Here is a 130,073-nt window from a genome sequence, read left to right on the forward strand (position 1 = left end):
TTTAGCCCACTACACCACCACCACTCCATATATACAATGTGCATGTTTTCATGGCAGTGCTAAAAAACAGCATAGTTGGGTGGTCATATTTGGAGTGCTGAATTGCTGCATGGTGTCCCCACCAGTATGGGAAAAAGTTGCAATGAAAGTGAATGCTGACAGTCCAACGATACTGCCAAACATCTCCATTTAGACCAGCAACAAAACAGCATAAACCAGACCTAAACAGCCTGGAAATTCATCCTGGTTTAAGCAGGGGTGTAAAATAATTGAGTAAAAATACTTAAGTATTATTTTATGGGATTTGTTCTTTCCTCGAGTGCAATTTAAACGGAATACTTGTACTTTTACTTAATTACATTTCCAAAGAAAACAAAGTACTTATTACTCCTTACAATTTTATTTAAACTTGAAAAGTACTCACTATATTTTTGCAGATCATTGTCTTTTCGTGCAATTCGTGAGTGCCTTCTCCCATACAACTAACATTGTGTGACTGTGGCACCATTTTTGCTAAATAAAATGACGTGGTTCATTACACATCTCAGGGCAGTTCTGAAGTGAAATAAGCTAAAAGTGAGTGAAATGTTCTCTCAAACAGATGAGGTTTTTAAGGTTAATTTTCTATCAAGATTTAAATCAACAAAACCTAATTCCCTACCCTAAAACTGAAATCTAACCCTAAAACTAACCGAATTAAAGCAAATGTGAGATGAAAAACACAGTTTCGTCATTTTGTGGTGCTTCTTTGACATTCTTGTGTCGACTTGCGTGCTCCTCAGATCTCGTACCCCATTCTATTGTATTGCATATGCAACACTCTATCGGCTGACCTACTGTGCAATTTGATCACACTTAAACAAGCTTGTAAATGTAGTTGGTTACATATGTAATGCAAATGTTACAATTGAGTAATGTGCTATAGTAAAGTGTTTAGATGTCATAAGATAGCATAGTGTGAGGGGATAAAAGTAATTGTTGTTTTAGCGCCCCTAGTGTTCATTCCACCAGGAAATGTCCATGTTATGTTCAACTGGCCACATAAAAATTATTTAGCTTATGTGGAATTGAATGTGAACACTTTTTACTTCCACTTAAGTATGTTTTTGGCTACATTCTTGGACTTTTAACTAATTACAATTTTCAGTCAGTATCCATACTTTCAAATAAGTATAATTTCTGCATGCTTTTTACACCCCTGGGTTTAAGCTGGCCTTTTTCAGCAAGCCAGGCAGAACCTTTGATAAGGTGGAATCAGACTCCTTCAAATCGCACCGTGCACAGATAACAGAAGGGTTCTATCCATGCTTGTTCAAATTTCTCTTCCGCATCGTCCTCGATCACACACTGCGTAACTGAGGTACTGTACAGCCTCTATGACAGTCACTCAAGCTTGTGAAAGTGTTTGAAAACTACTTGGCATCTGCTTAGCTGTTTACAGTGAAGCCTCATCATCACGCAGCAGGGCACTAAATTTAACAGACGATACACAAACCAGCAAGAAAACAGTTCTGAAGTTATTGCTCTTATCTCGAAAAGTGAAAGAAAACAGGATAGCCTGCTGCTCAAATACCCTGGTAAAAATTCAAAGCAGTGTGGGAATCTTATGTGTAACGTTATGCAAAGCGGAGTAGGAGATAAGCGATGGTCGTTTACATAACGGCAACATGCTGCCAGAGTTACAGCTGTCCACCGTTTAAAAAACTGTCATAATCAGCCACAAAGTACTCTCCCACAGGTGGCTGTTTGTTTTGGCTTTTGAAAATGAGATTATTGGCGAACGATTTCTAGCTACTGGGTTGCATGTGGAAAGCAGGCTCATGGAAAATCACTGTTTGAGTGAAAGCAGAAGGCCATTGAGATGGAGGTCTGCAGTATAATATTAAAATAACGAGATACGTAATAAAATCAAGTCATTTTTATTTGTATAGCGCTTTTCACAGCACATATCATTTCAAAGCAGCTTTACAGAAAATCATGCTTTAACTGAAAAAGCTGTAATGTAGTAATGTCTCCGAGTCATAATAATGCAGTTTAATGAAAATAATAAAAAAATATGATTTTAAATTGCGCCTTAAAATAAATAATTGAAAGTAATTCTATTTATATTTAGACCCCCAGTGAACGACTGTGGAAGGAACACGAAACTCCATAAGATTAACACACCCGCAATACACTTATAGGCTTTCTCTCTACTTTTAACTTAAAAGGCCAAAGTATACTTCGGTTGTCTGTGTGCTGCTACGTCTCGTGCACTGTGAGCATGGCGCAAATTTCGTCATCAGCACAGAACACACAGACTTTCCACGTGCAGCTCAGTTTTTCAGACACGCAGACAGTTTGCATCTTGCAAATGTGCCTGCTGTTGGCTGTACTAAAAGAATATCACAAAGCAGTTATGATGCGCTTACGTCAAATGTGTCCTTATGGGCTTGCGGTCAACATAGTATACTTTGAAAGGCTGAGTGCTAGGTCTTTAATTAACATCTTTTTTAATCCTGGGTCCACTGTGTCACGCACAACGAGCCACCTGATAAGATGTGCGGATTGACTGTCTCAGAAGTGGAGGCAACTGAGATCCGTCCTCCACCACCCGGATTAAGGTGAGTAACCGCACCACCACGAGGACCTACTAAGTAGTGGGAATTGGGCATTCCAAATTGGGAGAAAAGAGGATAAAAATACTGAATAAAAATGAAAAAAAAAAAAAACACTATAGTTTCCGTTTTATTGTGAAATATTCTGATATACACAAATACATAAGTAGTTTAAGAGTGCAATAAGATTAATTTGCGTCATTCAGAGTGCGTCATTGAAGTGGATGGTCGCTTCCGGGCTTATTTCACAGGTTTGTTGGCCATGGTTCTCTGTTTTGTGAAGCTTTCACTGCTGGACAATCGGTAATGTAGTTGTTGAACAGGAATTCTGCTATCAAAGACGATTTTTATACAATGAAGCTGAAAATATGAAGACTGGTGGCTTCAACGTAAGCATATATCATTTATTGATGGACCACGGAGCTTATGGTAGGTCTGTTAGCGTTGAAAATCAATTTGTTTATGGAAAACTTTATGGGATTTTTACTTCCGGAACCAGACTTTTGCGCTCTAGTATCAGCATGGCTTAATTGACAGAGCAGTGCGAGCGAAGAGCAGGTGCGTTTCCGTGCTGATCGGTCAAGAGCTTTCAACCGCGCAGTGCAGATCATCTTAAGCAGCACTGCGAGAAGCGTAATGTGGTTCACGAAATTCAGCTCTGAATTCTTTGTTGAAAACATCCCATGAAAAAAAGTGAATAATGTAGTTTGAAATCATATTTAAAGGGCCTGCCATTTTTAACAGCACTGACGAGGAAAACAAGAGAAAACTGCTCAATGAACAGACATGAATTCTAAGGCTTTTCAAATCACAGCCCTTACAAAATGTACCATGACTTAAATGTACCAACACTAACTCTATTACCTATGATAAATGGGCATAAATGTGATATATTCATACCAAATCTAATATAGAATTATGAATCACCAATCTATTCTTTTTTATGTATAAAATCTGTTCGAATGCTCTCTGATTGTAGAAAAAAGTAACTGGCTTTGTTCAGATGACTGTATTTTTATGAGTAATGCATTTTACTGATGAAAGGAAACTGTTAAGGGGTCTCATTCCCACTGTCAGAATATTTTAATTTTGCCCAATATAAATCAAGTGTTATTGTTTTACAGATTACAGTTGTTAATATCAGGAAATTTACATCTGCATCCCAACTCAAAATCAATTCAAGAGTGGGTATTTCAATGGGACTAAATATGCTAAATGATTGGTAATTGCATTTATGTTTGCAATATAATAATATTATCACTATTATTGTTAGTTTTTGTCCTTATATTTGTCATGTTATAGCCCCCAAACCACAAAATATTTCCAGAGATTCATGCATAAATCACACACTTTTCATTCCACATTAGCTGAAACATTAGAACATTAACTAATCCTGTTAATATTTAAGAGTCATTTCACAAAGATGACAAATTAACATGACTTATGATGTTATATTTTTATATTCTCAGTAATCTTCCTTTATAAAAGTACTGTATAATAATCTGATTGGCCAATATATAATCTCAAATCATTCTCACTGTTTACTACACAATAAAGCAGCTCTATTCTAGAAAAATGAGGACAGGGTAGGAACATCCAGTTGCTCTATTAGCTTTCCTGCTGTTTGCCTGACAAGGCCAAGGTTTAAGTGGAGAAAGCCCAAACCCTTTATAAACAGGGAAAGAGTTGCTCAATCAAAGGCAGTTTTTCCACAGTCTCCTCTATAAGCATCCGTGTGTCTGCAATACCCAACACGACATCAGCCCAGTCGTTAAGCAGGTTTCCTCCCATTGTGGGTTTCTATTTAGACTCTTTCTCCATTTCTAACCTGCTTTATGAATGGATTTGGTCTCTGACACTTATTCATCCTATTCATCCTAGCCTGCTCTTGACACACCCCCTCAAATGCTGCATGAAGTCTTCCTTCGCTTCACTGCATTTTCTGACACTCTGACAGCTCAGATGACTGATGTGCTTTAAGAACAATGTATAGCAGCGCAACCCCTCCCCACAGACTCAGTTTCTATGCAAGTCACTTCATTCAGGCCCATCACCCAATGTCTGGGCAAAGCGGGTTGTCAGTCCTGGCACTACTTGAGCTGGAGTCTCCAATTGTGAGTTGCTTTGCTGCTTCATTAAGCTGGAATGAATACATAGAAAACAGCATAGAAATCAGACCAAAAATCTTCACACACAATTATATGTTGATTGAGAGGTAATATAATGGCTATAAATGTCTCACCTGTCTTTTAAAGGTTCATAGCCTGTCCATATTTGGAGTGTTGACAGACGATTGGTTGCGTTGCTGCAGGAGGCGGGGTCTGATTGTTTTTTTATAGGTATGAGCTCATAGGTGTGCTGTCACTCCAATGAAAAAGCGATGAGAGAAGACTTAACAAATGGCAATCAAAGGATTTGAGGTGACGCATAATTGCCCCAGATAGCTGCGAGGGGTTTTGGCAGACTCTTCAAAAAGGGCGGGAAACCACAGAGGCTAAAAAGCTCTTCAAGGATATATGGTGACACCAGGATTAAAATTAATTCTGAGGATTAAGTGACAGAAAGCGATCAAATGTAAATAAATAGCTCAAACTAAATGAGTGGGTAAATTTTCCAAAGCTCGTATAAGTTCTGACATGATTACTGAAAAAAATTGCGACAAACCAATAAGTTGAAAGGATAGTTCAATTCCAAACATGAACATTTTTCATGTTTTTCCAAACCACTTTTGCTTTCTTATTACGTGGAACAAAAAAGGAGATTTTAGACTAATCATTCATTTTGTAGTGGGGGGTTTTCTTTTCTTACTTTTATATGGTTAGAATGAGACACGCTACAACATACAAACATTAATAGGAATATTAGTATAATGTGCATGTTATGGAATCAGCTCGAAGGCCTGTTGTCTGAACATTTAGTATAGACTGGGAATTTCAAAGAGAAGATCTTAATGACATTTTAGCGGTTTTCATAATTACACTGGCGTATGGATTCGAATGATAAACACAACTGCCTGCAAAGTACGAGAAGCAATCGCATGCCCATTCTGTTATAGTGCTATAACGCCATCTAGTGGCCAGACTACAGCATAACGTTTATACCCCATAACAGTCCAGATTAGAAAAACTGTTTATGGACCACAAATTGAAATGAATACATTTCTGCGGTTTTTAGTGAATTCGCGCAGTGTTTAACATATTTTAAGAAATATCTTCGGATTTTCATTTAGTGAAAGTACTGAATGTGCTGCCAAACAAAAAAAAGATAACCTGAAAACTACTCGAAAATGTAGTCAGTGGAATATATGTAAGATTGTGGCATTGGTTCACGAATATGGGACATTTTCAGCAGTACATCCTCCATTAAAAACGAGAGTTCTCTGTGGTTAAGTGTAAAACTAATCAATTTCTTCTCCATTTCACTGTTTCCACTCACCTGAGTTTCCCTCAGATCAGTGGTGTAGCAGTGTCTGAAGAGATGGGCATGCTGAATTTATGAAGGACCCCCCCAAATAAAACGCACCCTGTCTTTAAAATTCATGTATTTACATTTATATACAGTACATATGTTAAATGTGTAAGAAATATATTTTTTCCATTATAAATAATTAATAATAATAAAATATGTCATTTGTAATTATAGTCCCACATGAACTTACAAAATGTATATCAGGGTCATTTTCTGGCTGGAATGGTGTAGAGTATAGAGTGTAGTAGTAAAGTGTAGAGTACACTGCTAAGAGTCGTGGTGTGGTAACTTGATGTTAAATATGTATTTTAATTAATAGTTCTCATTAATGTTGCTTTCATTAGGCTACTATGAAAATTGTTAATAAACAAAATTGATAATCTCAGGGTTACCTATGTTGGCTTAACTTGTTGGAGTGAGATGATCAACATTGTTTAGTATGTATTTTAAGTGATTTGAATAATGGGGACACTAGAAATGTCCTCATAAACCACATTTATAGCTACCAGCTTTTTTCTGCAGTCCCTTACATCTGAATCAGGTAAACTGTTTATGAATGTCTGTTGTTTTGTTAGAGAAAGTCAGGAGAAAGAGAACGGTGATAAGTGTGATAAAGAGTCTGACAATCTGCGATTAAAGAGGTTATTATGATTCACTGGATCCATTGTTCTATTCTTTTGTCTGTACTAAATCTAGCTTCATAAAATGTAGGGCGCAGGCACAACCTGATCGCAGGATCAAGTCAGCTATAGGAGGTCGAAAATTTTGTCTCCTAACATCGGTCTGTTTTCAGAATTTTTAACTACTGCCCTCAGTGGCCGTAGGCCTCAAAGCATGTGTCTCATGCCAAATGGTTGAGTTGGCAACCCTTGTTTAATCTTAAACAGTTTTTTTTTATATTAACAACCAGTCAGTAACTGATTTCAGTCTCACAAGCCTTTCGTACACATAACACAGTAGCAGTTTTTGCTTTATTTCAAGTGAGTCAATTAATTTAGTCAGATAGTACAGTCACCATTCCGATTGATTATTTCATCTTTATGATCCACTAAAAAGAGCTGGCTCATATGAGTCATTCACTCTGGAATCGGACAACACTGGTAGTGCTGCATGTTTCGCACTGTAGGGATGCATGTGCACGTACAGAAAGTGCACTTAAGTTTTGAATAAGAACCTGTTCTCGGTCCCCAACCTTGTTACTCAAACATTACCAGAGAGATGTCTTCCTTCCTTTCTGATGACATGAATGGTCAATTGCCTTCCTGCAAGGCTGCAACCTTGACTCAAGCCCCCTTGAGGACAAAACTGGAAGGTGTTACATTACTTTCATCACTTCAACAATGATGGAAGAAGTAAGTTGTAACATAACAATGTGTTTGAGAATTGAATGCACCCGCTAGAGTGACTTAATTGTGACACTACGAAAATCACTGGCCAGATCACTGGCGCTTGGCAGGAGTTCATTTCGAACCCTGGTTATCCAAAAGACTTGTTTTTTAAATTTCAGATTTCTAAAGCTAAATACATACAGTTAATTTTAAGACTGGGTGACAATTTGTATCCACAACAGCAGGGATCAGAGAACATTGGCACACACTGCTCACCTTAGTCTCCCTAAACACTGTTCTGTTTTGGATAGACATACAATTCATTATTTATTACATTACGGGTCCAAAGTCAGCAATGACCAAAATCCACCAAAGTCAAGCTCACAGAAATGTTAAGATACTATATCCACTTAACTGAGCAGTTTACTTGATCTGGTATTATTTTATATCCTTACATTATGAGACAGACTGTAATGCTAGTTAAATAAATGAATTGATTCATTTATTTATTTGGATTATTATCAAGCCTTTAAAAAAAAAAAACAGACATCTGTGTTAAATTATCACTGCTTTAATTAATAAAACAAAAAATTTTATTGTATGAAAGTGTCAGATGTGGGTGTTATTTGCTTCAAAATTAAAAAATTCAAACAACAACACTTACTGCATTCCCACCGCACATCAAATTACCATTGTCTGAATCCGTAGGCTAAATGCAAAGAGGTCAATAAAAATAGACATGGCATTGAGTAATGTCTCTATTATTTTTTACATATGTTGATTTGGTCCTCACATGAGGAGTCTCATCTGTATTATGATTTTATAGAGGGTGATTAGGCCTACAATGAAGGAACAAAATGACAGCCCAGCACACTGCTTACAAACAGGACTGCTAAATGTCATGAAAACAGGATAGAGCTGTCCTTCATCAGTACTTGATAATCATAAAAAAAAAAAAAAAAAATCATAATTTTTTGACAATCATTTAACACTGCAGAGAACATGCAAAACACAAAACTCCAGAACAATAGATGCAAAACCACACTTTCAAAGCTATGGGAATAATAATATATATATTATTAAAGAGCACCTATTATGTTTTTTAAACGTGCCTAATTATGTTTTAAAGATTTACATGCATCAAAGTTCAAAAAACACTATAATTTGGTTATAATTTAAATAGCAGAATTAACCTTTTTCCCAGTGTCAAAAATGACTCATTTAATGATCCGTGCTAAAGCAATCTTTCTAAACTCCTCCTTTAAGAGAGCCTACTCTGCTCTGATTGGTCAGATGTCCCAGTCTGTTGTGATCTACCGCTTAGTGCAGTGTTTGAGGGCGGGTCAAAGCTGTTCGCGAGACCAGAGGCGGGTTTTTTGTTTCCAAATTACTAGGTTAGTACTGGAAGTAAATCTGAAATTACTAACTACTCGACTGTGTCTCCTTGGGAAGTACTCCGGAGGCCGCATTTGTAGGCTGCATACGTCACCAAGACACTTCGAATGCAGCCTTCTTTCACGGGAGGAATGTTAATTCGCAAATTGAAGTACCTCAGTAGATGGGTGCAGAGTACATAACATGTGTAATTATATTAATATATAATGAAAATAAAGTATTAGACTAAAATTACACCTGTAAAATCTTTTTTTCTTTCTCTTTACATCATTATTACTCTCCTAAAGAGCACCTCAGACTTTGTTCCCTTCTCACTCAATGCGCTTGCGCTTGTTAACGAGTGGCGTGCTGTCATAGCAACATGTTATGTCCCGTTTGTCCTATGAAGGCTATCTCGTTTAAACGAGACTTGTTTAAATGAGGACACTTGGATACTGCAGCCTTCAAAGGACACGTCCTACCTAGCACGCAGCATTCGAAAATAGACACAGCCGTTTCAGGTGTTCAGAATCGGTTCTTTCTTTTGGGAATCAACTCCATTTGTCGTGCACTTTGATTTTTGAGACTGCCAGCATGTGGAGGCTCATGCTACTCTCCACGAACTAAGCACAACTTATCACGCGCCCCATTGAGAGCAAGAACTTATCACGACCACTAGGAGGTTACCCCATGTGACTCTACCCTCCATAGCAACCAGGCCAATTTGGTTGCTTTGGAGACCTGGCTGGAGTCACTCAGCACACCCTGCATTTGAACTGGTGACTCCAGGGGTGTTAGTTAGCATCAATATTCACTGAGCCTATAGTCCCTCTAGTGCTTATCCTCATTCAATATAAATATGGTTTTTCATTCATTTTATCACCTGCCAGGTGAACACGTTAGTTTAATCACTTTAGACCTAGCAGGATATAGCACACGTCACATGATACAAGCATAACAGTCATCTCTAAAATGTTCCCAATTTTACATCTATATTCATATTTTATTTCAGAATAATTGAAAAAAATATATATTTTGGACAGGTGTGATACCTGTGGTTTTAATACATTTATGTTTGGTTAGTAACAACAGAACAGATGTTTAACAAACTTTCTGGAAAATGAATAATCTGTAACAGTAAGTTACCATGCAGGCAATACCAAGCCAGTGAAGCAAACAGTAGCTTAAATATGCTCCAATGCCATACTTAACTTAAAAGATGAATTTTTTTATGTATGTTGACATTTTGAGTTATAGGGCCACAGTATTTCTTCCAGTCTCTTTCCATTATTTCATGACATATGAGAGATTATAATGTGGATGTGAAATGCTTTAAGAGATAGTTCACCCAAAAATGACAATTCTGTCATAATTTACTCACCTTCATGTTGATCCAAACCCATGACTCAAAAGGAACACACAAGGAGATGTTAAGACAACTTTCATTGCATCATTCTATACAATGACAGTGAATGGTGACTGAGGCTAAAAAAAATTCTAATATCTCTTTTTGTGTTCCACAAAGCAAAGAAAGTAATACGGGATTGGAAGGAACAACACATGGGTGAGTTAATAATTACAGATCTTGTTTTTTTTTTTTACCTATCTCTTTAATGTATACATTCCTGAGGTCTGTAGATCTACTTACATAAATGCCTTTATTGTGACCATCATCAGATCAAAATGACGATAAGAATCTAGCACCAGTTCACTTCATTTCCACATCCATACAACAGTGTAATCACAAGGTACCATGATGTTTGTTATAGCATCAATAAAAAAGCACCCGCACTCTATATGTGTAAAACATATTACAGTATGTGTTAAACCACATGAGGAAACAAAATGGAAGAAATTAAAGTGTTCTTGGAAGACAACGCTCATGCATGTTAATGAATATAAAAACTCAAGTACAAGTCATTGCTTTAAGGTATAGAGTACATACAATACAATATTTTATATATGATAATCATTAAATTTCTTAAAGGGATAGTTCACCTAAAAATGAAAATCCTCTTATCATTTACTCACCCTCATGCCATCCCAAATGTTTTTTTTCCTTCTTCTACAGCACCAAAACAAAGATTTTAATAAGAATATTTCAGCTCTGTAGGTTCATACAATGCAAGTGATTGTTGTCCAGACCTTTCAAGCTCCAAAAATCTCATAAAGTCAGCATAAATATAACCCATAAAACTCCAGTGGTTAAATCCATGTCTTCAGAAGTCATATATGTGAGGGTGAGAAACAGATCAAAAGTATTTTTTTACTATAAATCTATAAATTCACTTTCACATTCTTTCACTGAGGTCTTTTGGATTACTTTTATTAGGTCTTTCTGTGATTTTTGTAGTTTAAAATGTCTGGTCACTTGCATTGTATGGACCTATAGAGCTGATGTATTCTTATTAAAATCTTTCTTTGCCTTCAGCAGAATAAAGAAAGTCATACACATCTGGGATGGCATGAGGGTGAGTAAACGATGAGAGAATTTTCATTTTTGGGGGAACTGTCCCTTTAACTACATTTAGGTTTGCTTTTGTCCTAACAGTTTTTGCTACTACATACTGTATACATTATGGACACTATTTATATTCTAAAAAGGATTTGCTTCGTAAAAGCACTTGAAATATTTCCTTTCTTCTCTCTACAAGTGATGTGTCTGTGTTCCGGGTTTCCGTATTATTGAGATGGCATTCTTGAAGAAGCGCTACTCATTTGTCCCCTCCCAGAGTTTCCGAAGTGGTTGGACTGGTTGGGGATGCATGGTACTGGGATAGGTGCAGGGTTAATTCTCTGTTTGTTACCAGGTGCCACTCTTACTGACAAACCTAGAACAGCTGCTTGCTTTTGGCTAAAGTAAGGTCAGTGAGTTTTGGGCATTATTCTAGTGAAGAAATGTTTCTCCACATTAGGGGAAGTGCCAGCTGGACAAAAGATGAAACCAGACAGTTCCTCATCCAATTGTCTTTTGTCCACGCCAGCTGTTTCTGAGCAAATCTTTCCCCAAAAGCATGTAGGACAATGATTGATAGATGTGAGGATAAGAGTTGTGGGTGATGGGACAGGGTTGCGATAAACTCAGCTTTTGAGATGTGGAAAGTGGCCAACTTGCCTCAATCCAATTTCACGTACCCATAAGTACTGGTGGCCCCTCCACTGGTCCCTCTTCCTCTTCGTCCTCCTCTTCCTCCAACTCTATCCAACTGTTCCGACTGGCCAGGCTTGGTGACATCGTCAAAGCACAATCGCAGTGTGTTGCGTATCACTAGGCGCTCTACAATGAACGAGGCACAAAACCAAGGCACGGCGTACTCTGCCGTGATCAGGCCCATGAAATTATATTTAAACTCAGAGTAGTCCCAGGGACAAGCGTTGAACTGCGTTAGTAGCAGACCTGTCCCAAATTCCCAGAAGTATGTCCACAATGTGTAAATGATGCAGCGGAGAAGGACGTTGCATCGGTCCCGCAGACACAGATACATGCGTTCTACAATCAGAATGCATGTCCCGTAGATGAAGAGTGCCCAGACGCTCGTCACACCAGGAAACTTCCAGTTGCAGTTGACCACAAACTCCCAGGCAGCCGTGAACATGACTTCGCAGAAGTAGCCATGGATGGCATACAGGTACCACCGAGAGAGGGCAGTAAGGGGCTCAGGGTTCACCGTGGTTGCCATGATGACCATCTTCCTCCTTTAATTTTGACGTGTGAATATATTAGGCTTCAGTAGGAAAAGAAAAAACAGCATGTTACAAATCCACCTGCTACTGCAACTAAGGCTACATTCAAAATGCAATACTAGTGCGCTGCTTACCGCATACTGTATACACTGCCTACTGCCTAATATTATTTTAAAAAGTATGTGAAACATTAAGAACTATGACACCCTTAACATTTGAAACAGTAGTCTGCTACAATGTTGTCATGTGTTCAACTTGCACGTTTAATTCAGTAAGAAGCGCCCAGTTATCACCTCGGAAATCGAAACAGTAACTTTGCATTTGGAATCCAGTTTTGTGTAAAATGGGTATACATGGAAATTGACCCTTTTCACAGACGGTGATGACGCGTTTCTACCTTTTTAGCAGCATAATTCAAAAAATTCATAATTGAAATTTTTTTTTTGTGGTAAATTAAAAATTGCAGAAATGATTAAGTACATTCTACATTGAATAAGTTATTCTAAACGTAACTAGAAATATGAAGTGAACTCTACATTTGTGCTCAATTCAAACATGTACAAATTAATACTCTAGCTTATAAGTAAATATTTATGATTGTTTGTAACTTTAGGATTGATACATGATGACGCATTGTTAAGTAGAAAAGCTTGTCAAATTTATTCGCTAATTTGAGTAAATTTCACAGGTAAATAAAACAAGTAGAGCTGTCAGAATTAACGTGTTAAGACATGCTATTTATTAAAAAAGTTTAACGCATTAATTGTACAATACAAACCAGCATAAACACTTTTTGGAAAGGCGGAACCTTTGTAATGTGTCCACCCGGAGTCGTTACACTTACACACTTCACAACACATCGGTATTTTAGAGCTCCTTGCAACACACACACCAAAGCCCTTAAAACAAGGCAAGCCTACAAGCTTAGATATTCTATGGGCGATACTATCATAGCACACTAGTTCACCATTATGCTCTCTCCTATGATAGAGCCGTGGAGGTTGTTATCTCAATAAATAAAAAATCTCTGCACACACATACAACAGTGCATCCGATTCTAAAGTATCGATACTGATGTGGTATCAAGAATATCATTCCTCACATAAAAATATCGATTCTGATGGGTTTTGTTTTTTAAAAGTGATCTTATTACTTAGATAACATGAATATTAATGGATCTCATAAACTTCAAAGTGGAAAAAAATTATTATATGGGTGACTTGTTGCTTGTTGGAAGGCTTTGTTTGGAAAATGTTAATAAAGCATTATATTGTTAAATATTGTTTTATTTTCTTTCCTTAAATGGAAACCCAATTTCCCTACCATCCAACCCAACGGAGCAGCGTTGGCTATCCGCCGGGGGACGGAGGAGCCCGGCCGCCTGAGAGTGGAGGAATGGCCGCCAACCGTGAGGGGAGGATGGGCTCCCGCCTGCAGAAGTCAGGGCCACTGGCAGGGGTGAAGGAGATCCCTACCGGCCGCTAAAACACGGTGGGTTCAGAATAGACTGCAGACAACGAGTGGGGAGTGGCTTCTGGCCGACCGTCTGGAGCAGGAGAACCACTGCCAGGGGCGGGGTAAACCCCTACCGTCCACCAAAAACGTGGAGGGGCGTTCTGTCTACCAGGGGATGGAGGACTGCCTGGGGAGGCATGGCTGTCGTCCACTAGAGGGTGGAGGAGTGGCCGAGGACCACTCCTCCACCGTATCGGAGAACCGGCGAGTATGATTTTTTTCCCTCTCTCTCTCTCTCCCGCTCCGTGTTGGCCTTTGCCTCTCATTCTTTTGTTGTTGTTGTTGTTGTTGTTTCCCTCCCCTTGTCACCCTCCCAGGTCTGAAGAAGGAAGGGGGGGGGGTGTACGTCATGCCGGGGGATCCCCGGCCTTTAAGGAAAGTAGGAGGAGTGTGGCAGGGAGAAGGGCGTGGGCAAGTCATGAAGCTGCACACCCAGTCCCTAATCAGGCTAATCAAGCCCTCGAGAGGGATAAAGTAAATGGTAAATGGTCTGCATGGTCTTATATAGCGCCTTTTTAACCTTAGCGGTATTCAAAGCGCTTTATACTGCGTCTCATTCAGGGCTGGACTGGTAATCTGGCATACCGGGCATTTTCCCAGTGGGACGAAGGCACTTTGGGGCCGATCAAGGGCCGACTGGCCATCGGGAGAACCGAGCGGGCCATTGGGTCAGCCACAAAACAGTACCGCGATATGTAGAAAAGGACAGCGAATACCACCCCACTCAACTTTTTGGCTAGTTGCTATGTAAAATCCCAGGCCGATTTCTCTTCCCAGTTCAGCCCTGGTCTCATTCACCCATTCACACACACTCACACACCAATGACGGCAGAGCTGCCATGCAAGGTGCTAGATGTTACAGTGTCAAATTTCCTGATTAACTACAAAACATTATACGATTAATCGCAATTAAAAATGTTAATCAACTGACAGCGCTAAAAATAAGTACATTTTAGTTACATTTTCAAAGCTGGTGTTCCCAGCATGCACTGGGCTTGAATAATTCATTCTGTTATTTTTAAAGTTTAATGACGTTTTCACCATTCACTTGCATTGTTTGGACATTCAGAGCTGAAATATTCTTCTAAAAATCAGTTTTTCTTCTTTAGAAGAAAAGAAAGCACATTTTGGATGGCATGAGTATGTAAATGATGAGAGAATTTTCATTTTCAAAAATGTGCATACCCATACACTTGCATTGTGAGGAACAACAGAGCTGAAATATTATTCAAAAATTATTCTACATTTGTGTTCAGCAGAAGATAGAAAGTCATACACATCTGGAATGGCATGAGGGTGAGTAAATGACGAGAGAATTTTTGGTTGAACTATCCCTTTATGTAATGGATACAGGATTTGTCAATTGTTTGGCTATGTAAAACCTCAGATCTATTGTTAAGGAAAACTTACATATTTCATTATCATACGGAAACCTTTTGGGAATTGTTTTTAAGGAATCTGATCCAAATAGTCTATTTTCACAAAGTCAGAAGCAGGGTATGAATAAGTGAATGTATGTGTAATAAATGTGTAAATATCTATAGCTTTTAAAAAACATATTAAATAATATTTATTACTTTCAAATAATATCTTCAATCAAATATTTGAAGTTTTTAGTCTTTTTTTATTTTAAGAATGAGGGACTGTGGGTGCTATAAATAACACTATATTGCATGTCATACTTAAAATGTTGTATCAGTACAATTCCTTAAGAGTGCAGTTCCTTGTGCTAAGAGGGTGACAATCTCCACTCTAATGGAATGGCCATTATGAAATATTAATCTATGCACTGAGATAAGACACAGCTCTTTTACCACATCAGAAGACACAAGTGCTCAGGCATCCAGGCAATGTAGAGATATTTAGAAATGTCTAAAGCAGAGACCCATGTTATGGTGTTTACATGAGCATGTATCCCATCCCCCCATTCAGTGGCCTTGCAGTCAGCATTCATATTGATCACCCTCTGCCAAACCCCTATTGACCTTCTCAGGAACCTGGACAGTCACTGATGTCAGTCCGGGCATCACTCTGCTAGACAGACAAAGAAGCATAGCTGCACAGATCAGCATCAATGCAGAATAACTGCTGTGGATCTGAAAGTGCTGGTTTGACATTGCGTGAGGACAGGTTATGTCTTGCTGACAGAGAATCTTTGTGCAACCAATTAAAAAAGAGCAATTGATTGACTGCTGCCTGGATATTGTTTAGTGGGATTGACCTAAATCAAGTGGAAGGATGTCTCTCAGGAAACCTGCCAAGAATGGGTCTAGTCACATCCATATCCCAAGAATTGGCTTCCTTTTTCAATATCAACTATGCACCTGCCAAGAGTACAAAGGCATGTCAATGACAGGGACAATATTTGATAACTTCCTTCTTAAGTGCACTGGAATGACTGGCTCTGATGCAATTTTGCTGCTGCTATTTCTAGAGGTGACTGATGAGGGCTCTGTTCTCTTGCCATGAGTTCACTCCACACTGCACCAATATAAATGGCAATGGATCAATAGCGCACAGTGCTCAATTACTCCTAGACAGCATCTTGGCTCCAGCTTGCACACAGCCTTCATTCTTCTCATCAGGTTATGAGCGGTGCTGATGTGCCTCCAAAGAGCTGTTAGGTGATGATCATGTTTCATATGGAGGAAGAACCAGTTTCATTCAATGCTTTAGCATGAGGCAGACAATTCATCCTGAGTTTCAGCACTGTTAGGGCGTTTAATGAGACTCAAATGAAATAAAATGCAAAATAATGGTAGTAAGAAGGGGTAAATGATAAGGAGGGACTAAAAGAGTCAAATTAAAAAGATTTTTGTACATTTAAAGGAATGTTCCAGGTTCAAAACAACAGCATGCATAATGTTGATTACCACAACAAAATATATAATAATTTTGAATCGACTCTCGTTTATTTTATATATTTATATCATTTATTTTTTATGTCCTCCCTTTGTCTCCCTTTGTCTGATTTCTGAATATTTTTTTTATTGTAAAGTGTCCTTGAGCTTTGGAAAGGTGCTATAGAAATAAAAAGTATTATTATTCTTAAAGAAACATGCAATTCAGGGACACAGGGTTTTGTTGTCAAGACAACGAAGTTGTAAAATTGGATATATCTTTACACAGAAAAGGTTAAGCAAGCCATTTTATCACATTAAAATCATGATAACATTTAACAGTTTCATGTTTACACCTTGGGGCTACACTTTTGAAAAGGTGTAAGGTTTTGAATTTATGGAATTGCCCTATTCACTTTCATTGTGAGTGCTTTTTAAAAAATAGAGGAATGAGTCAAAAATGTTTTATATATATATATATGTTATATATGTAGTGTTAGTCAGCTTGCTGAAAATAATGGGAATTGTGGTCAAATACCTCCTGTTTCATCTGTGTAAAAATAGCCGTCTGAGTATTTCGCGGTTGCCGGTGCGCAAGAGTGATTCACTACAGAAACGGTTCTCTCCTCAACAATGTTGATTACATCTCCGCACAACGCAAAATCTCCAGTATCAAGTAAGCACCTTGAGTATGTTTTTGATTACTCCATCTGTTGTCTTAACTGTGATAAGCCTTAAAGCTGAAGCTGTTAGTTTAATTGTATTTCCCAGCTGTAATGTTGTAGTAGTAATCCGTGCGATCATGAAGTCAAAAACAATACCGATGACTTCAAAGAATCCACTCGCTGACTCTGACTTGCAAGCACGTACTCAACGCACTTCAAACTTTACCTTCTCATAGTACAAAAAAATATATTTTTTCGCCACCTGCTAGCTAAAATCTTTAATATAGCAGAAAAAACACTCATCTAGCCCTTTTAAACATCTGCGCTGCTTTTAAACTTTAGTTTACAAATCCATGAACTCAAGAAATCAGTGCTCATGAAATATCTCTCGTACAATCAGATTAGAGGACCGGAACTAACTGTTGTATAATATTATATAATATCGTTGTTATAGCCACCCACACAATGTCTGGGTAAGATTAAAAGTCAAATTTGAGAATGAACAATTTTACATGCACGTTCTTACGCAGACAACGTTTGGTCATGTGAATGCATTAAACGGCTTTCCTTCATTGGCGTAAGTTCACAAACCGCTTAAGAATAAATCTGTCGGCTCACGTACATTTTTGCCCATTACCCTGATTTTGCGTTGCATTTAAACACCTAAACCGGCATTCTTACCATCTTATCCAATGTACGCAAGTGTTGTGCGCATGTCTCTTCACAGTTTGACTTAAAAATCTCATGTAAACACAGTTTTCTTGTTTTTTCAGATTTGTTATTATGCTGATTTTTGCATATTGGTGTGAACGAAACAGGCTCAATCTGAGACCTTCCACATATGAAAGCAATACAGACTCTTAAAAAAGTGTAAAACATATTTGTGATTTTTAGCAAATATATTTAGATTGCCCTACAGAAAAGTAATGTCGCTATCCTCTGGTTCAGAGATGGTGACAGATGCTAGTAGCATTACCATAGTGCTTTCTATACCATGGCACTGTATGATCGCCATATTAATGTACCACAGTATTTGCATAGTACTACCATGATACATGTCCATTAAACATGGTACTTTGTTTGTGTGAAATTCTTTGTCTCACTGTACTGCTTTATTTCAAGTGATTCTGGAGCAGTCCTATCACCTCAGTGTCTTACATTAGACAAACAAAGGACCACAAGTGTGTCCCTGACCCTCTAGACGTCCTCACGTATGGGGATTTGCCAAGAGATTAGCAACTTCTGAGCCTTAATAAAGAGGTTTAGTCACATGGCTGCTGCACCAAGGCCACAATGATGTTAAATAAGGCCGACAAGCCAAGACGCCTTTGATTCTGAATCCTTACAAAGATTCCACCAGCCACATATTGCGTGACCAATATTTGCTGTAATTGCACGTTTTTAAATGCTATCAGATTGAGATGTGAACAAGTTAAACTATGTGTAATGCAATGGAGCTGATCTGACACACTAAATCCGCAGTTTTCATCAACTGAGCTTTGAGTGTCTTTGATCTCACACTGCTGATGTAAGTGGGGGCTTCAGCTTAGCAGTATGAAATATGAGGACAGAGTCAGAGTAGTAAAAATCGACCTGGCTGAACTATCCTAGAACGACCTCTTAAAGGGCACGCAATCGTGTTTATGCACGTTTTGCCCTATTGCACATTAGTAGGTGATTGAAGATGGGAGAAGAGAGGGAGGCAATGGCATTGGCCTGCACCATGTCAAATTCCACATTCGTGTGAAGAATTTGAACTTTTAGGTCTGTTTTGTCAGGGGCAGTTCACATCAAACTCGTTCTTGCGCTCTCTCTCTCTCTCTCTCTCTCTCTCTCTATATATATATAAACGCAGGGCCACGAACGCAGGACACATTTGAACAGTTGAAGTGCTTTTAACTTGACACGGCAAGCCTTTGCATCGAAAAACAATTGAGAAACAGCGCGGAGAGTATCAAAAGCGCGGAGAGACTCAAAAGCAATTTCGGTGTGAACGGCCCCTCAGAATACTGTCAATTTTGCGATATGGGCTGACCTAATTATCATCTCAGATGCTAATATAAACAGAAATGTTTAGGATGTGTAAATTTGATGGCTTTTCGTCATGACAGGGGCACCGGTCGAATGCGCAGCGCAGGCCTTCATGACAACTGACCACTGCAGCGCTGCGCAGACACAGTTCACAGAACTGCAACAACTTAAACGCTGAAGAATCCGCGTCCACGATGTTTTATACAATTTTGCATTATGACTCGCGACTCTGACGGCATGCTTTTGGAGCATTGCTTTTACCTCTTAGAAAAATTACACCATGCATAATGGTGCATAAAAGTTCGGACATCGAAGAAACGATCTCGGCAGGAGCGACATCACAAATAGTTAACCAAGTTGTTGCGTAATTAAATATTTGAGTGAAAATGAATGAGTTTAGGATGTAAAACGTGACGGAGATGCCAACACTGACTTGCTCTTTCATCTACTTCGATACAACCGCCGAAAAAAGCCGAGCCGATGTCCCAGATAATGTTTACAGAACAAGCATACAACAATTTACACACAGAAATTAATAAGGCCGGTTTACTGTGACTCTACCTGAGTGGATTTTGGAGATAATCGATGCAGGAAACCACATTGAGTCAAACAGAACATCCTAAAAGCCGGCGAAACTTACCGGATCATTCCTCCGCCGCCGAAGCTCGAGACGAACCGGGTATCTGCGAATGCATTTAGGTTTAAAACATAACACAGAAAATTGATTACTGTACCCGGTTCGGTCTCTTGCTCTCTCCCCTCTACTGTCCGCTGATAAGTGACATTTTACTCCAACGCTGGCTGTATCTCAAAACCCAGTGAGCTGCCTAACTAGTAGGCAGCTTTTTTGGCCCTCATAAGCACAAATCACACCCACGCAGGTCGGCTGACGGAAAAAGCGCCAGTGATTCCCGAAAATGCAGCAAGCTCATATGATGCCTAAAATGCTGTCTAGTTAGGCAGCTCACTCGGTTTCGAGACACGGCCATAGACTCTGCTCAAGCGCCCACTTTTAACCATTTCACTTCTTTGTTTTGAAGAACAATTTAGTAGGATGGAATTTCCAACATCAGCATCTTCCTTGTCATAATGAATGAGGCCTGATGACACTGAAATGATGCACTGATACGGTATGTACGTGTAAGGTAATATTACTCTTACATATTTAACATTGGAATCATATAACCTCTTTTATTAACACTTAAAGGAATATTCCATGTTCAGTAAAAGTTGAGCTCAATCGACAGCATTTGTGGCATAATGTTGATTACCACATAAATAATCCCTCCTTTAAAAAAAAAAAAAAAGAAAAAAAAATGTAGGTTACAGTGAGGCACTTACAATGGAAGTGAATGGGCATCTTTAAAATGCTTGTTTAAAAAAAATATAGCTAAAAGATGTAAATATGCGTGTTAAAATGATTTTAGTGTGATTAAGTCACTAATCATTTCTGTGTCGAGTTATAGCCAATTTTACAGCTTTGTTGCAATGACGACGCAACGGCGTAAACATTAAAATGACCATAAGCAAGACAATTTAAATGTTACAGCTCAAATAATGAGTTTTAGTGGAGGAATTAATGTAAATGCTCTAATACAATTAGAATCCATTTCTGCCATTCACTTCCATTATATGTGCCTCATTTTAACTTTAAATTTTGCTTTTTTTTTTTTTTAACCAACTTTGGTAATCAAAATTATGCCACAACTGCTATTGAACCCAGAATATTCCTTTAATAGGTCATCGTTTGGCTGAAAGCTACGGTTTGTATCAATTGGTATACATTTACATTTAGAAGAATAGCAATTTATCACAGACATTAAGTTTATCAAACCCTCTTTAGCTTTTGTGCAATGAAATTATTTTTTTAGTAACTTGATTTATATTTAATATAAACAGATGCCCGGGTATAAACAAATCTACTAAAGTGTTAACTTTTAGATACCATTTTTGGTATATCAACAGTCAAAAACAGTACATAAATCTTTGTGAAATTCCTTTAACATTTATCATGGAAATTGTTTTTATTTTTAAGAACACTTATTTGTGTGATGAGTGAGAGAAGCTCTCTATTGCCCTAAAGATATCAATATTTTATAAGCCAACTGCAGAGTAAACTGGGTTGAATCACATATCCCATTCCTGAAGCTGTCTGTTTCCAAGTGCTGCAACTGAAATATTGGTGTAAATGTGAGGAATAACAAACACCACACTCGTATCCAGGCTTATTCTTAAGAAGGTGCATCATTGTATTAATGGGGTAGTACCTTATCAGAGATCCCAGTATCTCTAGACAACTCTCTATTTATGCAGGAGAGAAGAGCTAGAGATGTTTCCTTACAAAAAGACATTTTCAAAGAAGATGCTGTGCATGGCAAATCCATTACAACAAGCTTTGATAACCACCAGAGGCCCAAAATACACCACTGTACAATAACACCTCCCTCCTGATTTGATTTACATATTCACAAAAGAGAAATTACATATAGAAGCATAGTTGCAATACTCATGTAAAAGGTAGAAAAAGAAAGTTCAAATTGTCTTTCTGAATAATTTAAACCTCTGCTGTGGCAGGACAGGCTAACAGAACCGGAGAATACAAGCATCCAAACGAAGAGAAACAGAAGTCATATTTAGTCCTTCATGTTCGTGTGGATCTGACATGATGAAAACAATGCAAGAGACAAAAAAGACAGTTCGTCCCACCTTTACATTATGGTTTGGGAGCAAGCTGTTTCAAGAAACGTTCAAGATACTTAAATTTTATCATCCACAAGTCATTAAAAATAAAATGGTTATACTTGATAAAAAAAAAAGACAGTAATAATAATTGTAATAATAATTACAATGACAGAAGTAACAGCTGATAGTAAATAATAATCAGTCCTATACAATCAGGTCAGTCCTGCTATTGGCCGCAGGCTCTTGTAACCCATGGAGTTGTCAGGGCTTTGTAGTCTTTTTAATGGCTTCAGCTATAAAAATGGGCCGCTTGGACAGGGCATGCTGACCGCAGGTCTTTTCTGAGGTCCATCTGGTACTGAGAGCTGAAAAGAAAATCTCTCAAGTCACCTGTAAATTGAGCATAAGAGAGATTTTGTCAGTTTTAAGCCATCAGAGACTATAATAAAACAAGACTTTTAGTGAGAATTTTTGCCTGAATGTGTTGGGAGAGTTGCATGTTGAGACAAAGGCCTCATTCGTGTAATTAGAATTTTTTTTATATAAATACTTTGCATGGGCAATAAAAGACTGCAATCCATAACCAATACCATATTTTCAAGAATACAAAATCACATTGTTTTCTTTCTTTTTTCTTTTTTGTCATTGTAAAGGTCAGGCGACTTCTAAAAAGAGACTTCTTTATATGTAATCAGGGTATCTGCAGTTTTAAAGGACTGAAATGTAAGACTATTTAAGGTTAAATAAAATGTAAAACATTAAGACCACTTTCGCAATGAAACAAATGGTTTAAAAACACATTACATAATGAATTAGCGGGGCAATACAAAATCACTGAGGATGGATGTCTCCAGACAAGTTTATTATATTATATTGTGCATATTATGTGGGTTCTTTAAATAATATTATTTGATATAATCAGTGCTGTCAGTCAACAGAACATTTTAAATCGCATATGTTTTTGTAGTTAATCGCGATTAATCACATATTTTGAAAGTGCAGAAACTTGACACTATATACACACACCTGTCAAAATGCATTTATTTCCATCTTAGGAAAGAAAACAACAATATGTAACAATAATAATAACGATTTATTAACATTTTCCAAACAGAGCCTCCCACAGTATAAAGATAGAAATGCACTAAAATAGCACCAATTGAAGTAACATTAAATGTTTCCCAAAGTCCAAGTTGGAGTTTGACAAATTGGAAGAACTTCACAGGTTGCATATTCATTGTGATGGGCATTAAATCTCTTAAACGCTCATCCTCCGCAATTTTAATCAGCCAGCAGACTGTGGCTATCTGCTTTGCTACAGCAATTGTGAAGCTGCGTACGTGATTCGAGTCAGGGCACATCCCAGTGTACATCTGCGCTTTGAGCTCCACGGGAAAAAGCAGTTGCAGACAAAAATGCCTCATTCTGGGTTTAGGTCACAGCTAAGACTTGACGTGCTTCTGGGGTAGTAAGCATCAGTGTGATGATTACGGATGGAAACATCGACATATTGCAAAATTCAGCCCTTCAAACAAGTGTTGATGCTGGTTCATGCTGTATTAACAGTAAATGCATAAATGGAAATAAATGTACATGTTAAACTATTTTAATTAATCTCATACTTTAACGGGTTAATTCTGACAGCTCTAAATAGAATAGAATACAACATAAAAATTATAAATGTCTTATGAATTAATTATGAATGCATTACGTAATGTGAACATATACTAATATATATACTTTTGTAAATATTTGAGTAAATTCTGAGTAAGTTGAGCATAAATTGGACCTTCTTGAAAAATTTCCGCCTGATTCACAAATGCTTCATACTCCCCAGATTGTTTTGTAAAACGTGCATAAGTGAATTCCAAACATTCGTAAAGAGAGGGTGTGTGCACGTTAATTTACAATCATCATAATCTACACCCATGAAAATGTCATATAAGGAAGGCACCAGGCTCACTAGTAAATGCTTTTAACCTCTATGTGGAAGAGTAATGAAATATTTTTTATGAACAGTGCATTCACAATGTAAAATCTTTTAGCAAGCCTCGTAGCATCTAAAAGAAAGTGAGTACTTACTGTCATCCCATGTTTTTGCTGTCACATGACACGCTTTTGTGAATCAAACCGTTTAAGAGGTCAATAAAATGGTTTGATATTAGTGTAAAACATGTTCAGTTCACACCAGGAGGAGGATGTCCACCACCATTAATCTTCTATGGTTTAGTTCAGCGCACATCGCCAGCAACATTTGTGAAAGTTCTCGGGTTAATTATGATGGTAAAAGTGAAATAATTGCAAATGGAAGAATCTTCAGAGAAATTAACAGAATGCCTGAAGAAGATCTTTGACCGAAACGCTGTAATATGTTACAGATTTGCAAGCTATACGAAAACATGTGGGCTTTTTCTATTTGTTCCTATTGTGTTGTGTACGTATGTGGGGTTTCTTTTCAATGAATTTAACAGCATTAACTATACGTTATCAACTGAACTTGATCTACTGATGCCTATACTAAATAATAGGGATGCACCGAAATTTCGGCCAGCGAAAATTTTCGGCCAAAAGAGAAAAAAGGCTGAAAATATATACCTCCTTGCCCCGCCCCTCAGTGCTCTGATTTCACTCTGGATCGATCTAGCCCTTATCACAGCGCTACCAAACAAAGGCCAATCATGTCAGCGGTGTGGAAATTCTTCAAAGTTTCTGATAAGGACATCAAATTTGCGATCTGCAGTGTTTATTCAGCAGAACTTTCAAGATATATATATACAGAGTACAGCAAGAGATTCTACAGGAAAGCGCCCCGATCCACAGCAGTGCCACAACTAGCGCAGCTACAACACAACTTGAGATGTATCTAGCTGAACTACGCCAGAAGCGACAATCCCCTTGACTACTGGCGCATAAACAAAGACTGCTTTCCTTTGCTTGCGCGGATTGCGCACAGGTATTTATCTGCCCAAGCACCAGCACAAAGAGTGAGAGACTGTTCAGTGCAGCATCTCATGTTCTTGATGAGCTTTCTGACAGGAGAGACTGTCAGAACGTTTAGCAACTTTTGTTCTTGAAGAGAAACCTGTCACTTGTACTTAAATAGAAAGCGGTCCAATATGATGTGTATAGCAATTACATTACACTTGTTCTTCACTTGAGGATACATCTGTCGTTTACAGATGAGGTTGGATTTAGTTCAATTACTGCCGTTTTGCACAATCATTTTCACTTAAAGTGTACATACGTTTACATAAACAGAATAGAGCACTGATCTATATATATATATATATATATATATATATATGTATATATATATATATAGATTAGTGGAATAGAGGCCCTCTGCCATTCTGTGTTCTGCCTTTTGTTTTAATTAAAATTACTGTTGCATATTTAAACTTTTTGAAAGATGTTAGCCAATTTCATTACTTGACTGTTGTTTTGCATATAATAGTTTTCTAAAACTTTACATTATTTGGATAATAGTTAATAAAATCTGTAAAATTTGATTTTTACAGAAATGAAAGAAGAAGAATATTTAATAATGTTTTAATATATTTTTTGTCCAATATTGGTGTTACTTTCAATAAAAGTGTGATTTATTTTATTGGTTTGTAGTTTTTCAATTCAGATTCATTAAATTCATGAAAAAGTATAAAATTAATACAAATTTTTTTTTTCTTCTTAAAAAGGTAAAAACAAAACAAAAAAAAAAAGTTAATTTCGGTTTTCGGCCAAGTGCATCCTGGATTTTTGGTTTCGGTTTCGGCCCAGAATTTTAATTTCGGTGCATCCCTACTAAATAATGAAACCTACATTACAGAGCTCACTCTAAACAGTCCAACCGGTTACATCAGAGGCCGAGGGCATTCATTTTTTCAAGAAAAATCAAGCACTTCTGCTGGAAAAACGATAAGCAGTGTTGGGGGAAAAAAAATTATACTTTGAAAAAATTGTATTCAAGCAGTAAAGAAATGTGTTTAAATAAGTATAGGCTATGGTTTAAAATGAAAACACTTTTTTGTGTTTTTTTTTTTTTTTTACTAATTTGTTAATATTTAAGGAAAATTAAGGTACGCATCCCGTACCACTATAACAGCTCTGTTAGCATGCAAATCCGCTTCTATACTGCCCTGCAAAAGCAAAAGACCTTAACTCACTAGAGTGTGAAACTGAGAAAAATGACTTTAAAGTTTCTGTTTTGTCCAGACAAAAGTATTATAGGTAGGACTCCCAAAATTTCACAACTAGTTGCTATACTGAAGAAATGTTTGTATGCAAAAAATCTTGAGCTCAAAATTGACCTTTGACCCTTGTTTGGCAGTTACTGTACTCTGCCTTTGTATCATGTGCCAAAAAATCAGGAGTCATGCAAAGGCAAAAGGCCGTAACTGACATATAATCAATATTTACTTGCTGTTCACCATACTTACATCCATTATAAGAACACCTAACCAAGGTCTAGTCATCATGGTATTTGTTTTAAATTACCGTAATTTCCGGACTATAAGCCGCAACTTTTTTCCCACGCCTTGAACCTCGCGGCTTATACAATGACGCGGCTAATATATGGATTTTTCCCGCTTTCAAATTTTATTAAAAAAAAACAAAAAAAAAACATTCTGTGACGTGCTCAGTTTTTTGGCGGCGTGAAGCTTTCATTAGACCAATGAAATTGCCGAAGGGTTAAGGTCAAAACAACTTTTTTTGTTTACTGTTTAGATTAAATCGAGCGCGCTCAAACTTCCCATCATTCTGATTAGGCCTACGGTAGTCATTTTGTCACCCTCACCATGGCAAAGACATGGAGAAACGCATATGATGCTGCTTTCAAGTTGAAGGCGATTGATCTGGCTGTTGAAAAGGAAATAGAGCTGCAGCAAGGGAGCTTGGTCTTAATGAGTCGATGATAAGACGCTGGAAACAGCAGTGTGAGGAATTGACTCCGTGCAAAAAGACAACTAAATCTGAGGCTATACTCCGACACCGAAGGAGATGACTTCAGTGGTTTCAGTGCACAGGACGAGGAAGATAGTGACCAATGACTTGGTAGGCTACTATTTACTGCAAATGTTTTATTACAAGCCGTGTGTGGCAGCGGGGTCGTGGTCAAGCGCCCGTCCGAGAGAGAAAAGCTGTAAGGGCGCTTACACCTGCGCTAAATTATGTCTAACACCGGTGTCTAATTTCAAGTGCCCTGCTTCACGTGTCCTTCTTGGGAAAACTGTCACACGGGCACCAGTGTGACAGTTTTCAGCAGGGCACTTGACGTTCCAGGTAAGGCTTTTAATGGCCACAGCAATGTTTACAATCAATTTTATAAAGTTTCTCAATTCTTCTATGCGCCAACACTAGACTGACGTGTGTCACTCTCTCAGCTCTGTGGCTGCTGCCTTTTTATGCCGCTCTCCCCATGCTTACTGAAATTAGACACCGGTGTTAGACATAATTTAGCTCAGGTGTAAGCGCCCTTACAGCTTTTCTCTCCCGGACGGGCGCTTGACCACGCCCCCGCTGCCACACCGTGTTTCGTTAAAGCCTGAGTAAAGTTCATTTGTTTCAATGTACCTGTAGGCACCTGCGGCTTATAGACAGGTGCGGCTTATTTATGTTCAAAATAATATTTTATTTAAAAATCAGTGGGTGCGGCTTATATTCAGGTGCGCTCAATAGTCCGGAAATTACGGTATATAGAAGACCTTTGGTTATTCCTATTTAGTGCTATAATGATCAGGATAGTGCGGCAACACTAATACAGTTAAACAGTATAACAGATAAGTTACTTTGCAGTACAGTATGTACAGTATGAATAAATACAATAAATATTTTCACAATAAAGATAATTGAATTATAATTGAATACAAAGGTATATGTATTTAAATGCAAGATATAGAGTAATAATTAATTAAACATTGGACCAATACATTAGAGATTAGAGACTGCACATTCCAAGTTTTTTACTGCTCCAAATAAAATCTTACTGAAAGCTAATTTTTTGAGATATCAACCTAAAATTTGGAACACAACTTGTCCATAGGTATATATGACAAAGCATTCTTGAAATACAACCATTTAAGTTTGGATAGTGATTTTCATGTCTATGCGAAAAAAAGGGGGAGGGGTGACAGTTAAAGGGTTAAGGGTTAAGGGCCACCAAACTGCTCAAGATGCTCAGTCAACGAACTTGACTTGGATTACTACTTTTTAATCCTGAGATAATATAGACAGAGTATACCGAAAAAAAGTTGGAATTACTTTTACTATTTAGGTTAGCCTACTTTGTACGGACGTTAGCGATAACCAGCTGTAAAATCTGACGTGAACACCTGCAAGAAGGAAATATGGCTCAAACACGTATGGATTGTTGTGGATACAGCAGATGACGTGCATTGCTATGGATTATATCTTCTATGGATTATATCGGATTGCATGGAAAGGTAGGATGCCTCTGTATTTAATATTTGGTTTTCAGCATCTGATGTGAGGCGAGTGTCAGCGTCAACGTTAGCGCTAATTTACGTGACAGATTAAATTTAGCAAGCTCCGGGCTGTCACTGACATTGACAGATCTGAACCATCGCCCTATCACATCGCTATCACAGAGTAATAATACAAACAAGCAGTCGGCAGTCTACACTTTATTTCAAAGATGTGTCGTGTGTATGTTACGCGGTTTGGTGACAATAAAAGAGCGGTAATCTTTGACAGTATGACAAAGCCAGAGTACAGTAACATCACAGCGGCACCGTAACATCTCTCTTGATGCCAGGCGAAACAAAGTCAGAACACCTTAAACTCAAATTCAGCGTGCCGGAACAAAGGCTAAGAGCCGTAACAACTGTTACGGCGTTCTGCTGTGGTTTCTCGTATGGTTTTGGATGTTACGGTTGTCATAGCCCTTTAATTTCTCGTTAAAACAATCAAATTGACTCATGATATTTATTCACATGATAAAGGAGGTCTTGAATACCCCAAAAATGACATTAACTCATTTTTGACCAAACATGATGTTACGGCATTTTGCCTTTGTAGGGCAGTATAGTTAACACAAACTAATCAAAACCCACCTTTGCTGTTTTAAGGGTCTTCTCTACTACACCCAAAAATGTAAGACTTCTTGTATATTATTTTAGATATGCAAAAAGTTTTATGGTATTAAATATTATAAAAGTGAATTTAACAAGTTTTAAGACTTAAAAGGACTTTAACTTATTCAGAGTATTTATACATTCCCTCAATGTAAGTCTAGTAGATTTGTGTGCCCTTTTTATAATCCACTAGGTGAAAATCTTAGCAAGTATCACTAAATTGTATTTGAAACACCAAAGTGTCCTATACCTGCTCTCCTTGTCTGAGTATAGCAGTCAGTCGTCAGTGCAGAGATCAGTCCAATTCATGAACCTCATCCTGCAGTCCAGAGGGAATTCGGCCTTGTTCAGACACCCTCTTGGTCATTATTTCCCACTGAGGAGCCAGGATTTTGGGTTTGGGCCCTGACACACACAGAGACAGGAGATAAATCCATCCATGTTTGTTGGTAACAGACTTCACAGGGAAGTCATGTAAAAACAAAACAAAAAAGTGATTTCAAATGTCACTTTTTCACATTTTAACAACACAAAATACTGTGTCCCAATCATAAACGCGCTAGTGATGTGAAGGCCGTTCCAAAAGGTAGGCAGTAACAATATGCTGCCATCTAAGATATCTTATTTTGGCAAATACATAGAAAAGAAATCCAATAAATTATTGCGACGTAATCCATGAAAAAATATCAAGATGGTGGACGAAGTCAAGAAACATGTAGATAATCAATATATTTGTTTTTCATCCATTACTGAAAAGCATAAATGAAAATAGTTAAATCCAAATTTAATTGACTATTTTACCTAATATTTGTATGTGCTGTATACGTCGCAACATGCGAACGTCAAACTCTATTGTAATAAATTGTGAGTCAAAATGACATCCATCTGGCACATTTGTGTACATGGACCAACAATTAAAAAAATTAAAATAACATTTGTAAATAACCCCTTGAAATGGAAGCTGCCTAGAAAGGGAGTAGAAAGCTCACTAGGTTTTAGAACAAAGCTACGGTCTCTATGAGACTCATATTCTGTAGTTCCTTGAGCTGTTCATCTCTCAAGTGTTTTTTCCCCATCTGGTTACAAGAGGTACTACATGTGCTCTTCTGCTAACCTTGTCCTTTAGTTAACGTAACGCATGCGGCTCACAGAACAAAAGACCAGGTTCAAGGCTGGCAGCATGGAAACAAACATTCCATTTATTGCAATTGCATGAAATAACCAAAGTGCTTACTGTAATAATAAGCACATCAAATACATTTGATATGAAAAAAATAAATAAATAAATAAATCAGGATAGGCCTAAAAAAAAAAAAAAAAAAAAAAAGAAAAGAAGGATTTGCTACTTTGGACAGAATGGTGCCAGGCTCATCAGGAGTTTATGTAACCGAGGAACATTGGTTTCCCTCCAAACCCTTACATGGAGACAAGCGGGTAATTTAGCACAATGTGACAAGGGAGCACGCACAAGTGCTCCACAGAAAAGTGACACATGGTCGAGAAGCCCCCCCATTGAATTGGTTATTATGTTGCCTTTATTCGGTGTGTTTTTGGGGGTCTGATCTCCCGCAGGACCAATAATCCATGCGAGTCACTTCTGATCCGTTTCCATGACAACCCTGAAAGCCATTCAGAGATTAAAGTATAGCATGTGCGTCTGTGTAGCTGTATGGGGGTTGGTGGAGATCCAAGTGGGAGAGTTAAAGACAAGTGAATGAGACATTGCAAAAAGACAGGGATAAGTTGTGTGGGCAGTATAGGAAGAGCATCTTGCAAACACAACCCATCCAACTCCTGCTATTGATGCTTACCATCCAATCCATTGTGCTGCTCATAGGTGCGCTTGCCCAGGATGGTTGGAGAGCCGTTGTTGAGGATGGGCATCGATTTGATGGGCGTCAGGCTAGCAGTGGAAATTTTGGCTCCTCGCGGAGGATCCGGTCTGGGTGGGCGGGGGTGGGCCTCTGAAATGTGACAGTTTTGACTAGTTATGATTAAAATGGACCTGACTCATACAAAAAAGTTGATATAAAATGTTTAAAATCACCATGCAAGCCTATTTACAACAGGTATTCAACATAAGGCGGGACTTGATTTATCTATTGGGAACGGATTAGATTGTGAACATCTAGACCTAAAAGGGAGTTTGCAAAAATGTAGTCTAAAATTTTCAAAAAGAGTCAAAATACACTAAATTAAAACACTAAATTAGAAAATCGCATGAAAAAGTAGGTGTTTGGCAGCAGCGTAATGCATAAAATCATGCAGATACTGGTCATGAGTGTCAGTTAATGTTCACATCAACCATCAGAATGGGGGGAAATGTGATTGCTGTGATTTAGACCGTGGCATGATTGTTGGTGCCAGACGGGCTGGTTTGAGTATTTCTGTAACTGCTGATCTCCTGGGATGCTCACGCTTACCAGCTTTTAGAGTTTACTCAGAATGATGCCAAAAACAAAAAACATCCAGTGAGCAGCAGTTCTGCAGATGGACACACCTTGTTGATGAGAGAGGTCAACGGAGAATGGTATAATGGTTTGAACTGATAGAAAGGCTACAGTAACTCAGATAACCACTCTGTATAATTAAAGTGAGCAGAATAGCATCTCAGAATGCACAACTCATCGAACCTTGAGACGGATTAGCTACAACAGCAGAAGACCTTGTCAGGCACTTTATTAAGACCACAGTATTCCTAATAAATTCTTCAGTGAGAGTAAATATACTGAATCAAAAAATATTATTTGTAAGAAATAAGGGTTGTAATTCACTATTCTCTGTAAAGCTACTTTAAAACAATACTAATTGTGAAAAGCAATATACAAATAAACATGAATTGAACTGAAAATTGTTACTTTAATTGCTCTGAAAAAGAGAGTCAATAATACAAAAATTATATCTCCCCTATACAATTTTAATAATTAATTGATAACACTTTAAAATAAGGTTCTTTAATGCATTAAATATCATGAACTAACAATAAACAATACATGTTTTACAGAATTAATCTTTGTTAATGTTAGTTAATAAAAGTAAAAAAACATTGTTCATAGTGCATTAACTAATGTTAACATATAGTAATACATTTGTTAAATAAAAAGTTGTATATGTTGAAATCAACATAAAGATTAATAAATGCTATAAAATTATTGTTTACTGTTAGTTCAAATTATCTAATGTTGTTAACTAATGTTAACAAATGGAACCTTATTTTTAAGGCATACCAATTAATTTAGCTTTAGTACAATGAATATAGAAATGCCAACTATTTAATTTAGCAAATAATATGTCTTTGTATCACGTTAACTATTTCTTTCACACGGGGTCCCCTGAAAGGGGGATCATCATAAATGGGGGGGGGTCCTTGGTATCAAAACGTTTGGGGCCAAGTTCTTATAATTTTAAGATTATAAATGTAAAAGATTTTGGAACAATGTAGACAGATGAATTACTCGCAATAAGACTTGAAACATGCATTGACAAAGTAAATATTGTTGATTTTCATTTCATGTTTACTTAAGAACAATTTTACTCACCCATATATCGAACCACTGACTCCAAAGGCTTCCTTACGGTCTGCTTTAGAGGTGCAAGCTTTTTGGACACATCTGGCAACCGCACAGCACCTTAAAACATGTGACCAATGAAATACCATTAAAACTATGCATAACAACATGAGGTGGCATTAATAACGCTGAAGGCAGAAAATCCATTAATAAGTGCTCACTATCAAGAATGATACTGTTTCTTTGACAGGCAGTGGGCGGCACAATGATCCTTTAATAACGTTTTCAAAATGAATCAAAGTATGCAGCCCTCATCACATCATCATACTAAGATGAGGGTTGGTGTATTAAAATGTATTGAACCATCCCATTAAATCACCTGTAAATTATTTAAAATAGCAAATGGCAGTGACTTGGCTCCAAGGTAATAACATTACACCCATATACTTTTATAGTCACGCAACCTAGTGCTCTTTCATTAATAGTGGATTTCACAGATTCACTGTGCAGTTTCTCAGCAGTTTCTAGTTTGCTTGCTAAAGCAAACATCGCCGTTATTTGTGCTCCGCGTGTCCAGAAAAACTAGGCTGTGCGCAGACAGTCAGTGCATACCGTGCTGAAGACAGAATTTGCATCATGGGGACTGTGCACGAGACGTACCGGCACACCAAAGTATATTTTGGCCTTTACGAAGTACACTGTTTTGTAGTGCTCGACTGATATATCGCGAGGTCGATAAATCAGATGATATTTTGAATTTTTTCATTATCAGCATCGGCCGATAAATGTTCCCATTTGTCTGTTTAGTTTCTTTACATGCGAAGTGCAGAGAATCGCTTGCTAGCATGTGAAGGAGCCATCCGATAAATGTAAACAACCAATCACAGTTAGTTTTGTTGTTACCTGCCATCGTGTTACTACAATTATAGACCATTGTGCAACAACCCAGTTAAACAGAGCTGCGACAGATGTGTATGAGATAAAAATGCTCGTTAAATTTTCATCTCAGTCTCCCCTCAACTAACTTTTAACTGTCTTGTCTAATGATAAAAAGGCAACTGTCATTAAAACTTACATCATATACACTGGCGGTCAAAAGCTTAGAATATTGTAAAGATTTTTTATACAGACAAGGATTGGTACTTTAATTCACCAAAGTGTCATTCAACTGATCACAAAGTATAGTCAGGACATTACTGATGTTAAAACAAAGGCAACTAATTGAAAAAAAATAATAATAAAAATAAATAAATCATTTTTGATAAAATCTAGACGGGCCCCATTTCCAGCAGCCATCACTCCAACACCTTATCCTTGAGTAATCATGCTAAATTGCTAAATCACTTGCCATTATATCAAACACAGTTGAAAACTATTTGATTCATTAAATGAAGCTTAACATTGTCTTTGTTGCCACAATATGCGATAGACTGGCATGTCTTAAGGCTCACTGTTTCAACTGGAGTCCATATGAATGTTCATTTTTTTTCCCAGTACGGAGCTGAAACTTAACTTAAATAAAAGATCTTAAATAATACGCATTATTAAATCATGAGGTCGCACCTGAACGGTTGTTCCTTATGGTCATGCTTGTCTGGCAAGAGATTAACATAAACAATCACTTATGTCTAAATTAAATAGGTTAATATGTACATTAATATTTAACTTTTTAATAGCATATTAGTCTATGAATTTTTACTGTGGTATTGACATCAAATATTAAGAATTGTTACATTTCACTGGTATTGGTACTAAAAACAAATATGTGCATGTACAGTAAATACAGTGTGTATATATATATATATATATATATATATATATATATATATATATATATATATATATATATATATATATAAAACTTCTGCTCAGGTGGCGAAGGTTCTGCCCAGTAGAAATAGGAGTTGCTCAGCAACATTGGTGGTTTTAATGGGAGACGCAATTCTCAAATTAATTGACTCAACTTCTTCGAAAGCATTTTGCGCGATGATAGCTTGCTGTAAATTACAGTTTTACAGTCAGCACAGTAAAACCCTCAGCAAGAAGTTTCATCTCTTTAATGCGTTGTTTAGTCTTTTTATGTGCTGTTGTTACAGCAAAGTGCTGCATCAAAATTTGTGAGTAGCTGTGGAGAGATTTGTCTTTTGTTGATTCTGTCTGACACTTCTTAAATAGTTGCAGTAAAAAAAGGTTTAAACTGCTTGATGTCAAGAACTAGATTGTAACCGAAACACAGCGAGGATCTCCCTGAAGCACTTCAGTTACACTGAAGCACGTAATTCTGCATTCAGGATGCGCATAACGGTTTTGTGCCACTCTATATGGGAACTTTTCTTACTTGTGATTTCTTAATTTTTGTTTTGTGTAATAAGATTTAATAGTTATTTAGCCTATTTTTTTATTGAATATCCATTAGTCATCATATTGAAGTACTACACTTTGTGTCCGTATATCCCTCTAAAACACATCTGATCAGGCTAAATATACATCCTTAACGCAGACTAGTCAGTCAAACAACTGACCAACTAGTCGATTATGACAATTGGTAGTTTTGCACATCCCTATTACAGAGTTGAACACCTGTACAGCTATGTTGTGATTCTCAAAGCACACTGATTGTCTTTTTAAGTTTTAGATCAATGGCAGAACTAATACAGCAGCGGTTAGCAGATACTCACATTCTGCTTTGATAATAGCGGTGTTGACAGGTATATAGGGGTGTCTGGCCAAGAATTTGGATCGCAATAGGTCCTGGCAGACACGTCGAGCTGCTTTGGTCAGCTGAGATGTGTGCAGGAAGAACGCCTGTCTGGTCTTAACAGCAACCTTTGGGCTTCCACTGTGACTCACCGGCAGACCGTGAGGACTCTGAAAACCAAACACAGACAGAGAGATGAGAGAGGGCCTGAGTAACAGTGGAATCTAAATATTGAATTAAAGTTCCTTTAAAGTGAATGTCCTGAATTTTTAAACATAAATGAAAAGTAAAGTTCTGCTTATTCACTCATCGGGGTTTTCCATTTAACCGTCACAATGAAGCACAATAAAAGAAAATTGGACAGCAAAAGAAAAATAAAACTGACTAAATTAAAACAAGTTCAGGGGAAGAGGACATCATGAGCAATGTCTTCAGCCCTGCAGAGTATGTTTGGAGACCATCTACATTAAACCCACCATGTTGCTGCGGTTGGGCCCGGGCCTCTCTCCATCCAGCCTGGTTGGCAACTTCAGGCCTCCATACTTTTTCCAGTAGGTCCAGCAGGAGGCACACAGTCTGCACTGCATGTTGAGCGGCCCCCATGAGTACCACTGATATGAACTGGTGGCTACACGCACACAAACACATAAAACAAAGTTCTTTCCAAAACTACTTTGCTCCAGTCACAGTTACGTTTTCAACAAACACCAACATTAAAATGGAACATATTGACACGCTGAAGACTGTGTCCTATGCACCTATCAATTGCTTCTCAGGTGCGTGAGGTTAGTCGTTTATTGATTGCATTACTAATAATTTGTAAAATTGTACGTATAACAAAAATGTAATGTAAAAACATTTATGCTTTCGTAACTCTTGCACACTCATGGAATTGTTGACTAGCACCCCATCGGCCTGCACCCATGCCACCAAGGTAAGGACTCAAAGGAGGACTGCAAGGGCGTAGGGTGCTATTTGGGACAGGGCCAGTGAGAAGTTCAAACACAGCTGTATGAAGTACAACTCAGAATGCAGGGGTCTCGAATTAGAGTAAAGCTCTTATGTTTAAAACCAAGTTTAACTTGACAATCCTAAAAATGCTGTATATGATATGATGCATCCAAAGAAAGACGCTCAAAAAGTGTCCGGCCGACGTGTGTGTACATTAACACATCTTTACAAAGTCTTCATATTAAGTATATTTCAGACAGATTGTCGAAATCAATTGCAAAATGGATTGCTGCGGACTGCAGCCAATGATAGGCTTATGTTCAATAATATAGAAATAAACAATATATTGCATTCAAAAGCATCTTTTGCATTGCCTAATTTTTAATTCTTAAAACTTCCCACAATTATGTAATGAATATTTTATTTGAATATTATCTGTATATTGTTTTTAAATGATTATATGATTAACGTATCTGAATTATTGTATTTATTACAGGTATGTTTTATTATACTGAATTTATGTATTTAATCATTCTATATTGAATCATTTTTATTCGGGGCTTTTCTCTGTAAATATTGATAAATGTGATTAATTAAAATAAAAATTTGCATATTATGTAAATAAATTGATACTTTTTTTTTTATTGATTGACAGTTCTAGCAGTGTCCCGGCATTATATTTTTTGACTTAACCTATTAGTTATTTATGTATTTATTTAATATATGCTTTAAATTCTGTCAGATGATCTCTGTTTTTGAGAAAATTGACCAAAGATTCCAAACAATTTTCAAAGTTTAATGACAGTCATCAATTAAATGATTGTATCTCTTCAAATGTTTGGCTTAGACACATGACATATATCAAAGGAGACCTTTTTTACTTTAGTGCATTAAACCAATTAAATATGTGATTCTGAGTCAAGGTGACTCAAAATAACTGAACGGGTAAAACATTTTCATAAAGTTAAGCTGAAAAAAAAACAAAAAACAGGTAGTTTAGAAATCTTCACTGTATTGATGCTAGAACCTTAAGCATATACGAGTGCCTGGCGTAAAAGTACAGAGTAGGAGTTGCATTGACTGGATTACGTGACTTTAACTAAGATTGTTCTACACGCAGGAAGAAATATCCTCTGTATACAAACTGTGTCTCACTGTAGCTTTGTCATTTACTTTTATAGCAAACTTCAACAGCAAAATATATTTGCAATTACACAAAAAAATAACAAGTTAACCTGGAACGCCTTGGTGTTTCTCTCCACTTACACGCCATGTTAACGCAGAATTGGACTTAATAGAAACAGCAATTAGTGCACTATTTTTCTGGACAACTTGTCAACAAGTAAAGATAAGTACCAGTAGTTGTGCAAGCCCTAGTGCAGGGTGTTTTTAAACACGTTAAGGAGCTTTACAGACCAAAGACTTACTGTAACAGCTCTCGCACGCTCGGCCCAGCACGACAGGCTGCCCAGGCACTCCCGGCACTCCCGGCACCCCCGGCACCACCCCTGCTCCGTTTACCAGCCCGGGCTTCACTACACTATTGACACTCAGCTGGTTAGGGTTGGGTTTGTTGCTGTAGTAAATAGAAAAGTGGGTCACAAGGGCTGTTGGATTTTATCTGGTCAAAGTGCAATCACTCAAGCTTATGGTGAAACGCAAAATATGAGGTTGAACTTTGACCCCTAGAGGTACTCACTAGTTGGGGATGTAAACCTGCTTTAACTTGCTCTCAGCCTCGGCTGCTTTTAACCGTTTCTGTATCAAACAGAAAATGTTAGTATGAAATTTATCAAGCATTTTATGTATTATACACAGAGAGGCATGATACGTACCTGCTGAACGTATCTGTCTGTGGTCTTCCACATGTAATAATACTCAATGATGCTTGTCAGAGACTTCCAAGGAAGCTGGAATATTAAAACAATAGCTAATTTAGAACCAGTGTCTCATAAAATCACAACCAAAATTTCTCTATATGTATAAAATAATATACTAATCTGTAAATATACAATACACTTTACACAATACATTTTGGGTGATCCGATCACATGTAGTCAGCTCTAAATACAAACTAAACGGTGTCTAAATTGTTTTGAGACAAATAAAAAAAACCACATATGAATGTTGTCAACAATGCATGTGCCTAGGGCTGCAACAACTAATCGATAAAATCGATTAGAAATAATGAAAATCATCGACAACGTATTTCATTATCGACTAGTTGGATATATGCCGCGAGCACAGAAAAGCTTCATCAGTGATGTCATTTTACAGCCTGGTGAAAAATGTGTTGCATGATGAAACTCATTAGAAAAATAACAGAGACAAGCTGAAGCAGAAAAAAAACAGGATCCAAGTTGTCCAGGGCACGAGAGCACTTTATAAACACTTCAAAGAAATACGTTTCATACCGTTTTAATGTGGAGCGGTTGCTGCATCAGGTGCATTGAAAGAGTGATTGTGCTGTTTGACGCACTTAAAGAGTTGTTTCTCCCCAGCACATGACTTACATTTTACTGCTCTTTTCTGTTTTATAATATATACATGTTATGAATTCAAAATAATGCAGGTATTTCCACGTATTTCGCTAAACTGTCACGGAGACTTAAAACTTCACTGAGCGAGCGTACTCATTCGCGTCATTCAAACCGATCGCAATGGAGAAAAGGGAGCACAATCATTTTGATTGATTAAACTGTGCAACATCATACATGCATCAGTTTCAATGCAATTAATTGTGCAGCTTACATTGATGTCATGCTGATGTCTCAGGAGGTGAAAGTGTGCGGTTTAAAGTGTTTTAGATTTCTCGTTTCGTCTCGTTTCTCATCATGTAACTGCATGCAGTGAGCACCAGGATGAGACTTTCAGCGTAAAGATATAGTACAGATGATTGTACTATAATGTATAATAATGCTAAGGGTCCTGATATTTCATAATCCTCTTGATAATGCCAAATGTAATGTCTGATTCCACCAGTAAATTTATACCATGGCAAAAATTATTTTACTGGATACACGTATACATATTTGTTTAGAATACTTAAAATGTATGTAATCAGTGACAGTGCACAAGCGTATAGTATGTATCTAACATACTTAGGAATTTTGCTGCTGGGCAGAATTATTAATATTTCTATTCTTGTGTTTACATTTACATCCTTCTGCAAAGCTGATTGTTTTGACCTACTCTATCCCTGATTAATCATTTTACTCTTTAAAGGTGCAACATGTAGTATATTTACTGTACTAAAGCATAAAATTATCATATGTTATCAGAGATTTAGGAAACATTCCAAGTTGAAATAGTGGCTTCTTCGAAAACAATAAATTCTACTTTTAAATGTATGTTTCAGGCCAGAATTTCAGTTTGTTTTGGCCTGGGTGATCCCGCCCACTGCTCATTTCCCAATAGTATTTCAACACCCCAGGTTGCCAGATTTGAAACAAGTTATTGGGCAAATACAGCACACTGCAGCCACGGAAACCAGCAATACATCAAGCTAACATTGACAGAGTTATACAAATCAAGATTATGCCACAAATGCTGTCGATTGAGCTTAACTTGTATTGACCCCAGAATATTCCTTTAATGTCAATGTTTTTAGTTTCTTTTTCATTTATGTAAGTTTTTATTTATATTTCAGTTAATAAAATATTATTATTAAATTATAAATTATTAAATTAATAAATTACCTTTTCATTAACAACAATAACACTGTTTCCAACTTTAAATTCTGACTGGATGAGCAGTGTTTGAAGCCGCACGTGACTGCACATTCAATATTAATGCCAAGTTGCTACAGTGCTTGTTTAATCCCAAATTTATCATTAATAAATGTGACTCACCAATTAAAATTAAACTTTTTACACCCCTTAAGGCGCATTCACAGTACACTTCATGATCCATTCTCTCCCATTCAAACATATTCGAACACGGGAGATCTAAAACGAAAGCTCACATGAAGACATTTCGTACTATGCATTGGAGGAAAGTTCAATGGAACTAAAGGTTGCGTGACCGATCGAAACGAGACTCTTGGCTCAATTCACAGGACACATTTCAAAGATGCATGTTTTAATTGTTGCTGGAAACAATCAACATGTTGAATATAATGTTATTTGTTATCTGCGATTTATTAAAACCAGAAGCCCTCCCGCCTGACATCATATCGTGGTTTGTTGTGATGTTCGAAATAATTTTGCGTGCTCAAAGCCTAGTGTGACTGGGCCTTTATGTATGGTAAAATCACTGCAACACACATTCTCTCGTGGCATTTTGCATTATTTTAACCCCATTCGTGGAGTGTCACATCTTTTGTCATTTTATTGGAGCAAATATGGTCATGATGACAAACAGAAATCAAGCTACATTTCCTATCCTTTGTGTCCCTGAATAAACTGGTTCACTTCTTTTGGGTGTGCCCATTTTCCATGGCTGGCTCCTCCCCGTTTCTGTAAGTAGACATTTTTAATGGGAGCCTCGAGCTAAAACCAGAGCTAAAACACTGTACTGCACTTACAGCAGCAACCACCAGGTGGCAGAGTCAAACATTCACTGGCACACGCACTCTCCCCTGCACAAAGGCAGTTTATCAGTCAAAATAGCCATAATTACATGTCACTTGCAGAGCAGAACATTTTCTAAAACCATATATGTAGCACACACTGAAGAAATTCTGTTTGTTCATCCTTCCATATCTTTTAAAGCGATATTTCACAAAAAAATAATTATTATTATTTGTCATAATTTACCCATCAACATGTTTTTCAGAAAACAAATATGGGTTTGGGACAATGTGAGAGTGAGTAAATTATTTTCATATTCAGGTTTCAATTTTCATTTTAGGGTGAATCCATTTAAGTGTAAACTCTGCCTGGGATGAACTCACAAAGTCTTGCTGAATGTCAGTGAAGTCTTTGCCGTATTTCTCGAGCGCTTCCTCAAACAGGTTGGCTTCAGATGCGCTCCATTCCTCCATTTCATCTCGGCAGAGCACCGGTCCTCCTTGGGGCACCAGTGCGCTGATGGCTCGTGTCATGTCGTAACCGTTCTTATCCAATGTGTCCATGGCATGAAACTGTAAAGAAAGCATTTGAGAGAAGAAATCTTCATGTCCAAGGGTTACATTTCAAGACAAAGATTCTGTGGTTCAGCCAACTCAAACATTTTAAAACACACAATCCCGGAAAAAACATAACTCTGATGCTACAGAGGAGAATTTAAGTGTGCGGTGTGTGTGTTTATGTAGTGTGTGCGTGTTTATGCATGGATATGTTCTTTCCTGCATGTTTTGTATACAAGAAATACTGGATAGCGAACACCCTGTTCTGCCACTTTTCTGGTACACCCTACAGGCAGAGACTATCACCAGCTTCACTTCAGACCACGATAGAGTGATTATCACACAATTGCCTGATTTTGATTATTTTATCTAATCATGATTATTCAATATAACTGATCTGTGCATATTTAATTCCAACCACATATCACCATCTAAATAAAGGAATCTTTAAGGAAAAATAGAAATGCATATTATCAGATAAAAGCCACTTCAGATGACCTCGGACACCTGCTCTGAACAGTAGACAAATAAGCACTCCGGTTTCACTTTTTATTTTCACCACTGGATATTTTTTATATTTCTGGCCATTACATAACTAAATGACATGCAAGGACTTGGAATGTGGAGCATATTAAAATAACATTATCAGCTTTGCACAGGAACTCCGGGGACTTCCTTCAAGTGTTAAAATGCAGTGTGAATATAAGAGCAATTTATTACTACTGAGCAATTATATTCTTACATTATTTACGATTTCATTTTGAATATACTAATATAATATTCATGTAAGTTTGGGCTCCAATAAACCGTGTGAAAAGACATGTGTGAATGGAAAGACCATATAATAAAAACTGAACAAGAGTAGAGTAATATTTATAATATTACATTGAATATTAATATTCAAGAAATTCACAAAGCCTTCAAAAAAGCTATTATTATTATTATTATTATTATTATTATTATTATTATTATTAGCTATTTTCCCCAAGTGCATTGTGAATAATGACTTCTTAAGATCTATCTATTATAATAAGCTTAAACTGTAACTGATAATGTAAGACCGTAGCTGGACATAATTACAGGGACTTTTGGGATTATGCATTTTAATGCGATTAGGTTCTATTTTAGCATAAACTTCAAGAAAACACATATTTAAGCTTCTTGTTCAGCATGATATTATATTATATGGTTAATGTCCACCTTAAAATGTTCTGGCCACTATTCCACAAGACTAGCAATTTAAACATTTTACAAATTATTCCATGTTATATTTTTTCCAAACGCCATTAATTAGCATGAACCTGCTGAGCTGAACTAAAGTGTGAAGTGTTCCAGCAGTGTGCGAGTGTGTGAATGTGAGATGTGCTGTACCAGTGTGATGTCTCTGGAGGCTGCCGCGGCGCTCATGTGCAGACTGGGCTGCCGAACTGAACTGCTGCAGTCTAGAGCCCGCGCAAACGTACCCACAGACCTGCAGGGGAGGGGCCGTGGGGAAGTTTCAGAAAGAAAGGGAAAAAAGTGAAAGAGAATGAGTGAGACAGTATGAAACAGAGTGAAATTTCAGGGATTTATAACCCTAAAAGTTTAAAGAAATAATAGATTAAATTTGGAAAACCTCCAATGACTTGCATAAATAGAATGATCAATATTCAAAATGTAAGCAGGCCTTCTTTCTTATATCTGTTTGCTTACAGAATTGTGATTGGTCTTTCTTGTATATACTTATTAAAATTTTACACTGCAAAGACAAGTCACGTTGTGTGTTGATTTTCATACACAGCTGACAGAACATTTGTGCAGAGTGTAATAACAACGGCAAAGCAGCTCTGAAGCAGCATTTCATTTAAACAGAAGTCTAAAACCTAAGCTTTCCCAAAACGTTAACACTATTCTTCTGCTGCCTTGTAAGGACTGGTATTTCCTTTAGGAAATGCAAATCTACTTATTGTTTAATGTCCTTTAAAGTCTACAGACTTTTGTTTTAATGAATGATAATAAAGCGAAAAAGCAAAAGACGAGAAAGTGCTAAAAACGGAGCACAGATTCTCTTAATATTCCCAAACATGACAAACAGCAGAATACAGAGTTATTTTAGTGCAGTACCAGTAACTGAGATTTTAGTGTGCGTGCTGCTCATTTCTGTGCCCCTATTGGATGCATGTTCATGCATTAGCTTTTTTTAATTTTCCGATCATAAGCATTTCCTTTTAAATCTACATGGAAACAGCGAAAAACCGGCCTTTTCAGCTGCCCTTAATGTCGCCCCATTTCAAACGAATCACCAAAAATTTATCTTAAAATTAAGATAACAAAATTCATTCAAAAACTTCTTGAGATCCGAGACTTCTCGTTGCAGACCAGTTGTCGTCTCAACATCAAATGAGACGAGCTTGAGTCATGTACCGTACGCTAGGTAAAAGCCATCTGAGTCTCATGTGCTCATCCACAGAAATGCCAGCTTTCTTAAAAGACAGAAATAATAATAATAATTCCTTGCATTTATATAGCACTTTTCTAGGCACTCAAAGTGCTTTACATCGTACAGGGGGAATCTCCTCAAACACCACCATTTACATTTAACATTTATGCATTTGGCAGACGCTTTTATCCAAAGCGACTTATAGTGCACTTATTACAGGTACAATCCCCCTGGAGCAACCTGGAGTTAAGTGCCTTGCTCAAGGACACAATGGTGGTGGTGGTGGGGATCGAACCAGCGACCCTTCGGATTAACAGTTATGTGCTTTAGCCCACTATGCTGCCACCACCACTCCACCAGTGTGCAGCATCAACATGCATGATGCGACGGCAGCCATAGTGTGCCAGAACGCCCACCACACACTAGCTATTGGTGGAGAGGAGAGTAGAATGATGTAGACAATTCAGGGATGGGGTTTATTAGGAGGCCATGATAGATAAAGGCCAATGAGGGAATTTGGCCAGGACACTGGGGTTACACCCCTACTCTTTAGAAGTACCCTGGGATTTTTAATGACCACAGAGAGTCAGGACCTCAGTTGAACGTCTCATCCGAAAGATGGTGCTTTTTTACAGTATAGTGTCCCAGTCACTAAACTGGGGCATTTGGACCCACATGGTGAGAACTCCCTGCTGGCCTCCCTAATACAACTTCCAGCAGCAACCTTAGTTTTCCCCAAGAAGTCTCCCATCCAGGTACTGACCAGGAAAATTCTACAGTTTACTGTGATAAATGTTGTGATAAATGATACAAAGATGTGAAAAGTCTTGTAATTGATGTTGGTGCAGGGCAGGTGTGTTCTCATGGTTGAATTGCTCGATAGTGCTTTAAAACAGAAAAATCTCATGTTGAATTCAAATGGGTGGCATACAGTGCATCTGGAAATTATTCACAGTGCTTCACTATTTCCACATTTTGTTATGTTACAGCCTTATTCCAAAATTGATTAAATTCATTTTTTCCTCAAAATTCTACAAACAATACCCCATAATGACAACGTGAAAGAAGTTTGTTTGAAATCTTTGCAAATTTATTAAAAATAAAAAACGATAAAAATCACATGTACGTAAGTATTCACAGCCTTTGCTCAATACTTTGTTGAAGCACCTTTGGCACCAATTACAGCCTCAAGTCTTTTTGTGTATGATGCTACAAGCTTGGCACACCTATTTTTGGGAAGTTTCTTCCATTCTTCTTTGCAGGACCTCACAAGCTCCATCAGGTTGAAAAGGGGGCGTCAGTGCGCAGCCATTTTCAGATCTCTTCAGAGATGTTCAATCGGGTTCAAGTCTGGGCTCTGGCTGGGCCACTCAAGAACATTCACAGAGTTTTCCCGTAGCCACTCCTTTGTTATCTTGGCTGTGTGCTTAGGGTCGTTGTCCTGTTGGAAGATTAACCTTCATCCCAGATCGCTCTGGAGCAGGATTTCATCAAGGATGTCTCTGTACATTGCAGCATTCGTCTTTCCCTCGATCCTGACTAGTCTCCCAGTTCCTGCCTCTAAAAAACATCCCAACAACATGATGCTGCCACCACCATTCTTCACCGTAGGGATGGTATTGGCCCGGTGATGAGCGGTGCCTGGTTTCCTCCGGACATGACACTTGCCATTCAGGCCGAAGAGTTCAATCTTGGTTTCATCAGACCAGAGAATTTTGTTTCTCATGGTCTGAGAGTCATTCAGGTGCCGTTTGGCAAACTCCAGTCGGGCTGTCATGTGCCTTTTAATGAGTATCATCTTCCGTCTGGCCACTCTACCATACAGGCCTGATTGGTGGAGTGCTGCAGAGATGGTTGTTGTTCTGGAAGGTTCTCCTCTCCCCACAGAGAAACGCTGGAGCTCTGTCAGAGTGACCATCAGGTTCTTGGTCACCTCCCTGACTAAGGCCCTTCTCCCCCGATCATTCAGTTTGGCCGGGCGGCCAGCTCTAGGAAGAGTCCTGGTGGTTCCAAACTTCTTCCATTTACGGATGATTGAGGCCACTGTGCTCATTGGGACTTTCAATGCTGCAGACATTTTTCTGTACCCTTCCCCAGATCTGTGCCTCGATACAATCCTGTCTCGGAGGTCTACAGACAATTCCTTGGACTTCATGGCTTGGTTTGTGCTCCGACATGCACTATTAACTGTGGGACCTTATATAGACAGGTGTGTGCCTTTCCAAATCATGTCCAATCAACTGAATTTACCACAGGTGGACTCCAATCAAGTTGTAGAAACATCTCAAGGATTATCAGTGGAAACAGGATGCACCTGAGCTCAATTTTGAGTGTCATGGCAAAGGCTGTGAATACTTATGTACATGTGATTTTTTTTTTCCATTGTTTTTATTTTTAATAAATTTGCAAAGATTTCAAACAAACTTCTTTCACGTTGTCATTATGTTTGTAGAATTTTGAAGAAAATAATAAATGTAATACATTTTTAAATAAGGCTGTAACATAACAAAATTTGGAAAAAGTGAAGAGCTGTGAATACTTTCCGGATGCACTGTATGACATGATTTCTAGCGAAGCCTGATTTAATCGCACATGTGAGCTGCTCTGCACTATCCTGTCACCGGAGCTTGAATTTCGAGGGAAGTCCAGTTGGCACACGTGCTCAGACAGAAAAGAGCGCGAATTCAGACTTGAATCACTCCGCAAACATTTGTGTCTATTATAAGCATATTTAATGCTTATAAAGCGAGATGTTATCATAAAGTCTGAAATTGTCTGACAGAAATGCATACGGATGTGACTGGCATTAGAGTTTCAAAATAAAGGTGCATCTTAAAAAAAATATACATCGATACTTACATGTTGCATTGAAGACATTGCATCGTTGGATATTTGATTGATACATCGATTCAGATCGATGGATCGTTACACTCCTAGATTAAATTGGCTCATGCTGCAGGATCTTACCGAGCGACAACGAGGAACTGGTCGATCTGTTTCTCTGTGAGGGGGTTGCAGGGATCCCACACCCTCTCCTCCATTTTTTCAAGCTCCCGGCCATCATTTTCTCCTGACAAACCAACAATTACACACATCCCATCAATTCACTATAGGACACGTACGGCATTAAATTACACCCTTTTTTCCTTGCTTCCTGAAGTTCAAATATTTCTGAGTGAACAGAGTAAATATTGTATTCTACAATTACATAACACTCCCCTCCTGAAACAACAACCAGCAATCACTCTTGAGGTGTTTTGACCTGGACATTGAAGTTGAAGATCAAGTTCACCCTCGAGAGCATCTCAGCATATCCCTCCGTATAGCATATCATTATTTGCTATTATTGTTGTAACCTTGACTACACAAAATGGCATTAAATTACTGCATAAACTATTACCTACAACAGACATATTGAGTCATGGTGCTTATTTGATTGACACGGGTTAGAGTCTGATCTGTGATGTGTTCTGATCTTATTCCCCCTTTCTTTGCATATAATTTCTGTCACTCTCTACTGCCCTATTTCAAAAAACAATTAGTGGACTTAGCAAAAGAGTATTGGGTGTACAACATCCTGAGAGCTTTGACTGTGTCAATGAGGTGTCATAAGGCATCAAGGCAATAAGGTGTCAAAAACTCAAGGTGAAGGGATGGCTCACCCTCTATGAGGAAGTCAGTGATGTCAGCCTGGTACTTATTACCCACTCTGATCTCTCCCTTATCAGCCAGCAGAGTTTTCTGCTGAGGGTCATACACCAGAGAGTAGAAAAAGGCATCCTGCAAAACAAAAGGATAAATTGAGCGAGTCTTAAACAGATACAAAACAGAAAATTGAAACAATGACACATTGGTAACTTTAGGGGTATTTATACTTTGTCACTTCATGCATTTATACTGATCGAATTTCAATCCGAATGAATAAGCACATTCCATTAACACTTTGCCACATCAATGTGTCTCCACCAACCCAAAATCTTCAATTCCGATGCTATAAACAATAAATACAAATTTGTTCACTTCGGTGATTGTTTCTTCAGCAATCTGCATCAAATAAATTAAGAAAAATGTTCTGTCTCTTCTACAATGTGCATCTGTCTCTTACTTTGTTATTTGTTGCATTAAGTAAGCCCTATGCAAATACTCTGTAACAGCTGTTATGCTTTGCATTTTCCCCATTCTGACATAGTGCTGTTTGGGCGGAGTAAAGTTTACATACAGCTCTGGAAAAAATGAAGAGACCACGGCAAAATTATCAGTTTCTCTGCATTGACTATTTATAGGTATGTGTTTTTGTAAATTTTTGTTTTATTCTATAAACTACTGGTAACATTTTTACAAATTCCAAATACAAATATTGCCATTTAGAGCATTTATTTGCAGAAAATGACAACTGGTCAAAATAACAAAAAAAGATGTAGTGTTTTCAGACCTTGAATAATACAAAGAAAACAAGCTCATATTTATTTATAAACAACACAATACTAATATTTTAACTTAAGAGTTCAGACTTGGTTTTATCAATATTTGGTGGAATTACACTGATTTTCAATCATAGCTTTCATGCGCCTTGGCTGCTCTCTACCAGTCTATCACAAAAATTCCAGCATCTTGGTTTTGTTTGATGGCTTGTGGCCATTTATCTTCCTCTTTATCACATTCCAGAGATTTTTTATGGAGTTCAGGTCTGGAGATTGGGCTGGCCATGACAGGGTCTTGATCAAGTGGTCCTCCATCCACACCTTGATTTACCTGGCTGTGTGGCATGGAGCATTGTCCTGCTGGAAAAACCAATCCTCCGAGCAGAAGGATTTTTTCTTCGAAATGTAAAAACAAAAATTTTCATTTTACTCAAACACATACCTATAAATAGTAACTCCAGAGAAACTGATCATTTTGCAGTGGTCTCTTAATTTTTTCCAGAGCCGTATGTGGCTTGAACAGCAGCATTTACACTTGACTGAGTTTTGTATCTCAAACCACCTCCAGAATTCATCGCAAATTAGTCTTGAATTTAATCTTGGAGGGCATTTACACTTGGTCTTTTCATGATCAGATAGTAATCGATTCAGCAAAAACACAAGTGAACAAGTGTAAATACCCCCTTTGTGCTGACTAGTGATGGATCACATGATTCCCATGTGCTTCAATAACCGGAGAACAATTCCTCTGTCCTCAAACTGCATTCCGATGTGTTAGTATGCAAATACATTTGTGTGTGTATATGTATATATCTCGTTGATTTTGACCATGGCATGATTGTTGGTGCCAGACGGGCTGGTTTGAGTATTTCTGTAACTGCTGATCTCCTGGGATTTTCACGCACAACAGTCTTTAGAGTTTACTCAGAATTGTGCCATAAACAAAAAACATCCAGTGAGTGGCAGTTCTGCATATAGAAATGCCTTGTTGATGAGAGTGGTCAATGAAGAAGGGCCAGATTCATTCGACCTGACAGAACTATAGTAACTCAGATAACCACTCTGTACAATTGTAGTGAGCAGAATAGCATCTCAGAATGCACAACTCATCGAACCTTGAGGCGGATGGGCTAAAAAAAAGTAGAAGACCTTGTCGGGCACTTTATTAGGACCATAGTGTTCCTAATAAATTCTTCAGTGAGTGTATATATGTGGGTATGTTTTGGAATTACATGTGTTGGAAACTGGAATTTTCAACATTAAAAAAAAAAAAAAAAAAAAGTTAATTTGGAGTGTTTACATCAAAATCAAAATTCTTGTAACTCACACTGAAACTAGTCAGTGGCTGACAGAATTTCTAAGCAAGTGGGATGTATGGTTGGAAATCGAGAAACCCCACATTCCAGAATCTCAGGTGCGTCCACTCTGAGACAGTCAATCCACGCATCTTTTCACGTGGCTTGTTGAGCAACAACGAGGAGGTTACCCCATGTGACTCTACCCTCCCTAACAACCGGGCCAATTTGGTTGCTTAGGAGACCTGGCTGGAGTCACTCAGCATCCCCTGGATTCAAACTCACAACTCCAGTGGTGTTATTCAGCGTCAGTACTCGCTGAGCTACCCAGGCCCCACACTCACATTGTTAATACAGAGTTGGACTTGCCGGAAACAGCAAAGACCATTTTCATGGTAAACACTGATCTGCCGACTAGTTAATTACTTTTCTGGACAACTAGTAAAAAGGAGTAGTCATCCAAGCCCTGTATGCGTGTGTGAATATTAGAGGACTGGCTTTACCCTTGCAGAGTCTCCAGTCTCCTCATTACTAAATATGAGGAACATACTGGGTCAACACACTGAATTATTCATTCAGATAGGGACTCAAAATTAGCTTACACACACACACACACACACACACACACACACACACACACACACACACACACACACACACACACACACACACACACACTTCCCTCTAGCAGACATACTGTGAACGTGAAGACAAAGTGAAAGGCAAATTCATGCAAACAAAACCAGCGGCACATGCGCACAAACTCACCTCTCTATCTAAATAGGACGTCAGGGCTTCTGTCTCATTCAGAAGTGTAACACAGCATTTCCCCCTGAAAACAATCACACAGCACAGCGTTTAGAAATGGACTGAATCACACAGCTCCATATGCTGCTAAATGGTTCAGAATCGCTTCACACAGTTAGGTCCAAATGCTGTTGGATAGAAATGGCTTTTTTTGTTGGCACTGTCATATAGCTGCGGATTTTCAAATCGCTATATTGCAGTGAGGTAATCGTAGAGTCTGTCACTGTTTATTTTTCATTCCATTTAAAACCTTATCAGATGCACCGTTTCAAAATTAAAACATGTTTGGTGGACTCTCAGCCAATTTTAGGAGGCATACAGTTTCTGGACCAGAAAATGTTTTCCAGCTGTTTGTGGAACAGTATTTCGATGGTTATCCAACTATGGATAAAACATTTTAAATTGTATTTGAAAAAAGCTTTGTAAAATATCATAAACCTGGTTTAGCCTTAAAACAAATGAAAACAATGTTTTTTATTTCTTAAAATGTGTTGGAGTCAGGTACTAATCTTTGTAATTAATCAATTTAAACAAATATACTAACAACTGATATTATCACACTGCCATGTTTTACTCACTCTTTTATGACTATTTCATGACTTTTCCAGCCGTTTGTGATTATTGGATTCAGATTTTTAGAAAATCACTTTATTTAAAAATAATTAGCAAATTAATTAAGGCCAATTTGAACCATTTCAACTAATTCATTACTCAAAGAACAATTCATTAAGGCAGAAAAAACAAGAAATATATATAGTCTCTTTACAAATTTCTATGACTTTTGCATGCTTAGAAACAATCATTTTTAAATTCCCTGATATTTCCACATTTACCATGACCATGAGAACCCTTTCTTGAGTCAATTCATTATTTAAGTTAAAGAGCACAAACTCAAAAAAAATTTTTTTTTTAAATTACAAGAGATATTTCCATGACAATGGGAATCCTCAAATCTCAGTTTGTCATGGTGTGATTTGAGTAAATCTTGTCAATGTAAAGGGTTTGCGTTTGGGAAAATGTTCTATTTTATTGTGCCATTTACCCTTCCATATCTGTACAGTAATCGAGGAGGAACATTCCATTCAAGGATATTTTGAAATATATCACTTGAGGAATCAAAATAATCCCTGAAAGGGTTTATGTTGGCTGTCTAACAACAGTAAAGAACCTGTTCATCCAGACAGGATGAAGGGCTTGCTTACTCCACCCTTAAGTCCAACTTTGTCCAAGAACTCAGTGCTAATTTATTAACATACTCATGAGATCCAACCCAATCAGAATCAGATGTGACAGCCAACAGAACTCAGGTTTTTCTAAGTAGGACACCAGATATGATGGTTGTAAGGGTGTTCTGCTGACTGGGCAGTTTCCTGAAAACATCTGATTTCCTTGCAACTCCCAAAATAAAAGTGGGCATTATCCATATAAAACAACTTGACAAGAATTTAAACCACTTGAACAATAAAGACTCTATCTGACTCTCTTTAATTGCTCTCTGATGAATTCATTCTGAAAAATGGTGGTTCTGCGGAGGGGTTCAATTAGGACAGAACCGCAAAGTATGCGTGCAAGGTTTGTGACTCACACAACGACGATAATGAGAGTGAGTCCATTCGGCAGATAGGGAAGAGCATGCACACTTGCTGCTGAATGAAGCATATCCTAAATATTAGCAAAGACTTTTGTGATTTACCTGATGTGTGTGGCGGGAAGAGACTCGAGCTGTCTGGAGAGAAAAAGCTCTCTGTGTCTGAGCTGATGCTTCTGTTTCTCTGGGAGATCCACCATTTCAGGATTCTCCATCTCCTCTTCCAATTCTCCTTAAGTAAAAAAGAAAGAAAATAAATACTCTATTGTAATTTGGGTACCTTTTATTAGTATTCTTAATGCCTGCTTATGCATATGTATACTGATACAGTACATTAATAGTTGCACATAACGGTCCTTTAAAAAAACTGAACTCCGACGGTGCCCCTAAACATTTTCACTTAAGGCCCGATATACTTCCCAAGAAGTTCTTAAAAGGGGTAAAAAGTGTCATGTGTCAATGACTTTATGCCTCATACTACTAGTAGAATTCACACTAGATCAGTAAAAGATGCTTTAACCACTCAATTATGATTTCAAGTAATATATGCAGTAGAAAATGCACAATTTGTCTAGTTTGCATTCTGAATTCATGACACTAACCGCTAACATGCTACAATTGGCAATAATTTGTGCCGATTACACACTGTTACTGTAATTTATGATGACACTGATACTACAGCAATGATTGGTGTATAAAAGAGTGTTAATGGGAAGAATAAAGACAATAGGCAGATGTGTGAATGGCATTCACTTCAGGGTGGCACATGAGTGAAGCAACATATAAAACAAAAGGGTGAATTGGAACTTGGGAGTATTTGAGTAGATTTGTTTCTTTTTCTAGACTAATAAAAAAAAAAAAAGACCTGTTCTTAGAAAATGTCTACGCAAAAAAATCGTACAGGTTAAATTTGCACCAGCTCACAAATAACCGCATGCCTGTTGTTTTCATGTTGAGTGATGAACACAATGAGGTTTAATCACTGTATCATACCATTGCATCAATTTGAGAGTGTTGCAAGACCCACAAATGGCCTGGCTTGTGTCTTGAAGTTTACCAAATAAATATAAAAACAGATTTATGCATAAAACTGTTTATTTCACTTTGTTTGCAGAGTTATATCCATGAAATCAATAAACACTCATTTTAAAATGGATGGATATTCTAACCACAAAGTCTACACATATTTTCTACCAATGTACTCAGTATTGTCTGTACAACCTTTTCCAGAGACTGCAGTGGCATTATTTGAATGAACTGCCACTTTGTAGCATGCTGATGTATAATTGAGGTATCATCAAGGAGTGGATGTGACTGTTATTGGCCATTCTTTAAACTCCAAACTGTATTTGCTTTTCAATCTGAGGCTGATAAAATGCAATACGCACAAATGGGAAAAAGCCAAAAGCAAGCAATGGACAACACAAACACCATCTTTAAATTCAGTTTACCCAAACACATCATCACCTCAGTCTTAAAGAGACTAGAAGGTACAGCGATAGAAGGTCTGTCAACAAACCCTACATATATTTGGTGTATGGAGGCAGAGTGCAGTGGAGAATGATAAGTGGGAGAGAATCAGGAGCGAGGGAGGAAAACCAGTGAGCGTGCTCCAATTCATTTGGAGTTTCATTAGTGAAAGAGAGAAACATGGAGAGAGAGAGAGAGAGAGACGGGTATAGATAGGGAGCAGAACAAAAGGAATCACAGGCTTTTCAGAAGAAAATAAAAATTATATTTGTCTGAAATCAATATGTATTCCCTTCTCTTCACCAATGCTCGCTATCTGTCACACACTATATGGTTTTACCCTCCTCTGATACATATATAGAATTCTGAAACTACACCAAACCCCAGCTACAGAAGCTGGCAGACACTTTCCGAGCAGTGCACATCAGTAACTGTTCTATTAAAGCCATGTATGGAGTATTGACAACCCCTGCTGAGATGCACACAGAGTGAGGGATAGAAACTGAGCCAGAAACAAAGAGTGTTAATGGTGTAAGATGAAAAGAGAAAGAGAGGGGGAGTGCAAAGAGGAACAGCCCCGTGGCTATGAGTTGCCTCATGCGTCCTTGAGAGAGGCACCAAGACGAGAGGTGCTGAACTACGTAAACTCCATTCTTAGTATAGACTGATTGAGAAGCCAATCAACTTTGCACCCTCCCTTTACTCTACAAATTACCTCTCCATCTCACCTGTCTTAACCAATTATTAATTATTGATGAATGAATCACCTTACCAGGTGGAGGAAAGGGATGAAGAGAGGTAGGGTTGAGAATCAACAACTGTTTCTTCAGAACTGGTTCTATTTATTTATTTTAAATACCAGAACAAATAATTTTTATGACATTTGATTCCGGTAACGTTTCTTAAATGACTGCATTCTAAGGCTGAACTAATTGGACAAATAAATAAATAAATCAAACTGTAAATATTGTGTTTTGAACTATGATTTAATTTTTTACTTAAAAAAAATTTCCTTTAGACCAAAAGTAAATGGGCAAATATGCTTTAAATAAAAAACAACACATCTCTCATAAAGATATACATTCAGAACAGAGTTTTTTTTGTAGTAGTAAATAAATAGTATTTATTTTATGAAAGTATTTTTGTTCAGTATATAGTAACCAATTACTGGTACTATCAAGAACCAAAAAGGACTGTTAATGTAATCATTAAATAAATATTCCAGGGCCAATTCAAGTTAAGCTAATCGACAGCATGTGTGGCATAATATTGATAAACACAAAAATGTATTTGTTAATTTTTATTAATTTAATTAAATTCTAAGTTAAAATCTCAGTTACAGTGAGGCACTTACAATGGAAATGAATGGGGACAATTCATAAACATTAAAATACTCACTATTTCAAAAGTATAGCCACAAGACAAACAATATGCATGTTAACATTAAGTGTGATAAAATTGCTTACTGAACTTTTCTGTGTAACGTTATAGCCAATTTGTAATGTTAAACCCCAAAACGGAAATGTTTCAAGTGACGCCATGCGAGGAGCAAACGTATGAGCAACGAGCTCTGCGCACTTTGCACATTATTTTCATGTTCTAATCCGGTGAGATTAGATACACCCAGTTACATATTTGTTCTTTGAGGTAAACATGGCAAAGAAGTCCAAATCTTTGGGCTCTAGAGATATTAAAAGACACTTATGTGCTCAAGGTGAAACCTCTGATGGGCCTGCAGACCAGGGACTCTATCTGGATGGCACGGCGGGAGAAATCCAGCTTCAACTGTCCAACATGTCTGTGATGCTGACGAAGGTTGTTGCTGACTTGGATTTCGCTGTAATACATCGTTTGATTATGGCAATGGAAACAAAATTCTCTGAGTTGGTTACAAGATCATCTGGAGTCATCGGAAAGGGAATTATCCGATAATCCGCTCACGACCAAAATAGATGTGGAAAACATTTTGGAAAAACTGGAAGATCTCGAAAATAGGAGCCGAAGAAACAACATACTTGGAATTCCTGAGCATGAAGGAGGCAGAAATATTGTGATGTTCCTAGACGAGCTCTTCCAGAGTCTGCTCGACATAAAAGGCCATAAGCTAAAAATCGAGTGAGTCTCTGCTTGCAGATCTGCTGAGGAAAACAGGCCCAATCAATTCTGGCCAAACTTTTGAGATCATCCAGTAAAGATCTTGTATTGCGCGAAGCGAGGAGAAAAGGAAAGCTTTCTTGGAAGAATCACAATATTTTCTTGTTCCCGGACATTGCAAATTCGACGAGAGAAACGCGATCGATTCAAGGAGTGTGAGAAACTCTTGCATCAACGGAAGATCGCTTTTGCACTGATGTTTCTGGCCAAACTGAGAATAGATACGAAGGATGGCTGAAAATTATTTATGTATCCCAAGCAAGCACTGTCCTTTATAAATACATTGGAGTAAGCCATTTGGTATTTCTCATGTGGATTGAGTGGACTGACTCGCTAAACATCCACTTGACGGTCTGTGGAAGCTAGGCGCAATTTTTGTTTCCGTTTGTGTTGGTTCTGCCTAGTGGCTGGAGTTTATTTTGTGGAATAACACTTCTCCTTCAAGAAACTCTTGCATTGATGGAGGATCGCTTTTGCACTAGGGTTCCAGGCCAGACTGAGGGTAGGTGCTGGGGATGGCCGCAAAATATCTACATGCCCAAACAAAAGGATGTCTTTTCTTACGTTGACGGACTGAGTAAGTCACATATTTTTTTTATGTGGCCTCCGAGTGAATTTGACTCTTGATCATCCAAGGAACTGGGAAGCCTGTTTTGTTTCTTTATGTGCTGGTTCTGCCTAGTGGCTGGAGTTTGTTTTGTGGAATAACACTGCTTCGGGACGGTTGTGGATGAATCTGTTCCGTGTGCTTATGCCTCCTGTTGGCTGGAGTTTGTTTTGTGGAGTATTTTTGCGGGACATTGTAATGATTACGTCATCTGCTGCACTCAAACATCCAGCTCCTGTTTTTTTTTTTTTTACATCAAATGTAAAAATTACAATTTAAACAACTTTACACACAAATAATACATGAGTTTCAACAGATTAATGTAAGTGCATTTATAAAATTATAAGCTTCAAATTTCTGTATTTAAAACCTCCAAAACATATCCCAATTCACTTAGTGTAAGTGCCTCACTGTAACCTCCATTTTCTTTAAAAAAATAAAATAAAATTAGGGCCGAAATAATTTTTTGTAGTTGTCAACATTCACCACAAATGTGGTCGATTGAGCTTAACTTGTACTAAACCTGGAATATTCAATGTTAACCATCCTGGAACTTCTGCCAGACTTTGTCACAGAATATGACCACATCCACAATAATCTGTTCAAGTTACCTGACTTGAATGATCTGCTTCCTGCTTCCCACATGGGCTGCCCTGTAAATGAGACAAATGACTGACAGGCAAATTGTGCCTGAAGGTCTTCTGATTGGCTAAACAAAGAATCTGACCATGGTCACTTTTTATAGTTTGCTATTTACAAACTATTTGTGATTCCCATACCAAAAGAAAGAAGAGTGATCTTTGAGCCTGACCTTCTCGATGACACATAACTGGAGGATTGAGACTAGATTCATTCATCCACCTCTCACATACAGATTAATACATATAAAACACACAACGTCTCCATAACCACACTATAAAACCTCCATTCTTAGAGCTGTGGCAAGCACTGACTTTCGCTTTGTATTTCCTTGCTCAGATGGGTTCACATAAACACACAACATGCACAAACTTCTTGTTGATAAGGAAACTAGAGTGGATACAGTGATGAATTCTGGTGCATTTTCCATCTGCTTCGTTTGTTTATTTTCCCCTTCCAATTCAGGAAGAATGTGACATACATGCTTGCTCTGACAGCAGTGATTCAAAGCTGTTCCACTCAGCACTGAGAAGTTCGGCAGAAAGCACAAACAAGTGGAGTGGCTGAGGCCAGCGAGTGAGGAGCATCCAGGGAGTAGTTCACAGCAGGGCCAGGTCTCTCGCTCTCTTCTCTGTCTGTTTCTCGGCACACATGGCGCCTCACTGCCTCATGTGCTCAGGGCACAGCGAGGAGGAGCCAGCATCACAGAGAGCAAAATATTTCATCTGTGAGTCACACCACCCGCACACTGCCGACTCCAACAACACCACAGAAGTGAAGTTTAGATGGCATAAGCTCTGTTGGGTTATATCTGGGGTCGAAGAGGTGTGTGAGTGTTTGGTACTTTCCTGTGCAAAACTCACATCCATGATGTGATCATGTAGGGTGATGTGGATGGTAGACTGGGCATAGCTGTGCAATTGTTAAGGTTGTTCTGGGGTTTTTCTAGGGAGTTCTAGGTAGTAGCTTATTGGCCACAAGTCAAAAGAGCTCACCCCAATGTCTAATTATATTCTAGTCCCCAAATATGGCTCAAGTCCCTCCTTCAATAGAAGTCAATAAGGGCAGCAATTAACAATGATTTTGATAATCGATTAATCGAATGATTATTTGAACGATTAGACTATTTGGGTGATTATTGCAATGATTAATCATTAGCTCTTAACAGACAATTCAGCATGTGCCTCAAGATGTTGTGTTAAATGTGCTTACTAAAAGGAAAAAAAAAAAAACTTTTAAAAATACCTCTAAATGACCTTAACTGAATTTCAGGAAAAAAATACTTGGAGTTTTATTAAGTTTAATACAGTAAAAATGCCACTGCTTCAGCCCTACAATCTATGGGGATTTTTACATCACGTTAATCATATGCCAGACAAAAATCGTAAGTCTGTAATGCCACACCTCAACTTTTCACGATTAGAAGAATCATCACAGCAGAAATGGTTAAGCGCCATAAAACTTGTGTTTGTAACCCATTTTAGTTCCATAATGTGACACATTTGAGTAAAGCACAAAATTCAATGAAAAATTCAAATGAGGCACTTGATTTTATCCATTGAAAATTGATTGTGGAAAGTGGTCTCTATAAGATTTTCTTCTGCAGAACACAAAGATATATGGATAGAGATATGATATACATCTATAAAATGCAAGTCAATGTGGTCCAACACTTCCAAGCTCAAAAAAAAGGACACAAAAGGCAGCATAAAAGATAATCCACAGGACTCGACTGGTTCACTCGACCGTTTCTTGGTTCATTCTATGAAACTGAACAAAATGTAACCCCTTTTTATTCGAAATCTTGACATCAGCAGTCTCCTTGTTGCGATCATTTCATGCTTGATTACTCTTCCTTGCGATTGACACATCTGACACCCGGACACTCCATGTCTGTCCGTGTTGTCTGCATATGCATGTGGTGTTGACAGTTTTGAATAAAAAACAGCATGCTTTGAAATGCAGAGTGCTTGACAGTGTGCAAGATGTACCGGCATGTGGTAAAACACAATACACCCTAGCCTTTAGGGTAATGTTTTTGTTTTCCGTTTTTGCTTAAATCCCAGCTTAATCGTAATAGTGATGCTTTCAAGCAACACTAATTAGGCTGGGCCTTAAGGCCTTTCATGAGGGCACATCCGACCGCCTCCATCTTGCCATGATCTTTGAATCTTCCTCTTTTATTGGCGAGGCTTTTCGTTCTGCCTGGATTTTCTTTTTCTGTACACTCTTCCACTCATTTTTTAACTCCCCTCCACAGGCAGAGACAGGATGTAGCCCACACCCATGTGGTGAACGACCATTCCTGCCATGCATTTTTCACATATTGCAAATGTCTGGAGATCCAAGAAGAGCCTGCTGGCATTGAGGAGAGGTCCATAATCCACACACACACACACACACACACACACACACACACACACACACACACACACACACACACACACACACACACACACACACACACACACACACACACACGGCTCCTTCTCACTGCTTCTGTGTGGTCCACATGAACAAACAGGCTTCCTGGTCTCAATATCAGACCTGTGTGAGATGTGGGCCTTTTACAAGCACCATGTATAAACCCTATACTTACAAACCCCTCAGATGGGTATCTGATACATCTCTATAGCAGCCATTTTGGAGCAAGCTTCTGCTTACAGGTACACAGAGGAACACAGATCCTCTTTTGAAAGAAACTCACATCTATACTTCATTGAACAGAGTAGGATGTTTTTAAGGTCTGTCAGACAAAGTATTAGTTCACCCAAAAAATTTTATTCTGTCAGTATACTAATAATTTGTTTACTAATGTCAATCCAAACCCTTCATCCATAGAACACAAAAGACGAGTGGAGTCAAACCTTGGAAAAACATCTTGATGCTCCCCATTTAAAAAGCGAATACGATTGTGATTCATATTTGAGAGCTACTGCAGAGGTCAAGATGTTCAGAAATAATTAAAATATTGGTGTGTTCCTGACACAAAGCTATTGTATGGCTTCAAAATACAGAATATATACAGCATGATTTAGATTACCTTCTTTTATGGAGCGTGTCACTTAGAATGTTTACTTTGGCACATCCAGTGTAACCACAAGTTGTTGCAGCGCGTTGCAACAATGGGTGTTAGGACGTCATGAGTAGTTGACTTGAAAAAGAAAACAGTCCAGAATCAGACCGTTTACGCTAATGTCCGCTATAGTGCCCCATGTGGCAACCCGAGAATGCCACGCATACTTGTGTTATGTTGTGGAGCGGAGGGGGGCGGGGCCGGTCGGAATATCGCGTGCCCGGTCCCCAATCAGCCTGATGAGGCGCGCGAGGGATAAAGGCGGCCGGTGACGATGGTTCGAGAGAGAGAGAATTATGGACATGTCCGTCCTGTGTGTTTATGTGTTTTTGAGTTTAAGTTTCTCATTAAAATATAATTTATGTTGACAAGCCGGTTCTCGCCTCCTCCTTGCCCATCCTTCAACTGTGTTACATATGTTAAGGATTACACATTTCAGAACGTACCGATGCTTGAAATAGCTTACATGGCTACATTTGTCTGTGTTCACTTGCATAGACTATGATTCCAGCCTAACACGTATAACCTTTGATGTTCCAAAACCTAGTGAGCTGACTCACTGTCTATCGTCTACCGAAGCAGCTACATTCTAAAAGGCAGAATAGATCCATATGGGCTCTTGGTCAAAAGAGTAATACTTTAAAAAGCTGAGCATTTGACCATGGGCGCCCTGGAAAATAAAGTACACCCCAGCCTTAAGGTAGCATCCCAAGTGAAATAAAACCTACTAAGTGCCAAATGTAATGGTGACAAGTAGCTGCCACATTAAATGACCTGCAGTGTAGTTTGGGTTTTTGAGCCATCTCTAGCACTTGCTTGTGACAAAAAGGGAATTCAAAAGAAACATGGCAGGAAATATTTTTAAGTCCGATACCGACTACCACACCTGGAGTTGCAAGTTCGAATCCAGGGTATGCTGAGTGAATCCAGTCAGTCTTCCTAAGGAACCGATTGCTAGAGTGGGTAGAGTCATGTTGGGTTAACCTCCTCGTGGTCACTATAATGTGGTTCTCGCTCTCAGTGGGGCACGTGGGGAGTTGTGCTTGGATGTCGCGGAGAATAGCATGAAGCCTCCACACGTGCTAGGTCTCCTCGGTAATGCACTCAACTTAATAAGGTGCGCAGATTGATGGTCTCAGATGCGGAGATTAGTTCTCCACCACCCGGATTGAGGCAAGTTACTGCACCACCATGTAGGATTTAGAGCACATTAGGCATTCCAAGTTGGGGAGAAAAGGGGAGCAAAAAAAAAAAAAAGGCTTCAAAGAATAAAATGCATAAAATAACACTGTTGAAAAGACTAATTGTTTTCCCAAAGAAAAACGAGCATCAGACCAGAGTTCAAGTAACACTGTAGTAACTCATTGTATTCATTTGCTTTTCTTCACTTCCATTCACTCAGTGGCCTTATGAATGCTTTCCAAAAATCACTGAATATCTGCATGTCCATTTCCACTTACGTGCATGTTTGTCGGCGAGGGTGATGAGCGTTGTGGAGATATCTCTACGTCGGTAGAAACACACCACTTTGGCCTCCACGTTCCCATTTGCTGTCTGCAAACAGAAAGAGAGTTGTCACAGCAACAGCCTTAAGACCAATCAACTGCAAAGGAGGCCTCAATATGCAAATGAGGATTAAATCATTACCATGACTTAAACACCTCTGCACATCCTTATATAAGAGTGTCTCGTGATAGAAGGAAGAGGAGGGCAAAAGGAGAGGTGTAGTGTGATTAGGGATGGGAATTGTAAGGCGTTTAAATGATTCTGGTTGCAATTCCAAATCTTGATGGATCTGATACTTCAATGATTCTTTAAGTGGTTTTGAGGAAGAAATAGTTGGAAATAAGAAAATTAATTCTTAAAACACTTACTGCCCTAAGCAGTCTGTTGCCAAATGATGAGATCATTTCAGATTTCAACAGAACAGATACAACAGATGAGAAAAAAAATGTATAATACAAATGGTCAAAGGAGTGTGGTGTGACTTTTTAAATGTGGCAGTATAAATTAAATAACTGGTTCCAATCATATATTGAATACAAATACTAAATTAAAGTTTGCCACAGAAAACACAGTAACTTGTGCGGAGTCAGATTAGTAACCGCTTAATTTATTAGGGATGGGCTTTTTGTAGTCAAGTACTCTAACTTTCAAAAAATGAATAATCGCTTTGTCCATGTTCACACATTTAACGCTAATTAGAGGTCTAAACGGGACTTAAAATGAAACCAAAACCCAACCCGTTCCCGAGACATTGTGGCCCGACCCTACCCGGCAATAATGTCCGATTTTAAGCCCGAACCCAAATATGCTTACTATTCAATTTCTTCTCCTAGCGAGTACTGTTGCAATATTTTATGTAAGCATATAGGCAACATTTGTAACAGTACTGAAACAGTTTTAAGTTACAGCTGCCCCTTAGTACACTAGAGCAGAAGGGAAAAAAGCATTACCGTACCGTTTATTTGCTGAAACTTAACTTGGTGCAGAACAATCTGGAATAATATGAAACAATGCAACAGTCCCCTCTATGCAGTCTGAACTTGTGAATCTTTGTGACAACTGGGCTGGAAACAATCTAGACGCAGCGCAAAGTATGAAACCAAGCGCAGGTGTCTCAACATTTTGAAGTTCTTTTTAACTTGACATGGCGTTTAAAATATGCCAGTCCTGCGTGAGATGCTGAAGAAAAAGTGAGACACAGTGCAAATGTCAAAGACATTCTTCCAGCATGTGTTTATACAATGGGAAAACAGAACAGACGCACACAAAAACACATTCAGTGTGAACGGCCCCTAACTCGTCCGTGCGTGCCGGAAACAAGTTCGGTAATCCTGTTTATTTTTTCATTTATTACAAACCCGAACAGAGCACAAGCTCCTACTTGATAAACTAGCCTGAACCTGGCTTGAAACCTGTTGGGTTCTCGGGACCCGTCGGGCCAGGGTCAGGTTGCAGACCTCTAACGCAAATACACACATACTGGTCTGATAAGCTTCCAAGTTCCTCATACCACTTCGCATTTTTTTCCAAATTAAAACAGATCCTCATCTGTTCATTTGCATGACTCCAATAAGAACCAAATAAGAATAGAATAAAATTCAACAATCAAAATATTACAAGTATTGCCACACTTGGCTGCTTGAAGGCACACACACCATCAAAGTTCCTTCTCTCATTCAACACCTCGAAGACACACATCCACAGCACCCCAAGTGGATTTAATTGTAACTGCAAGATTTTAAATTCATTAGGTAAAGTACAGCATATTCAGCATTGCCCACGACAGGCAAATGAGCAAAGGAAAATACATTTGCATTTAGGGATGTCATGAATAAATGGTTTTACTATTAACTGCAATTAATTGCATGCAGTTACCATCATTGAGTACATTTTGAAAATTTGCATCTTAAATCGTCCTATTTTTTTATAGCATTGCTTCTATGCAAATTCACCGCATTCAACAATACATGTACATTTAAATCAATATCAGACTTTATATTGCCTGCTGCAAGCAATGTTCCTGTTATTATGCATAGTCCAAAGGTTTATTTGTAAGGTGTTGTGGACCGTATTTTTATGGATTCTGTGGCCAATTCTTTATGTTGAGGTGTCTGACAGACAACGGATTGCTTTAATAAACTGTTGCAGAAGAAAAAAAAAAACGATTGGATGCCGTGAACTAGGCTACATGTTGCGCACCCACCGCGGCATCCCTATTTGCAATATTAGAGTACTGTTTTAAATAGTCAACTAGCCTGGTGCAGAACGAGTACTCGATTAGTCGCTACCATTCATGATGTTAATGATGCGGTTAGTGTATAAGCAGTAGCTTCTCACATTCACTTTAAGCTTATGCAGACCGTATCGGCCATTTGGTTAATTAAATCTCAGACTTTTGTGGTATAATCATCACATTAGGACATATCAAGATTTGAATTTGATTAGTTGTGCATTTATACATTAATTTTATCACAAATATACCAAATTCCATGACATTTCGCATTTTATAGTTAATTCCGATTTTAACAATGGACTCTGTGTTTTCTGCAATGCGGAATGCCTCTATACTAGGCATAATTAGTGTAGGATTCTGAATATCAACGCTCTCTGTAGATGGGTTTCTATCCACATATTTTTAAGTGACTTTTCGATGGCTCCAAAATGCACATGAAAAAAAAAAATGATATGCTTTCTTGGGGATAAATGATTTATTCGATAAGAACATGAACAACGATGGAAACATATTTAACGAATATATTCCTAAAGAATTTCTACAAGAGTTTACACTCACTGAGCACTTAATTAGGAACACTATGGTCTTAATAAAGTGCCAGATCTGCTGTTGTAGCCCAACCGCCTCAAGGTTCGATGTGTTGTGCATTCTGAGATGCTATTCTGCTCACTGCAATTGTAGAGTGGTTATCAGAGTTACACTGTAGCTCGAACCAGTCTACCCATTCTCGTTTGACCACTCTCATCAACAAGGCGTTTCCGTCCGCTCACTGGATCCTTTTAGTTTTTGCCACCATTTTGAATAAACTCTAGAGACTGTTAAAACTTGACTGTGTGAAAATCCCTGAAGATCAGCAGTTTTCAACGGTTGAGTCGTATTTTTGAGCTGTAGAGTCAGTAGTGGCCCAGCTGAATAGTAGTGCAGAGGAACACAATGTCAGAGTGCTTATCACTGTTCATTTAACATCAGAAGAATGCACATTCGAGAACCGTTAACCGTTGAAAATTTGATTCCACAATCTCTTTATTTTTTTTAAAATGGAACTGAATATGTTCTGAATAAGATCAGGTTGTCGGTTCTCAGCCTGAAGTGTGATATCAGAAAGGAAGGACTGAAAGTGTGAACATGGTTGGAAAAAAGTAGACAGAAAGTTGTCGCTTTGAGATTTGTCAGTTACAGAGGTGTTGGTTCAGCGACACACGTTTATTTCACACTCACCTTGTTAAGTTCCTCTATCCGCCTGATCAGCAGTGGGTTACTGGAGGAGTTTTCAAAATAAACATAATCTGTGAGGAGAGAGACAAACAACCATTAGTTTTCACACCTGCAGTCTGACAGCGCCAGGCAGCATCTCCTGTCATGCTCTCGCACCTGCCGAGGCTTACTGGACTGTTTCACAGATAAAACACAGCCTTCTCCGTCGTGCTACATGACAGCAGTGGCGCTACGTTTGGCGGTTCCCCAAACAACAACACACAAAAACAAATGCATTGACACAGTGTGAATACCTATGCCGTTTGTAATCCAACCTCATAGATAACCTTCAGAGTCCTCTTTCATTTGGAACCGAAAGACCAACATAACAGGAACAATACCAGGACTGCCCAGGCGAAATGGGCCTCTTGTTTCAAATCCCATTTGACTTACTTTCTTCCGTGGTCTCCATTTTTCATTCTTCTTTTGTGTTCCATGGAAGACAAAGTCAAATGGGTTTGAAACAACATGAGGGGTGAGTAAATTACAGAATTTTTTTTTTTTGGGTGAACTATTCATTCAAAGTGAGGGTTGAAAGATCTGAGTAGCTAGGTTACCTTTGAAATAACTGTACATGTGTTCAGTTTTCACACTCTGTTTTAACAATTCTCTTAGTTCTGTCTTCATTTTTTCTTCTCCCATTTCGTGATGTGTTTGTGTGTGTGTGTAGAGTGTATGAGTGCTTTTGGCCTCGCTCCAGGGCGTGTGGGCTCCGTGCAGGCTTACGGCTCAGTGGGATGTCCCCGCAGGCCTCAGGCTTGGTGGGGTGCCTGGTCTTAACCCTGTGCTTGCCAGGATTTCTGGCAGATTATACCCCACACATGGCAGATGGGGTACACACTCAAACCACAATAATATTCCTGGTTTGAGGGGGGAGGGACCAGAGTCTGACAAAATGACACTCTCATATTCTGTGTTTGATAGCACAGCCTCTTTTTCAGAGAGGCCTAAAGGCTACAATTCAAAACATCATGTGCAAAAAGATTCAGCACACCTACCAACTAAGCTGCCTGCTCTCAAACAGATTTACAAACCAGGTGTGCAACAATGAACAAATAAGCAAAAAAAAAAATTTTTTTTTAAAAAGGCACTTACTGAAAATTTTACCAAAACAACTTAAAAGCAGTGCATCCTTGGGACCCATGCATCATTTTGCGTAAGCCGGATGCACACCAAGGTTTATAATAGTCCTTTACGATTGTTGCTTGTCAGACTGTACGATATGAACACATTGATATCGCCATAGCACACTGTGCGACATTATTTCAGGCTGTGGTCCTAATTGTCCCGATCAGTGAACGTGACTCGTGTTACGGGAGCATTGCGGAATAGAAGCAAAATGGCTAAATTTGTCCACCATGGGGGAGCATTTTTTTCCTCTCTGAAAGTCAGGATATCAGCATTTCCGTTGCTCCAATACCACTCCATCATGAGCATATGCTAACATTTACAAGAAAGATGGATTTTGTCAAATAGGCCTATAATAACACTTATGCCTGATCACAAATACAGAAAATGACAGATGTTGAGAATGAACGTGAGTGCAGGAGTAATAATGCGCTACCACAAGCAAATACTCATTGTGGAAATAAAAATTACTAACTTCTCTGTTCACATTGGATAAAACAAAAAAGGTGGGTTATAGTATGTCGTTCTCCTCTTTTAAGATTAGTAACATATAGGTCACACAAATTTAGAAAATTCACAAAGGCTAATAATATATCACACTTGCAAAATCCCTATGGATGATGCACAAACATGACATAGATTTCAATAACTATATCCAACTGTATTTGCTGATTTGGATTAAAACATCCCATAAATACTTACCAGTATAAATTGTTCAATCTTTCTTTTTAACATTTATTTTTAAATAAAATTGGAGAGGTGTGAATCTTAACTAAAAGAAGTTTACAGACGTTTAAAGTAAATTTATTTAAAGTAAAATAGTAATTAAAATAATGTTGTAAAGAAAATGCATGATAAATTTAAAGAATGTTAAGAAAATGATCATTTATTCATTTTCATTTTGTAGCCTAAGCTCTGTATTTATTCAATTCAGAGAATAATGCTTTCATATTGCTGACGTGTTACACTTTAATTACATTTTCTGCTTATTTATAAACAAAAATGTATATAAAATTAAAAGAAAAAAAAAACAAAGTGCTTGAGTAGAGTGATAACTGGGCAAAAATGTAGCTATGTTGGTGCAAACGCAGAGCAGGTTCATTTTCAAGTGAATTGGGGTGCAAGGGGAGCGGAATATCTAATCTGGCCGTCGTAATAGCAGTCACACTCTACCTACGGCTGCGATGCTACATTTCAGACATTGCCCAAACTTCGGATGCTGAAGATCATCGCAAAGGCTATTAATCGTCCGTCTCTGAACATGTCCAGATGGCAGAATTGTGGCCAAAACCGTACAGTGTGCACCGGGCTTTACTTGTGTAAGTGTCTATTTCACAATTGCAATGCATACATCAATAATTACATCAGAGGTCCAGAGGCAACATGTAGCCTAGTTCACGGCATCCAATAGTTTTTTTCCTCTGCAACAGTTTATTAAAGGGGTCATGACATGAGAAACCAAATTTGCCTTGATCTTTTGGTATATAAGAGGTCTTTGTATCATTAAAACGTCCTGCAAGTTTAATATTTTAAGACGTCCTCCCCATTCTAAACGAATCATTTATTTAATCAAGCTCAAAATACAGCTCGTTCTGGATTCATGGTTAGAAGTGACGTGTCGGTTAGAAGTGACGTAACAGCGTTTGCACATGACCGCCTCCAGCACAACATAACTACGCTATAAGCGCAGAACAACTACGCTCATTTCAGTATCGCCGTGCGCCTCACAAGTGTTCAGTCGATGGACAGCGAGCTCTGACAGAGACTACTTGTGCACAGGAAAATTACGATGCCACACAGATGTGCTGTTCCTGGCTGTGGTCAAACAAAACCTCTGAATAAGCTGCCGAAAGATCCAGATGTCAGGGAAAAATGGATGCAGTTTATTTTTTGCAGACGTCCCAGTCACGGCAGTGTTAACTTAAGCGTTTGTTCTGTACATTTTAAGGATGACTGTTTTGAGAACAAATCTCAATATGATGCTGGCTTTGCCAGAAAACTGTTGCTCAAAGATAAGTCCGTGCCGACTATTCTGGGAACAAAGACGACGCAAACTGTAAGTAATCCATTTTAAACTTTAAACTACTTTTTAAAGCGCAATTTCATTCATTATGAATAATCACAGTGTTTTTACTTAGTTTACTTGCATATTGTTCTGGCTGGGGGCGTCAATAATTGATACATAGGCACTGACGTTAGCCAATCATAACAGTGGGCGTTAACACTGAAGTCTTAAATGGAAAACGACCCCAAAACAGACTGTTTGAATCAGAGGATGAGAAACAGGGTGGGAAAAGGTCATAAATCACTAGATTTTAAAAGTTTTTCTTAAAAAAAAATATATTAATACTATAATTGCACCTAAGTGAACATAATAATACAATAAAAAAACCCATGTCATGACCCCTTTAAAGCAATCCGTTGTCTGTCAGACACCTCAACATAAAGAACTGGCCACAGAATCCATAAAAATACTGTCCACAACACCTTACAAATAAACCTTTGGACTATGCATAATAACAGGAACATTGCTTGCAGCAGGCAATATAAAGTCTGATATTGACTTAAATGTACATGTATTGTTGAATGCGGCGAATTTGACAAGTAAATAAGAAAAGGGTAATGTCCGCAAAAGATTGAATAGTAAATGGTGAGACTTGTCCCACCATTTCCGAGACGAGAGTATTACAGATATAGGAGTGTAAGTTTGAGCTGTTACAAAAGGTTTCCAAAGTGAAAAGTGTCCAAAAAAAACCAATGGCCTCTTTGGAAAGTGCTACTGAAACTTCATTTGAACATCTTAATAAATGGACTGTTAGAATGCTAAAGGTGTGATTACTGCAAGAGGAGAGTTCTTGAATGAACATAGTTTAAAGAATACATAATTATTTATGCAGAAATAATCATTTGTAACATTATAAATGACTTTGCTGTTATTCTTGATCAATTTAAATTAGACTTGGTGAATAAATATATAATTTTCACTGATTTCAAAACATTTAAATGGTAGAGCACATTTTTGACAGATTGCAAAAAAATCCCTCTTTATACCAGGTGTAAACAGGCCCTAGATCAGGCACACCATTCTGCTTGAATATTATTTGATGAGATCTCTTGTGAAAATATCTGCCATTGTTGGTTAGATGCATTAGTTGCGATCATGTCTTTCAAATTAGCTCAGTCTACGACATCACAGTGGCTTAACACCAAGACCGGAAGTGACTTTGTTACTTTATTATGATCTTCTTGAGGATGATCTAGTGTTGTCTTAGAAAGTCTGAGAGGCAGTATATGTTCTGTTGAGTTTTGTTTTCTTACACCAAGAAATGACAAAAATTATCTCTCTATATTTTTCATCCTATAGATTTAATTCGATACACATCTCAATAATTATGTATTTGCTCTGAAATGTCTTAAGTTTTTTTTTTTTTTTTTAAATCAGAGGAATCATAATTTTATTCAAACTAAGCCACTGACACAGGGAGAATGAGACGTAATCATTATCACTAAAAAGCCATTTTATGTTTATATTTATATACAATGATACATGTGTGAACAAATGTAATCTCCTGTTCTTTTATACTGTGCCGCCTTTGTAGGTTTGTACAACTTGTAGCTACTCTTTGGAATTGCACAAAACTTGAACCTGCAGTACTTTTCATTCACAATGCATTTGAACTGCTCTAGAAGCACTACAAACAAGCACGAGCCCCACGCATGCACATTTCAGCAGCACATCACCCGTTTATTCTGGTGACATGTTTATCGGTCTTTAATTGTAGCCTTTTGCAGTTTAATAATCACATATAACCATATTGATGTTATTTTGATCAATTGTGCAGCCCTGAAGGATCATGAAATTAGAGTACTGATTCTCTTTAGGAAACTTAATAGCCAAATAAACAGCACATTAAAATAATCACAATATTGCATAATTTTATTTAGTCAGCAAAATCATTATATCATAAAATATTCAATATATATTGTCCAGCCCTAACAAGAACTGTATACAGCCTTTCAGACAAATCATTTAATAAGGACAGCTATTTAATATCACAGTGCTATCCTTTACGGGTCTACTAAAATTGAAAATAAGTGAATGCGTCAAACAAACTCCTGAATCATCCATTTTGTCTGCGATGGCAGCCATGTGTGTTCGACTATATCTGTGTGTATGTGTAAGACTAAGACTCTGTGCCGACTGCACCTCTTTGCTACTTATTTAATGAGTACAAGTTCTACCAGAGGCTTACCGGGCCGGGGCAAAACCTGACATGGAGTCTGAGCCTCAGAAGAACAGGGAGGAGACTGGCGAGAAGCTTACAGAAGACCTGAAGGCAATTACCGCTGTCTCTCTGAGCTTCTCCCAACCATCCTGTCACCTCCGTCTGAGAGTGCCCACAGCAAATGCTGTGCCGCCCCCCACCAATCAGCATGCGACACAGCCTGTGACATCACAGCGCAGTCAAATTTCCTGTGATCCAATCCATAGATGTTGCCGGGCCTTACCAAGAATGAGGGTGAAAGAAAGACAGACAGACAAAGTAAGAGAGGAGAGAGAGTTGAATAATAGAGCTACAGAACAAATGAGAGAGATGCAACAAACAGGCCAACTGAAAAAAAAAAAAAAAAAAAAAAAAAGACATTTCCGTGGTGTTGAACAATCCTTCTAACAAAACAAAACCGATTCAAAAGGAAGTGAGTTGTTGTGAGGAATTTAACAATTCTGGTTCTTTAACGAGTCCATTTAATATTTTTGTTTGTACTTTTGAGGAAGCACCACCAAATAATTCATGCCAACTATATGAAAATTAGTCCAATACAGTATTTTGTTATCTGTTGTAAATAAAATACTGAACAAAAATTATAAAATTTTTATGATATACAGTGGGTACGGAAAGTATTCAGACCCCCTTAAATCTTTCACTCTTTGTTATATTGCAGCCATTTGCTAAAATCATTTAAGTTCATTTTTTTTCCTCATTGTTGCACACACAGCACCCCATATTGACAGAAAAACACAGAATTGTTGACATTTTTGCACATTTATTAAAAAAGAAAAACTGAAATATCACATGGTCCTAAGTATTCAGACCCTTTGCTCAGTATTTAGTAGAAGCACCCTTTTGATCTAATACAGCCATGAGTCTTTTTGGGAAAGATGCAACAAGTTTTTCACATCTGGATTTGGGTATCCTCTGCCATTCCTCCGTGCAGATCCTCTCCAGTTCTGTCAGGTTGGATGGTAAACGTTGGTGGACAGCCATTTTCAGGTCTCTCCAGAGATGCTCAATTGGGTTTAAGTCAGGGCTCTGGCTGGGCCATTCAAGAACAGTCATGGAGTTGTTGTGAAGCCACTCCATTATTTTAGCGGTGTGCTTAGGGTCATTGTCTTGTTGGAAGGTGAACCTTCAGCCCAGTCTGAGGTCCAGAGCACTCTGGAGAAGGTTTTCGTCCAGGATATCCCTGTACTTGGCCGCATTCATCTTTCCCTCGATTGCAACCAGTCGTCCTGTCCCTGCAGCTGAAAAACACCCCCACAGCATGATGCTGTCACCACCATGCTTCACTGTTGAGACTATTGGACAGGTGATGAGCAGTGCCTTATTTTCTCCACACACACCACTTAGAATTAAGGCCAAAAAGTTCTATCTTGGTCTCATCAGACCAGAGAATCTTATTTATCACAATCTTGGAGTCCTTCAGGTGTTTTTTAGCAAACTCCATGCGGGCTTTCATGTGTCTTGCACTGAGGAGAGGCTTCCGTCGGGCCACTCTGCCATAAAGCCCCGACTGGTGGATGGCTGCAGTGATGGTTGACTTACTACAACTTTCTCCCATCTCCCGACTGCATCTCTGGAGCTCAGCCACAGTGATCTTTGGGTTCTTCTTTACCTCTCTCACCAAGGCTCTTCTCCCCGATAGCTCAGTTTGGCCGGACGGCCAGCTCTAGGAAGGGTTCTGGTCAGTCCCAAACGTCTTCCATTTAAGGATTATGGAGGCCACTGTGCTCTTATGAACCTTAAGGGCAGCAGAAATTTTTTTGTAACCTTGGCCAGATCTGTGCCTTGCCACAATTCTGTCTCTGAGCTCTTCAGGCAGTTCCTTTGACCTCATGATTCTCATTTGCTCTGACATGCACTGTGAGCTGTAAGGTCTTATATAGACAGGTGTGTGGCTTTCCTAATCAAGTCCAATCAGTATAATCAAACACAGCTGGACTCAATTGAAGGTGTAGAACCATCTCAAGGATGATCAGAAGAAATGGACAGCACCTGAGTTAAATATATGAGTGTCACAGCAAAGGGTCTGAATACTTAGGACCATGTGATATTTCAGTTTTTCTTTTTTAATAAATGTGCAAAAATGTCAACAATTCTGTGTTTTTCTGTCAATATGGGGTGCTGTGTGTACAATAATGAGGAAAAAAATTGAACTTAAATGATTTTAGCAAATGGCTGCAATATAACAGAGTGAAAAATTTAAGGGGGTCTGAATACTTTCCGTACCCACTGTATACTGTATGAATGTACAATTACAACAAAACTCCTAAGTTCTCTTAAGTCTCACAAACGTACTATACATTAGGGATGTGCAAGAGTAATCAAGTAACCTTGATCAGTTTTACATTTTCAAATAGTAAAACACACTTCTCAAATATCAAAATTTGATATTCCTTTGTGCTTTTGCCTGCAGTGAGCAACAATGAAACTGCTTCTCTAACTTAAATTCTGCTGTTGCAACTCATTGCATTGGGTATACATGACGAAGGAATAGTTGACCCAAAAATGAAAATTATCATTATTAAAAGTGATAGCATCGCTACAGAAGATTTATTATATAGTATTTCTCAGGGTTTTTCAGGGGATCAAGCACGAAGTGTTTTCTCCCAATTTGGAATGCCCAATTCCCAATGCAAGTCCACGTGGTGGCGTTGTGACTCGCCTCAATCCAGGTGGCGGAGTACAAATCCCACCTGCCTCTGTCTGAGACTGTCCGAGACCCGTTTGAGACTGTCAACTCGTGCATCTTATTACGTGGCTTGTTGAGCGCGTTAACACACAGATGAAGCACGTGTGTAGGATTCACGGCATCCACCGCGACATCCACACACAACACACCACGTGCCCCACTGAGAGCGAACCACATTATAGCTATCATCAGGAGGTTCCAGGCCAATTTGGTTGCTGGGGAGAAGGTGTTTCCTTGTCTTAAGTTTATTATTTGTTTTAGATCTGCATACAAAATATTTTTCTTTGTTTTACAAAGAAGCACTTGACACCAGTACTCGCTCGCACTGCAAATCTTAATGCATAGATCCTATCTGATCATATCTAGGGATGCAGAGAAACCACTTTCTCTTCCGATCCGATACTTGAAATCTCAGTATTGGCCGATACCAATCCCGATCCGATACCAGTGGTGTTGTTTTTTGCATTATCAGTTTAGAATATCTTTTATCATTATTGTGTACTTTATATCATATTTACAGTATTGTGGAACTAATTGGGTGTACTCTTTAATACGTAAAGAAACACATCCCTCTAACTATTATTTTAATATAAATGTATAGCTTAGAAACACTATTATTAATTATTATACTGGATCATGTAGCAGCAAAATTAACAGTAATTCCAGTATTCAAGTCTTCAGTAGAATTGGAACTACTGTAATTTCCGGACTATAAGCTGCAACTTTTTTCCCACGCTTGAACCTCGCGGCTTATACAATGACGCGGCTAATATATGGATTTTTCCCGCTTTCAAATTTTATTAAAAAAAAAAACAATACATGCTCAGTTTTTTGGCGGCGTGAAGCTTTCATTAGACCAATGAGATTGCCGAACGGGTTAAGGTCAAAACAACTTTTTTTGTTTACTGTTTAGATTAAATCGAGCGCGCTCAAACTTCCCATCATTCTGATTACGGTAGTAATTTTGTCACCCTCACCATGGCAAAGACATGGAGAAACGCATATGATGCAGCTTTCAAGTTGAAGGCGATTGATCTGGCTGCTGCACGGGAGCTTGGTCTTAATGAGTCGATGATAAGACGTTGAAAACAGCAGTGTGAGGAATTGACTCAGTGCAAAAAGACAACTAAATCTGAGGCTATTCAACTCCGACACCGAAGGAGATGACTTCAGTGGTTTTAGTGCACAGGACGAGGAAGATAGTGACCAATGACTTTCTTGGTAGGCTACTGTTTACTGCAAATGTTTTATTACAAGCCGGGTGTGGCAGCGGGGGCGTGGTCAAGCGCCCGTCCGGGAGAGAAAAGCTGTAAGGGCGCTTACACCTGCGCTAAATTATGTCTAACACCGGTGTCTAATTTCAAGTGCCCTGCTTCACGTGTCCTTCTTGGGAAAACTGTCACACGGGCACCAGTGTGACAGTTTTCAGCAGGGCACTTGACGTTCCAGGTAAGGCTTTTAATGGCCACAGCAATGTTTACAATCGATTTTATAAAGTTTCTCAATTCTTCTATGCGCCAACACTAGACTGACGTGTGTCACTCTCTCAGCTCTGTGGCTGCTGCCTTTTTATGCCGCTCTCCCCATGCTTACTGAAATTAGACACTGGTGTTAGACATAATTTAGCTCAGGTGTAAGCGCCCTTACCGCTTTTCTCTCCCGGACGGGTGCTTGACCACGCCCCCACTGCCACACCGTGTTTCGTTAAAGCCTGAGTAAAGTTCATTTGTTTCAATGTACCTGTAGGCACCTGCGGCTTATAGACAGGTGCGGCTTATGTTCAAAATCATATTTGATTTAAAAATCAGTGGGTGCGGCTTATATTCAGGTGCGCGCAATAGTCCGGAAATTACGGTAGTGTTTTATTTTTGCCCCTTTTCTTTTTTTTCCTAAATTGTTTCCACTTGTATCTGGACTTTAAAGGATTCAGATCTCTTTTTTGTTCAATTTAGTTGCAAGACATCAGTCCACTTCTTATTCACACAGTTACTTTTAGTTACCCATTCAATTTAAATATTGTTTTACATTGTAAACTAATACTAATGATGACAACAATAAGTTATATTAATTATTAATTATTAATATTATTGACTTAATTTTAAATACAACAGTAATATATTTAAGTCGTGCACTTTTTAAACCCTCACACTTTTATTTTGAGATTCTGAACACTCCAGGAATCCTGTATGTGTCTGTTTGTAGGCAAGTTGTCAAATTATGGTAAACTGTACCTCCGGTGCCGTTCTAATTGCATATTATAAGTGTAACAAACTATTGAGCATCTACATCAGAAATGTTGTTTGTGAGTAGCACACAAATGTTACGCAACGCATGAAGGCTACATATAGCCGCAAGAGTGTGTGTGTGTGTGTGTGTGTGTGTGTAAACAGAGCAGTGCCATTCATTAACACGCTGGCGATGAGCATACTATATATTAAGTTATTAAACACAGCTTTTTGTGATTCACAGAGCTATCACATCTTCAAGTGGCTTCAAATGGCTTAAAATGCACGAGTCATATGAACTGCTTTAATGGTAACAAACATGACTAACACACAGTATCAGATTTGGATCGGGCTTGACAGTCCGATACCCGATCGGTCTAAAATATTCAGTATCAGAGCGATATCAGATTGGTGCATCCCTAATCATATCCCAAAAAAAATTGTCCTGCCTGTTTTCAATTAATCCATATTTGACTATTTACAGATTGTTATGCGTTCCCATGCTGCTAAAAAAAAAAAATTGCGTGATTTATCTACTTGCTATAACCCTCCCTGTAATAATTGACCAATTAAATTGCCTTTGAACTGACACCTTGGTAAAAAAAAAAAGCCTGTAAAAGCACCTGTCAGCAATGTTGGTCAACAACAGACACCAGAAAATGTATCTTTGTAACCGTTTTATGCTGCTGAGTTCACCCCACGAACAATGGATAAATGCAGACGGATGTTGTCGAGTTCAGCTTTGTGTCATTCAAAACAGTTACATCCATCTGACCAAAGTAAGTTCATTTATGTTACTTCTTCCCCAATTACAATTTATTATGTTAATGTTGCTTTTGTAAGCGCATAAAATGTGTTTTTTCTCCATAAAACAATGTAACCATGAACAGAACAGCCAATACCATGTATAATCACCTTTACACGCTACTAAAAGATTGTTTGTTATTCTATGACCCTGCTCCGTTTAAACATGGATCTTGTAGTCTGCACATGATTTATCTATTGGCGCAATATTAACTTTATTTGATATAATCTGTTACCCTTATTATTTTTTATGTATTTGACATCATTGACTATTATAAAAACAGACAATTGAAATGTTATATTGTGCAACTTTTGAGCACAGAAACGATGTGCTGCTTTTTTCATGCTTTAAGTTTGTTATAATACTTTTTGCTTGTGCTTTAAGCAACACATTAATCATGCAGTAACACACAAATGCAATGATTGATGTAAAGATTAAAAAAATCAGAGACCCTATCCTTGAAATCCGAACACAACTGGGCAAAAGAGACATATTACTTAATGTGCATGGTATTGCTGTCTTTTAATAGTTGTGCCTATATTTCTGCAACTGCTGTCTTAAGATTCACTGGGTCATACAGAGTACACTGATACTAAATTTGCCACAAATAGCATTTGTATGTATTGTATGCCATTTTGAATTTGATTGAAAACCTACTTTTTTTTTTTTTTCTTTTTCAAACTCCTCCTAATCCGAGGAAATCGCTTGAAATTTGTCATGTGTCATCTAGGGACATTCATAACAAAAAGTTACCAAAAGCTTTTTGGTGGACTAAAAGGTTCTCAAACAGCACTTCAACGAATTAGATGGCAAGATGCCAAAAAGCATCAGAGGCTGTATCTCAGTGATACTTTGCTGTATTGACATGGCATTTTGTATCTCACATTGGCATCAAATCCTGATAACATCACACATATTGGTCAAAAGTGCCAAATATTGGTCAAAAGTTATCATAAAATGTATCCGTTTTATAACCATTTCGATTTATATCATTTTTTACAGCTTTTCATAAAATCATTATCAGAAACGTCCAAATCATATTTCCTTAAAGGGGTCATGAACTGAGAAATCAAAATTCCCTTGATCTTTTGACATATAAGAGGTCATTGTTCTAGAAAAACATCCTGTAAGTTTCAGGACTCAATACTTTCTCGTTAGTCTAAAAACAGCGTATAATTTTATAAAAACGACAAGATGTGGAATGTGCCACTTTATTATGTAATAGTGTGGCTAAACATCGCCTCCGCAGAAGATCAACGCCTGCTTCTACATCACTGCATGTTTAGCCACACCCACCGATTCACACATGTAGAAGGTAAATAACGAGAGGCAAACGCAGGTCTACGCAGAAATCAAACGATAAAGATGGCCCCGAAGACAACAAGACGCTGATCCCAACATTAGGAAAGAGTGGATGAACTTTATTTTTAATTCCAGCTTCAGACCGCGTCAGTAAGAACTTGGTCCTTTGTTCACTTAATTTTACTGCGGATTCGTTTACAAACAAGGCACAATTCGATGAAGGATTTTCACAAAGATTGAAAACAAAATACGATGCTGTGCCAACTATATTGGATCCGACAGTAATGTCACACCACACAAGTTTGAGTAACTGTTTTATTACGTGGTCACTATTGCTTTGTCTGTTATTACAGATTGTTTGATATGTACTGAGTATTCATGCGTATTCATGCACACAGCAGCGTAGGATGTAGGCTGTCAAACATGCATGCAGAAGTTTACGTCGGTGGGCACACAGCTGTCCTTTGGAATTGGGTCCTAAACATAGAAGCAAAAGGTTTGCATTTTTACACACACACACACACACACATATAAATGTTTGTGTGCAAGTGTACTTGAGTACTGTTAGCCAGTCATACCAGTGGGCATTTACTTCAGTCTAAAATCCGCCATGCCTATTCAAACGGTGTTCCAATGAGGGGGGTCAAAACAAGACAGAAAATAGCCTATTACTTCTAAATGATGATGTTTTTTTATGTAAAAATCTTGATAACATTATAAGTGGACCTCAGAGAACCGTACAAAATATATATTAAAAAAGGGGCAGTCCATGACCCCTTTAAATGATGATGGTTTGCTTGGCCCTGTAATTGCTCCTTGTTATTTTTATTCATGCAGACAAAACCATCATAAATAGCATAATAAAATAAATGTAAAAAAAAATGAAATAAAAATATTTGTTATTGCTTTAGCTCTATTTTAGATGCTTATCTGAAATCTGACTCTGAATAATGCTTTAACATCGTGACACATGCACTTAAAGGCCCTATGCCAAACCCTGATAACTGCTGCTTTCAGCTGTATTTAATTTTTTCATTGTATTATTTAGAGCCATTTCAATTACAACATAACTTCTTTTCCTGGGGTGCTGTATATTCAGAGCAGGAAAGGCTGTCATAAACCCAATTCAGATGGGATTAGTTTTAATGTAATAATTACGAGAGGTACTCTATTATTTTAATCCCATGCAAATAGGTCATATCAGAAATGATTCCTGACTTCGCTTCGCGATGGGCATGAGTGCTTAAGTACTCGGAAGTGACAGCAATGACCGATCATCAAAACGATTATCGATAATGTTCATCCATAACATGATGTTGAGTTGTTGGATGAGAGGAGACATGGTGTCTTTGTGCTTTCAAGCAAAAGACAAGTATGGCAATACTTGTAACTAGGGTTGCAGCGGTATACCGGTTTCACGGTATACCACGGTTTGAAAATTGACGGTTATCATACCATGTACATTTGCTTATCTACGGTATTGAGGGAAAAAAACGCAACCGTACTTAGAATCTCACATGCGCATCTCCTTTCCTCCTTGTCTGCCTGTCAGACTTGTCAACTTGCGACGCATGCGTGCGCAGCGGAGAAAATATCAGAGAAGCAAGGCGAGGGAGTCTGACATGAGTTTCTGTGCGAGTTAAAGCAGTGTTTCTCAACTGGTCTATTCGGACTGGGTCGCGGACAGCAGGGAAAGAACAATGCCATGGTTCTCCCATTGAAGATATTTCGGCGGCCGCTCAAGGTATAGACTGTTTAGGACTGCCGACGCAGATTTAATGATAATCTTGCAATCAGCTAAAGCAGACATGGGCACCATACGGCCCACGGGCTGGATCAGGCCCTCCACATGGTTTAATGGGGCCCGCAGCTCATTTAACATAAAAGCATTTTTATTTTTCATTGGATATTTCAGTTAACTTGCATTGGGACCTAACACGTCTCCACATGCGTTTAACATGCTCAGGGTTGCCAGATAAGAGATAAAACCCCAGTTTGAGATTTATACTTGTGCAAATTGGAAATATTCTGCCTAATGTTATACTTATTTTGTGCAATCTGGCAACCATGCACGTCTCGCTTTCCCCTTTGATCAAACTTAGCGATCTGTAGTGCAATATTCTGCTCAAGGAAAAGTGTTATACAGCTACTCTGTGTCCATTCTTGAGGCTGCTTGTGATGTTTGGTGCTACTAATTTTGCAGGTAAACCTTCTCAGTGATTAAATTAAATATAAAAGTAGATTTCGGCATCATTGACACATGGAGGGGTAATCACTGACATGCAAGCAAAAACAAGCCAGAGTTGAACATGTAAATTTATTTTTTATTTGTGCAAAGTAAACTCGCCCGCTTTGCAACAAACATTAAAAGTTCTATAAATGTCTTTTTTTATTTTTTTTATCATTATTAAAACTGAATAATAAATTAACAGGGAAGTAGATGACAAATAAATGCCTTTATTCAGTTTATTAATTCCTGATAGAAAAGTATCTATCTTTGTAGAGCAATACAATACTTTAGGCAATTGCAGAATAGTCCCATTAGTCACAGATACACTTCAGAAAATTGAGTACACAACTATTTCTGCTTAAAAAAATACAAAAACCAAATCAATGCAGAACATTGTATCTCAAAAGCATTACAATGTGGCCCCCCCATGCACTAGGCTACTTAAAACCCGATGTGGCCCCTTTACCAAAATAGTTAAAAATATTAATAATTACACACCATCACCTTTACAAACTTGTTTCAGGATTTTACATGAGTAAAAGTAACAAAATGTTATAGATTCTTACTGAAATAATCTAAAGTTAGAATCTATTAGACCGTGGCAGTTTTAGTTAAAAATTAAAGATGCGTTTCAGCTAGTATTTATTTTTCATAAATACATTCATTAATCTATGTCCTGAAGCAAAACCAGTTGAGAAGCACTGAGTTAAAGGTACAGACAGGAGCCGTCTACGGTATATGTAAACAGTTAATAATCATAGGACATTACTTTAAAAGCTCACCCAGCTGATGTTATTTTTCATTTAGTAGTTAATTTAACATGTTATATAACTAAAGCATGTTAGTTTACATGTTATAGCAATTTTTTATCATGTTTATAATTCGATTTATTATTATAACTGTTAGCTTTCTTATTTTTTCTATTTATTTTATTTTCAAAAGGGAGACTTTTTTTTTTTTTACACATACTTCAATAAAATAAATGGTTTCAAGTTTTAATTATAATAATGTGTTTTCACTGATAATAGTAATTGTGTAATACCGTATACAGTGATATTTTCTGAGAAGGTTATCATCATACTATTGCAACCCTACTTATAACATTTTGATTCTTATTGAATTCTACTCGGTGGAAAGAATATCCAAAGCAGTACGAGAAACTCGGAAGCTTATCAGACTGATATGTGAGCTTAATATTTGACAATGGGCAGAGCACATTTAATTTCACCACTTTCTTTTCTGAATAATAACATGTGTAATTATAAAAATGTGATAATAAATAAGTCTTTATGTAGACTTTTATATGTGCATTACATTTACATTTAGTCGTCAAGAAGATGCTTTAATACAAACCGATTTGTAAAATGAGGAACAAAAATTAATTTGTACATACAAAACCCAACAATATCCACATTATCACACTGCTCAGTTCTATTCGTAGCTGGAGTAGTACAGAAGTTAGAGCAGCAGAAAGACACAGAAGAAGAAAAAAAAATCATTACCCTAATGCCGTCAGTATTGGTTTCTATGTAAGCTCCAGGTGAGTGCAAATGGTTTTTACTGTTATATTTAAATACACGTTTTTAAGGTGTCATGACATGAGGAATCATATTTGTCTTGATCTTTTGAAATTTAAGAGGTCATTGTACTGTTAAATACATACTGTAAGTTTGGGAACTCAAAAACGTTTTCACATTGTGATGTCACAGCGTGGTAGATATTTGCATATGACTGCCTCCACAACAACACAACACATTTTCCTGATCACTTCCGTGAGCAGTGAGATGTCAAGAAGAGAGAGCAGCTCAGTCAGTGACTATTTAGCAGAGATGGGCCACTTCTAAAAAAATTAATGGGAGAAATTGGAACACTCAACAAATGAAGAGGAAGTCCCACCTTACAGGTAAAAGAGCCAATCTCCTTTGACATATAGATATCACTTGTCAATCAACTCGACAACGAGCATGCGCATTAGCTACACAAACCGGGAAACCGGTCTTCTTTACATCAGCGTAATCTGATGTAAAGAAGCACGATTTATGATTCCAGTGTTGTCAAATGTTACTGCTGATTTGAAATAATATCGACAATCTTCTGCAACATCATTTATTTCGTTTCAGTTGCATACATTTTTGGTCAAGATCTTGTATTCATGATGGGAGAGTCAAACCACTCCATAAAGTCTTCTTCAGCACATCCCAAAGACTTTCAATGGGGTTAAGGTCAGAACTCTATGGGGGCCAATTCATGTGTGAATGATTCCTCGTGCTCCCTGAACCACAATTTGAGCCTGATGAATATTGGCATTATCATCCTGAGAAAAAAAAATCCATAGATGGGATGACCTGGTCATTCAGTACATTCAGGTAGTCAGTTGACTTAATTTTATTGCCACATAACATTGCTGAGCCTAGACCTGACCAATTGAAGCAACCCCAGATCATAGCACTGCCTCCAGAGATGTGAACAGTGGGCACATGCATGACGGGTGCATCGCTTCATGCACTTCCTTTCTTACCCTGACGCGTCTGTCGCTTCAAAGTAGTAAGTAAATAGGGTAAATCTTGACTCAGACCACATGACCTTTTTCCATTGCTCCACAGTCCAATCTTTATGCTCCCAAGCAAATTGACGTTTTTTCCTATAAGCCTAACTAACAAGTAGGGATGGGAATTGTTTGGAATTTAACGATTCCGGTTCCTTAACGGTTCCAGTAACGATTACAATTGTTTGGTTTTTTTTGTAGTTCTGAGGAAGAATAATTTGAAAATGAGAAATGCAGTTCTTATTAGGATTTACTGTCCTCTACAGTCTGTTGCCAAATGAGGAGCTCCTTTAAGATTTCTACAGGGAAGATATAACAAATCAGAAATACATTTAATAAAATACTTGTAAAAGGTGTGTTTGCTGACATTTGAGACATATATCCAATCCAATAACAGATCCTAACTAAGCTATATCTGGACTATATCTAAACAAACTAGAAATAAGATGGCATATTTTATTAATTCACTTTTTTATATATAAAATTCCTTGTATTACAAAACTTGTGTATCTTTAATTAAACATTGTCACATGAACAACTAGTCAGTAACTGCTTTGCTTGATTAAAGTCTCACAGATCTAAAGTCACATGACTGGTTGTCTAATGTTGTACTTCAAGCTTGTAAGACTTCAACAGTTCTAATATAATTTTGAGTTGGACATTCATAACTTGCACATCAGTGTAAGCTTAATGCAATACAGGACTAGACCGGAAGCACAGTATGATCATGATTTATAAGTCATCCTTTCGGAAACGGACTGCTACGGAAAAGTTTTATTTTTCAGGCTGTAGATTCAACAGAGCTGGCTCATAAGAGCCATTTATATTTGTATTTTATGCTTTTGAATGCACTGTTGGAAACACTGAGTATTTCAGTATGGTGTTTCAGCCGCATCGAAATAAAATTCACGCAGGGGAACCATTTTTTTTTCTCTCCACAATTCCCAATGCATTCTAGGCCCTCGTGGTGGCATAGTGACTCACCTCAATCCGGATGGTAGAGGATGAATCTCAGTTGCCTACGCATCCGAGACAGTCAATCCGTCTCACTCATCATGCGGCTTGTCGAGCGCATTACCGCAGAGACGTAGCATGTGTGGAGGCTTACGCTATTCCCCATGGCATCCACACACAATGCGAACCATATTATAGCGATCATGAGGTGGTTAAACTAACGTGACTCTACCCACCCTAACACCCGGGCCAATTGGTTGCTTAGAAAGCCTTACCGGAGTCACTCAGAATGCCATGGATTCAAACTTGCAACTCCAGGTGTGGTAGTCAGCATCTTTACTTGCTGAGCTACCCAGGCCCACATGCAGGGGAACCATGAACAGAACCGAAAGTCACAAAGATCATCCGATTCCAGTATTTTGTAAAGAATGAAACCGGTTCTGAACAAGAAGCAGTTCTTAGATACCAACCCTACTAACAAGTGGCTTTCTTGTGGCCACACAGCTGTTAAGTCCCAATTCTACAAGTTCTCGTCGCATTGTGCATGTGGAAATGCTCTTAATTTCACTATTAAACATAGCCGTGAACTCCACTGTCAATTTTTTACGATGGGACTTAAAAGCGTTTTAGTGATCTCAGATCATGATCATTCGATATTTTTTCCCGACCACATTTCTTCCGTGAAGCTGGTGGTTCACCACTGTCCTGCCAGGTTTTAATAATGTGTTGGACAATTCTTAACCCAATTCCAGTGATTTCAGCTTTCATCTCATTCGTTAGTTTCTTTGATTGATGCAGGCCAACAATTTGCTCCTTCTGAAACACAGTAACATGATTTCCACAACCATGGGATACATCTTCCGACATGTTTAAGAAATGAGAAGCTGCACACTGCATCAGTTAGGGTTAAAAGAACTGTTTCCAGCTGAAACACATTAATCACTGCAATAATGATCCAATAATAGGCTTTTAAGTATCATCTTATTTTAATCCAAATGGCAACTTTGTTTTTGGCCAGGCAGTGTATGTTTTTTGATAGTAGTCTTGACCAACCTTTTGGAGATTTTGATCTTTCCCCATTCAAGTAGATCGTAGCTGCATTGTCATGACTGGAAATAGCTACCAGAGACCATTCCAAAGATGGCCACCAGTGGACTGACTATCTTGAAAGACTTTGGGTCAAGAGCAAAGAGCCAATCATAAGAGCGTGAGTTTACTGTCAAGGAACATGACCCCATGACTCCTTTAATGCATATTTTTAATTTAATTTTTTCCCCCAAAAGACAAGCATAATTTGTTCAAGTTAGCTTATTTTGAAACTGTTTTTGGTAACATTTCTGAAAACAATCACACATACGTGTGATGTCATACTTGACATTTTAACTGACATTTTAATTTATGAATAATCAATTAAATCTTTTGCCCATCCATAATGTATTATTGCTTTAATTAGAAGCTGATATAACCTGAATTAATAGCTAAGAGGTAATACATTCTCCATCTAAATATTCAAATTGAGAATTTATGTTGATGGATTTATTGAAGTGTATGGCAAAAGGATGACAAAGTGTATTGTTTTATGTGATTAAAAAAAAAAAAAAAACACCCCATAGTTATAAAACATATCTGAAAATCAAATCCAAAAATATTGCCCCTTAAAAGTGAAAGGTTAGAACAGAACGTTATCAAATATAAAGAACTGTTTCTCGAACCCTTACAAAAGAAAATACATTTGAGAATAGAACACAGGCACTCCATGCACAAGCAGTCAGGCAGCCCAAGTGCTTTGCTCAGGAGGAAGAGGTCGCCGTGACCCTAGTCTGCACAGGTACTCAGAGAGCAGAGTTCATTCAATCCCTGTTTTAGGACAATCAGACCAGGACCAGTGAGACATCATTTACTATGGCAATGCCTGTTAATTCACACTTCTGTGTCAAACAAATACACAGAGCATTAGTTCAGCTCTTAGGGTTATACACATGTACTTTTCATCCAGCTCAGGAATTTTGGTTGTACATTGACATTTCTTATTGTAAAATGTAGAAAACTAGATTTGATTAACATGACTGATAAACTGTCTCTGGCCCGCTGTCTGAAACACTCAGGTCTGGCATAAGCGCTTCCTTAAAACGTTCCCCCTCAACGTAAAACACCCACTTTTCTGACTGGCTAACCGTGCAGCCCCTCAAATAGAGCCATTTCTGAAATGCAATGGGAAGAAACTAAATAAGCACCAAAACATAATAAAACTAAATGTCCGGGCTGACATATAACACACATCCAACACATTCAGGGCTCCAGACTAAATGAATTACTTCGAGTCATTGGCTCCATAACTGAAACAATAAGGAGCCAAATAGCTGTTTTTAGTAGCCAAATCAGATAATTGCTCAATTAAGCTTGTTGTTCAGAAACAAGATAGAAAGCTGAAGAAAAGGAAGACCCATTAATTGGAAGTTTAATAAACAGTAATATATATATATATATATATATATATACACATACTTAAGATGTGCAAGTTTACATTCTCCTTTTGTCTCATACATTATCACACCTCTTTCATGATTTATACAACTATAAGAGATAAAATAATGTATTTAGTACTGGCCTTCAGAATCTACATAAGCAGATATTTACATAAAGCATAGAATGCATACATTAGTGTGTTGCTTTGAGCATCAATGAATGTTTGCACCTTGTGTAATAGTTTATATGTGTATGAGTCATTCAATAGTCCAAAAGTGTCAAAAGCTGGATCTCATAACCATATATACATATTAGGGTTGTAACTGTTTTAAAAAAAACAATACGGTTAACCAACCATGGTTTGGTAAGAATTTGCTCCGTGGTTCATCTCTAGTTTAAGAACACATCTAGATCATAGATTTGGCGAAGAAAATGAAGCACCAAATAGGGCTGGGCGATAAAGCGATATCGATATTTATCACGATAAAGAAAATCCACGATATCCATGATAAGCTTTTCAGGAATTACTGTGTGTCGCAAAAACACAAGCAGTACAGCTTTCTCAGGCTGCGTTTCCACTGGGGCGGACAAATTCCGCTCAAAAGGTGCTCACAGCGCTAGGAGAGAGCTTGCTCTGCACCGCTGCCAATCCTATGATCCACTTTGCGAGCATGAAGCTCGGCTTTCATACGAATGAATTGAAAACACTCTCAGCTTCGCTCACAACGCGCCAGTGGTAACGTAGGGTCAGACTGGATGTACTTGCTAATGCTAGCTGCCTTGCTAATGATTAGGCTATGTCAGACACCAGATATTACTTCCATGACAACAGTTGCACCCTCTCATAATCTCTAGTGAAGAGCGTGACAGAACAACAGAGATATGGACAACAGCTCTGATCTTTCTGCTCTGTAATCTTGAATATTGCTCTTTAGAACCAAACATGCATAATTTCTGCCCTGTCCCGCTCTGCACGCGTTGCCTCTTTTCCCTGCATGTGTGTAGACATGAAGCGCTGCATGAGTTAAAGTGGTTTCAAAGCACCTTTTAGACCAAATCCCTTCTAAATGTATCTTTATTAATCAGCATGTTACGAGACTTTAATAATAAACAAATCGATTTCGGTTTTAATTTTGTGAAAATTATTTAGATGTCTGGAATGGATAAGGAAAGAAAATAATCTACATTTTCTCTCGGGACACCCCTGAACCCACATTCAGCATCATTCCAGTCACAAGGGCTTTATGCCCCATAATAGGGTATTCTGAATCTAAAGAAATATAAAAAAATATGTAAAAATATTCCAACAAATACTGGACTGCAGTCACTGTGCTTCAGAACAAACAGATGATCTTTTAACATTCATTTTCAATTGATAAATGGTAAAAGATGGTAAAATTGGTAAAAGCAGACCCCACTGATTTGCCCGTCTCTGGACCCACTGTGCAGTTTTGCAGAGACTATTTTGACTGTTTAGAATAAAAAAAATTATATTTTCTTATGTCAACTTTGAAATAAAAATTAAAAAAATTGCAATGTATAAATGTATATCGTGATAAATATCGATATCGATCAATATGAAAAAGATTAACGTGGTAACAATTTTGGTCATATCGCCCAGCCCTAGCACCAAATAGACATACGCAGTTGTAGCCTCCGCTAATGCACCTGAATAGCTCTGTAGATGGACACACTCCGCCCGTTTCATGTTGGTCAACTTTCTATTAACTGTTAGTATGTTAAATCAGCTGATGACATCACAGTTCTGCACGCATTGTCAAAATGGCAAGCGGCGAAAACAAGCCGCATGGAGTGGTGGTAGGGTATTGGGCTAAAGCACATAACTGTTAATCAGAAGGTTGCTGCTTTGATCCCCACAGTCACCACCATTGTGTCCTTGATTAAGACACTTAACTCCAGGTTGCTCCAGGGGGATTGTCCCTGTAATAAGTGCACTGTAAGTCACTTTGGATAAAAGCGTCTGCCAAATGCATAAATGTAAATGTAAGAGAGAAGCCCCTGCATCATTTAAGTCTCTTGTCTGGTAACTTTTTCTTTATACAGTCAATTACAACACCGATGGTCAAAAAACAATTACAAAACAGGCACTGTTTGCAGACATTGCTCGACGCGAGTGCCGTTTACTGGTAATACATCAATATTTGATTATCTATTTATGCTGAGATCACCTGAGGATATCATAGTAATATTGTAGTATCCATGACTGTAATAACAAGGACTGTTGTCAGCATGGTTTTCTTGGCAGAAATCTTGGTTTTGATAGAATTAACCATGGATTTATATAGTAATATTGTAGTAGCCATGACTGAAGTAACAATGACTGTTGTCACCATTGTTTTCTTGGCAGAAATCATAGTTTTGATACAATTAATTGTTTTACAACAGAAAAACTGTATTTTTAACACTGATTTTACTATAGTATTATATTCATGACAGTAACCATGTTAATATTGTGGTTACTATGATTTTAATACAAATACCATGTTTAGTCTATGGTTACTGTAGTAAAAACATGGTGATCTGTAGTGAGGACAAATCTCTTGAAGTGTCTGTCACCAAATAGAATATTTTTACTTTGGATTTGGTAGTAATATTTTTTCCCTGAACATAAGTCTCAAGTCTCATTTATTTATTGAAAAGTGCTGAACATTGAAAATATAATATAAAACAACTATAAAACACAAATCACACCATAAACAAAACAGCAGGAAATAAAAACTAGCATTAAAAAAGACAACACCCAGAATCTAGCATTAAAAGCCAATGAAAACCAAAACAGAAATAGGAGGAGGATTTCCACAACCTCGGACCAGCAATTGAAAAAGCCTGACCCTCTTTGATCTTCAAGCGTGAACTGGGAACAGTCAGTTGTAATTGATTGGCCGATCTCAATGATCTATATGAATAACACAAATGTATAAGCTCAGTGAGGTAACAAGGGCCATACTATGAACCACTTTAAAAACAAATAACAAGACCTTGTGTTGAATTTTTTACTGTACTGGTAACTAATGTAGTGAAGTCCCTCCTCTTAGTATTTGTTAGCAGCCAAGCAGCTGCATTTTGGACTAGCTGCAACTGTGGCATAGCTGAATGACAAGTTCCCAAGTAAAGGGCATTGCAGTAGTCAAGGAGGGAAGAAATAAAAGCATGTATAACTTTCTCCAGATCACTGAATAGTAAAATCGATTTCATTTTGGCAATGGCTCTTAGTTGATAAAAACAACTTTTCACAAGAGCCTTAATCTGCTTGTCAAATTTTAGTGCGGAATCAAAAACACCCACATTTTTCACTTGGCTTTGCAGATTAGTGGCCCAAGGCCCTAAGCCATTGGTAATATCTGCACCACGTACATCAGATCCAAACATAATGATTTCCGTTTTCTTCTCATTTAACTGCAGAAAATCTTCTAAACATAACAACAACTAATTAAAATAACTATTCACTCAAGGCTGCAGGGGGTGATATATTTGGGTGTAATCTGCATAGAAGTGGTAAGTGGGAATGTACTGTTACCACTTTTTCTCTTCCAATCCGATTCCGATATTGGAAATCTCAGAATCGGCCGATACCGATCCTGATCCGATACCAGTGTTGTTTTTTGCATAATCAGATTAGAATATCTTTACATTATTATGTGGAACTAATTGGGTGTACTCTTTAATATGTAAAGAAACACAAACCTCTTACTACACATTATTTCAATATAAAAAGTACAGCTTATTAAACAACACTTTATTATTACCTAGTAATATTGGACAATGTAGTAGCAAAATTAACAGTAATTCCAGTCTTCAGTAGAAAAGAAACTGTTTTATTTTTTTTATTTTTCAAAATTGTTTCCACTTGTATCTGGACTTTAAAAGATTCAGATCTCTTTTTTTGTTCAATTTAGTTGCAAGACATCAGTCCAATTTTCATTCATACAGTTATTTTTTGGAACCCATTCAACTTAAATATTGTAAACAAATACTAATGATGACAATAATAATAAATTGTTATTAATATTATTGACTTTTAATTTTAAATACAACAGTAATATATTTAAGTCGTGCACTTTTTAAACCCACACGCTTTTATTTTGACATTCTGAACACTCAGGGAAGTCCTGTATGTGTCTGTTTGTAGGTAAGTTCACAGTAGTTTAATTCTCTTCCTATTCAAATTCTGGTCAAATGCTCCTCCGGTGCCGTTCTAAATGCATACAAGTGAACCGAACTATTGAGCATCTACATCAGAGATGCTGGTTCTTGAGTAGCGCTCAAATATTGCGCACCGCTGTGAAGTCTAAAAATAGCCACGATTGCATCACCAGCCTGTGCGTGAGCTTGTGTCAACAGAGCAGCACCATTCACTAACACTAATGTATTTACTTATTAAAAACAGCTTTTTGTGATTCACAGAGCTATCGCACGTCTTCATAAGTCTCGTGCATTTTATTCAAAGCCATTTGAACTGCTTTAATGGTGTTTCAATGGTTCTTTTATGTAATTTTTGGAGCTCGACAGTAACGAGCATGACTAATACACAGTTTGTGTGGACCATCGGACCGATACCCAATCAGTCTACAAGCTTCAGTATCAGAGCAGATTCCAATCCAGGTATCGGATCAGTTCATCCCTAGTGGTAAGATATACCATATTTCTTAAAAATCATACCATACCGAAACAGTGACCCAAAAACCTTGATGCAAACCAAACTGTAAGAAATGTAAGAAACAGTTACACCCCTAATATATAACATAAGTGCTGCAGGACTTTAAATTATAAAGAAGCCCGAATTACACATGGGACCTCTATTTTGAAATATCTGCGCTCCCAGTCGTGAACACACTAACGGATGATTCACTGAAAGTGACCGATTCAAACTGCTAACCTGAGCTCCTGAGTTCAAACCCTCAGTTATCAGGTGATTCATGAAAATGACCTTGTTTAAAATAGTTTTTTGGTCACGACTCTCGCGCTAGGTTTAGTGTTGCATGCGGTGCATTCAATAACTCACAAGATGATATCTGACAAAACCGCATATGAACACACAACTCAACTGTCGACAATGCCGACTAGATTTTAAATTGTCGCAATCTATTTTTTGGCTGCATTTGTGACCATTTTAATACAGTCTAGAGCCCAGTTACTCATCTCAAGCATAACAGTTAACACTCACAACCCATCTACACCAGATGCTAGAGACGTGTCACATCAAATGCAATAGAAGAGAACCCATTATAACCAATGACGTTGTCTACCATGTAAGTGTTCGTTGCAGTGCGTCATGTTGCGCCGACAGTAAACAGATGTCCCGTTCCATTTTGCACTGCACACATGGGACCCACTACTGCCAACACCACAAATAAACAGTTTAGAAAGTTTGTGTTGACATGCCCGGTGTAGACGGCCTCAAGCCGGTGCATCGCGTCGCATCATCGTACGCGCCCGGTGTAAACGTGTCAGCACGTCAGCCATGAAATATTCATGAATGAATGTTTCCTCGATCGCATCCAAGTGTTTTTAACTGCCCCATCCTTCAATAACAGTTCCTTTGCAAAGCTTGAATCATACAAACAACTAAAAATAGCGCAGATGGGCAAAAGCGTGCGTCTGTGACGCGTTTGTGCTCAAAACAGCAGCGCAACAGCTGAATGACAGAAAGCTTTTCTTCTTCAGAGTTATAATTTGACACTGCATCTTTTAAAACCGGCCCAAGATATGTATCAAGCGGTCAAAGACTGTTAAACTATGTAGAAAAACATTTAAATCCAGACAGTCACATGAAGGTGTCCTGTGTAAGTCCACTTAGGACGAATGTCCCATGTAGGGCTGCAACTAACAATTAATCTAACTATTATTAAAACGATTATTCGTAGATTATTGCAACGATTAATCATTAGCTCTTAACAGACTATTCAGCTTGTGCCCCGGCTTAAAAGGTTGTATAAAACGTGCTTACTAACAATAAAGAGGAGAAAATCATCTTTTAAAAATACCTCTAAATGACATTCACTGAATTAAAGGGGGAAAAATATTTGTATTAAGTTCAATTCAGTAAAGAAATTCACTGTAAAAACAAAAACTATTGTTATCAAGTGTTTTTGTCTTGTGTTCCATTTCAAATGGTATAAACCCTTAAACAAGATACATTTACTTGAGAAGCAACATAGATATTTAGATTTGCTTTAAGAGAATGTATCTTAAATATAAGTGTATTTTGCAAAGACTGCCCTCTCTCACCTTTCTGTTCACCTCAATCCATCCTTAACTAAAAAAAAACAACACTTATTAATAAAGCTGCGTATTGCCACATATTTCTTCACGATAAGAAAGTGTTTATCAGCCAGGTGCAGTTTCAATCTCTCCCCCTTAGATCGGGACATTCGCACAACTCATAGAAGAGGCACTGCGCACAGGGTGCAATGACGGAAAAATAGGTGTTGCATATGCAGATGTATTTGGACCTTGTGATGTAACAAGTTCCAAATGAGCTGTTTTTGTAGCTTGGTTTAAATAAATGCTCTTTTTTTTATCATTAAGGAAGACGTTTTTAGTTTTGAAACTTAGTTTGTTTTTATAGTACAATGACCTCTTATATGTCAAAAGATCAATGAAAATTTGATTCCTCATATCATGTCCCTTTAAAGGCATAGTTCACCTCTCATCATTTACTCACTCTCATCCTATCCCAGATGGGTATGACTGTCTTTAGCAGAACACAAGCAAAGATTTTTGGAAGAATATCTCAGCTCTGTAGGTCCATACAATTAAAGTAAATTGGTGCCACATTTTTGTAGCTCCAAAAAGCACATATAGCCATCATAAAAGTATTCAATTCCCAATCCACTGGATTAATTAATGGTCTTCTGAAGCAAAATGCTAGGTGTGTGTAAAGCTGCGTTCACACTGCCAGTGACACGCAGTGACAAAACAACCTCATCTCATTCATTTCCAATGAGAGCTGGAGACATCCGGCAACACGAGCGACGGCGACCGCTGGCGAACGGATGTGGGCATGTCCAAGGACAAAGTTGAGAAATTTTTAACTTTATGCAAATGAAGAGTGACCCTCGGAAGCGACAGCCAATACGAGAAAATATGTTAGAGCTCATGTGATTCTAATATTTTAATACTAATAAGAATTATAAAGAAACTATTTAGACTCTCAATACACAAACACTAGCAAACTAACCGCCAGCCACTGGCGACATGCAGCGACAAAGTAGCTGGCAGTGTGAACTCAGCTTAAGGAATTTTTCTAAAAATTTCACTTGAGTCATATGAATTACTTTTATGCAGGCTTCATGTGCTTTTTGGAGCTTCAAAAATGTGACACCCATTCACTCGCATTGCATGGACCAACAGAGCTGAAATATTCTTTTAAAATCATACACATCTGGGATGACATAAGGGTGAATAAATGATAAGAGAATTTACATTTTTGTGTGAAATATTCCTTTAACACTTTTCCCCAAATCTTTGTTATTTGCTATTATTGCTATAACCTTTATAACAACTTTATCTATTAGCATTACCTACAGCCATATCCTAAAACAATGCCTAACTAGTTATTCGGCAATTGGATAACAATATTTTCAACGACTGGATCACCTAAGCTTGTTCATGTAACCCAAAGAAAATTACTTCAGAGGTGGTGCGAGTGAATACATTTTGAAATATTTTTTTCTTAGGCATAATGTGCACTGATATTGTGCACAATAAGACAAGGAATGTGCATCAAGATAACAAATATTAAATTTCAACTAATATTGACTTAGCCTATATGAAATTGCTCTGTGGGTGCACCTACCAATTGTGACGGGATAAAACTAGAAAACTAGTGACCGACAAAATGTAACAACGCTCGTCACAGTTGGTGGGATATAAATCTGAATAAACAGACATACTTTTAAGAACTTGGTTTGAACACAATCAGAGCAAAAGGCATGAGTGAACAAAATGAGCATTGAAAGAAACTATAGAATTATTTTGCCCACTTACAGGCATTTGTAGTAGTTATGGATTCAAGTCAAATAAATTTTGAAAAATCAAAAGTTTAATCATCGTTCATCATTTAATTCATCATTGAATAAAGCTAGAGAAAAGTAAATCCTTAGAGCTATTTCTCAAAAACAACACCATTCCACTCATCTCATTAAAGAGTCTCTGCCAGCTGAGCAACTATTGAATAAATGATAATGTTGCTGTTTTAACTGTCAATCATGCAACTGTACTAGTGATAATTGCTTCTGAGGAGGAGCTTTAAGACTCTATAAGGTTCAGAGCACCCTGGACTGAGCTAAGGCACTGCTTGGCAACATGACAGTGTTTGCAACCCAGTTTGTAAGTCCAGTTTTTAGACTAGACTCACATCAGCAAGACCAAGCTGAAGCAACTGCACTTTCCCCATTGCAAAATGGAGAACACAATGCATTACATAAGTCTACCAAGCTATGGGCTACAGCTATTGTTACCAACAGGAAAACCTCTGATCCATTTTCACAAGCCGAAGACCAACCATAGGGTGAATACCTTCACAGAATGGTCACATTTTAGAAATGGTGGACAGCTGGTAATTCTTCACAGATACTGTAAACCTCTGCTCATTTTGTCCATTGGCTCAGGATTCTCATCTCTAGCTTCACACTCAAACCTGGCCCATTGTTAACAAAACCAAATTCAATGCCACCAATCCTGATGTGATTCAGCCTATTTCCATCATTTTTGTGGCTGCTCGTGGTGGTCTGTTTTGAATTTTTTTCCCCTCTGATATTCTTGGCACATTTATTCCAAGCTGGAGTCTAGGAGAAGCTTCCCTTCTGGGAGAAGAAAAAAGAGCCAGAGAAAAGCCATAAGCTCAGTGAGAGAGAATTCAAGCTGACTACCTTTTCCATGAAGTGTGAGGGAGGACAAAGAGGAAGGAACGCTAAGGCAGGCTTTGTTTCGCCCTCGCAGGGCATTGTTTTAACCGTTATGCTCTGCCTCCAAATTCAATGCCCTAAAATGCACTCAAGAGAAAATGACTTGATTGGATATCATGATTGGATTTTAAGCTTCCTAGAGAATAGCCAGCGCTTCAACATGGGAAGGTATCTGTGGCACTTTAACTAGATTCAAATGGTAGTTTGGCTACAAAAATAGGGATGTGCAAAACTAAATTTTTCTAAATCAACTAGTCAATGGTTTGCATGAACAAATTTATTCCCTCCAGGGGAGGAAAGAGTACTGAAAAATCATACTCGAGTAAAAGTACTATTAGCCTATTTCCCCCAAACAAATTTGTGTGAGTATAAGTACACGCCCTAAAACCATATGTAGGAGAATAAAAAGTAGCTCATTTAAAAATACTCAATGAGTAGTGAGTATTCACTTGTGATTGCTACGCCCCCTTATAATAAACACTGCAAGCTGCAATTTAAAAATGTAGCATAGACATATACTGTACTTTAATTAGGTATGGGAATCGTATGGAATTTAATCATTTTGCTTCCGATTCCCCTTCCTTAATTGTTCCAGTAACTTATGCAATTATTATTGCATTTACTGTCCTGTGCAGTCTGTTGCCACATTTCAAGTTTATACTGAGCATTAAATGCAACACAATAATTCTTCCCATCTACCTATTAAATAAAAAACATGAATATTTCATTCATGCATTTAATGCTAAATGAAAAATCAGTTAATGTGCAGGGTCTATATAACCAAATAACTAAAAACATAAACAATGTTCAAAACAACAATTCTGGAACCAAGACGGCTTAAAAAGTGGGTGGACACTATTGTAGATGAACTAGTCGGCCTTTGGATGACTGGTAAAGTATTGTGACCCATCTCTAATAACTAGCCTACACCACAAATTCACATTTCAGCCATCAGTATTGCTGCACTTTTGTGTTAGATGCACAGCAGTTGTCTGAACATGGAGGTGTAAAATTGTGAAAAACAGGCTGTGTTCCAGTAAGAGGTAGTTCGATGTGCTTCTTTTCGTTCATGCTAGACCAATGAGAGAATAGGAAATTGAGAGAGAGTGCAGTAGCTGTCGATATGTATCAGGTGATGCAGAGGTAGCCAGAGGTACTATGGAGGCCCATGGAGACTCTCTGCTGGACGGAGCGCCTGGGGCCATTTTCAGCCTCTGCAGCAGAAGATGTTGCAAACATTGGGAGGAGCGTGGAACAGACAGAGTAACAGATATTTACGCAATAATCTTCAAGTCAGAATGCATTCACAAAGCTGTGATGTGTCTATACAGTATGTCCACCAAGAACCGTAGCTACTGTATGTATACTAGTGAATCACTTACTATGGAATACTGGCTCCTACTTTCATCAACATTATGTGAAACAATAATCATTAACAAACGATAAACATTTCAAACGCGTTCTTACGTGCAAACACTCACTGAGCACCACATAAGGAACACTATGGTCCAAATAAAGTGCCCGATAAGGTTTTCTGCTATTGTAGCCCATCTGCCTCAAGGTTCGATGTGTTGAGCATTCGGAGATGCTATTCTGCAAACTACAATTATACAGAGTGGTTACCTGAGTTTCCTTTGCCTTTCTGTCAGCTCGAACCAGTCTGGCAATTCTCCATTGACCTCTCTCAACAACAAGTCGTTTCAATCCACAGAACTGCTGCACACTGGATGTTTTTGGTACCATTCGGAGTAAACTCTAGAGACTGTTGTGTGTGAAAATTCCAGGAGATCATCAGTTACAGAATAGGGGTGTAAATCCGACGTTTCATCACGATGCGATTTTATATCGATTCTCTTGGCCATATTGACCAATATTCATATTTGCTGATACTTCAAAGACTGCTGCGATACGATTTAGATTTGATTCAGGGCCCTGCAATCGATATTATGTGCTTATTTTACTAATTAAATTAAAAAAATTTTGCCCTCAAATGCAACCAATATAATCTGAATATTTTAACAGTTGTACTTAAAGGGTTAGTTCAACCAAAAATTTTAATTAACCCCTAATTTACCATCCTAGGTGTAAATGACTTTCTTCTTTCAACCAAACACAATCGGAGTTATATTAAAAAATATCCTGGCTATTCAAACTTTATAATCAGAATGAATGGTACCTTAGATTTTGAAGCCCAAAAAAAGCGCATCCATCCAACATAAAATTAATCCATACGGCTTCAGATTGGTTAATAAAGGCCTTCTGAAGCGTAGCGATGCGATTTTGAAAGAAAAATATCCATATTTAAAACATTTTAAACTATATCACTGGCTTCCGGTAACGGCCGTCCGCACATTCACGAGAGAGTCGAGTTCCAGCATATGACGTAGTGTAAACTCCGGTGAGAAGTGACGAACTTGGAAGCGCAGAGGATAGATGAAGCCAGTGAACGAGTGGACGGCAGTCCACTCGGAAGGCCTTTAACCCCCTGGAGCAATATGGATTACTTTTTGGATGGAAGGATGAGCTTTTTTGGGCTTCAAAATCTAAGGTACCATTCATTCCAATTATAAAGCTTGGAAGAGCCAGGATATTTTTTATTATAACTCCGATTGTGTTTGGCTGAAAGAAGAAAGTCATATACAACTAGGATGGCATAAGGGTGAGTAAATTATGGGATAATTTTCATTTTTTGGTGAACGAACACTTGAAAAATTCTGTTACAGTTAACTGGGATAAATGTTAGTAAGGGTATTGATGTGTAAGGTTTAAAGTCTTAGAACTGAAGCCGAGCAGGTGTTTCTCTTTCACACATTTGTGCCGTACAGAATGTCGGCGTCATCAAGATGTTTTACATGATGGTTGAACTGCTCCATGGTACTTTTAAATAGCAAATTCTCATGTAAAATTCAAAGGGGTCGCATGCACGATGATACCGATGGAAGCCCAAATGAATCACGCATGTGAGCCGCTCTGCGTTTGTCACGAGAGCTCGCATTTTAAGGAGCCCGGTTGATGTGTACTGATCCTGTCACTTGTCCGGAGCTTGCATGGCTAGTGCAATATGACTTAACAGACCCAGCGCACGTCCGTGTCCCACATGAAAAGCATATTTAGCGCTCGAAGTCAAAAATGTGATACGGTTGTTTCAACGCCTGGCGGAAAAGCGTACAGACGTGGCTGACATGAGAGTATTAAAATGTCTATATCGATATTTGCACGTTGTATCGATAACACTGGATCGTTGGTTATTGGATCGATGGATCATTACAACCCTATTACTCAAAAATACTCAAACCAGCCTGTCTGGCACCAACAAATTTAGCCAAATTTCATGATAATGACAGACCTAGTCTAAACTCTTGAAGAGAAATAGTCCAGCGTCTCATAGCAGTCGTAGCGTGCATGCGCCAACCACTGGTGTATGCGCGCACAGTCAAATAAAGAATACTTTGAAAGACTAGCGTTTGAATTTACGCAGAAGCTAAGTGTTGGTGTCAAAACCGAAGTATACTTTGGGCTTAAGCTGACAACATGTGTGGTCATGTAAATGCAAAAAATTATGTCCTTTATCAGTATATGGTCGACTCGGTAGATTTGTACCCATTTCCCCAATTTTGCATTGCATGTAAACACCTTTACCAGCAATCTTCCTGGCTTACTCAATGTTTACAAGTGTTGTGAGCAACTGTGCATGCCTCTTCACAGTTTGACTTCAAAAAGCAGAGAATAACTTGATTATTTCAAATTTCAAGTAAATGGGGTTTTCTTGTTTTGTGTGGTCTTTGAGTTATCAGCGGATTGCTGTGCAGGTATGAGGTCTCAATGAGTCAAGTAATATGCAAAAAATCAAACAAATATCACTTCCAGTTCAATCAACAGACTTAAAATGGAAGGTCAAGTCTTGCACGGTGCATTGTGGGACACAGTTTGCAGTACACAGAATGTTCAGCTTTAAACAGCACGTTCTGGCAAATGTATTCTGTCATCCGGGTATTCTATTTATACAGAAAATATGCATACATAATGTGGAAATAGTAGAGTAATAGGATTATATTTCAAACAATGCTGTACACTAAAACTGTCTAGGTAGAACAGACAATGAGAAATCTGATGAAGGTTGGGTTGCCAAAAATGCACATGCATTCAAACAAAACATGGCTAATTCACTCATAATGCACTTGATGATGGAAATCAGCTTTTGTTGATGACAGACCAAGTTGTATCGTCATCAGCCCCCCTGCTTGGAGTGGTGGTGGCGTAGTGGGCTAACGCACTAAACTGTAAAGCAGAAGGTTGTCGGTTCGATCCCCACAGCCACCACCATTGTGTTCTTGAGCAAGGCACTTAACTCCAGGTTGCTCCGGGGGGATTGTCCCTGTAATAAGGGCTCTGTAAGTCGCTTTGGATAAAAGTGTCTGCCAAATGCATAAATGTAAATGTAAAAATGCTAGGGAGTAAACTTCCCAAGCCAAATGCACTCATTAAACCAATAATTACACATTGGACACTGTAAGCACACATTTCCCTCTCCCTAAATCAGCATAGCTGGCACCCTAATGGATAATTGATACCAATGGGGCCCAGTCCCTTTGCACTTGCCTGTGAACAGAGCCAGATGCAATCACTTAAATAGGTACCTGAGCTTCAGCCATAATAGATAATTCATGCAATCAGAGATATAATTGTGAACACCTTTTAAATTTGACCCACATTTATTCAAGCAGCACTGTATTATTGTCATCTACTTGCTTTTATGATGTGAGACAAATTGCGGTGCAGCAATATACATCTTAATTAAAAGGGATAGTTCAACCAAAAATGAAAATTGTTTACTCACTCTCATGTCTTAATGTTATGAACTGATAGCTTCAGTAACCATTTACTTACATTGCATATTTTTTTACGTACAGTGAAAATGCAACTGTCAAGTCACTAACATTCTGCATAACATATGCTTTTGTTTATCAAGAAGAAAGGAATTAAAGGTGTTTTGGACGACAAGGATGAGTAAACGATGACAGAATGTATTTATTTGGGGGGGGGGGCGCTATCCCTTTAAGTGCATCCTCTGAAACAAAGCATTTAAACAGTGGGTCACAAAACTTTCTCACTTCATTTATTGCATGCATTTATCTCTAAAAATCAAATGCAAGACAAAGGTACCATCTGTACCATCTTATTCCAGTTAAACAGATAGTTTCCTATCCAAAAGTGTCTAAAGTGAAGCGTGCTGATGAAACTTTAACTTTAAAAGCTCAAACGCGTCTCTTTCTAAATTTTCAGAGTTCCTCGCGTTACAAACGCTCAATGACACTCACGCGAAATATCATGCTAACAGCAGTAAATGTCGCACGAGTAAGTATTAAAAACATTCCCGCTGTGGCGAAACGAGTCTTCCTCTTCATTTCAGTCCTTGCTAACACCATCATCATCCTCTCACTGTAGTCCTACAGTACTTTAAAAATAAAAGAGGAAGGACAAACCAAAAACTGCTAAGCCCTGCTGCAAAAGACATGCACGAGAGCGACACGAATAAAGGGACGATGATTTTATTTTTATTTTATTTTTTAAGAAACGTGTTCTCTTACCTCCGACCCGGTACATGTTGGCTGCCATGACTGCTGCCCCCGGTCCTGCCTGGCGTCTCCAGGTAGAGCTTTCTCTCGCCGCTGCCGCCGAAGAGTGCTGTGCGCTGGAAAATGGTGGATTGATCAATACGAAGCGAACCAGTGAAGGGATCTTAAAGAGACAGAGCACATATTTTTTTAAGTCGTGTTCTACGGAGCGGTGTGGAAGATTCCAAATCGCCCGCGTGGTTAGGAATACCTTCCTAACAAAGCGGGCTCCTCGATTAGGAGGAGAGACTCGGACCACAGGACTGGAGAGGGAGAGAGAGAGAGGGAGGGGAAGAGGGTTTGTAAGGACAGCATCGTTCTCATTTCTCGTTTTCCCCGCCTCTTTCAAATGGCTAGACCGTTGTTGTGCTACTCTGGACCCACTAGAGGCAAAACGAAACAAATAAACAACTGTTGCTTATAGACTGAGTTTGAAAATATATAAATAGGCATAAAAGAAAAGGAGATGTAGAATGGCACATTTGAGTAATTGTGAAGAATAGAATTTTCTCGAAACACCCCTCAAAAATCACTTTCACCATTGTCCTTTAACTCCTTCATTGGTACAGGCAGGCAGAGTTGATAGATAGATAGATAGATAGATAGATAGATAGATAGATAGATAGATAGATAGATAGATAGACAGACAGACAGACAGACAGACAGAGAGATAGATAGATAGATAGATAGATAGATAGATAGATAGATAGATAGATAGATAGATAGACAGACAGACAGACAGACAGACAGACAGACAGACAGACAGACAGACAGACAGATAGATAGATAGATAGATAGATAGATAGATAGATAGATAGATAGATAGATAGATAGATAGATAGATATATGACTGACTTTCTTCAGTGGAACACAAAGGTGATGCTAAGAAGAATGTTAGCCTCAGTCAACATTCATTTCTATTACATCTTTTTTTTCCATTCAATGAAAGTAACAGTGACTAACGCTATAAAATTCCACCTATCTTCTGTGTTCAATGAAAGCAAGACATTTGAGTTTTTACGTGAAGGTGAAACAAGTGAAAGTGGAGATTTATAGTAATAAAGGACTTAAATATCAATCTGTTTCTCACAAAAACCTATCATATTGCTTCTGATGATACACAATTAACCACTGAGTCATATGGATTACTTTTATATTGCCTTTGTGTGCTTTTTGGACCTTCAAAGTTCTGGCCACCATTCAGTTGTACTGTATGGACCTACAGAGCTGAAATATTCTTCGAAATATCTTGTGTTCAGCAGAAAAAAGAAAGTCATAAACATCTGGGATGTAAATGAATAGAGAATTTTCGTTTTTGTATGAACTGTCTCATGAATGAAGCACAGAGCCGATCAAGACATGTTGGTAATCCACACATTTAATTGGTGGTTCACTACTGCACTCTCACGTCATACATGAGGGAGAGAGAAGAGCAAGATGAAACAGTGAGCATTACAAAAACAAAACAAAAAGTTAAGAAATATAGAAAAGGGGGGGTACATCAGTACAGCAGATCACATCTGTCGCCGTCACATCTGTCTTCACCTGTGCACATATTCTAAGTGCACACACCGCACCCAACATGTAATGTGCCAATGAGAAAAGCTAGTGTCTTAAAGGCACCGCCGCGCATACAAAAATAAATGTCAATTATATTGCTAGTTATTACAAGTAGCCTAAACACTAGACTCACTCTGCGTCCGAAATCTTGAACTGTCACAGTACATACTGTATTTAATGAAGGAATCACTTCTCAGCCGGTAAAACTATACTTTAAGTTTGCATTTGAGTTGTTTGAATACATTTCTGACATATAGTACTTCATATGGGGACGTGAGAATTGACCCATGACCTGAATATATGACATTTAACAACAACCGTGAAAATAATCAGTTCTCTGGTTACAAGGAAGAACATTCTTGGGTCAAATATCACTTGCATCGTCCATCAATCCAGTGTTTTGATCGTGACATTTTCTCAGTTTCCGAGGGATTATGGTATCGTAAAGTGTCAATCCGCCGATCCCAGTCAATCCTTACTTCAGATTCTCAATGGATATAGTAGGTAATCCAGGTATTGGTCACTTACTGTTTTATGAGTACTGAGGATTCAGACATACTACACTGACATACTGTTTTTGGCATACTATATAGTAGGGAAGTATGGATATTTGGCCGCAGCATCACACTCTTGGTTGACAGTTTACAAAAGCAGACTTTTGTAAACTGAAGTCTAAATCCTGTTTGGTTTATTTGTTCACTAGCTGTGGAATAACCATAAAGTACCAAAAGCCAGTTTAAAATGATGCTTTCCTTAAGAACATAACTACAAAGATTTAGCTTCTTCTAAGTTTGGTTTGAAGGAAATGTGAAACATTGTTTTTCAGAAAGGTTGTTCCAGCATTTTTTATGAATAGAATGAGTCAGCATGTGAAAAGAACATGAGCAATAGTCACTTAAACTACAGCAGGAAACACTTACCATCTGCTACTATAAGACCTCTGTAGGGTTGGGCCATGAACTGAACAAGCAGAAAAAGAGGCGCAAAAACAAACATATGCAATACATTGTGTCGCCGTACAAATGGGGCTCCAAACGGGCCATTTCTAAGCATAGCTGAGGGAGCTAAAAGAAACCTCCCGGAAGGTAAAAACCTTCAAGACTGCCCTGGGTGCCAACGTTGATATAGCATACATCCCCATTAATGGGTAGTTGCTCCGCTGAGCAGAAACAATAGGTTTTATTAACATTTGAAATTCATTTCTTTCTGTGGGGATTACTTTGTGAAATTTATTAAAATATTTTTGCAATAGATTTGAAAATAATATTAAACAATGTTTGACATATTTGTCTGTATACGTCAGCTACCCAAACATAAACAACTCTCATAAATCTCATTGACTCTCATAACAAATAACTCTCATCAGACATCAGTGAAATTAATAAAAATAAGTGTATTCTTAATAAGAAAAATAAGAAATTCTTTCATTACGGAAATATACGGTGGGTCTAAAAACTCTGAGAGTACATCCAAAATCTGTGACTGTTTCTTTTAAACCTGACATAAACAGAAATTATTTTAGAATTTGGGTAAAATTGAAGTATAATGTAAAATGGAGAGAGAAAAATGTCTTATTTTGCATTATTTCTAAATCATTCATCAAATGTAAACAAATGTGTGACACTGACCTTGTTTAAGGGATTCATAATTATTGATAATTCTCTGATCATTTACTCAACCTCATGCCATCCCAGATGTGCTTGAGTTTCTTTTTCTGCTGAACACAAACAAGAATATTTCAGTTCTGTAGGTCCGTACAATGCAAGTGAATGGGTGCCATTTTGAAGCTCCAAAATGCACATAAAGGCATCATAAAAGTAACCCATAAGACTCCAGTGGTTTAAATCCATGTCTTCAGAAGCGATATGATGAATGAGTTTGAGAAATAGACCAATTTAAGTCCTTTTTTACTATACATTCTCCCCCCTGCCCAGTAGGTGGCGATATGCCCAAAGAACACAAATCAAAAACAAAAGAACAAGAATGTGAAAGTGGAGATTAATAGTAAAAAAAGGACTTAAATATTGATCAGTTTCTCACCCACACCTATCATACTGCTTCTGAAGACATGGATTTAACCACTGGAGTCTTTTGCAATGCATTACTTTTACACTGCTTGTATGTGCTTTTGGAGCTTTGGTACCCACTCACTTGCATTGTGAGGACCTACAAAGTTGAAATATTTCTCTAAAAATCTTTGTGTTCAGCAGAAAAAAGAAAGTTATTCACATCTGGGATGGCATAAGGGTGAGTAAATGATGAGAGAATTATTAATAATTATGGTAAATTATCCCTTTATCTCATGACTCCAAAAGGTCTGATATTCCATTGAAGCACACAAGATGTGCTTTGGGGCATTCCAACAATACTAAGAAATTGTGCTTTTTATAAAAATTTTGACAAGTGATACTCGTGAACTTAACCCATGTCAGATAAAAACGGGGAGGAACATAAATGTGACATACAGAAATAGGTCATGAATAATGATACAAACAGTGTTGCAACAATTAGGAAAATATACAGTATGTGGTCATAAAGTCTCCTTAAGGACAATGGAATGGCTAAGTCAAAATAATGACATTTTGGTGGAGAAGATTTTGGGATGGTGGGTTCTTGCTGGCACCGGTTTTGGTAAGGGTGGTAAGGCACTTCATATTTGGTGGTTGTTGTTAGTGAAGGCAGAGTGGAATGCTGTGGTGAGCAGCTGATTTACACCATATGAAAACCTTACAAACTGAGCTCTGCCTCGAGCTATAATCTGCAATCACATGACTGGCCTCAGCCAATAGACGGCCTTGACTTACCCTCTATGGAGACACACAACAAAGCCAAGTCCATACTGCTGATTTGTGTGTACTGTATATGCCTGTGTGTTTATTCATAGATATGTGTGTTTTGAGTTTGTGCGTTCGGACACGGCCATATCACAAAGTCTGGCTGAAATCTGTTCTTCAGTTGCTTAAAAACTTTCACAATGCACAGACTAATCATGAAGGTGTTTTCAATGTAATAGTATGAAGTTGCTTGGTAAATTTCACTGCAGTCTTTTTATACCTAGGTCTAGACATACTAAACCACCTAACAAGCAGCAGTAGGCTTCACAGTTCTTGTAGTCTGTCTCTCGCTTTTCCTCACTGGCTGCTCTCGGCATCGCCCCAGCTGGCCCTCTCCCAGGGCCCTTGCTATAGCACAGCAGGCAACTGCTAGAGCAACAGAAGAAATCAATTAAGGCGTGTGGCCCGATCAAGCTCTGCCTTTTCTTGTGTTTGTTTATTATGGGCTTTAATTACAGCCAAACACTAACCACACTATCCTCAACTAATATAACCATTGTTGCAGACCTCTTCCCTCAATGTGACAGTGACCTTGGTTCTTGTGAGCTCGAAATTGTGTAAGGGTATTAACTAGACACACACGCATTTTTACTGTCCTCCCTCTCTTTGCATGGAACATTTATAATAGAACCTTTGAAGGTCTTTTGACAAAAGTGCAGGTAAGTGCAGAACAATAGAATGGCAGAATTCATTCAGAGATGAAAAAGAACCAAATTGCATACCATAGCTATGCAGACGACACCCAGATTTACTATTGCCAAATGACTACAGTGCCGTAGACACTTTGTGCCAGTGCATTGATGAAATTAACAGTTGGATGTGCCTTCCTTCAGTTAAACAATGACAAGACAGAGGTCATTATATTTGGCAACAAAGGTGAAATTCCCAAGGTGAACACATAACTTGACTCCAAGGGTCTAAAGACACATTTTTGAGTTATTTTGGAGTCAGGCCTTAGTTTCAGTAGTCACATCAAAGCAATAACTAAATCAGCCTACTATCATCTCAAACATTTTGTGAAAATGAGATGGTGTGTATCCAGTCAAGACTTAGAGAAACTTGTAAGTCCTCAGATCTTTACACTGACTTCTATTTTCATTTAGAATTGATTTAAAAGTACTAATACTCATTTATAAATCAATCAATGGCCTAGGACCTAAATACATTGCAGATACACTTGTTGAATATAAACCTAACAGACCTCAGATCATTAGGATCAAGTCAGTTAGAAATTCCAAGGGTTCACTCAACACAAGATGAGACAGCATTTAGCTATTATTTGATTGAAAAACAAGCTGCATCTGGGACTTTATTCATTTCAAACTCTTGTAGCCTCTGTGTCTGTGCCCGTCATGATATGGAAAGACTAAGAAGATGTTTTAACATTCTATAAAAATATATATGTATAAATGTATTTTTTTTAAATCAGATTATTCAGTTATCTGCCTTTCCCAACCCCTAATCCACTTTCGTCCAATCTCTGTTTTAATGACCATTGCAGTTCTGCTATGCTGGGTATCTGATTACATCTCAAACATTTTGAACTGATTCATGACTGGACCACTGACTATTTACCTAATTATGGTTACCTGTATTATTATTCAAAATTATTAGCTTGATTATGTATCAAAAGGGGCTCTGTATGCCTAAGAATGCATAACATTGTTCAGTCAGTAAGTTCGGGATTGAAAATAATTTACAAAGAAAACGAAGTTATTAATAGATGCAGCCAACATCTGCACCTGAAATAAAGCTGATTCATCTGAACAGAAGCTTCAAGATACTGTACATTATTGGTGATATACCAATTAAATTAGCACTACAAAGACCAGATCAAATGGACCATTGATGGCATGAATGACAACAGCAGCCTCTTAATTATTAAAATTGTCAAATGTTTCTTTAAGTTAAATTCAGGCACACATTTTGTTGCACATCAGCAGGGGGAGCTAGTAAACCATATTTCATCACATCTCTGTCCTTACACGCTCTCTACAGAACAAAGTGTACACTGAGAGCAGACAGAGCACAGCAGCACAGCCAATGCTGACAGAGAAAATGGCACTCAATGAATTGGGTCATCTCACCTCTGTCACAACATCGGTGAGATTAGATTTGGGACTGACGACAGATATTTTGTCACAGCAACTCTAACGCTGACTTCATCTCGTATATTGTGTGATAAAAATCTTTTCTTTCCAGAACTACCATTTTCCTCTTCCTGTTTTCTGTGTTGTGGCATATTAGACTAGAAACAAAACTGTTTTATGCTAGAGATGTGATAAGTGTGTTTGTGTGTGAGTGTATGTGTGGACATCTAGTTTAGAAACATGTGCTGTTGGAGCCATGGGTTAGCAGTTAAAGGGATAGTTCACCTATAAATGGAAATTATCTAATCATTTATGCATCCTCATGCCGTTCCAGATGTGATTTTAAGAAGAATATCTCAGCTTTGTAGGTCCTTACAATGCAATTGAATGGTGACCAAAACTTTGAAGCTCTGAAAAGCACATAAAGCGAGCATAAAAGTAATCCATCAGACACAAGTGGTTTAATCCATGTCTTTAGGAACGATCCAATCAGTATTGGGTGAGAACAGGCCAAAATATAAAATTTTCACTATAAATCTTGGAAAAAGCAGGTTCTTTGAAGATCACAATGAGCTCTGCACATGCGCAAGAGCTGGAAAATGTAATCAAGCTTGAAATCAAGATCAACATGAAATTGATTCCTTTCTTAAAGGGATAATTTACTCACCCTGATGTTGTTTCAAAACCGTTTGACTTTCTGTATGAAAATCTTGACATTTATTACGCTATGAGTAGGGCTGCCCCCTAATAGTCGACCAAACTTTAGTTGATGGGAAGAGTCTTGGTCGACCAAGTTTTGATTGGTCGGTTGGTCGCAGAAAAAAAAACTCCACATGAAGTGGCAAAGTCACGCAGTCAGTGACGAACAAATATGATCGTTTACATGGCTGGTCCATGCAGTAATTAATTATGTCGGGCAGGAAATCCAAAAAGTGTGGGATCATTTTGAGAGGGCAAAGGATGACCCCAAGAAGGTGACATGCAAACTCTGCAGGCAAACGTTCGCCTATCATTCATCGACCTCAAACATGGCTTATTATTATTATACTGTACATGTCTTAAGTAGCCTAACATTAGCCACTTAGCATGGCCGCTTGCATTAGATAACCTAGATTAATGTGCGGTATAGGCCTATCCAGGTGTTCGTTGGGAGTGGAGAAGCTAAATTAGTATCTCGATTACTGCATGTTTAACTTAATGTGCATTTCTCTCTATAAATTAACAAAACGTTCAGTCTCCTTGCTGGTTTTTCCGACAGCTGCTCGCTTTGTGTGTGCACTTATAAAATGTATAATTTAAAGGCTCATTATTACGGTTTGATATTTCTCTGTAATGTACAACAGTGTTAGCAATATTACTTGTAACATTCTTTCTCAGCCATGGAACTCAAACCATTTTCTGATGATCACCAACAAATATATATATATATATATATATATATATATATATATATATATATATATACATTTAACTAATTAAATGATTATCACAAACGTGCAACAACAAGTCGACTAATGGCTGAAACTAACGACTGCTAGTCGACTAGGAAGATCTTTGGTCGGGGGCATCCCTAGCTATGAGAAAAGCTTGTACACACTGGCTTGTGTGTTCACCTGACAACTGCTGTTTTATTTTTTTTGCTAAAATGAAAACACAAGCCACTGTGAAAGTGATCCGTGATGGTGCGCGTGAACAGGCAATTGATGTCGATATTTTCAATAAAAAATTACTTAAATTGTGGGTTGTTTCTCACTAAAACCTATTGTATGCCTTCATAACTCTTGAAATATGAAACACAAGTCTCATGGACTACTTTTATACTTTAAGGTTCTTTTTTAAGCTTTAAAGTGAAGCTCAATTCACTGCCATTGTATTGATAAATTGTGATCTGTGTGAGAAAGTCAGACAGGTTTAGAACGATGTGAGGGTGTTTAAATTCACATTCCAAGTCTTACTGTAAATGGTTCATGTGTGGTCATTATAAGGGAAAAAAGTTAAAAAAGTTATTTTTAAAGGGCACCTATTATGGAATTTTGAAAATTACCTTTCATGTAGTGTGTAACATAGATTTAAGTGAACAAAAACATCCTGCAAAGTTTTATATATGAAATTTCACCATAAAGAAAGTTATTGTCTCTCAAAAGTAGGAGTCGACTCTGAGTCAGTTTAATGAATCATTTTTCCAATGAGTCATTTTCCTTTTCGTTGTGACGTCAAGACGAAAAATTATCAAATTGGCCGCGCCCACTAGGGAAAACTTGAAAACATCATGTCGACAACAATACACTGTGTTCTGAAGTGCATATCAAAAGCGACCTTTTTTCACTGCCCAGGGACGAGCATGTGAAGAATCAGTGGCTAGAGTTTATATTTACAACTATACCACACAAGTATAGCCCGAACCTTGTGCTGTGTTCGCGTCATTTTAATGACGATTGCTTTACGAACATGAATGCTTTCAAGTGTGGATTTATGAGTCGGTTGATACTGAAGGAAGGTTCAGTACCAAGTTTATTTGGATCAGCTTCCTCCTCCGAATCACAACCTGTAAGTATTATTAATAATTGTTGCTTTTATGTGTTTTTTAGCATGCTTAATAAGTATTTGTGTGTGTTGTGTAAGTTACGCTCCGTGCAGCTTCTAGGTCTCCAATGTCAATTTTTTTGAAATATGTGAAATGTTTGTCGATGTTATTGGAGTTGTCATAAAGAATAGAGCAATAACTTGTAGTAATGCAGTGCTTTACCAATATGTTTATGCGTTGGGCTAACGCAAACAATAACTGATTGGGTGTTTACGGCCGAACTTTGGGCTATGATCGCTAACATAAATCAGCTCAAATTCCTTCTCTGATTTTGATTTTTTTACTACAAAGCGGTGATGGGTGTTCCGTTTCCGACAATCTCTGCACAGAGTATACCAATCAAAACTGACTGGGTCATCTGACCAATCACCGCAGATTAGCGTCACGCAAAGGAGGGGTTTGGAAAAATTAGTCGTTGGACGAATCATTTGGGAGTCGGTGAGCAAATCAGGTAAACATAAATGCATATTATAAGACAACAAAAGTGTTTTTTGTCATTGCATGCATGTAAAACTGTTGTTGGGGACTCCCAAAACAATATTAGGAACATTTTAAATGCCATAATAGGTGCCCTTTAATCTTTTATCAAAATGTAACAACTTGCTCTGCCTCTGAAATTCCTTTCCTTCTCAGTTGATATCACCTCACCAAGACCTATTATTTTTCAACCCTTCCCTCCAACCATGTTTTACAGAGAAAACTTCTCATGATGCAACCAATACCCTGTGGATTAAATCAAGTCCCATCCTGCATTTTTATGTTTAATATCCTGTTTTACTCTTAAATATGTCACGTTGCCTTAGTAAAATGGGTTTGGAAAGTCATAACATGTTAACTTCAAGAGCAGCACCATAAGGTGGCAGTTCAACCACAGACCAGAGTTATAACTCAGAGTACGCCTTCTCTGGATATTAGTTTATTAGGGTGCAGAGATACAGAAAGGCAAAGCAATGGACAAAGCAAGTAAAAAAGAGAATACAATAATTTTAGTTTCACATAAATTTAAGTGATTTTCTAGGCAGTCTCACAATACAAAGATACAATTCTGTTTTTAAATATATATTACCATATTTAATATAAGAAGAAAGGATCAATACTTTCCTGGAGTAGTGATATACATGATACAGTTACAGATATAACTGGCAAGAATTGTATTCAGAGTAATGGTAACAGGAAGATGTACATTTGGCTCTGGCAGCAAGAAACAGGATTTTCAATCTCTCAGCTGCTGGATTGGCATGAACGCTGTCTCCATCTGCCCTGCCCTGCTGGAGAATTGCAAAAGCCTCTTTCATCAAAACCACTGAGCGCCAGGCATCAACGGTGCAAGGCCCTATAAAAGGCCAGCTGTCCTTGTTTTAGTGTGCGATCTGCTCTACAGAATAGGCCACAGACAGTTGGCAAAGGAACAGTGGAGTCATCCATATGCCAAAAATCTGGAGAAAAAAGAGGCAGCTGACCCCAGAGACTGCAGGGTTGGGTTACTAGCTCCAGCCTCCACTTCCCACGCAAATGCATGTATTGCACACACAAGTGCAATGCAAACATCAATAGCTCTGTATTGTGTGTGAGTGCATTTGCCTGGTTGTGTGATAAACAGTGATATTGCAGTGTATCATAAAAGCAATACAGCGAAGGGCTATAGAGTGAAGGTTTGCCCCAAGCGGGTACTGTCGATCTAACAAGATGGGACAGCTTTACACATGAATGTCTACATGCATGTACATGTACAAATAGTTACTCCATGTAATTTATGAACATTGTGGTCCATTATATAATGATATAAATGACAGCCTTTTCGATAGCTACTTGTTTTACACAACCTTTAAATCAACCACAGCTTCTTTCTTGAACACGAATTTGCTTCTTGAGTACTGCAAAACCCCTCATTGCAGTCAAAATGATAAGCATGTTCATGTTGGTCGTATCCTTCCTTTTGTGCACACAAAATGACATTGTAGCGAAAATCCCTCCCTTTATTTAGCTTTAAAAGAGTTTACATACACTCACTCAGAACTTTATTATGAACATTATGGTCTTCTGCTGCCTCAAGGTTCGATGTGTTGCGCATTCTGAGATGCTATTCAGCTCACTACAATTGTACAGAGTACTTATCTGAGTTACCGTAGCATTTCTGTCAGCTCAAACCAGTCTGGCCATTCTCCATTGACCACTCTCATCAACAAGGTTTTTCCATCCACAGAACTGCAGCTCAGTGGATATTTTTTGTTTTGGCACCATTCTGAGCAGAGGCGGCGGCAGCCGATTTTGCCGGGACTTCAGCCCCGAATGTTTTGAGTGTAGCCCTGAATGTATTTTGAATAGTTGACTGACAAATATGAAACCGGACAATAGCCTATGTAAACCCCCGAAATCATAAGTTGCCTTATTTCATTGTGCTTTGGCTTTGCACATATTGCATACAGCCTGTAAAAATAGACATAGGCATAATCTAGCCTATAGAATAAGTTCCTTTGCTGTCGGTAGCCTATGGGTGACTCTGTTTCTTCCTCTCTGTTGAATATGCAGCAGGTAGAGGAGGAGCTTGCACAGTCGTTGACATCAACTAACGTTACTTAGTGGCGAGTTAACAGCAGTTAGCAGGAAAGACAGCAAAAATTAAGCAAATGAGGCTTTAGGGATTTTTCCGAAAGAAGTCAGTGGGTAAGAATTCACATTTGTTTTTGTCCTTAAAGTCTTAAGATCATCATCTAGCTGGCTTTCACCCACAGTAGGCTAAACCTCAAGAGTTGTAGCCTCTAACCTCCTTGTTTAGGTTGACACAGCTTGGTAGTTCCGAGTTAACGCAGTTGGCTCTCACGCCGGAGACTGCTGTTCGAATCCCGTTCAAGGTATACTTTTCTTGTTTATCAGTTGTTGTTTTCGCTAAGGATAACCAATAAGCATTAACATAAAATGTATGTGTGACTTGTTTTGTGATATTAGTTTGTAGGAAATATACACTTTGATTTGATTAAATGGTTTTGTAGAGTGTAGCAAAGATGAGCTACAGACTGAGGAGCAGCTGTGCCAGAATCAGGCATGGAAACTGGTAACAATTAATCAGTCACTTTTTTCATTTCATTTATTTCATTTATTTATTTATTGTTCAGCCTTGGCTGAAAATTGGTCTTTGGTCTCGCCATACAATCAAAACAATTAACAATACACAGTATACAATCACAAAACGATACACAATATACACATTAAAATATTCACATCTCTTTCCTCTTATTCAAAAGACTTATTGCATTTGGTACAAAAGATTGCTTATATATCACTTTAATCAGCTTTTGGTGTTCTATAGCTGACTGACGTGATGGCAGTAATTCAAAGACATGATTCAATGGGTGTGTTGTATCTCTTGCTATAATCAAAGCTTTCCTCTGAACAGCAATTTGATATAACTGTGCGACTGATTTTTGTTTAGATCCTACAATTTTTCCTGCAACTCTTGTAATTCTCTCTAACTTTACTTTATTAACAGATGTAACTCGTCCAAACCACACAGTTATATTATACCCTAAAACACTCTCAATTACTATTACTTTAGAGAAAGTTAAAAGTGAAACATTGTTTATCCCAATGATCCTAATGAAAGGATTTTGACAGATGAATTATTCTCATAGAGATGATGAGAATTATATACAGTTCGATGCCATGGTGTGTCAACGAACTTAGACTAAAGTCATTCATGTATTGCTTTAACTTAGGATCTTATACATCATTTTGACTATTTATGTCAAAAAATATAAATTATTTATATTCAATATTTTTTTTACCTCACTTTACTCACTATAATATAACTCTTTTGTGATGAATTTATGTTAATGTACATGAAAATTCAAGAGTCATGATAGATCTAAGGGCAATCCCACTGATCTGCTCTTCCCAATACATTTTCTTCAATGGTATTGGTCTACAATTTGACATACGTAGCACTTGATGAATTAGTTGTTTGAAGCTGATTTGCAATGCGTTATGTGCTGTATCTGTTCTTTTGCATCACAGATGATTCAGGGAGGAGAGAGGATGTTGAGGATAGTACTAAAGTGGAAGATTTAGGAACTGTAGAAACAGGCCCAGCCAGAGCAAAACTCAGAGAATACCCTCTCACCAGCTTTGGACTACAGAGAAGTGGTTGCTAGTGTGAAAATAAAATTGTCTGGGCTAAGCCCCGGATGTCCTTCAATGCTGGAAACGCCTCTGATTCTGAGTAAACTCTAGAGATTGTTGTGCATGAAAATCCCAGGAGATCAGCAGTTACAGAAATACTCAAACCAGCCCGTCTGGCACCAAAAATCCTGTCACGGTCGAAATCAATAAGTAAAAAAACTATTTCCCCATTCTGATGGTTGATGTGAACATTAACTGAAGCTCCTGACCCATATATGCATGATTTTATGCATTGCACTTCTGGCACACGATTGGCTGATTAGATAATCGCATGAATAAGTAGGTGTACAGGTGTATATATACAGTATACTGTATATGCCTATATCCATTGCTGTTTTGGTTTAAAAGTTTTAACTTTTTTAAAGTGGGAAAAAGTATTATATTTGCCTTTTTCCAACAAGGACATTCTGTACTAGCTCATGTGTTTAATCAAATGCAAAATTACATATGTGACCTTTGATGTAGTTTCTAGACCCAAAGCTACAGACCGTATGCTTGATGTTGTTCTGTGTCAAAGAGAAAAATGTCTCTCATGAGTGTTTAAGAAATAACTCTGTTATTCCTCTTTTTGGCTCTAATATGTATGTGTCTTCTTGGGTTCTTGTGTGGGCGCTCACATGCTGTTTTGACAAAGTACAACTCTGGACATTTTAATTTCAAACATTGTGGAAGTGATCTCATTTCCCATCTGAGACGTCAACTGTAAAAATGCAATATTATACTTAGTTATATCTGCATGAAGCTTATAGCCAAAGGAAGTTTTTAAAATAGGCTAAATCAGAATTGGTGGTTGCAAGTATAAATACGTTTCCCAAGCTTGTGTTATTTCACTTGTTTTACATTGAAGACAATGTGTATGAAACCAATGCAGCTTTCATAGAACAGCAGTTTGAAGATACACAGTTGCCCCCAATAAGTAATTAGACCTGGCTTTATTCTAAAGAAAAATATCACCAGCACACTTTTAAGTTTGCTTAAGTGTGCATGCTATACAGTGAATATACAGTGGCCCCAAAAAGTACTAAACTTGGACATTTAGATCTCTTGGAGCTAGTTGTCATATATAAAAGCCTTGTTTATGTATATTTATATATTAAGAAATGTATACTTAAAAGGCTTGAGTAATCCTGTGCAAGAAGCAATCATAGATCCTGGCTCATCATCAGTTAATTCTATGTCTGCTAATTGTTTCTCTAAGATATGCAACAAAAACCCCAAACAGGGGGCAAGGACGCATAATGGAGTGGATATTTTAAATAAACTGGAACCCAAGCCTACCTGGACCACACCGGCTAGATGCCCCATTGTAGAACACTGAGCTTCTCTCTAAGCTTCCCTGAAAAAGGACAATGAGGTGCAGCTGAAAAAGGCTGAAGGTTGCGGTTCCGGAGACCCAGAAATTGGGTCCTCCTTCACTCTGGCTTGAGCCAAATACACATTTCAACCAACCAGCCTGTGGTGAGTTGACTTTATTAGCAATAGAGGAAACATGTTTGTACTTTGTAGCACATGTGATCTAATAGTTTTTGTGACCTTTAGGTGGGTAAGTATACACTATGGGTACTTAGAATAATAAGGTCAAATAATAAGTATATGTGGCGGTGAGGGCGTGGTCAAGCGTTCGTCTGGGGAGAAAGGAAGATGTACAGGTTTTCACCAAAGATTAATTGCTGGTAATATTTATATTCGCAGTGAGAGACGGGGGAAATAAAAAGGTGCCCAGTCCATAGAGTGAGAGAAAGAGAAACAGATGCCGCAAAGTTGTGTGTGTTCGTGTGACTGGGAGAGACACCAGAAGCTAATTGGTTGTTGGCCATTGACGTATTGTTTTGCCCTGTGAAGTTTCACCGTTATGCCTGATGCGAATGTGTTTATGTTGATGGGAATTAAGAGTGACATATGTTACCTGAGTTGGAATCTCCTGAGTTCATACCTGAGTTGGAATCACCATCTCCTGCTTCCTCATTCATTGAACCTTGTTACAGTATAATACATCACACAAAGGCTCAATTGCAACATATTTGAACACAAAGTTTGTACAACAATAGTATAGAACTGCATTCAAAAATGGTCACAATCAAAATACAATAAGCCAAACAAAAATGTGTGGTGCCTGTGCTTTGGATTTTGTCAGTGTAAGTGAATAAGTCTGGTGCTTTAAATCTCTCATTTCAGAGAAATTTGAGTTTTAAGTGTTGAAGTGTTCAAATTGATGGTGATCAGATTGGTTGCGGTGCACTCTTTTAGAAATGAAAATGAAATGTTCAGGGGGTGAAATGTCTTGCGTTAAGGTCTCAGTCAGGATCCAACAAATATGAGGCTCCTATATGTCCTATATCTTACCACAGTGTTATGCACTGCCTAAACGACTACATCAGGCAGCTTATGTTATCTTGTAAAAATCTCCAGTGGTTAAACCATGTCTTAATAAGTGATAAGATAAATATCACTTATTATGAAAGTGAAATATTGATTTGTTTCTCACCTAAGCAATTGCATCGCTTCAGAAGACATATATTAAACCACTGGAGTTGCATGGATTACTTTTATGCTGCCTTTATGTCATTTTTGGAGCTTAAAATGTCGGGTCACCATTCACTTGCATTGAAAGGACCTACAGAGCTGAAATATTCTCCCAAACATCTTTGTTTGTGTTCAGCAGAAGAAAGAAAGTCATTCACATCTGGGATAGCATGAAAGTGAGTAATTTTCATTTTGGGGTGAACTATCCCTTTAAATCCACTGGGAATATGACCCAAGTTCAAATCTCTGGCTTTTTATTTGATAATTTGTTCATTCATGTTCTGCTGGTAATTTATTTGTACTGAGGAATAATATGTGTATTGTAAGTGTACCTTTCATTATTAAATATGTTACAGTAATGTCTGAATTTCTCTGTGATCATTCTGCTTAATTATTATGAAAAGTAGTGTCACCCCAGAGCTGAACACATTGCCCTGGCGAAAGCTCATTTCCTATATATAGGCCCATAGCCTCTGTATGATTAGCTACTGCTTCACTTTATGCAATAGCTTAAACGGACTGTTCAGTGCACAGGCTAATATGGATAATTATAGTAAGCAAAGTATATGAACAAATTCAAATGTATACAAATGTAGGCTTTTCTTTGTATTGTATCTTTAGCTTTATTCAGTGAAAAAGAACGTTGTTTGACGCATGTACAAATAAGACAAACAATTAAAAAATTCACGCAAAGGGAATGAACGTTCACTAGGAAATGTATTCTTTTATAACGCATGAACGAATCAGCTAAGAAGTGCACGTCATTATAGCAATAGGTTCCATAGAAGGTTAAGATCATATTTTATATTGGAAATCGAAGATGTGAGTATGCTTCAAGATGCAAGAAGTTTTCTTGTAAAATAGATATTGAGGACTAATGTTAACTCGAGAGTATTTGTGTGTATTAAAGGAAAAGTTCACACAAAAATAAAAATTATCTCATTATTCACATACCCTGATGCCATTCGAGATGTGTATGTCTGTCTTTCTTCAGCAGAACACAAATTCAGATTTTTAGAAGATAGAGATCTGTCAGGTCCGAACTATTCCTTTGAGATAAAAAAGAACTGTACAATGCTGTTGAATATAAATAGCATACACTACATAAAATGTGAGTTCGAGAAACTTAAATTTTAGTAAAAATTATTCAGGACTGAGCATCAACGATAAATCTGAGCATGCTCAACAACCTGCACCACCAAATTTGACATTTTGTAACCTGTTTAAAATAATAAAGTTGCTCTTACTAAATGCCCTATAGTTGATTGCATTTTTTTTTCTATAATAAAATGCCTATTTTATACAGTAAGTATAGACAAAATAAAAGTTTAATTATTTTATTTTTTTTAAATAAAGGTCAATAATATTTAGTTAACGCAAGCTTTTATTTCCAAAGTGATCACTTTCCTCTCTCTTTCACTCACAGTGCTTCCAGATATTTTCATACAGTTACCATTGGTATAGCACCATCAAAATACACATGGCATCCACAATGCTTAATTATCCAGTCACAGTACTGTGGTGTTGCTGTTGCATTTGTGGGATTTCCATTGTGCTCCACAACCAGCCTAGTTGGGACTCCATGTTTTCCTTGAGCTGAAAATTCTATCACCATCCACTTCTCTACCTGCAAGGAGGGAGAGGAAAATATGTAAGAGTGCACAAACTGCTCTATGCCTGTTCTGTGTCATATCTCTTATTAGCAGCATGTAAATTGGAATTCTTTGCTGTCACACTTTTTACTTTAGCAAATATTTCTTAGAGTAGAGCTCTCACCTTAGGTTTTGCTTCCATCTCCAACCCATCCTGAACAGGAAGCAGAGGAAGCAGCAGAGCCATCCAGCTCCAAACTCAGCACTCCAGCACCTGAGCCAATCACAGCAGAACCTGAGAGCTCGGAAGAGCTCTCACCTGAGGTTCAATTTCTATCTCAAGCCCTTCCAGTGAAAGCAGATTCAACAACTAAGACATAAACTGAACAAGTTTTGCAGACATGTGACTAACAGAAATGGAATCAAAAGTAACAGTCAGTATCTGGTTGGGCAACCAGCTGGATTAAGTACTGCAGTGCATCTCCTCCTCATGGACTGCACCAGATTTGTCAGTTCTTGCTGTGAGATGTTACCCCACTCTTCCACCAAGGCACTTGCAAGTTCCTGGACATTTCTGGGGCCCTAGCCCTCACCCTCCGATCTAACAGGTCCCAGACGTGCTTAATGAGATTGAGATCCGGGCTCTTCACTGGCCATGGCAGAACACTGACATTGCTGTCTTGCAGGATATCACGCACAGAACGAGCAGAATGGCTGGTGGCATTGTCGTGCTGGAGGGTCATGTCAGGATGAGCCTGCAGGAAGGGTACCACATGATGGAGGAGGATGTCTTCCCTGTAACGCACAGCATTGAGATTGCTTGCAATGACAACAAACTCAGTCCGGTGATGTTGTGACACACCACCCCAGACCATAACGGACCCTCCACCTCCAAATTGATCCTGCTCCAATGTACAGGCCTCATGTAATGCTCATTCCTTCGACGATAAACGCGAGTCCGACCATCACCCCCGGTGAGACAAAACCACAACTCGTCAGTGAAGAGAACTTTTTGCCAGTCCTGTTTGTTCCAGCTAAGGTGGGTTTGTGCCCATAAGTAACATTGTTGCTGGTGATGTCTGGTAAGGACCTGGTAACAGGCTTACAAGCTCTCAGTCCAGCCTCTCTCAGCCTATTGCAGACAGTCTGAGCAATGATGGAGGGATTGTGCATTCCTGGTGTAACTCAGGCAGTTGTTGTTGCCATCCTGTACCTGACCCACAAGTGTGATATTCGGATGTACCGAACCTGTGCAGGTGTTGTTGCACGAGGTCTGCCACTGCAAGGACTATCAGCTGTTTTAGGCGTATCACAGTACGGACATCGCAATTTATTGCCCTGGCCACATCTGCAGTCCTCATGCCTCCATGCAGCATGCCTAAGGCACATTCACACAGATGAGCAGGGACCCTGGGCATCTTTCTTTTGTGTCTTTAGTGTCCTACGTTTTTATAACTGTGACCTTATTTGCCTACCGTCTGTAAGCTGCTAGTGTCTGCAAGGTCAGTTACAATTTCTTCTCTTTTTCTTGTGAAATAGTATTCATTTATAACGCATAATTAAATTGACAACAATGGTAATGAAAGGATATAACCTGCTTGTCCTTTAGAGGGGGAGATCTTATATGTGTCTGTCTTGCTGATTGACTGCTTTTACAGTTGCATGGATACATGGTGCCCTTGCATCCGGAGCCTCCCTCAATGACCCTCAGAGGCCCAGACTCACCGTACTATTGCCGACCATTTCTCGCTTATTCAGAAAATGAGACTTTGTCTCTAATTGGTCTACTATGTTCTCTGTGTCATGTATTGGAAATCCTTTGTATTATATTTTAAAACACATTTTAAACTGTGACCCGGATCAAAGCCTTTTCAAATCCTGAATCTACTAGTTAAAACAGTACAATTCATATGTCTTTAGGTTCCCTCTAAGAAGCACTCAATAAACCTGCTCAGTGTTACATGATTATGCCTGATCCCTCAACAGTGAAAGGAGCCTGTGTTCAAGGATCCTGAATGAAAAGTCATTGACCTAAAACCTGACAGTGAGGTGCAGCTTAAAACGACCATGAATGCCTGGAAGCCCGGCATGAAGAGGAGCGAGAAGTTTGATGATCAAGAGACCCAGAAGACTAAGGTGTGCCCCTTCATTCTACATTGAGCCAAACACAGGTTTCAACCAGCCTTTGTTTAGCTGGCTTTATTTGCCATTTGAAAGAGAAAACCTATTTTACTGCACCTGTGATTAAATATTTTACAATAGGCTACACCTGGAAAACAGAAAGATAGAGAGTAGACCTTGGGATCGATAAACATTGAAGATAGTCCTGAAGAGCATTCAGTGATTTGTTCATTGATGTTTCATCTAGGAGCTCTAGAGGAACTTCAGGAGCATCTTTAATAAACTGACACCTCAGAAATTTGAGCTGCTGATGGCCAAGGTGGCTGACCTCCCCATAAACATAGAGGAGAGGCTAATAGGTGTAGTGGACCTGGCCACTTAGAAATTAATGTTGATTTTGGAACAAAATTGTGCTTCAGAATGATTCTTTAGATCATGAGAGTTCACATTCCAATCTCAGTTATTTATGTTTACTGTGTTTGTAGATATACAGTGCATTCAGAAAGTATTCAGACCCCTTAATTTTTTTTCACATATTGTTATGTTGCAGCCTTATGCTAAAATGCTTTAAATTATTTATTTTTTCACATCAATTTACACTCCATACCCCATAATAACAAAGCAAAAAACAGATTTCTGATAACTTTTAAAATTTATGTAAAAAAAACCTGAAAATCACGTTGATATAAGTATTCAGACCCTTTGCTATGACAATTGAAATGACTGGAGTCCACCTGTGACAAATTCAATTGACTGGACATGATTTGGAAAGGCACACATATGTCTATATAAGGTCTCGCATCTGAAAATGCATATCAGAGCAAAAATTATGCCATGAGGTCAAAGGAACTGCCTGCAGAGCTCAGAGACAGGATTGTGTTGAGGCACAGATCTGGGAAAGGCTACAAATGTTTTTCTGGCTGCATTGAAAGTTCCCAAGAGCAAAGTGGCCTCCATAATTCTTAAATGGAAGAAGTTTGGAACAAGCAGAACTCTTCCTAGAGCTGTTCATCTTGCCAAACTGAGCAATCAGGGAGAAGGGCCTTGGTAAGAGAGGTGACCAAGAACCCAATAGTCACTCTGGTTGAGCTCCAGAGATAACGTGTGGAGATGGGAGAAACTCGCAGAAGGACAACCATCACTGCAACACTCCACCAATCTGGACTTTATGGCAGAGTGGCCAGATGGAAGCCTCTCCTCAGTGAAAAAGCACCTAAATGTCTCTCAGACTGTGAGGAACAAGGTTCTCTGGTCTGATGAAACTTAGATTGAACTGTTTGGTCTCAATTCTATGCATCATGTCTGGAGGAAACCAGGCACCACTCATCACCTGCGCAATACCATCACAACGGTGAAGCATGGTGGTGGTAGCATCATGCTGTGGGGGTGTTTTTCAGTGGCAAGGACTGGGAGACTGGTCAGGGTTGAAGGAAAGCTAAAAGAAGCAAAATACAGAGATATCCTTAATGAAAACCTGGACCAGAGCACTCGGGACCTCAGACTGGGCCAAAGGTACCAAATTATTGAAAGTCATAGCTCTGAAAATGCATTCAACATTGAAATTCAGCACAAGGGCTTTGACATTGTGTCTCCAGATGTTGTGTGGGTAAGTCTATGCCGGTTTATCTGCTGTCTCTAGGCAGGTTGATTTTAAAAAGAAACCCCTATATTAGGCCAAAGAAAAGCATTCTTTACATTTGAATGCATGATGTCCGAAGTACTGTGGAAGTACAGAGAGAGAAACTGAGCTGAAAGTGAGCGAGTGAGATGAGTGAGGAAGATGCGGGTCCTGCGGCACAGCCGCTACAGTTCCAGCTGGTTAGAAATGCACCTCCTAGTGCTACATTCACGCTTCAACCACCAGAGCCATTCAACTTTTCAAAGCCTCAAGACTGGGAGTAATGGATATGGCAGTTTGAAATATTTCCACTGGCCAGCAGTCTACATGCAGCTCTCAGGCTAACCAGATGAACATGATAAAATCTTGCCTAGGAGATGAGGCAGATGACGTTTTAAGGGGTCAGCCTTCATTCACCTTTAGCAACAGTACCATATTGTGAAAAAAACTTTTGAAAAGTTTTTTGTGCCCAAAAAGATTTAATCAGAGAGTGCAACAAGACAATTTCATGACAAAATGTTACGCACTCACTAAGAACTGCAACTTTGGTGTGCTGCATAATAAGCTGCTCAGAGACAGACTTGTTGTGGGTCTGAGTGACTTTGAACTTTCACAACATATGCAGCTAGACTGAGAACTCACTTTAGAAAAAGCCATCAACATGGCATTACAAAGTGGAACTATCAAAAAGCAGCAGTGTGACATAAGAGGATGACCAGCACAGCCAGGAGCACCACCCTGATGTTGGGATTAATGCTGTAAACCTGGAGGATGACCAGGACAGCCAGGAGCACCACCCTGATGTTGGGATTAATGCTGTAAACCTGGAGGATGACCAGGACAGCCAGGAGCACCACCCTGATGTTGGGATTAATGCTGTAAACCTGGAGGATGACCAGGACAGCCAGGACAACCCTGAGGTTGAGATGAATGCTGTAAATCCAGAGGATGACTAGCATAATCAGGAGCACCCTCTTGAGGTTGAGATGAATGCTGTAAACCCACAAGATGACCAGGACTGCCAGGAGCACCCCCTGAGGTTGTGATGAATGCTGTAAACATGGAGGATGACAGGACAGTCAGGAGAGGATGACCAGCACATATTTACTTAAAGTGGACTATTTTCCAAATTTGTGGAGATTGCTAAAATGACTCCTATGAGATCCGATGACATAATTCTTCACCTTAAGTCAATCTTTGCCCCTACAAAATTCCAAAGATTCTTTTCTCTGATAATGGGCCCCAGTTTTCCAGTCAGAAGTTTGCTAGCTTCGCTGAGGACTAAGGGTTCCAACATCCAGTCATGTTCAGGAATTGAAGCACTTGTTCACCAAAACCAAATACCCTTACCTAGCTTTTCTTGCAAACAGAGCAACACCTCTGGCCATTGTCTATTGTCCAGCTCAAATCCTCATAGGGAGAAGATTGCGTACCCAGATGCCACAGCATCACTCACTTCTGGTCCCAGACCTTCCTGATTATTCTGCAGTGGCTGCAAACAAAAAGAAAATTAGAGATAAATAGGCAGAGGTCTATAGCACAAGAGCCATCTGTCGTCAGGATAGAAAGTATAGATTATGGACAGAAAATCACAAGCTACTCTGGTGCCACCACATTCTGCACCACATTCATACTTGGTAGATGGACCTCAAGGCACTATTAGATGGAATAGGTGACGTCCTGTTCCTATGCCAAGAACTGGAAAAGTTGGTGAAACTTTCCGTGAACTTGACCAATGTACAGAGAAGGGAGAGACTTTGTTGTTGAAGTGCCCATCTGAGGCTCAGTCAGTTCCCTGACACACTTGAGCATATACGCACATGCGCACTCTTTAGAAACATAAACAGCACTTTTACTGTACATTAACATAAACACATAAAAGTTGTGTTTTCCGACAGAAACCTTGTGTGATAAAGCGCTTTCTCTTAACAGCCATTAATCCCTTAAATAGCTGCATTCATGTTTGCGTGATTTATTAGAACAACGCTTTTATGTAAAACCCCAGAATAAGCTATTTTCTTAAATGCATGTAAACATGGTCTTGACAGAATAAAATATATATATGGAATAAAAGATATAGAAGCCTCAGCTAAGTCAAATGATGTCCACACAGCAAACAATGTGGTTAACTACAGGTAAAGAGAAGTTTGTTGGAACTATGTGGTTTCGGGAAACACCAAATCGATTAACAATGCTTTTGAGAAACACACCCCATAAGTGGTTCTATAAATGCATACAGTAATTCAGATGTATTGTATCAATTATAAAAGGTTAACACATTCAATACTTAATCATAACACATTGTAAACTCTGCCAATGCTGTAACGGAATGAAACTAGGAAGCAAGTTGCAAGTGACAGTTGGTTTATTAACAGCAAAATGTGAAGATTGGGAAAAGTCCGGGGTAATGGTCTAGTGGCGCAGAGTCTCCAATGGTCAGGTGATCGTGGTGAGAAGAGTGATGAGAAGTGTAGAACGGACATGATGAATCCAGGAAACAGCAACAGAACATGAAACAGGAACAACGAGAGAACTGGACTGGAACTTCAGCGTGGAGAACAACACTGGACATCACAAACAACGATCTGACAAGGAGATGAGAGAGTGGTGAGAATTTAAAGGGAATGGGAATGAGTAACAGCTGGTAAAAGGAGTGATTGCGGCAGAGCGCTAATCACGGTAACAAGCAACACGCCCACACATTCACGCACACACACACACACACACACACACACACACACACACACACACACACACACACACACACACACAATATGAACAAGGCACGAGACAAGGAAGAGACATAGGATTTAAATACCGTGACAGTACCCCTCCCCCTAGGAACGCCTCCTGGCGTTCCCAGGCTCCCTTACCTGCTGATTGTAGTCATCGATAAGGGAGTGATCCAGAATGTCTCTGGCCGGCACCCAACTTCTCTCCTCCGGACCGTAACCTTCCCAGTCCACCAGGTACTGAAATCCGCGTCCCCTCCGTCTTGAGTCCAGAATGCGGTTGACCGAATAAGTAGGTTCCCCATCTACGAGTCGCGGCGGGGAACCGGAACCGGCGGGTTAATGCGGGAATAAAAGACGGGTTTTATTTGGGATACATGAAATACGGGGTGAATTCTCCTGTACGCTGGAGGAAGGTTGAGGCGGACTGCCACCGGACTAACAATCTTGGTGACAGCGAACGGGCCAATGAATTTAGGTGCAAGTTTATTAGATACGGAACGTAGAGGAATGTTCTTAGTAGAAAGCCACACTTTTTGACCAACGACGTATACGGGAGGCCTAGACCGGTGGTGATCAGCTTTGGCCTTGGTGCGTGACACCTCTGGACGAAGGCGTGAGCGGAGGGGACCGCGACTTCGGATTCCAGACTAGGAAAAATAGGTGGCTGGTAACCTACACTACATTCAAATGGAGATAGGCCCGTGGATGATACTGGTAACGTGTTGTGGGCGTACTCAACAAACGACAGTTGTTGACTCCATGAGGAAGGATTCTTGGATACCAAACATCGTAACGTTCTCTCCAGATCCTGGTTGGCTCGCTCAGATTGACCATTGCTCTGGGGATGAAACCCTGAGGACAGACTAACAGTCGCTCCCAGTAATTTACAAAATTCTCGCCAAAATTTTGACACAAATTGGGGTCCTCTGTCAGAGACCACATCTGTCGGGAGGCCATGTAGCCGAAAGACGTGGTCAATGACAATCACCACTGTCTCCTTGGCAGAGGGTAATTTGGGCAAGGGAATGAAGTGGGCCGCCTTCGAGAACCGGTCCACCATGGTTAAAACTACCATGTGTCCCTGTGAGGGTGGGAGGGCAGTGATAAACTCTAGAGCGATATGGGACCAGGGTCTCGATGGCACCGGCAGCGGTTGAAGTAACCCATCTGGGGGTCGATTGGAACTCTTACCAGTGGCACAGACTGAGCAAGCCAAAACAAAACTGTGAACGTCACGAGCCATCAAAGACCACCAGAATCGTTGCTTGACTAAAAATCTAGTTCGATTAACTCCTGGATGACAAGCCACATTAGAACAATGTCCCCACTGAATAACGCTGGACCGTAACCCCTCCGGCACAAACAAACGGTTCGGTGGGCACCGAGCCGAGGCGTTACCCTTCTAAGGCCGTCTTGACCTTCGATTCGATCTCCCATGTGAGTGTAGAGATGAATAGCGTCTCTGGTAAAATGCACTCGGGAGTAGATGGGCGTTCGGAGTGATCAAAAATACGAGATAAAGAATCGGGTTTGATGTTCTTGGAACCCGGGCGTACGAGAGAGTAAAATCAAAACGACCGAAAAAAGAGCCCACCGAGCCTGCCTGGAGTTTAATCTTTTAGCTGTGCGAATATATTCCAAGTTCTTGTGATCGGTCCAGACGATAAAAGGTACCCCCGAACCCTCCAACCAGTGGCGCCATTCCTCCAAAGCTAACTTGACTGCCAACAACTCTCTGTTACCAATGTCATAATTACGTTTGGCTGAGGACAAGTGATGAGAAAGAAACGCGCAAGGGTGTATCTTGTCATCTGAAGGAGAACGCTGGGATAACACTGCGCCTACCCCCACCTCTGACGCATTGACCTCTACCACGAACTGATGTGATGGATCAGGGGTTATCAGGATGGGGGCTGAAACAAAGCAACCTTTCAGTTTGGCAAACGCAGCCTCAGCTGCGTCTGACCACCTGAACGTTGTTCTGGGGGAGGTCAAGGCGGTCAGAGGTGCGGCTAGTTGACTGAAATTGCGAATGAAACGCCGGTAGAAATTGGCGAACCCCAGGAACCTCAGTAGGGCCTTACGAGACTCTGGACTTGGCCAATCTACCACAGCCTTGATCTTCTCAGGATCCATGCGCATTCCCTCAACCGACACGATGTACCCTAAGAAAGGAACAGACTGTGCATGAAAAACGCATTTCTCTGCCTTGACAAAAAGCCCATTCTCTAGCAATCTCTGAAGCACTAGCCGGACGTGCTGCACATGTTCCTGGAGAGACGAAGAAAAAAATCAATATGTCATCCAGGTAAACATATATGAACTGATCAACCATGTCTCGCAGCATGTCATTGACGAGTGCCTGGAGGACCGCTGGGGAGTTGGACAGGCCGAACGGCATGACCAAGTATTCAAAGTGCCCCCTGGGGGTGTTGAAAGCAGTTTTCCATTCATCCCCCTCCCTGATGCGGACCAATTGATAAGCATTACTTAAATCCAATTTCGTGAAGATAGATGCTCCCTGCAACCTCTCAAAAGCTGAAGACATCAATGGCAGAGGATAAGTATTCTTTACCGTGATGTTGTTCAGCTCCCGGTAATCAATACAACGTTGCAGAGATCCATCCTTCTTCCCCACAAAAAAGAATCCTGTCCCCGCTGGAGAAGAGGAAGGGCGGATGAATCCATTAGCTAGAGAATCAGAAATATATTTCTCCATAGCCTCCCTCTCTGGAACCGAGAGTGAATATAACTTGCCTTTAGGCGGAGATGTACCTGGCAATAACTCTATGGCACAGTCATAGGGACGATGTGGAGGGAGAGAAGCCGCCCGAGACTTACTGAACACCTCCTTCAGGTCCAGGTACCCCATGGGCACGTTAGCTAAATCCACCGCCTCTTCCTGAAAAACAGGGACAAAAACAGACGGACAGGCAGAAACAAGACAAGACTTATGACATTGATTGCTCCATGCTGACACAGACTTAGACTGCCAGTCCACTCTTGGATTGTGATGGGTGAGCCAGGGATGACCAAGGACGATGGGGGCAAGAGGAGTGTCCAGTATGTAGAAGGAGATGGTCTCGGTGTGATTGCCAGACGTGACGAGAGTGATGTCTTCAGTGGCTAGGGAAATGGTGGGAAGTTTCTGGCCATTGAGGGCGTGTACAGTGATCCGGTGAGTGAGAGACTTGAGGGGAACTTGGTGGTTAAGTGCAAAGGTGTAGTCCATGAAATTTCCTTCGGCCCCAGAATCCAGCAGTGCTCGGCAGTCATGACGGTGATTGGACCATTGAAGACTTACCGGAAGGAGGGTAGATGTGGATGAGGTCTTCTCGGCGGAGATCCCACCCGATAGTAGCCTCATACTTACTATCGGGCGGATCCTTTTAAAGGACAGTTGTAGGCAAAATGTCCAGCTCCTCCACAGTACAAGCAAAGTCCCTGGGATCTCCGCCTTTCCCTCTCCTCCCGGGAAAGCCGGGCTCGACCCACCTGCATGGGCTCGGGATCACAGACGGGCTGAACGCGTCCCCGCCTCCAGAGCATTGGCCGCCAACTCGTCCCGATGGGTGGTTGGTTCGTACTCGCCGTTCCACTCTGGACAACCTTGCGTCCACTCTAAGCGCCACGGCGATCAAGTCGTTGATCTTGGTGGGAAGATCCATGGCGTATATCTCCTTCTGGACGCGGTCAGCCAGCCCATGCAGGAACATGTCCCACTGCGCCTCCTCGTTCCATTGGCTCTCCGCCGCTAGCGTCCGGAACTCAATAGAAAAGTCTGATACAGATCTCTCTCCCTGACGCAAGTCAGCCAGCACTCTGGCTGCCTCTCTACCTGAGACAGCACGGTCAAAAACTCGCTTCATCTCCGCGGAGAGTGTTTGAAAAGAGGCGCAGCATTCGTCTTGATTCTCCCACACCGCCGTTCCCCATAGAGTCGCTCTCCCAGAAAGTAGCGTCAGAACAAAGGCGACCTTGGTTCTTTCATCACAGAATGTCCTGGGTTGTAGAGAAAAATGCATTGAGCATCGTGTTAGAAAAGCTTGGCAAAAATTAGGTTCACCTGAATATAACTCTGGAACCGGTAGGCGGGGCTCCGACTGGGAGGGGGCCGCTGGTGGTGGTTGAGGAATCAGCGGTGCGGGTGGCGCAGTGGGAGCTCGCAGAAGTTGAATTTGCTGGGTGAGTCCGGACACCTGCGCCACTAGAGCCTGGACAGCTGAGCCGTGTCATTGAGATTCTTCTCTTGGTTCTCCATACAAAATCTGCTGTTCATCACGAATTCTTCTAGGCTGTCTGAACTGTTACTCGCTGCTTCCATCTTGTGGTCAGATCGTTCTGTAACGGAATGAAACTAGGAAGCAAGTTGCAAGTGACAGTTGGTTTATTAACAGCAAAATGTGAAGATTGGGAAAAGTCCGGGGTAATGGTCTAGTGGCGCAGAGTCTCCAATGGTCAGGTGATCGTGGTGAGAAGAGTGATGAGAAGTGTAGAACGGACACAACGAATCCGGGAAACAGCAACAGAACATGAAACAGGAACAACGAGAGAACTGGACTGGAACTTCAGAGTGGCGAAGAACACTGGACATCACAAACAACGATCTGACAAGGAGATGAGAGAGTGGTGAGAATTTAAAGGGAATGGGAATGAGTAACAGCTGGTAAGAGGAGTGATTGCGGCAGAGCGCTAATCACGGTAACAAGCAACACGCCCACACATTCACGCACACACACACACACAATATGAACAAGGCACGAGACAAGGAAGAGACATAGGATTTAAATACCATGACAAATGCTACATAATTTCAAACATTGAATCTCAATAACCTAAAGGAACACGGTTTTTTAAAGACACACCAGTAGAGGTAATTTGAATGAATGTCCGCTTTCATTTTTCATTATGAGTCTTGAGTTGAGAGCATAACAAATCTTTAATAATGGTGTGGCATGGGGGCGTGGTTATGTGTCTGTCTGTGGGAGAGAGAAAACGGTAAGGCTCGTCACCTGGGCTGTAATTACTCAAACACCTGTCTCTCATTATAGTGATGGTGGAGGGAGACCTGAAAAGGCAACTCAGAGCATCAAAGTGGGAGAGAGAGTGGCAAAGAGAAGTAAGAGTCTGAAAAACTGGCATCGATAACCAGAGACTGCATAGTTCTATGAGCTATTAAAAGCCCTGTTGAGTTGGCCACTGAGGGCCATTTCTTTTATTTAATCTGACTCTGTGTCTCGTTTCGAATGCTGCGTGCTAGGTAGGACGCATCCTTTGAAGGCTACAGTATACTGAGCATCCTCCTTTAAACTAGTCTTATTTAAACGAGATGGCCTTCGTAAGACGAATGGAAACAGAATGTAGCATGGTTGCTATGACAGCACACCACTATTGAGCGCTTTGAGTGAGAAGGGAACAAAGTCCCTTTAGAAGGGAATGTATGAGGCAAATTTTAGGAGAGTTATAATGATGTAAAGAGAAAAGAAAATAGATTTTACAGGGGTACTTTTTGTCTGATACTTTATTTTAATTATATATTAATATAATTATACATATTACATACACTGCACCCATCTACAGAGGTATACTTCAACTTGGGAATTAACATTCCAGGCGTTTGAATATCATATTTACGGGCAAACTGGTGTAATTGTTTTTTTTAGACATTTCCGTTGAAGCAAAGAATTGTGGGTTGTGAGTGCCCACGAAGAATACACCTCATGCATCCTCCAAATTCCCATGAAAGAAGGTCTCATTCGAAGGCTGCATTTGAAGTGTCCTACTCGCTTTTCTGAAATGAGACAGCCTCGATGATGTATGCGGCCGAAGAATGTGACCTCCGGAGGACGCATCCTTCCAAACGAGCCAACCTGAGCATGTGAAGAAAATAAATACTCACCTCAACTGTTCGCTGTCTCCTGACTGCTCCATCGCCCACAAACTTAGATCTTTCACAAATTAGTTTCAGAAGAAAGCCAATGGAATTAGAGATGAAATTGTTGCTTGTAATATTCATTAGTTATCATATTTTACAAATAATCATACATTAATTATAATAATCTGATATATATATATATATATATATATATATATATATATAT

General features: G+C 38.7%; 2 protein-coding genes across 2 annotated transcripts; both read right to left on the reverse strand.

Moving 5' to 3' along the window:
• Positions 1-9,046: 9,046 nt before the first annotated feature.
• On the reverse strand, positions 9,047-20,290 carry LOC127657274 (transmembrane protein 229b). Its single transcript, XM_052145999.1, has 2 exons — positions 20,143-20,290; positions 9,047-12,492 (listed from the first exon to the last, which is right to left on the reverse strand). Exon 2 carries the CDS (start codon positions 12,454-12,456, stop codon positions 11,884-11,886), a length of 573 nt encoding a protein of 190 aa, XP_052001959.1. The 5' UTR covers positions 12,457-12,492; positions 20,143-20,290; the 3' UTR covers positions 9,047-11,883.
• Positions 20,291-21,727: 1,437 nt separating this feature from the next.
• On the reverse strand, positions 21,728-100,412 carry LOC127657041 (metastasis-associated protein MTA1-like). The gene is made up of 18 exons (XM_052145677.1): positions 100,113-100,412; positions 64,932-64,999; positions 61,435-61,528; positions 52,134-52,260; positions 50,402-50,465; positions 47,580-47,697; positions 46,885-46,987; positions 42,870-42,969; positions 41,325-41,513; positions 38,266-38,340; positions 38,130-38,188; positions 37,858-38,006; positions 35,956-36,107; positions 35,460-35,649; positions 32,812-32,901; positions 31,084-31,236; positions 29,523-29,677; positions 21,728-22,574 (listed from the first exon to the last, which is right to left on the reverse strand). The coding sequence occupies exons 1-17, from the start codon at positions 100,138-100,140 to the stop codon at positions 29,568-29,570; spliced, it is 1,869 nt and encodes a 622-aa protein (XP_052001637.1). The 5' UTR covers positions 100,141-100,412; the 3' UTR covers positions 21,728-22,574; positions 29,523-29,567.
• Between the last annotated feature and the right edge of the window lie 29,661 nt (positions 100,413-130,073).

This window comes from Xyrauchen texanus, chromosome 16, assembly GCF_025860055.1.
Source record: "Xyrauchen texanus isolate HMW12.3.18 chromosome 16, RBS_HiC_50CHRs, whole genome shotgun sequence".
NCBI lineage: Eukaryota > Metazoa > Chordata > Actinopteri > Cypriniformes > Catostomidae > Xyrauchen > Xyrauchen texanus.

What these genes read in the sequence shown, in the direction of transcription:
- LOC127657041 (XM_052145677.1), bottom strand. Translation starts at nt 100,140, where the DNA reads ATGGCAGCCAACATGTACCGGGTCGGAG. An exon ending in CAACATGTACCGGGTCGGAG is followed by an intron (nt 65,000 to 100,112) that starts GTAAGAGAACAC and finishes CTCTCCTCACAG; the next exon opens with ATTATGTTTATTTTGAAAAC. An exon ending in CGTCCTATTTAGATAGAGAG is followed by an intron (nt 47,698 to 50,401) that starts GTGAGTTTGTGC and finishes TTTGTTTTGCAG; the next exon opens with GATGCCTTTTTCTACTCTCT.
- LOC127657274 (XM_052145999.1), bottom strand. Translation starts at nt 12,456, where the DNA reads ATGGTCATCATGGCAACCACGGTGAACCCTGAGCCCCTTACTGCCCTC.